This window comes from Scatophagus argus, chromosome 13, assembly GCF_020382885.2.
Source record: "Scatophagus argus isolate fScaArg1 chromosome 13, fScaArg1.pri, whole genome shotgun sequence".
Lineage (NCBI taxonomy): Eukaryota > Metazoa > Chordata > Actinopteri > Scatophagidae > Scatophagus > Scatophagus argus.
This window is the reverse complement of record NC_058505.1, coordinates 13851266-13993173: the sequence shown is the minus strand read 5'-3', so window position 1 is coordinate 13993173 and position 141908 is coordinate 13851266. Positions and strand designations below refer to the sequence as shown.

Here is a 141908-nt window from a genome sequence, read left to right as displayed (position 1 = left end):
GGGTGTCTTTGCTGCGCGGCCAGCCGTAATGTGATGGGTGTGAGATTGGGCTTTACACACGAGCACACTCACTCACACACAGCCGACGAGACACAACACTAAGTCTAGATTTGTTTCAGGATTAAAGGCATCACCTCAATGACTGACATAATGCCACAGGAATTCCCACGGTAACCATGATGAGGTTGTCTGTGTGTGTGTTTCTGTGTGTGTGTGTGTGTGTGTGTGGGAGGTGGGGGCATTTTATAGAGGCTGCTGATGGGAAATACATTGAGAAAAGAAGCAGAAAGAGCACACACTCACCCACACACACACACACACACATACATGCAGCACTCAGTCCCACTAGAGAAGCAGCTGCCCAAGTTGGCAGGCCATGTCCCTCTCATTATGCTGGCCAGTCACTCGTGTCCTGGATCTCTCTCCCCTGCTGCTACTGCTGCTGCTGGACAGGTACCATCTGACACACATTAGCCTGCTATTAATGACTTCTGTCGCAGCCATTATCACGCACTTAGAGAGAAACATCCCCAGGGTACCATTTTTGCATCAGCATGCGTTATGTATACAAAACCATCCAATTTTCTCCAAAGTCCTGCAAGCAAAGCAATGTGTTCTGTAAAAATAAGACTCGGTTTCGTGCCGAAAGCTCTCCTGGGTCGCCTTTTCTTGTTTGTCATTTGTGTCTGACCTCAACTTAAGTCCAGGATGTCTGTGAGTTGCACTCAAAGGTGACTCTTAAGGAATGTGGGGTGTGACTAGTGGACCTCCCACATCAGATTCATTGTTTATCCATGATCCCAAAGGGAACACCACTGTGAGGAAGATTAATCCTACAAGTCCGTGCACAAACAGCACAAATACCATCTCAGGATCTTCAACATCAACAACAGGTGTTCCTCACCTTTCCTCTCACAATCTGGTTCAGTATTTGACATTGCGTCCGTCCAGGTTTAGAGTCCATAGAATAATTCGGAGTTCAAGGGTGGCAGTCAGTTTTCCCCTTATTTTTTTTCCATCCTTGCTGTGATCACAGTTTCAGAAGGAAGGAGAAACATTCATCCATCATTCCAGTGAAAATCCGTAAGTGCACAGGAGTCTGTTCTTTCCTGTCTCGAAACTTCAAATTAAGAAGGTTGTAATTTTATGAAAAGGTTGTTCTAGTAAGTAACTCACAAACACTATGCAGACTGAAGCAAGAATCTGGTCTGACACAGCCGTGTAAACAAGTCTGAGAGAAAAATTAAGAACGTGATGAATTAGATATTTTCTTCTCTAAAAGCTTGCCCTTCAGATTTAAGTAAAAATGTCATATTTGGCCCACTGTAGCAGTCTGAATGACTCAGATCTCTGTGCCAGAAAGTGTGTGCAGCCAAGGTGTCCTTGATGAAGACACTGAATCCCACACTGATAATTAACTGCTCAAATTTTTAGTTTCTGCTAAATGTCATGGTATGGAGTGCAAAGTCCATATAAGACACAATGACAATGAAACGATGGTTCTTATTAATACTTGGTTTACTTGCATATAACAAGACTAACTTATAGCAGTGTTAATTTTGGTACATTTACATTTACCTTAGAAAACTCATATGAATATGACAAATATGTTGGCAAACCATTGCCAGTACAGCTCTGTTTTTTCTTGTGTTTTTTTTTTTTTTTTGTCTTCACGCTTTGAAGCCAGTATGTTCACCTTTTAACTTTCTCCGTTGTCTGTTTGGTGCTGAGCAGGTAGCACACAGGGTTTATCAGAGCCTTTATGAAAGAAACAGCTGCCTGTGCTGGCTGGGAATGACAATGAGAAAGACAGACAAAGACAGTTGAGTTGTGGGTTGTAAAACCAAAACAATAATGCTAAAAAGCCTCAAGTGACTGAGGGAACCTGCAGAGTCAGGTGATCACTCTCAGTAGGTTCATCAGGGTGGACGTCTTTTAATACAGATACTCATATGACACATTGTTTATTTAATAGTAATAATTAGTTACGTGTTAAACAGAGACGGTTAATTTTGCTTTGGTTCCTTTTTTTATAGTCAAACAAAACGTCGCACACGTCAGCTGGAAAACTGTCATCATCAACTTCCTCTTTCTTACATGTGTACCCAGATTTTTATATTTCCTGGTTGCCTTTGGGTTTCTGGTGCACTTCTGTTCACATGGTGACTTACAGTGGTGCTCTTTACATCCCTTTTGCATAAATAGATTTTTCACCCTGTGCTCAGTGCTTAGTTGGGTTATTATCAGACAATCTCACTGATTCAGAGATGTTGTGCAACATGGGTTTCACCACTTTTACTGCGTACGCATGCACGTGCCTCTGTGTGATTAGTGCATTCATCCATATCATCCAATTCCAACATTTAGGCGAACCTGCACAGCTCTGCAGGCCTCCAGGTTTGACAAACCTCCTCAAAATCACCTGGTTGCAATTGTTTTCCATGCCATGTTAAAGAATGTCATATTAATATTAAAGCCAGATTGAAGACAGAGACGGACTGAACGGGTGGAGGGAAAAGACGGCAGCATAACGGCAGGGAAAGTTTTGTCCTTCATCAGCCCTCCATCCCTCTATCCCTCCATCTCATTAAGGATGGATAGGTGATCAATAGGAGAGAAGCAGTAGAAGGGGATTAGGATTAGAAATCGATGGCTTTGTTTTCTTCGGCCTGCCAAAGATAAACACTGCCTTAAGACACTGACAATGCAACACAGGGACTTTCATGGCTTTTCATCTGTGTGTGAGAGGGCAGTGCATTCCCTCTGTGTGGACAGACAGACATCTGTTTACAGCTTCTCATGCTGAGTTAAAAAGAGATCCCTTCACAAGACTGGGAGAAGGGGGGTTGGGGCTCTGATCACACTTCATAGTAATCTTCCACCATGTAGCACAACCAAGACTCAACATTTCTCTTTTGCTCTGTAACTTGCAGTGCCGGAACGGTTGAAATACACATGTTGATGTGTGCGTGGGAGACGCATGTAAAGTGCCACAGCTCAGAGGTTGACTGCTGGTTCACATCACGTCACTGTTTCAAGACTCTCAGAGAGTATAGAGATGCTTGATGAAGAGACAGCACCAAAATACGCCCGCTGCTACGAGAAGACCTGAGTGGGCTGTGAGGAGTGAGGCAAGGCATTCTGGGTAGGTGAGGCTTCACCTCCCACACAGAGAATCTAAAACATAGTCCCCCGCTTTGATATCGCTCTCTCCTTCACACACAAACACAAACAGACTGCACACTGGCCCTGTTTGTTGTGGCTTTCGCCCCTCTCTCCTTTGAAAGAACAAAGACATTTGTTTATGTTTCCTGCAGATGAAAGCCCAGCTTTGCGACGGCCCATTTTACCACTGGTACACATGCTGCCACTCGATAATTTGTCTCTGAAATCTTTTAAAATCTTTTTTTGGTCGTTTGTATTTATTGCTCCCTTACATTATGCCAAGCTTTTTATTTTGTGTTGTGTGTTTTTGTTTTTATTATGATAATTGTGATGATATTGTTCCTTTTCAAAGTCACAGGTGTCTCATGCCTATCCCAGCATGCACATGGCAGAAAGCGGTGGGAGGAGCAGAGGCAAACTGACATGAAAAAGACATTCAAATCCATTATTGTCTGCAATCTCTGTGACATGCATGAGTTTGTAAGCAGAGGAAACCACAGCAGCCTCAAGTGGACACTGGGAGAACAAGCAAACTCCACTATGTTTGTTTACTGTATCAACCCTCAGCCCATTTGTATCTAACGTAGGATGTAGGTTAAGGATATATGTTATTGGTTTGTTTTTTTTTTTTTAAAAAAAAAAAAAAAAAGCTTAACAATTTTCAACAGGTGTTGCTCAAACAGGAGTTGACGGTATGCTTGTTGGGGACTATTTTCAGCTGCGGATTAATACACGTGGTTGTCCTTAAGGCAGCAAGATGGTGCATGTTTGAGAGAGCCTCAGAGTAAACTACACTGCTCATGTTTGTTGTAATAAAGTAACATGTCAGCCAGTGCAACAGTGTGGCTCAGTGATGAGTTTTTAATAGTGTTTGGGCAGCAATAGAAGTCTGTGGCACAGAGAAAGCTGCTTCATGTCACACTTTGATCCTTTCATAGGATTTGTTGACGAAAAGAAAAGTTTTAGAATATCCTTTAATAAATCTTTGCCCTAATCAATCTGTCATACCACTGGCTAAATATCAGGGAGAAGGAACTGAGGAGGCAGGAGAAGGAGCAAAGGGATTAGAGTGTGTGTGAGATCAGAGGAGAAAGGACACAAAACCACGAGAGAGGGACGATTTCATTCCAGAACAATTGGGAAGGAATTGGGAAGGTGGATGCTGATCCTTGTCAATCACACATTCTATCACGGCCTCGACATGGCTGACTTGTCACCCTTAGTGACATTCGTGACTCCAGCATACGCATACAGCACGCATGCACGCACACACACACACACACAGTCATATTTCCATTACTTTTGGGGACATTTCATAGACCCACATTCATTTCCTGGAGGCTTAACCACCACCTAAGCATAACAATAAACATTACTTGCCTAATCCTAACCCTAACCTCAGCCTCACCTTAAAGCAAGTCTTCACCCTAATATCTAATGATTTATGGTATGGGGACCTGAGACTTGAGTCTCTATGAGTAAGATGGAACCTCTCAATGTGACTGACAGATTTTTGCCCCCACAACTACAGGAATCCACACACACAGAGGAACACAGAGAACACACACCCTGTCTTTCTGTGTGTAGAGTCTGTGTTACTGCAGATAGCCAGCTAAGATCCCAAATGAGCTGTTGCGATTGAAGGAATACTGATCATCGTTTGTTTTATTACTTTGTATTTTTAGCAGCAAAGCCTGTGCAGATAAATAAAATGCCATACATTAGTGTGTTTTCAAAAGTCAGTGCGAATTAAATATGATTTTCACTTTTAAGATCAGTCAGCAACACAATAAAATGAACCATGGCCTACAGACAGTTTACAGGCACATGTCTTTGTGTAATGTAATTTTACAGTGCCACAAACAGTTTTGAATCTGCACTGCTTGAGATTTCACTCAAGATGTCACAGGATTGAGAGCTACACTTTCTGAGACATTGTGGTGCCGTCTAGTGGCTAAATCATGCAACTAACGTTTTACAACTGGAAGATGAATATGGGTAATTAAAAAAAAAAATCCACCAAATTATTATTTTTTATACACAATATAATCTTTATTTTCTTTTACACAGTGATCAGCTACAAACACTGTTGCCTACAAACAGGCAGGTTAGCTTTAGCAGACTCAATAATTCAGCGGTATGTTACTGTAGTGCTTACTGACACAGGAAGTCAATCTTGATGCAACAACATTACCATGATTGGAAGAAGGAAGGTTCTGCCTGTGCCAGTAGATTTATTTTCTTACCAAACTGTGTACAAAATTGAGGTTCCTTCAGTTTGGCTTGGTTTGTTGAATTTGCTGATCCAGTGTTGTTAAAGACAATAATGGGGTATATTTTATTTCTATACAGCCAGCATGCTTATAACTGGTTCAGACTTTCATGGCCTATAACAACAAAGGACATCACACTTTCTGACAGTTTGACAAGTAGGCAGGACAGAAGTCTCTTCCACTCACGTGTCTCCCAATCACACATCAATATGCATGCAAACATGCAGAGACAGAGACAAGAGGGCACATTCAGACTAAGATGTGTTTAAGAACACACACGTTTATCTGCACATTACAAAAGATATTTTGATTTTCTTTTTTCTTTCTCATTTTCTTCCTTTTGTTTTGCTCTTAATCTGTTGGTTCTCAATCCAAATGAGATATAAATGCCTTGTTGCTCTATTGTTTTAACTCTGCTTCAAATATTTGGTATTTAGTCATAGTAAAATGCTCTATGTGGTTATGTTCTTGAGGTTCCTTTCAAATGATTACATGTGACCAACATATCAAAAACAGTTATGAAAAAGAGTTTGTCAGTAAGGCATTTTGAACACAGCCATTCATTGTCAGATCAAGGTTTCATAGGTGGACCACTGCACACCAGTGGAGAAAGAGAACACCGTGAATACACAGCAAGCAGAAGCATTAAGTGAGTCTGAGTGTTTTCAAACAACGACAAAATATGACAAAATAACAAAACATGGAGGGCCTCATAAGACTGGACCCACATGTACGTTGATAAAGTGCTAAAAAATAACATTTTACACAGCTTTGACATGCCCCTAGTGAAAAATAAATGCATGAATAAACTCTGAAGCAGCTGTAGTGGAATTAATCAAAAAGAGAAATCAATAATGTGTATATCCATATTGCATAGCCAGAGCTGGCACAGTGCAGTGTGACTCATGAACACTATAAACTTATCTACAGCAGGCAACCACCAAAACCCTTCACAGTGCCTCTCAGCTGAGGGTAATTTAAACTTATTTCTTTGTGTCATGTCTGCAAGATTGTCCAGGAACTGATGAACTTTCTGATTTTTTTTTCATATTTTGATAATTGTGTGTCTGTAGGTGTGTTTGAATTCATGTGATGTATGCACGATTGTACTGTTGTATACTTAAGTGCTTTAATGAGATCATTCCTTTAGTCTCTGCTGGCAAAGCAAGCTTCCACATGCAGTTTGGGCAATCAACATTAATTCTCATAGTGTCCTGGTGGCTTTATTATCAGAACATCACAGCTTCTGTATACTGAGACAGCTGGCACCAGTTCCACCCATCACTATTGTCTCCACTGAGTTACTGTAAGTGCAAAGAGACAGAAGAAGAGTTATAAGTAAAAGAAAAGCAAAATTTTAAAAAAGCATATTCATTTATCTCTGCGCAGTGAATCAACGATAAATAATAAATGAGCAGCACACTCACTGTCTCACTCTCCCCATCGGAGCCCCTTCTGGAGCCGTAGTGCAGAGGAGAGTACACCCAGCTCCGATCCTCCTGATTCTGCTGTGAGCACATCCAGCCAGCAGGGGGCAGCAAGACAAAAGAGACAAGAGGAGAGAGATGAGAGAGGAGATGGGGAAAGATACATTTATAAAGACATTCCTCAGACATTGAGGAGTTTAAAGCTGCCAGGGGCAAATTTTGCATGTTGGGGGATTCAAACAGCATTAAGATGATTTTCTCAAAAGCACAAAATGTGCTCACGTTCAGTCTATGATTGCTCATTACTGTCTAAAGGACAATTTGTTATGTTTATCACCTCCTTTACCCGGAGGTAGTCGGAATAGCTAGTAGGGAAGTTAAGTTCTGAATATACTGAGTAAGAATGATGAAATAATACTTTAAAGACCATGAAATAATATTTTCTCTACCAGCTGCGTATCATGACAGCTGCTATCCTCAAGAAACAGATGATTTTCTGTCAGAAGAGTTTTGGTTGCTGCACATCAGAGATTTTTGTATGGTGTGAAGTGGGTGGACTAAGTTGGAAATAGGTTATGTCACATAAGTCTGTGCGCTAATCAGACTTTACAAACATTTGTGTCACAGCCAGATGACAGCTGTGGGGTTCCCACAGCCACAACCATCTGATCTGAGTGCAGCTTTAAAAAGAGGTGATTTCCTTCATCAGAAAGGGAGATTTCATTCCAGTCAAACACTGAGAACAAGCTCCTCTGAGGGATCACTCAAAGCACAAGGCCAATACAAGCTAACAGCTAAGTGACTGCAGGTCCAGGATCCTTCAACATTTACATTAGCATTTGCTGGTAACATGTTACATAAAGATGCATGCTCCATTTAAATGCACATGATGGTCCTTCAGAAGCTGCAGTTATTAATATGCAATGCCTTTTTTGCAGAACTTAACTCTAAATAAGTTATGTGAAATGCACTTTGGCTTTACTTTTGAGTACTTCTGAAGATCCATGAGCAGCTGTGCTAGGAACAGTCAGAAGCAATGCGATGGAACGTGGAACAAATGATTCTAACTACTTAGTTCACTTACATTGTAACTTGAGCTAGAGTTTAGCTTACGACGGCCAAGAACTGGAGAGTACACCCAATATCTGCCATCTGCATACTGATGGATGGACACACGCAGGTGAACACACAAATACATAAAATGTGTGCACAGGAAAAGGAAGTGAAACGAATGAGTTAAAACACAACAGAAGAGAAAGATGAGGGAAGGTGAGAGATGAGAGAAGCTGTTATGATAAAGGAGAGGAAGGGGAAAATAGAGAATGAAAAAACCATTCAAAGAGAGATTTATGGAGAGCTGGGCATGACGGGGCAGATGAATGCAGATTGACAGATATAAATACATCATGCTGTGCAGGAAAGACAACCCCAGGGTTTTGCTGATGCATTCAAAAGCATGAACTATCACTGGTGGCAGGCTTGTGCTTTGGGGAAAAAAAACCCACTTTAGTTTTTTACCCCCATAGTAAGCAACACACACACACACACACACCCCCGCACACACCTCCCGCCCCTCACCATCATAACTCTATCACGCTGTCCTGACTGGGCCACTGCAAGAAACCCAGTAGAAGAGGGAAAATGATCTTTACTCTCTTGAAGAGCATTGACAACAAAACAACACCAAAGGAAGCTTCCTGTAGTTAAAATCATTTGAAAAGCTAACACTGACACACACTGATGGGGACTTACAAAGTAGATGTCAGACACTGGCACCTCCCCATCCAACGAGTTGTGGCTACTGGACACAGACAGCTGATTGCATGATGGACGTAGCGCCTGCTGAGGCACCTGGGGGCTTGGAGGCTGGGAGGAGGGAGGGGTCGAGGGGAGCTGGTGAGAGGAACGGTGAGGAGATGCAGGGCAAATGGGAGTAAATGCTGAGGCAGGAGGGAGGGTGGAGGTGTTTTGAGCTAAAGTGAGCACAGAGGATTGTGCCCCTGAAAGAGGGACTGGAGAAGACAGCGTGGAAGACTGAGCAGCTGTAGGAGAGGTGAGCGGTTTGGTGGAAGGACGGATGGTGGAGGACGCCTGGCCAGCTGACTGAGCAGCAAAGGAAGAAGATGCAAAGGAAGGAGGAAGTGTGGTGGAGGAATACGCTGAGGAAGGACTAACAGAGTGATGGGTGGATGAAGTGATGACATGGGGCCGATGATCAGGTGACAGATGGTTGGGGGAAGTCTTTTCTGTCAACTGTGTGAGCTCTGTGGTCTTTGGGATTTTACTGCACAAAAACAAAGAAGACAATTAAAATACTGTGACAGAGACAACTGTGTATATATAGAAGTCTGGTATTGCTGTGTATGAGTGTACCTGAGCTCCACCTCCACTGTTATGGTGTCCTGCTTTTCCCCATGAATCTCAACTTTCTGTGACCTGAAAGTGCACAAGACGATACAGACAGGCACGGTGCAAGTGCACACAGTAAATTATTTAGTTATTCATAAGTCACTGCGTATTTGCATATTACTCTCACCTGGCCACACTGGGAGAATGCATTTGTCTCCTATAGCGTGGGTGCTCTGGTGTATCGAAGGGGGTGGTGGGTAAGGAGTTGTTAGAGGAGAGCGTGGTGGAGATAGAAGCTGTGGTGGCATCTTCAAAGGAAGGAGGAGTACACGGTGGTTCTCTCCCTAATATGCATAATTAAGCAGGAAATATACGAGACATTATGAAATACATGCAAGTGATAAAACTATACTGTGAATACAAGAAACAGAATTCAATTACTTTAAATCAGGCATGAGCAAATTAAATATAAGAACACATGGTTTAAAACAATACCTCAGCCAATAAGATTTGCTGCACTCAAAGCTGTACATGTGGTGAGAACTTTTATATTCAGCTTTTCTGGATTGTTGGCATGACTTTTTCTTCTCATGATCAAACTGTTCATTTCTTCACCTCTTTTATGAGTGTCGGTGCGAATGGTAAATAATGCACATGTGTGGTCCTTCTGCTACTAAACTGCCACTGCCTTTCATTTCTCCACAGGGATCAATTACGGCTCACTTCATTTTAGTTTCAGACAAAATAGAGCTCTCAGCTGCATACAAATTGCAAAGTTCAGTGAGACACAGTGCAACAAGGGAATGCCATACTCACCACTTATTTTCTAATGTTTTCCACACACAGCATTAGTATGTTGCAAAGACATTTCCTTTATAGGAAGATAAGGGCAGTTAGCTTTCGTAAACAATGATGAAGACTACTGCTCAAACAGTCATCTACCATTGGGTTTAGTTATTTGGTTTTAAGCATCTCATTTTGACTTGAAATGGAAAACAGCCTTTAATGACCCCTGAGTGTAATGTGTCAGGACTGTATGCTCTTGTGAACTGCCATACTTAACAAGAAGTAAACTACCGTTGTCTTCCAGCATTGGAAAGCTGCGAGCTCCTCGCAGGTTCTCCAGGTTGTCCAGGTTTTCCTGCCTCTCATCACTCAAGGAGGGACGCTGCCCAGTAGAACCTGTTCCAGCACTGGACTTGGACATGGACAGAGCCCCTCGACCTCTCTTAGATGGGGACGATCTCAACGCTGTGAAAGCAGGGGATAGTTTACATATGCTCTCATTCCACAAATGTTAATACAGTGTTGCTGGCACTGTTCTCATCAAATGCAGACTAAAGGAGTATATGTCTCATGTAGAGTTGTAAACTCACAGCAGCTCTTCTTGAACACAATGGTGCTACAGAATTTGTAGAACCTCTCAGCATAGAAACCTGGTCTGTGAACGGACACTGTGTCCTGTTGGTGTGGGGGAGGAGAGACAGGATAAAATTTGACATAGTGAGGTTTATTTTCCCTGCATACAGACTGTTACATAACAGCCATGTGAAAGGTACTCACCCCGTCATGGATGAGGGACTTCCAAGAGTGCTCCAGTTTCTTAATCAGTCTGTCCGACAAGACAATTGAATTATTTACTTAAACTGAATCACTGACTTACTGTGGTTACCTGGCAACTCAGGGCTGAACCAGTGGCTACAACATCTGTGCTTGTCCTGAAAATAGCTATGAAGTGTCTCCTACATTTGTATTTATTTACAGACTGAGTGACACATCTCACATTGCTTTTTCCCTGTGATCTCTCTTCATCTTTTAATATTTCTTGCAGACACATAATACCTGGATTACTGTAAGCCTAAAACTAATAATTTCCTGATTTTGAAGCCAGAGAAAAATCCAACTTTGTCATTTAATATGTCCAAAAATGTCTATTCAAGAAACCTGGCACCCACTCAGAAAAATTGTAGTGCTCTTTAATTAAAACCACAGCTCTCACAAGTCACTTAAACATATATACAGTAAAGTATATAGCATACATATTAAGTTATTACTAATGTGGTGTTGTGAGGAGGATATTTAAATGTTGGACGATATTGCATTCATTCATTTGCATTAAATGAATGCATCTACTTCAATGCTATTTGCATATATTTAAACGAGTTAATGTGCATACATTTGTTACAAAATTAGCTAATCTCATTTGTTTTCTACCTGTAGGATTGCAGGATGTCAATGATTCCAATGAACAGCAGGAGGCGCTCTCCTTTACCACCCACAGCTGGGATACCACCCATACTATAGACAAACAGGAGAATATTACCAGCATTTGTAAATGTGATTTGATGATAAGAGTCAATGCTATAAAACGTGACTTACGTGTCATCGTGGTCCAGTGTGTCCCTGCATGTGGAGCCTCCCTGTATAGACTCCATCGCAGTGGAGTACAAGGCTCTCTGAGCTGCACGCCTCTTTTCATCTCCGCCTCCTGCAGGTGAGCCCTGAGACTGACGCTCTCGTTCTGCTTGGCTCTTGTTGTGGATCCCCAGCAACAGACTGTAGTCCATGATTTTAAAACTTTCTAGGACCTAAGGTGAAACACATACGTGATATTTCAAAACATTTACAAAGCTCCTGAGAATACACAGATTTGAATTTCCAGCCTGGGGCATAGCAAAGATTAACCTCTTTATCTCCCTCTTTTTATCTTCTTATTTTTATTTACTGAGTCAACTACTGAGCAAATAGTTAAATAGTTTATCCATGGTTCTCTGCACTGTTTTGTTAAAATAACATGCACTTCACAATGTTAATCTACTTTTACAAAATAATGCTCATCCATCTCCTCCCTCTGCTCTTTCTCACCAGACAGTCTCTCTGTAGAGTTTTGACCAGAGCACTGTATGTGTCCTGGTCCAGAGTGAGGCCTTCAGGAACGTCACTCAGAAAGTCCAGGTCCTTAAACGTAGGTTTGGACTTTTCTCTTTCCTTCTTGGATGCTCGCCTCTTGTATGTAGAGCCCTTCAGGTCAAACTTGAGGTGCATGCGTACCGAGCGTGGTAAAATATTGTTCATCACAACAACTCTGATGTTCTTTCCCCCACACTGGACGCAGTAGAGGCCAAAAAACTTTGGCAGCAAAGTCCGGGGGTTCTGGTTCAAGTTCTGAAGTTGGGTGTTTGTGCGGCAAGCATAGGGAAAGAGACAGAGAGAAGGAAAGAAATATGGTACATTATTTGAGAATATAGCATGCAGTGTTTGTGTTTCAGCCCCAGTACCTGTCTGCACCTGCAAGACAGCGTGACTCATCCATCATCCAAAGCCTCAGCTCATTCTTGTGTGTCTCTGCTGTGTGCATGCTTGACCTGTTAAAGAGCGCTTAGCCCGGGTCTCAGCTAGGTACAACCTCTCTACTCAGGTCTATTACAAAGTCACCTGCTGGCGTCACTGCTGACCAGGGCTGACACCAGAGAGCAGGATAAAGAGGATAAAGATGACTACAAGTTTCAGCTGCTGCAATGCTCTTAAGCATGCACTCAGGTAAACAAACACCCCATGCCCACACACCCAAATTGCTGAAAATACACACTGTTACAAAAAAAAGTTGCAGGGCTTTAATGTTCCAATTACACAAAGTTAATTTTGTAGAAATTAAACATTTGATAAAAGAGGGGCTCAATTTGACTTACCATGTAGTATCCAGGAAGGAGTTTCTGGAGAAACTCTGCCTCTTTGTGCTGAACAGTTTTGATGATGAAGTCGTCATCACTGGTAACGTAGAATATGGAGCCACTCGCTCCTGGATTTGTCAGCTCAATCAATGGCTCATTACACAGAGAATACTAGACAAAACACAGACACAGAGGAACAAAGAAAGATTAAAACAGAATGTGAACTGGTCTCGCGTCAAATACGGCAATCTAACTCAGGTTTCGACATACTGTACAACAGCCACAGAAGCAGACTTTTCTCATTCTTAAGCTTACTCTGCCTGTTTTAAAGGAATAGTCTGTCCCTCCGGCAAAGGTCTCTGAAACACCTTTCATGTGAGATTTCACCCTAAACTGAACATCTTGTGGGCACTGCAGAGCTGCCTTGCAATGTTAATGTTGGATCCAATAGAGCTTTCAACCAGCCAAAAGACTAATATGCTTACCCACTCACATGGCATCGCTCATCAGAAGCAAAAAGCGAACTTTGTTTTAAAGTGCAAGTGTGTAGACACTGCTGAGTGCAAAAAGGAAGGGTGTGGGTGGGAAGAATTACTATGAATTCACTAACTTTACTGTTGAAATGTTACTTTCACCAACTGGTGCTGAAAACCATGTGCACTGTGAGGAAGTGCGTCAAACTGAAGTGAATCATATCAAACAAACACTTCAACAGAAGCAGTGGGCTTAAATTTACACTCAAAATCTTTAAGTAAAGCAGAGCCTTTGTAAATAATGAAAGTGACAATTTGGGGACTTAAGGTAAAAGTGAATGCCCATTGCTTTTAATTAATTTGTAACTGAATTGTCTAAGGCTTAGCTGGCACAATGAACTTAAACTCGTACTCCACCCCACCTCCGCTACGCACACAAACACATGTAGACACAAACACAAATTGCTCTTTGACTGTCTGCTGCCACTACCTGCAGTTTAAAAAAGAAAGCTTTAGTCTGCTAATCTCCCTCTGGCACAGGTAGGATGTAAGCTTAAACATGCATCTGAGAACACGTGTGTGTGTGTGTGTGTGTGCGTGCAACTGCACTGATCACAAATCGAATGCTTTCAGAGAAAACTTCTGACAAATCTTTCTCAGCATGTCATAGAGTGTTACTACACTGCTATCAAAAAATTGTAAGAGGCAAGATAAAGAAAACACATTTTTCATATCTCTTACCTGACAAATCATGTAAACGGACATTGTGCTGTTTGCCTCAACATGGCTCGAGCACAACTGTATATCTAGTATTATGAAATGGCAGGCATTGACCACTGAATTAGAGAGTAGTACAGAGTAGGGTGCGAATAGCTAACTTAACTACATATTATAAAACAAGTAATGATGCTTGATGTGTAAATATTTATGACTCTGCTGATGCCAAAGACATCCAAATACATTAAAAATCTTACGGACAGAGAAAATAAATGTCTCACCAGGTAGTCATCTGGTCGGATCCCAAACAGCTCTCGGAAGTAGCGGAAGGCCACAGGGGCATAGGTTTTAAACCTGAAATCTGGGTAGTGGTGGGCTGGAGTGAGGTTACTGCCTTCACTGTATGGAGCAAGATAGGACCAAGAGGAAGAGAAGAAAAAGATATAAGATTATACGGGATACTAGCGACATGTGCATACATCGTAAACACACATTCACTCATACAAACGCACCTGGGGAAGAAGATGCTTTCCACCACATAGAAGTCCTGCATCAGCACATCTCTCTCTGGCTTGGAGCTGAGGTTGCCAACAGTATATCCAATACCCAGCTGGATGGCCCCTTGCAAGGCAGAGGAGGTTGTCTGGAGGTGGAAAACAGAGAAAAGAACAACAACAACAACAGTAAGGTGTGTGTGGGAAGTAGTTGGTGAAATCGTGACGCCAAGTGAACCTACAAATGGTATTTAAGACAAAAGGCAAAGACAAACAGAGAGACAGATGAAGAGGAAAAGTCGACCTTCTTGTATGTTGTCTCTCCAGAGGCGTCTACCCTCCTGTGACCAATTTTTTTCTCATGGGCAGGGCCCACTCCGAATGGGGACGGCATCTGTCACAAGGGAAGAAAAAAGGAACTGCGAATGAATGGGTTTCACAGGTTTACTGCTCTGTCGTTTGTTATCCCATCATAGGTCATATGGAATTGAACCATGCAGAAAATCAACACAGATGAGAGAAGGGAAAGAGAAGAAGAAAGTAAGAGAGACAGGTGAGACAGACGGGTGCATAGGGTGAAGTAGCCTCTCACCTCTGTTATCTGAGCCCTCTTGGCTGAATCTGTGGACAGAGACAGAGAGGGGAAGACACAGGAGAGATCAGCTGAGAAGTATCCACTGAGAAGTGACTTAGTAATTAATGGTTAAGCAGTGAATGGCAACTTTGGCATCAGACTCACAACAATTTAAGCCATCAAGAGGAATATGCCACACAACACAATCAACTCAACCTTTCATCAGGGCATATACTTTCATTTTATCTATTTACTTAACATTTGTTTAACCAGCCCTAACTGAGACCTTTTTGCTTTACAAGCAATATGTATGATCATCCAAATATATTAACGTGCATAGGAGCTTTGTACCAACTACAAGACAACTGGAAAAACCTTCATCTGCTGAGCAAAACTGTAAGATTCAAAAAATAGCTCCAGAACAGTTGCTAGTGGATATTCTGTTACGACTGTTTTGAGACAATTCAGCAACCTTTATACAAATTAAACATCTTGAACATTTTTACTAATTGGTGGTGAACTCACCAGCAGTAGAGATCAGTGCCTACAGGATACTAGTTGTTTGAAAATCCAGAAAACCTGACATTCAGTAGTCAAACCACTGCAGAGCGCAGTCAGTTGTCTATTCCTGGACCAGCGAGATTTGTACCAAGAAGGTAAAAACTCTATTGGATTGACTTCCTCCCTAATCTGAGTGCTGCCATTGGCTGAGGTCTCCAGATCACACTGGCAACCAATCACACATGAGGATTAGGAAGAATCTTTACCAGTGACATGGAGGATGCAACTGGACTGTGTCCATATGTGTGTGTTTGTCAAAGAGGAATGCAGAACAAGAATGAAGGAAGAAAATGAATGGGGAAAAGAGACAGTTTGCAGTACTTCACAACACTAAAAACTACTCGGTTTACATCATTGTCCTAAATTTCTGGTCATGTGAGTGTGAAGATTAAGAAAGCGCAGCTGTCAGAGCATGGATAATGAATCTTTAAGCTATGTTAAAGTACATCACACACCGTTTGTCATCACTAAGGAACGACAGAACGCAATAATAAATGATCTGATAATAAGACTGACTTCTCTTTGGTGGGTTAGTGCATGTAAACAAAACACAAGAATCATAAAAACCAAACTCTTAAAAATCCATCATGCTTCAAAATACAGCATATTTGTTTGAAATACTAAAAGCAGGCAGTATGGCCCTCTAGAGGCATGTACACATGTACTACTACTTTGCCTCTTTAGCTGCTTTACACTGGCAACTGCATTAGTCTGTAGCTATGCTAGCATGTCTGTGAGGCTACAGCATCACTTTAAGCCCAATGCTAACATTAGCATGCACAAATGCTCAAAATGACAGGTATGGGTAGAAAGTTTACAATGTTCACCGTTTTAGTTTAGCATGTTAGCATAACATTTGCTCTAAACACAGAGTTCAGCTCAGGCTGATTGGAATAGTTAGTTTTCAGGTGTTTAGTCATAAACTTAAGTATAGGACAAGTCAAAATTTGAACATTATGGTGAGGCAGTCAGGGCTCACTTAAGTCAGAGGAGGTCATCAGCTGGGGACCAAGAATATCTGTATGAACTGTTAAAATAGCTCATCGGATATGTGCTGAAATATTTCAGCCTAAACAAAGTGATTGACTGACTGATGACAGAGTGACATCCTCATTTAGGATGGTATTTGGATGATAAAATACTATCAATAAAATTCAGCATGCAATCACATAAGGAAAAAAGCGGATCCTCATAATGTCATTGATGTCCTTGTTTCCCTTGGGCCATTTTGTGCAGTGACGGGACACACACGGTTGGCCACACCTGTAACCTGTAGATTACTGTCGCATCAAAGCCTGTCAGGCAGAACAATGAGAAGGAGTATCCACACACACAAAGAGTCTCTGTGGGATTAGGGTCAGGCCAGAATAATGTGCCACTACGCTGCAAGCAACAAACAGGACATGCACAATTTGTGATTACTATTTGAGAAACAGGCTGGTTGCTTTGCACGTATTAGACTTGAAACACTAATGAAATATACATGGAAGCTTGCTTAGATATTCTTTTCATTTTAAGCATTTTCTTTCAATGTTAAGAGAAGCATGCCTTAAGGCCTTTGTGTGTGTGTGTGTGTGTCATAGTAAAGAGGATTAGATCTCTCCCTTCGCTGAGAAAATGGTGGCCTGTTGCTGTGACATTAATGTGACACTAAACACAGGGGTGGACGTTTATGCCCTGAGGCTCTCTGCACACGAGTGTAATCTGGTGGACTTAATAATAATCATCTGGACACAAACACCCAACGTAACTGCATACACGAGCATGCACATGCAAAGACAACTTGTTGGACCTGCTATACTCATTAGGGCCACCAGTGCTTTCCTTCTTTGACACCTGCACATAAATAAAGTTGTCATGCACATTCTGTCATATTTGTAGCCATGACATATAGAGCAATGCTCGGAACTGATACCCACAAGGGATTAGTGTGTGGTTTATGTTATAATTCCATATCAGATTATGTAAAGCACTCTTCAGATTTAGCTAGGAAGGGGAAGAGAGAGGTGGTAAGAATTATGAAGCCAGAGGTTGGGCAGAGGAGGAAAATGACACACGCGAGAGACCACGGTATGTGTTCACTATAGTGGCTGCTGTACAGACACATAACAACTGTAACCTATGTGTGTGTGTATACCCAACAAGTACATAGCTTCACATTCATACCGTAAAGACACTCATCCCACTGCAGCTCATCTTCATCAATCCCTTATGTGCACCTTGTGGTGTGTGTCAGCCTGCAGTGAGCCACTGACACTATGAGCTTTTTACAACAGCAGCACTGAGTTGAATCTTGACACTGTTATCTCACCAAGTAATATATTATTCATTTCCACAGCTCGGGTACCTCTAACTAGGATTTTTTATATCTACTTTAGTGACAAAAATGTCTTTTTTTCCTGCTGTCTTGTGTTTAAGGTGTCACATACAGTAGGGCTGAATGGTAGGAAGATCCCCACTTACGTCCAACTTCCATCCCGAGTGCACCTGCTGTGGCCTGCAGCTGGTTTGAACTGAGCCCATAATGACAACATGACAATCTGTCCCTGAACGACAATAAATGATTCTAAAAGACATACGAACCGGTGTCCCCCAGGTCAAGCTGCAGGCAGCGGTCGGTGGCCGCTTCCTCACTCGTCCTCCCGTCATCCACGGTTTCCGCAGTACTCCCGTCCATCTCCCGGCCGGTTTCTAACGATCGTATCCTCAACGAGAACAAGATTAGCCGGTATGCGATTCTAAACAATTCAGAAATGCTGCCATTTCGCCCGCTTCAGAATTTAATGCTACACTGAGAGACTACATAACTGAATGTATGTTTGTGGCTGTGCATAGGCGAACGCAGCGGCACGTCCAAAACCAGCGATGCTGATCGTCTCTGCCGCTACTCTGCGTCATCATTTGCGCGCAACGGCTAGTGAGCGTGCCGCTACAGCATCATATTACTGAGTTAGCGTTAAACCGTCACAAATCATTGTATGCTGTAGGCCCCGTATGACACCTCTAGGATGGAAGCAGCCATTTTTGCGATTTTAATTTTATATTTAACAGGGTTCTGCATTTAATGGGGACGATCATAAACGTTACATGGAATCCCACACATTGTTTGGTAAAATAGTTGAAAACTTTAAAGACAATATGAAAAAGTAATAACGCCGTATACGTTTTAGGGTTTTTATAGAACTGCATGTAATCTCCTCTAAACTTACACAAGTATAAGCTCAGTAGCAGCAACAGCACTTGTCCTTACGACAAACCTCCTCTATTTGACTTTCTTCAGTTTCTCAACTACGGCAAGCAACCTAGGTCACTGCAAGAGAGAACATACCCCACGATGTTATTTCACATTAGCTATCTTTCATTCAGCATCAAAGTAATAAAATAAACGGAAATTTATTTTTATACAAAATGACTTCCAAAGTGTACGCAGTAGGATGGAGTAATAAACCTACATAAACATGAAAACACTTTATTTTAGGGCCCACAGTGGTCCGGTTAATTGAATCCTAATTATGGTTAGTGTAACCAAGCTTTCTTTTAGTCAGCGCACAAAACAGCTGAGTATAAATATATAATACTGTTTACAGGTAACAATCCCATACAACTTAATGTAGAAGAGAGTTTCTGATTATATATGAATCATTTTTTTAATGTTTTCTTGTCAATATTAGCAAAAAAAGAAAAAGTATAAAGCATGCAAAGGGAAGTCAGCTAGTATGTTCAATATTTTTCTGACTTCCCATTCAACCCTTATGCTGTTATACCCAAAGTTCCTAATATGAGTACCTTTCTGCACAAGATGCAGTGGGCATCAAGTGTGTTTCAACAGGCTTCAATCAAACACCAAACGCACTGTTCCTGAGAGATACTCAACCTGTACTTACCCAACAAACTTACTCCTTCTGGAGGTAGCCATATTAGCCCACACACATTGCGATATGCTGAGGATGTTCTGATTAGTTACTGGTTCCATGTTCCTTTTGTTTCTGATTAAAAATGATCTTTCCTAAAAGCATTTAAAAGCCTGATATTTTCTAATACCTGTTAAAATTTGTATTTACGACATTTAAGACTTAAAATTTAGATAATTAGATTTTAAACAGAAACCATGGAGGCGCACAAAAGTTGACAAATAAATGTTCAGGACAGTATTTATTTTCCAGTTTCATCACACGTCATGAATTACAGACATTAACGGCCTCTACAGCAAGTTAACTGCAAATAAGATTATCAGTAGTTTTTCAGAAATGTGAAATTTATGTCCTTAAATATAACTGACATTAACAGATAAGCAAATTTGTCACTTAACATTCAGAAAGGACTAGATGGTGCTGGTAGTAGAAAAAGGAATGGCTGTTCTGACTTTGACGTAAAACGTGAAGTGCCTATACTTTGGAAAACTAGTGAATGTTCTCTCATATGGTCCTGTGGGTTTTGTGTGGGTCGGTTCTGGAGGTTAGTTGCACGCTGAGGATCATCAGGCCTGCCCTGCCCAATATTGGGTTTACAGACAGGCCATCACTCGTCCAGACACACCACCACCAATACCCTCGAGTCCATGTGAGAGATTGGGAGTCAAACACATAGGTGACAGAAGTACTACAGGTACGTAGGCAGGTCCTTCTCCACAACCTGAAAACATAAATTAAGTAAACATTTTACTATGACAGAGACATTGAATGGGCAATGGCAGAAATATTATTAAAAGCACAGCAGGTGCCACTTACACTGGGATCATCTGTTGGACCATATCTCTTCACTACTTGTCCCTCTCTATTAATCAGAAACTGTTGAGGGATAGGACATCAAAATATTAGCACAACATGCATTTCTCATGCAGCGAGGGTAAGGTAAAAAATTTACAGAAGATGCTTCTCTAAAAAGAAGAGATCCAAATATATCAGCAAATTACCTTAGTGAAGTTCCATTTGATGTTACTGTGGAAAGAGGAAAACAACTGATTACAACACAATCGCATAGCTGTTTTGCCTTTCATGTGGCACAAAGTGTGCACTCAGCTCCAATTCAAGTTGGTTACAATAGTGATGGTGCTAATTATATAGAATTCATATTTTCACCAAAACACGAGCTCACAATCCGCTGTTGTCATAAAACAACCATGGCAGCATAATCTCTTCAGTGCAGTTAAGAAGCATTTCACAACCTCTTCCAAAGAGGTTTGAAACAAAGAAGGTAGTGGGTGCAATAACAGAAACTGAACAGGATGTACAGGACACATAGTGTTCAGGAACCAACATGGGTCCCATTCTTGTTATTTTGGCTACAATACACACTGGTTAAGATTATATTTTAATGAACAAATTAATAGCTGAAACATAGCGGACATGGCGACAGTCCTCACACACTGACATTACATTAAATTAGGCAATAAAACAGAAGTGTCTCTGTAAGTATAAATAAAACCCAGTTTGTAATCGTTACCCTTTAACTATAAAGGGTAACCTCAGTATTTCCTATACTGAGGATAACATGAATATAAACCCACAACTCACACCTTTTTTAAAAAAGCAGATTCTACAGATTCAAGCTCTCACACATAATTGTGCATTACATTAAGGGTGTATATTGCCAAAGAAATAGCTTCTGATATATAATGCTGATTAGTAATCATTATGTGCTGAAAACAAAACTCAATCATGATAAAGTGCACAGGGTCTAAAGAGTTATTCTAGTTATGGGGAAAAAAATAATTTTTCAGTGTTAAATTCATGTTCTGTTAACGGCTCTTTTTGTGTGTGCAATGTCATTAAACTTTTTGCTGCAGTAATAGAAAAACAGGGCAGTAACTTACTTTCCAAATGTTCCCTTTCCTTTAGGCTGTGCCTTCATCCACTTCCACAGAGGGTGAGCATTGTCTCCATTCACCTCAATCTTACTGAAGAGATCAAACTCAGCATTGTAACCTTTGGCAAACTCTTTAATCTCTGCTTCAGTGCCTGGCTCCTGTATCATACCAAAAAAAAAAAAAAAACAAGAAAGAAAACATAGGGTTTGCAACTTTACACCATATGAATTAATATATTCAGTAATGTATCTAAAATATTAATCCAGCTTACTAATTTTTAAATTACTTCTATCCTGCCAGATCATTTTATTCCAAAATAAAAGTGGATTAGCAGAAAAGTTTCATATGAACAGCCAGTAAATTCAACAGTTCAAGAGTGAAGTGTTGTATTAATAGCAAAAACGACAATATTTGAGTGAAGAAAATAAAACAAAGCGTTACCTGTCCTCCAAACTGGTTGCATGGGAAGCCCAGGATGCGTAAACCCTTCTCAGCATAGGAGGCGTGCATTCCCGCTAGCTGAGTGTAGTTTACCCTGGTCTTTCCTCATTTAGAGGCTACATTTACAATGATACACACATACCCTCTGGAAAGGGAAAACAGAACAAACAAAAACAAAAATATATTTGTGAATTCTAGGAAAGAAATATTCCAGTCTGCACTGCTGTTATTTCAAACTTTATGCAGGTGATTGATTCCTAAGCCTTTATTTGAGCATTGGGATACATGCTATTTTACCTGTATTTCTCAAGAGACACCTCATTGCCATCAATATCCTTGGCAGAGAACTCGTATATTGACTTGGCGCTCTGCCAGTCTCCCACCTGCGCACACTGCAATGAGGGGAAGAACGGAAATTGTATGGGCAAGTGTGACTGAATAAGACAGCTAAAAGGTAGAAGTTCGTCAGGGCTAAAGTCCACAAAAGCAAACCAAAGGGCACAAGAAATCCAAAGCCTAAGAACTGCACAAGATGAGTGAAAAGGAAACTAACCTCTGCTCTTAATAGTCAGTGCACTTTGGCCTACTTGTGTCATAATTCCTTAGTGTCCTTAATGTCCTTAGGTTGAAACTCATAATAAGTCACCTGCATGCTTGTCTGTCTTACTCAAAAGTAGTGAAGACAGCACACTACAAACCAAAAGCCCCAAATAACTGATAAGGTGAACGTTTAATCGCTGGCAAAATGCCGTTTTTAGGCATGGCGTCAGAACAAGGAAATAAAAAGAAGAGACATAAACTGTGGAGCTTCTCCAGATTCAATATCAATTTACAACACACCATCACAGTGGATTATTATCGGCTTTGATGGAGTCCGCTGTCGAAGGGACAGATACAGGAAATCTTTCCTGCCACATGCCATCACACTGTACAATAACAGCTAAACTCTGGTCATAACATACACACTTTATATGTTTTACACACTCGGTTCACTGCACCTTACATTCTACTTTATTTTGCACAACATTACACTGTTTATTTGTTGTATATACAGTTTATTATATTGCTATTTTTAACATATTTTGTATAGCTTATTGTGTGTATTGCTGCTGCTGCACTATAATTTCCCAGCCTGGGATCAATAAAGTACGTCTGTCTGTCTATCTATTATCCCATCTCGGGATATCAACGCTAAGGTTCCAGTACAGCTAATAAAACCAGTCAGGCTTTCATAACAGACAAACAGATAGATTTGGGTTAAATCTGCGTGACTGGATCTAGCCTGAAGGGTAAACCTTTGCTTAAAATTTGTACTTGAACGTTTAAAAGTCAAAATGACGCCTACGGCTTTACACTAAGCTAGCGTTGGTTGCTGTAACAACATCGGACCCATTTGTCGGTTACACTGCTTTTAAAAATAGACATCCTAAATCTGGTCTAACTACATATTATTCAGCACGCGGGTAGCACCCGTCACGTAAATGTTTACGCCATGCCACACATTAAGAGACAGACAGACACTAACATGTTCAATGTACTCACCATACTTCTTAACGGTCCTCTGCTCCCGATCAAACCTAACAACACCGTCAGTCTCCGAAGCCGCATGGCGGCAACGCTGACGACATTTGTCACGTGATCGGTTGCCACCGCCCACTGAGGGACTGTGTCGCAGCAACGCGGCAGCCTTTTTGCCGCTCCATGGTGCATAGTCTGTAGAGACAGGAGAGCTATACACAGGCAGTAATGTCTTCTCCACAACTAATAAACTAATAAATTAGTGTCTAAAACGGTATTTAGTTTGCAGTTTCATCACAACATAAACCACGAGTTACATACACCTCTGACACTTAAACAACTTGTCATTTTGCATTCAGAAAGGATTAGATGGTATTTGTATTAGAGAAAGAAACTGTGTTCTAACTTTGAAGTAAAATGTGAACATATGGTCTATACATAGGGTGAGTTCTTGAGATCAGAATTGCCCTCCCCAATGCTGGGTTTACAGACAGGGTGTCACTGGTCCAGACACACACCAATAGCCAAAGTCCATGGGAGGGTTTCAAACAAACTCCAGAAACAGGAGACAGTAGTATTAAAGATAGGTAGACAGGTTCATCTCCACAGCTTTCAAAGAGAAAAGGGAGAATTTTTTCTAATGACAGAGATGGCAGGTTGGGAGTGGCCCTGTTGTGGCCCTGTTGTGGGCCACACCCAGCTAACTCAAAAAAGCAAGAAACTGTAGTATACAGCATACATGCCTACAGTACATACATGTCATGTTGTGCACAGAAATATTATTAAAAGCATGATGAGTGCCACTTACACTGGTTCCACAAACCTTATCACACATTACACTATGATGCCTCAGAAACGGGATCTAACACTAATTATTATTATTATTATTATCATTATTATTATTATTATCATTACTATTATTATTATTAACGATGTACTGAAAATCAAAACATGATGATATAATGCATGGGATCTAATTGGTTATTCCAATCAACAGGAACAAAAATCATCTTTCAGTGTTAAATTTATTAATACTAAGATTTGAATGAAACAAAAGAAGGGCAATAACTCACTTTCCCGCGGTCTTCATCCACTTCTACAGAGGGTGAGGGAGTTAGTGGTTGGGTAGATGTTCCTCCATTCACCTCAATCTTACTGCCCACTACTAACCCTTTGGAGGCTTCCTTCATTTTTGTAATAGTTTTGAGTGTAAGGTGTGTGCTCACTCACTCACTCTGGAGGGACCGTGTTACAGGATCTCTCGGGATATATAACATTTGACTTCTTGCCTAGACATGTTTGTGTAATGGGACAGAATCAGCTGCCATGGACACAGTGGAAAGCCACAGAAATCAGGCATATACACAGTCACATTTGCACGCTGTATTGATTGATTTGTCACAAATCAAGTTGCCTATCAGGTGCCACCACTTTAGGCTAAAGGCCCTCAGCTCTGCAGGTTGAGATGGACGGATGACTATAACACTACAGTGAATGTGTTTACCTTCTCTTTATAGCAGAAATTCATAGTAAAAGCACTACCTGATTTTATAAACCTGTGAGGGTTGAAAGAATTCTACTTTTGTTCTTGTATTAATCTCGTTTCTTTCAGCATACCTTGTTTTCTTTTTTGGTACTCAGTTTATTGTCTCCCCATTTGTCTATACTTTGAAAATAGGACTGTTGACAAACTCTACAATGGTATTATAGTTTCACTGCACTGTGAATCTGCCTTTTCCCAGTTACTCTGCCATATATGAATCAAAATGAAATGGTATTGAAGCACATATTTCAGGATCAACTGGAGATCGATCATTCCAGCTGTACTTTTATTCTTCTTGCAACAGGGGGCACTATCTAGCTGTAGGAGAGATTGCTGTGCAGAGCTCATGACATTCATATCTTCTGATGCAACATGAAACTTATGTTGAGGAAAAAGGACAAGACTGAGATTTGAGAAAGATGCAATTAAAGATTTTGTGATGACCAAAGGCAGTTTTGTTGATGCAATTTCAGATCCTCTTACAAGTTCATTCAAAGCAGTAGCATTTTATCTTTTCATTGCTCTTAAATTAGGTCAAGGACTTAGTCCTCTTTACATCCTTGTTCTGGGACATTGCTTGCCTTCAGTGGTCTGACGTCAGACATAATTAGAGTTCCCATGAAAAAGCATTTTGCTTCGTTAATTGGATCTATTCCCTGCTGATACTGGATAGTGGAGGGGGACATAACACACAAAGGAACCACTTAAACATGTAAATCAACAATTTATCGGTTGGAGAGGAAAGTTAATAGTTTATTTATTTATTTATTTCTCATTTATTAGTGGTTTTATTTTTGCATTACTATTTTGTGTTAAAGAAAGTGTAAGTGTCCAGAGGGGTAAATAACAGAGAAAGTCAAATTTCATTTCAAGGGAAGCTTAAATTTATCCAAAAAATTATTTTCATTTCCTTCTGAACTCAAAGCTGATGGATTATTTACAGCATTCTAATTTATTTATTGAATATGACATATCAGATTTTGTCATGAATCCAGCTATTTGTTTCTGGCCTTTTTGGATCAAACAGAATCAGTCAGAAAACATATTAAGATATCCACACGCTCTAATAAAGAATGCTATTTAGCAGCTACTGTTTAGCCTTTGTAAGCTGAATCACACTTTCATGTCAGGTCCCTTTCTGAAATTGTGTCATAGTGCTTTTATTTTGTTATAGCTGGTGTCATAACAAACTACAAGTCTGGTGAAATGTCAGCATGACATCTCATCTGTCTCTGTTACATAAAAAGCACATGAGTCAAGCTACAAGCCTGCTTGTGGAGTCAAGATGCATTTCTAATCAGTTTACGTGACTTAATGTGCAAAGATATGAAGATATGGGCTAATACGTTTTTCATGTCTTGCGATCCCACAATCAGTTACCAAACTGATTTGCCATCCTGCACTGCACTGTCTGGATCATGAGGGCAAATGAATGCCTGGAATAATTAAAAGGATGCTACCTGTGAACTCGCTGTTAGTGGAAGCAGTGGGTTGTCTCCTTTCTCGCACACTCGCATACAAACTGGCATGCACAGTGAGGGTGTTTTGCTGATGTGGAGGTCATATCTGTGGAGGGAGAGGATTTTAATTAGATTTTGACAGAACACAGAATGTGCCACAGGTTTCCACCTGCAACATCAGTTCAAAGACCCTAATTAAGAACCTCACATAAAGCCAATTAAAAGTCATTTCAGAGGGTTTCTACTGTAAAAGAGATCAGTACAATCAGTTTAGATCCTGTGTGTGTGTGTATGAGCATGTGGAGGAGTAGGAGTAGGGGGTAGATGCTGTAATTAGTTGCTGCTCTGCCTGTACTGTCAGTCTGTGTATATGAAATAATGCAGTAGGTTTGCGCTGTGCATGTGTTTTTGCTACTTGTGTGGAAAAAACTTGCTGTACTTCTTGCACTGAAATAAACCTCATGAACAGTGCAGAACAACTGTTCACTCATTAATAATATCTTGTTAAACTGAGAACATGTATGTAAAATGCATTTGTTACACATACACACACACACAAATGCAAGCATCCACAAATGCAGCTTTAATTAAAATGATGAGGATAATAAGGTCACGAGATGACATTTCAGATGGCTGCATGACACTCATGTCGTCCTAAGAAGTGTGCAATGGGTTTGAGATAATTTGAAAACCTAATGAAAAAGGTTTATTTTTTTTTTACCGGTTGCTCACTGGTTGTAGTTTAATGAACTGCTCTTATCTGAGGTAGAAGCGGGCAGCAGGCCAATAGCTGTCACAGGTCAAATATTCAAGCATCCTGGAAAAGCTGGATGGAACTAAACAAAATTTGAACACACACAAAATGAGAAGACACCACAATTTTCTCAGTGCTGGCTAAATAAGCCAACAAGCCAACACAGTCATGTAAAAAATTTAAGATTGAGAGGATACGTGATTTTATTTCATCCAAATGCAGCTGGTATAGTGCATGGTAAATATGAAAGCTTACATACAGGACGTGACTACCTCCAATCTATATTACTGAAAAATAACTGCTTGTATATCCTATGGTAATGAATGCTGGCCTTTTCATAATGGTAGAAAGCAGCTTTATTCTTTCTCTATTTTTTTTCGCATCAAACAGTTATTCGTGGTCATACACCAGAGGGCTAGTTAACTCTGTCCAAATGATGAGAAATTGTATTTGTAAAAAAGCAGCCTTTAATGAATAGAAAGAGACAGAAAACACAGAAAAACAAACATGTTTCATATTAAAAGAAAAAAAAACTGTTGCCTAGAAACAACCTCTGCTGAACCTGACTCCCCCAACCACCACCACCCCACCACAACAAACACACATACAGAGCTATGCGCACCATGGGAGATAAGATCAGATGCTTCAAGAAAAGTTAGGGTTATTTCTTACTGTTCCTAAGCAACAAGTTAGCTGTTTTCTTGCTTTCTCTATATCTCTGTCGGCTCCGCTGGAGATTAATAGTCACAGACAGAAATTAATTCGGCCACAAAACTTCAGCTGCTTCACAGAAGTTTGCTTTTTTATTTCAAAGCAGAGTTAAAATTGGCATCACCCAGGCTGGACCACTGACTGATTTCATCATAAATATACTATGTGACTTATTCTACATTCTGCCGATTATATTGGAGTGGGACATCATTCGAAGTGCTGATTATTTGTATACAGAGTACGTCAAGTAAAATGATTTTAGTTAATAGTTTCTGTTTTAACTGTAGAGTTGTTGAAAGTGATTTAGAGTCAACATCGTAGTACATATATGTATATATAGCTAATATTCATGCATCACAATATTCAATACTTTTAACACACTGTCAACTCATAGATATATGTTTTACCTGCAGTGATGGCCAAAAGATGGACTGTGTCAGGAGCCCATGTGCTTGCTATCATATCCCATTGCCTTAAGACGCATATGGATGGTCTTGTGATTAATGTCCAGGTCTACCTACACCATATTCTTGAATGTTTTAGAATGTGTAACAACAAGAGCGTAATGGAAACAGATGGCAACCCATATTTGCATTGGCAAAGAGTCTTTTACATTTAACCCTCACACTCTGAGGGGCTTGGTTGGCAAGGCAACAGATTCTGCAGACTGTTTCCCATGACTGCATCTCAATAGTCCAGATCAGCCTCCTTATCCCTTCATCTTCCTTGAGTGAACACAAGTTTAAAGCTTCAGTGTTATGTTGACAGGTAATTGACAGCCCTCTCACTAGGTCTTACATCCATATCTCTCAAATCCAACCCCAAGATAAATTTAATACCTACAGTTTTAGCCACCAATGCCTGACCTGCTTGTAACCCTCTGAGCCTTAAACAAATCATATGCATTGGGGATGGGGACCAAGTTAGAAGCCTTGGCCAGCCTTCCAAGTCTTATGTTCCTACACCTCTCAAACATTATATTTAAAAAGATTTTGTTTTATAAGCCCTTATTTGAAACATGAGATATCAAGCGTCCCTTAACACAAGAAATGCTCAAATGTTACATACTGAATTGTCGCTCTGCTGATTTTCAATTTTGCTGAATGATTATGTGTTTCCTTTCTGAACAACTAATTCTAAAAACCTACTGGATTGCCTGAAAAATGCAGGGTCATATATCTGAAGGTTAGCTTTATCAAGGTCAGGAATAAAATAAAATATAAAATGTTCTACAGATTCACTTGGTTGTGATGGCAGATTTTTGGGAAAAACAAAAGTCAGTACAGAACCTCATAATCTGTGCTACATGGCAGAATAGTGATAAAAAATAAAAGACACTCAGCAACAGCATGCCTGGAGTTGGTTCAAAGACAGTAAAAAACTCTTTAAGTGTCAGGCAAATGATTTTGTGATCTGCTGAAACAAGGACTGAAGTCTTCAGCTGTAACAGAAAGTGCTAAAGTCTGTCTGGAGGAAAACAGGCACAACTCATTGACCATTTAACATAATCCTGAGGAGCTGGCGTTAAGCAGCAGGGACTGGGAAACTTGAAAAAGAGGTTAAAGTATAAAATGGAAATACATGTGAAAAAAATATTTAGCATAAACTGGTTCAGAGTGCCAAACCTTTGACTGAGATATGCTGAAAAGATGATTCCACAGAGAAATGTATCATTAGTACAGTACAGTTGTCCTGAGCAGGGAAATTAGCAAAAGAGACCTGGCTGTAACAATGTTTATTTCTCTTGTAAAGTTAGACATTCTTATGGGTATTGACTTGTATTTGAAGCCAACCCCAAGTGGTCATTCAAGGAATTATTTTTGCACTTCTGTGTTGGCTTCATTTTTTATCCCCGAGGGTTGTTGGTTGAACAAAACACAAGGAACTGACTGCAACCCAATCAGAAAGTATGTCCAGATTTTTCTTTAAATATCCTGTTCTTTTTTATTGTAGTGTAAATATCCCCATATTTTTACTTTGTGTATTTTTAGTAGGCTTATCTGCACCTTTATTTTGCTATCCTTGTGCTGCTGTGACAATGTGAATTTCCTCACTGCGGGACTAATAAAGGCCTATCTTATCTTATCTTACACAACATGTCAGTTATGAAAAACCTTCAGAGTTATTGGGAGGCAGATTACTGAACTTTTGAAAGAGCCAAGTTAGCTGTTTCCCCCTACTTCCACTCTTCATGAAGAGCTAAGCCAATCACCTCATGGCTCTGTAGCTCCATGATTAGTGCACACGGACATAAAGGTGCCATCAGTTCTCTCATCTCACTGTCAGCAAGGGCTTGAATATGCTGATTTTCCAAAATGTCAGACTATTTCTTTGAATCCTATCAGGACACGGACTTGAAAACACAGTATCAGTTTGAGAAATTGGAGACAAAAGATTGTGTGGGGACAAAGGAGGTATGAAGGATAGAAGAAAACCACCAATTACCAGATGTATTTGCGAAAACTCGAAGCAAAAATGTGCAAAGTGATGATTTTTCAAATTGTTAGTCCATTTGTAAATATTTTTGAATAAATGATCTTTGGGGATGATCTTAATTAATTTGAGGAAAAATCTGTGAGAAGTAGAAAATTCAAGTGCTGGAGTACTTCTGGAGGCAATCTACTTGTACCTGAGCGACAGGCATGGCATTTCTGGAGAGAGTAGCCTGACAAACAACATTTCAACGATGTCCATAGCTTGCTATTATCTGTAATGCAGTGGAACAGATGCATTTGACAGCACAGTAAAATGTCAAATGTGTGCCTTTTTAAGATTTTACAAAGCATTTTGCTTTCTGCATGTTTTTCCTTTTTTTGCGATCCTGATGAGGTTTTTAACTCAGTCTGAAGCTGGCAGTAACTGCTCCGCTAGAGAACAAGCCTAATGAGCTGGGTTTGATTCTCATTATTAACTTCGGCAAAGCTGAAGCCAGGCTGATAATTTCTGGATTGCACCTGACTGTCAGATCAGTGCACTGACTCAATGACTCACATTCGCAAAATGACATCAGTATAGCAGAACAAGCTGCAGCAGAACAGCAGCTTGTTATAGAAAATTGACTCGAAGGAACAGAGGCTGCATCTATTTCCCAAAAGTCAACGAATGGATGAATAGCTACTCAACAAAGGTTTTGTAGTTGGACAAGATACAATATTAACACGTTTGAAAAGGGAAATGTGTCACACCAAACAATTGTGAAAATGTTTCACTTGGACATGCACTTGTTAGGATTCATGTCATTTTAGATTATTAAGATGCATGATGTGCTGCTGGCTTTCACAGCGCCACACCTCTACTCTAGATGCTCTTTCAAAAAGGTGGATCAGTGTATCAGCAATATCACAAAAGGAAGTGTAGAACTACGTTCACCTGCTGCCTCAGAAGATTGACCACAGCAGCAGTCTTTAAAAGAGGCCTTTCTCTTTAATGTCTATTGTTTTTTTCTTCTCTTATTATTGCCCCTTGTATTTTTATCTCATCTTCTCCTCCCTCCCCCTTCCCACTTTCTCTCTTTGCTATCCACATCCTGCTGTGTTTTCTGTCTTTCCATCAGACAAATCAGATGATTTCTCTCTATAATGGTTCCTCCTCATCTGCACAAGTCGCATGAACAACGCATGAACAAGTGTAAAAGCACATGCACAAATAAATGCTTAATTAGTTCTTTGTGCAGGGAATTGTCACCAGACCCCTGATGTGTGTGTTTGTGATTCATCAGTTTATATCACCCTGTGAGAATGAACACTGATTTCTTCTTCTGTGTCCTTCTCTTTAATGCATTTAGGAAACATGGACATTTTATAAGTAGTCTATAACACATATGAATTAAGCAATACTTATCTTTTTTCTGTTACTTGCTTCCTCTGAGCCTGCAGACAAACATAACATAAGAATTAATTAATACATTAGATTTATAAAATAGCTGAAGAATACAGCACAATGGCACAGAAGATATCTTACTTCTAACTTAACTAACCTCCTTTTGTTCTTAAAGAGTTTGGATATATGAGCAGATACTGACACACTGGGATAGTGTTGGGAAATAATCTCTGTAAATTCCACCTCTACTCATCCCCTTTGCAATTTTCAAAGACCTTTCTAGATATCCATTCAGGAATTAACTTGGTAAATATCAAAATGACTCCAGAGGCCTTTACCAAACACAACCACACATGCCTTTATCATGTCAATGTTCTTCAAGCTCCTTTATGTAGAAACAATTAAATCTTACAGAACAGAATAGTTTGTCCACATAGTGCACTACAGTGGTGAATATTGCATTAATAAAAAGAATTTGGCCTTTTATTTATTTTTTTAGTACTTCTGAGTTGCTCTTATAGAGTACTTGAGCTGAGATGTCTTTCATTCTTGACTCTTTTATCAGCTCACACACACTATACCTCTACTCGAGGCAGTTCTCCTTTACAGCTTTGCAGCTGTAGCGTCATTGTCAGCACGAATCATCACAAAGTCTCCATTACAATCCTAATTACACAATGTTTCTGTTGTCCTCAAACCTTTAACGTGATTTAATTTCAAAGTTGTTTCTGAGACTGACCTGAACTGCTGAGGATGGACGCGTACCACCACAAGACGTGAGTAATTACACACTCCTGTGGCAAAGGAGCATAATCAAGCACGTGAAATACAAACAGGCCTTCTGCCGTACTGTCAGACTTAAAAATGTCAAATACATTTGAATTCTACACTCCTCTTCTCTTTGTGTAAGTGTCCACAATTGACACTATATAAAAGACTAGAATGGACAGATGGAGCTCTTTGACAGGTGGAGATGTCAGGTTTGAACAGACACAGCAGATCTTCCTCCCTTTTCCCCCCTCACTTTCAATTCAGCAGGCTATCTATGGCCATGGCATTTCCTTGTTGCTTTAGCAACAGCAAAAGAAGGTCTCTCCCACCCTTCTCCTGGTGGGTTAAATATCCCTATATTTCCTCCTTTTATTACGCTCTATATGCATGAAGGCATGTGTGAAAAACAGTATGTACGATATAAACATATGTATTTGATCATGTATCTTTTTGTGATCATGCAGAAGCAGCTATGTGGGCGGCTGTCAGCGTTTAAGTCCATCCTTTATTGGCTCAGAACACTGATCATTTGTATCACAACTAGAATGATACAGTAACAGGTCCTTTGAATCACACTCTTGAGTTTCCAAGCTTGTGAGTTCATTATAATTTTAAAGAATCTGTAGAAAGTCAAACAGTCTCTGGGTTTTCTAGAGGTAATTTACTTTGGCACAACATCACTTCAAACAATCCATTAAAATCATACCATAACAATGGCTTTATAATGACACCCAAGGTTTCTGGCACCTGTTTCTTGTTAGCTGGAGACTGGTAAGTCTCCAACTCTAGTTTGTGGGAGTGTTAACAATATAAATAGACCTGGGCCATGTGGTGAAAAGTGTGGCCTGTTATTGTCTCACCACCTTAGGCCCTCCTCCATTTCTAACACTCTCAACACTAGGCTGCCATTGTGAGCACCTTTGGGTGGGCCCTGAAAGATAACGGGCATAGACAGCAGCGAGGACACTGAACTTTTATACGACTTAACAAGATGGCAGGGGCCAGGCTGATCACATTTACCAAGTGCGTAGGCTTGTTTTTAAGTTACAAACAATGGTTCTGAAATGGTGATTCATGTAAAACAAAGAACAAATTTAATATGAATGAGTCAGTGCATACAACGAGCTGGAGAGCCAGAAATGCTATCTAACAATCAAAGCCAGACAGCTGGTTAGGATATTTGTCAAGTATGTGTGGGTTATTCTTTACATTAATGTTCTCCAAAGCTTTTCACCTCTGTTGACGCTTCAAGCTTGTCTTCTCATAAGACAGGTGTCACATTTCTCACGGTTGCATCATCCTGTAACAAGACGACCGCACTGTGTTTTGACATGACAAGTTGAGGGAGATAGTTCACAGCGCTTTTCACATCACACCAAACCGTAACTTTCAGTACAATATCTCCCAAAGGTGAGAGGATGAAATAATGACCGAACTTCAACACCTGACCAAGCCCACATACTGCATGTCAAGTTCTCCTTTCTCACTGGTGCATAACATGTTATACAGTTAATAGTGATTCTTTTAGGAATGTTTTTTTTTTTTTTTTTTTTGAAACACTGGGTTGTCACAGACAGAGGTTTGGGTTTCATATTTTAATTGTGATCATTGACTTTATCTGCTGTATCTAGTTTGCTAATTGAGCAAACTTGATCTGCTTGCTAATTTGACACTTAAATTCACTAACAACTGGTATAAACATTCTCACTGGCACTCACACTCATACTACGGGCCTATCAGAGGTGTGTACATATATTGTGAATGCTGCCTGTGTCCAAGTTCCTCTTAGAAAAAGTCTCTTCTTTCTTTGGAGCATCACCCCCATCACACAGATCACAGGTCCAAAAGCACCTGCAAAAGGCAGTCAGTGCTAAACTTCAGACAGTCCAACATATTAAATCATGTCCGGTCTCTTGCTTTCCTCTACTGTCACATCAGTTCACTAGGCACTAGTACATTAGGCAATAATGATTAACGATAGTACAACATGGCCATAAACACACATGCATGCAAACACTCAAAGTGGGTAACACTGATAGGCTACTTATATGAGCTGTGCACATTAGGCCTCTCTTTGCAGGACAGGGACATGAGGAGGTATGAAGCAGATTAACACTTAACAATGCAGATAAATGTACTGATTAATCTATTTCTTACAAGCAGTGGTGCAAGGTAACTAAGTGCTTTTACTCAAGTATTAAGTAAACCCACTTTACTGGAAGATTTCCATTTTATTCTTCTTAATTCTGCTTCATTACATGTCAGTGGGAAATATTGTACGTTTTTGTTCCACTGCATGTGGTAGCCCAGTGTATGAGGAAAGTTTACTCATTTGCATTTTTATGTAAACAGCAGTTGATTGTGGTGTAAAGTAAAAGATTTGAACACCTCTTCCACTGCTGATGAAAAGACACCGCCCTCCAAAAGCTTTATATGCTCTTACTAGAACCACGTGCACACCTCTTCAACATGCGGGGACAGTCTGACAGATTTGACGTCAAATGCCTTGTTATGGCTGTCAAACTATTTTTAGACAATCAATATTTTGTTAAGTGAATGGACAATTAGCATTTCAACATAGCAGAGCACAGAGAGCATTAGCTGTCATTCTGTGCAAATTATCTGTCATTCAACAAAATGTTCCAATTCACCTCATCACCTCATCATTGTCTTTTCTAACATTTTTAATCTTTGTTTTTTATGTGAACCCTGTAAATAATCATTCAAGTCACTGTGTGTGCATGTGATTACAACATGTTTTTATGTAAAATATGTGATACATTTGAATTTGAAATGCAACTCTGAATATAAATATAAGCATGACATTACACTGTCACCTTATCAGAACAACATTCATGGTCCTGGCTCTTTTCTGTACCAAAACCATTTTTTATCTTTGTCTCCAGCCCTGAGGTTACAATTTACCTGTCCCTACGTTTGCACCTTAAAATAAAGACCAGCAATCATTCACATTTTTCATCATGAAGGGGCCCAATGAGTCACCTACATGTTGCTCTTATGAAAGGCTGATGAAAGCATTGTTCAGGATTTACTGAGTCAAAAGAGAGACTACATAAAGGAGCCTAAAGGGTCCTCGTTTCATTTAATTTTTCCTATTAACAGAGTAGCTCACTCCCACTTCTTCTTTCTTCTCTACTTGGGCTCTATGTTGACACTGAGAAACCAATTCAGGGACAGCAGGATGTTTTTTTTTTCTGCTGCAGCGAAAGAATTAAAAATAGTATATGTACCCAACAAAATATTTTCCTGAGCAAAATAACAGCAACAAAACCTTGCAGATCCACAAGCAAACTGCCACCATGTCTTGTTCGATGGCAGGGCAACATCAGAGGCATTTGGAATAATGCTATCTGACAGAACCACCTTTTTTTTTGTATCTTTGACATCCTAACTAAACTCTGTGTGATGATGAACTTCTTTACTTTCACTTTATCTTCCTACTCAACAGATATCATATCTCTTTGTTATTTGGGGGAGATGTTAGGACCAGAGGAAGACAGAAGAGAACAGACATGGTTCAATAGTTTCTTCAAGTATTGACATCTGTTGATTGTGGAACCAATCAAGCTTCTCTTGTCCCTTAGCTAGTCACTGTCTGCCATGATTCATTCATCGATTTATTTGTTTGGTGATGAACCCAGGCTGTTGTGTTTATCTTCTTGTCAGAAATATACAGTGTACCATTTGGTTGTCCCTTCTTTTCTCCCTGTCTGTTGGAGAGACACTGTTCATTGCCAGCATATTGTGTAAGGATTCATCATGCTGCCGTTGTTGACAGATTTGACTGTCACACACTTGTCAAAATGCCAAGCAGTCACAAGACATGGAGAAAACACACTTGCAAGACTCGCAAGTATAAATGCAGGCAGACATCTAAAGTAGCCAAGTTTTGTCTTGACTGTCAAATACAATGTCTTGATGGGAGAAGCAGCACAAATCAAATAAAAATCATTTTTGACATTTAAAACGTACATTAAAAGATAGCTGAGTGACAGCACAAGAAACACAGAAGAAACTCATTTAAAAGATACATTGTTTTTTGTGTAATAAGTGACTTGGCTTGACTGCATACTTTTTAAAAAAAATCTGTTTTAATAATAGTTTACAACAAAGTAAATTGTTATTTATGTTTGTGTTATATGTTGGCTCATTACACATGTGACACATCTGTAACACCTGCTAAATGCTGGCCTGTAAGTTTAATACAGACTGAATGTTGTCATGTGCAATTGATGATTAAGTTATTACACACAGCAATGTGCATTCTGTTTTGTTGCTTTTGAATTTAAAACATGACAAACCACAACATAAGAACATCATTAGTTGTTTTAATATTGTTTTTTTATGTGATCGATGAAATATTATCAAACACACTGCACATGACTGAAATTCAGTATATGGCGTAATGATGAGCCCCATGTGAGTGATCTCATATGAGCTATACCGCATTGTATATAGTATATATTTGTGACAGTAACTGATTGCTTGATGTCTTTTTGTGCTTATGGACCAAATTGTTTGAAAAGGTTAAAAAAAAAACACTGAATAAGATCCATATGTGATTAAAAAGTGAAAGCTGTAAATGTTGCATAATGATCATCAGTTTGAATCCTCACGTGAATGATTAAGGTCTTTTAATTAATGCAAAAGTTTATTTGAGCAACCCCCACAGACCACAAAAAAAAAAAAAAAAAAAATCTGGAAAATTAAAGAAACAATTCACCCAAAAATGAAAATTGAGTCACCCTATGTGAAGATTCTTTGTCCACAGAACATTTCTGAGCTTGACAGAAAACAGCATTTCTGCATTCTTCTTAGCAATTGTAAAAGGTAGGAACTTTTTAGAAAATAGAATCCAAGTTTCCTGAAGCCCTAAGGTGCCAAACAGAGTTGAAAAGATGTTAGTGACACCCTTTTTAAAAGCCTATAGCCTAAATCTTCAGCTGCTAGCCAAAAAATGTGCACCACTTCTGAAGTAGTTGTATAAGCATGAATGCATGTACATACATACATACATACATGCAGTTTGCTGATTACTATTGTAACCCCTGATTCTAAGAGTATACGTGTAGCTCTCTATAACACCACTTGAGCTCTCACTGTTGGCTGTAATGCAAGCTTAGGCTTGAGGGATGCACAGATGATCTCATTAAGTGGTACATGTTCGTGGATCTCAGTTTGTGCATTCACCTCAGTCAGGGCAATCCCTATCCCTTCATTGATAGCAGCTGCTACCTTGTCAAGCTGTCTAGCACGGAGCCCACACTGTCACTGATGGCAGCCCCTTAATAAATAATAATCTAATGTTTGGAAAAAGGAAAAAGTGATTTCAGACAGAAGCAGACGCACGGGTCTATTGATCATCAACTGGCAGCATGCCACAGCTTCTCATCTTCCCATCAGCTTCTCCCAGAATATTAATTAACTCAGAATATGCATCTAACATTCCTCACCAGTGAAAGAGGCCAAGTCCAACAGCTAGCTTGCCAAATCTGGCAATGAGCCAAAACATTCTTCCAGTGGACAAAACCTGATAAAATGCCCTTTAAGGTGCTCTTCCAGTGGACAGGGCTGCTGGAAAGATAGAGCTTTTTTGTCTCTGCCCACTGGCCCACTGGCTGTATAGGCTACCTTACATGGGAGAAAATTAGTCGGCCTACATGTGCCTCTGAGTGGCAAAGTAGTTAATAGTTATAGTTATAGGTGGCATCACAGTGTGTTATTATTACAGAGGTGTAGTAGTTACAACATTGAAGTCACTTAGTCAGGCTTTGTAACTGTTTAACCATAAACTCTTTCCAGTCACTGGTGCCCCACTGCAAAATCTGGTGCCCTTTTTTATTTTATTTGGCCCTCAGACAGCCTGAGTCTGCTCCTGAGCACAGGCGTGTAGTTGCCGGACTTTGGTCAGAGCATTTAAAAGCTTTTTCAAAACTAATTTCAACCTGTTTATCTGCTGCTCATGTGGTTTTGGCATTAACATAATTTTCTCACATAATTTCAGCTTTATATTTCTGCTTTGTCATTTTCAGTGACGGTCTCCAGACACGTCAGGTTGTCAAATTGCACTGAATGTTTCATAATTTGCTCTTCAGGCAAGTTTTCTCCTGTTCTCTCTGCATTTTACGAGCAACAAGCAATTTCATTTAAATTAAGAGAATAAGCTGTTGGAGAAGCTGTGGCTTCAGAGGACTTTTTAATGATTTCGACTGAACTGAGAACATCTGCTTCGTGCGTTGGCTGTGCTGTGTGTTCAGACCAACACATAAAAGCAAATGACTTACTGCTTTTCATGTTTATTTTTGTTGTTTTCGATCCCTTCTCGTGTAGCTTATTCCTCCCAACTGTTTTACAGATGGTACAGGTCCATTCTTCACTTTGTACATAACTCCATCTTGTACTGTCTTCACCCCCTCTCCATCTGGCTCTTCTTTTTCTGTTTGCTGTTTTCACTTGTGCAACATACAATCATGGCTTCTGGTCTTTATATGTAGCAGTCGTCAAACAAATTTATCATCGCAACTCTGCAGACCAACCCCGAGCAACACAGAATCCGCTCTCTCGTTAGCTGTGTGTGCTTGGTAGTTTGTTTACCTTTGTGCTCAGCATCCCCCCAACCAGACGGGTCGGTTGTCTTTGCGCCATGAAGAGGATATCAGCGCAGCAGCAGAATACGCCTTGTGCCAACCAGCAGTGCGTATTCTCTGCTCACTGAGACGCTACAAGGTTTCCAGTCTACATCCTCCACATGTGCAGCATCAAGTGATATCACCTTAACTGAAGCAGAAAATAAAGAATGTAGCTATGCATCTACCAGGCTCAGTCTAGTAACTACGCTGTAACACAACTGCAGTAAAACAAAGTTTTTATGGTTATATTGTTAGAATTTTATTGTAGACATCCATAGTCCTAAATATCCATAGTCCTAAATAAATAAACTCATAGTTTAAGCAAAGTTCATTTCTTCTTCAGTATGGATATGTTCAGTGTAAAATGATATTCATCAGGATATTCTTAATTTCGACATGTCCTGAGTACTGCACTACAGCAAATTATTGGATTCTTTCCAAACTCAACAGAAGGATCATCGACTCAACTCACTACCATCCTCTCATCTCAGCTTTAGTGGAAGCCATGACTCACACAAAAGGCCTTTGACTCTATTCTTTATTATCTAATCTGCTCTTAATTTATGACAATATTATTTACAATATAGAATAAATAAAATGAGCTTTACTCTTTAAAAGAAACATTTCCTGGTTTTCCTTCACTGATAAGGAAGATGAGGAGATAAAGGAAAAAGAGATCGGTAAAAGAGTTAATACAAACCACTGACACTGACAGACCCAACGGAGACAATTCAGAAATGAAACGGCTCACTGAAGAATTATTTCCTGTATCTGTATCACAGGGGTCTCGCCACTGTCTCATCCCTTTGTGGGACTAGCAGCAGGTCCTCAGTCTATTCACTCTAGTGGGAGAAGTAAATATGAGCACAGATTTTTAGACCCACAAATCAGGCAAAAATGAACTTTATTTGAGATCTGTTTCTGCCTCAGCAACACCCTCTTGTGAGATCCAGAGCTCTGTCGTGAGCATATTAAGCTTGCAGATAAAAACAAGTGGAAAAATTAGAAGCAGACATGAAACTTTTGACTGTATCCCGTGTTGTATCATTTTAACACAGCGCGATAGCTCTCAGTAGTGTTAGCGTTATAAATGGCCAGCGGAGACACTTAGGGCACTGAAACCTTACCATTATATACCATCAGCGCATATGTAGATTAAATGTGTACATATACCAATCTACATATGTAGATAGTATATTGTATATATAAAAATAATCAAGATTACGTTTGATTTTAAACAGATCTGAATTTAGAGGAGAAGATATGAAAGCTGTGGTCTTAATAACTGAAGTGAATTTTTGCATGTTAGTTGGATAACTACCAGCTATTCTGGGCTAAGTCAAACATGTAGTGTATTTATGTAGTTCATAAAAATATGGAATAAAAATGTTCTGAAATACCTGACAGGAGCAAAATAATGTAGCGGCAATAATCCCTGTGACATTTCATTTGACATTTATTTTAAGTTTTCTGTATTGTTTCTCAGAGAAGAATTACACTAATACCAGGTATGGAAGTAATGAGGACGGAAATCAATAGGTTCTTTGACTCCTATTATAGTACATCTGGCATACACTGTACAAAAAAAATGAGCTAAAGTGAACAGACAGGGCTGCTATTTTCTCCGGGATGCAGGATACATTTTTGCCAATAAGGCACACGATAATGACAGCCAAAGAACATCCATTGGTGAATGCACCCTAATGAAGGCAATGTCACCGAAATGCGTAGACATCTCTGCCTATTGTACCTGTGTCCTCTTCACAGACTATCTGTGCTCTAATCTAATAATCTAATAATAATAATATAATATACAATACCTTGACTTCATAAATCAGTCACATGGTGAGTTCCTGGATTTCTGATTATTCATCGCGATTTTCATATTTCGGCCAGTAATGTCAGAGGATGAAGGTCATTCTAAAACAGCATACTGAGATTGAAAAGCAACAAATAAAATGTCCCTTTAAGATAATAGAGTCACTGGGTTGTTTATTTAGTATTTTTACATGTAGAATTGATCAGATGATAGCAACACTGCTCAGCCGCTCCAGTCAGATGCAGTACCACACAGGTGAGTAATTAAAGACCACCTCATGTCAGGTCTTTCTTTTCTTAATATTAATATTAAGGAGAGCGTCTTCACTTCCTCATATTGTTGCCGTAAACATGTTAAATGGTGACAGTAGGATACTCAGCCATTCTTCAAGAAGGAAGACATCAACCGCTTCTTGGTATTAAAGGAGCCAAAAAATGTATTCCAACTAGCTGATGTCATGGCTGACACTTTCACTTCTTTGGACTGATATTCACAATTAAGAACCCTCTAAGTTAAAAGGGCTGTGTGTTGAGGAACAGCTGCACATGAAACCATGAGGAAGATATTATGAAGTACAAAACTTTTCGATAGGCAGGTTTACATTTCATCCTAAAATCAAAAATACATATTTTCTCTTACTTCAAATCAAGACATGTATGTCCATTTATGTTGGTTTTGTTTGAGTTACAGAGTTTTGGAGATAGCTGCTTGGAGATAACTGCCCCTATTAAATATATTTGAAAAACTTAACAGCAGTGCCTCTTTCCAGAAATCATTAAGATAATTCACAGACCTTGTTTTGAGCAGTTTCGTGCAGAAACTATTTCTTTCCAAACTGCATTGTATCAAAACAAAACACAGCTCAGGCTGAGAGAGAGAATGTCGCTAGTTTTGCCACTATCTAAGTATACGACACATTTTATTTTTCATTTGATGTTGTCGCTCAATGAAAAGTAAAAATGAATCAACAAATTGATTACAGTTCATCTGGAGTGGGACATGAACGTCTGTACCAAATTTCCTGGGAATTTATCTCATAGTTGTAGAGACATTTTATAGCGGAACCAAAAATGTCAATCTCCTGGTGTTGCTGGAGGAAGTCAGGGGATCACGCTGTCATTAGGATTTATTTTCTCGTTACCGTGGATGTCTGTACCAAATCCCACAGCTATTCATCCAGTAGTTGTACTCCTGATGCATATTCGGTCATAACCACAAATGAAACTGTTTGCAACAGGTTTCCCTAGGCAGACCTGAGAAACTGCACAGATGAAAGTTTGCAGTATAAATAGCCCACATTTTTTCTGATGTCAAACACGCTTACTGATATTTTTATTTTTTTTTATTGGCTCAGCTGGTGGTCAGCTGAAGTGACGTGCATCACTACATGTGTCGATACTGATAGTTACTGTAGGTACTGCAGCCTATAGCAGGGACTTAATTGGAGCAAGAAATGGTGTCCTGCATGTTAGGTTGGAGAGGTTGTGAGAAGAATCCAGTAAGTGTAGACGGCCTCATTATAAACAGAAGCACACGAGCTTTGGTCCAATTAAAACTGACAGCTACATTACCTGGTTTTCTTGTGTGTGTGTGTGTGTGTGTGTGTGTGTCTGATGTTTTCTCATGTTCTTACATAACATTAACATGAAATGTAGCAATAAATATGATGTAATGGAAATGTGCAATTGTTAAAATCAGCTCAATCAACTGGACTCATCAAGTTCATCAGATTTAGTTTGGTTGTACTGCTACATACCGCAGGGCCTTTTGCAGTTTTAGGTGCTTTAGTGAATGGTAACATTTTTGCTAGTAATTCATGTCCAACAGTAGTTTGGTTAACTTTTATGACACACAATTTGACGGTTCATCATAAACATCTTGTGTACATTGCTGAAATGCTGTATGTATTTTGTTTGTCAAGAAAGAAGTGAGAACCCAGTGATTTATTGTGGCTGAGCCTCATTATAACATAGTTTTGAGTTGTTATTCTGGTTATCAGATAAAAGTAAGTCCGTTAAGTCATGATGGAAACACCTGTTTCTTTAGCTCGTCGTAGGTCTGCTGGTTGTTTGGTACTGGGTAGGAAGTGTACAGCTGCAGTATCAGGGATGTTTAGCTAAAAAGCAAAACAGTGAGCTTAATGAAGCAACAAAACAGTCGAGACAAAGCAGGAGGACAATAGAGTTTGGTGATGAATCTCTGTGGGTTTGTTTGTTTGTGTTGTGCCTTGTAACTCTTCTCTGTAATGATCTTTTCTTCCATCATGCTGTATTTTGTGTTTTTGTTTGTTTGTTGTTTTTTGCTAATGACATGTATTGTTATTATGCTCAGTTTATGTCCTTGGTTTCAGGGCAAAAAAGCCAACATTCCTGAATCACTAAATAGTGGGTAGGTCAAATGTATAAATGGATGGCTGGTCCAGTGGATGACTCATACTGCTGATGTACTAATCTAATGGTTCATCACTAATCTATAATTGACTACAATCTATTTTTAGAAAAATAGAAAGAATGGAGCTCATTTGCACCAGTATTTAGCATACTTATTGGGGTTTTGTAGAGCCACTTTTGGTAGCAATTATTGCTCAATGTCTTCTTAGAAATTTGTCCTCCAGGTACACACACCTGAATTTGAGCCGCTCAAACTCAGTTAGATTGTCTGTGGAATATCAGCTACCGGTAATTTGTATTTTCATGTTTCTCCAATATTAATATTTATTTTTGTCACCAATTTGTAAAGTAAGTCCTTGTGTTTAATGAAAGTAGCTTTGCCATTTTGCCTGTTTCATTTAAACCCAAAGTGAAAGAAAATGGAAATAAATCAAAGGAAACAGGGGGATTACTTTTTCAAAATCAAGGCACTGTGTGGAATAAAATCTCAGCTAAGCATGCTGTTAGAGGCAGACAGGTTGGACACATTCATAAGGATGCTTGTGTGCATCCAGCCAAGCAGATCGGGCTCTAACCACAAGGAGAAATAAGCATGCAAGTACCAAAATTTCAGAGTTCAGAGCTAAACAAAAAGTGGCCAACCTATGTGAAATGTGAAAATAAACAACAGTGTTTTAGTTACATGGAATAATGTGCACACACAAATATTTCTGCTATTTCCTAGCTGACTTTTATTCAGTATGTGCAGACTTAATTGAACCAACTTATGTTGGACAAAATAAATTAGACAAATATTAGTAATTCAGCAAGGAGTGGGAGACTGTCAACTTGAAATATATCACGAGGGGACAATATTTCCAGCAAATGGTCCTGTAAAAAGGCCTCACATTTGTTGGCCGTTTTTAAAGCCCTGCAGAACATTGACTGGTCCAAATGACTCCTACGAGATGGCTGCTCATATCATGACAGATCCACCTCCATGTTTAACACCTGGCAAAAGACACTGTGGGTTGAATACATTCTTAGGCTTTCTCCAAAGAGCCTTTTCCAGATAGAAAACAAAGACAATTCATCAATCCATATTACATCTACTTTGCTCAGGTTTTATGTGCTCACACAACACTGTGCTTCTTTTTAAGCTGGCGTTGCATTAAAATGAATGGAAAGAAAGAAAGCATTATGGAGGTGTCCACTTTTCCAGCGTGTTATCAGGATTTTTTTTTTAATCACATTATGTAATTTTGCAGGTTCTGTGCTCAAATCTGCCATCTATGCCCAGCATATTTGGCTGCCTAATGTTGTTTTGAAAACTAAAAGAAATAAATGATGAACGTCATGACCAACAACTTAAAATAATAGATAACACTTTTTCCCAGTTGCATTTATAAGCATTTTATATGAGATGTTTAAGTCTAATAAAATAGTTAATAAAAGTGGGCTATCTATTAACAATTGAAACATACTTCATATTACTTCAATTGTGTTTTACTATATTATCTTTCTTTATCTAGTTATACAGCAGACAACACAGGAGTTGTTAATGTTCTGGGCAAATAAAGAATCTATGAGACCTGCTTACAAATATCACTCAGGGAATCATAATATATTACAATATAAATTATAATCTATCAGAAGCTATCAGAATATAAAAATATCAGAGCAATCTAAAGCTTAAAAAATCAGCTTAGCAGTCCAAAACTCAGATATTCACTTTTTATGAGAAAAGATAAACAAGAAGAAAGAAAAACAAACAAACAATCCCCCAAGTGATTGACTATTCATTTTCTGATGATCAACTAATCTATCAATTGACTTGTTTCAGTGGTCCACACCACCTTAAAAGCAAAGAAAATAAGTTTTCAGTGGTGGATTTAAACACCTCGTTTGTTGCTGCTGTCCTCAGATGAACAGGGAAACTGTTCCAGCAAATGGGTCCAAAACTACAGAAGGCAGCTTTGCCGCAGGTCTTTGTCAGAGCTTTGGGTACAGCATGCAGCTCAGAGAATGTGGATCGAGGGACATATGCCAGCAATATATCAAAATCACTGGTATGTCCATGAGAAGAATGCAGACAAACAATGGGATGTAAGAAACTATCCCAAAACTAGAAGCAACCATAGGCATTTGACAACAGGTGTGATGTGAGCTCTTTTCTTTCTGCAAGCTGTGATCATTTATACACTTAACTGGAGAGATGAGAGCACTGCAGTAGCCTACAGGAAAGTCTGAAAACAAAGACAGAATGACAATTCACTCTTTGTGACTGTGTGTGTGTGTGTGTGTGTGTGTTTTGTTTTGTTTTTTAAGAAAATAAATAAAGAGAACTATGTTTCTGGTGTGTTTACTTTATTTGACACCTGCATATGTACAGCATCTTCCAACTATAAAGGTGAAAAAGTGGATTGAAGTTGAAATGGCAGATGTGAACACAGCCATACTGTCAGTCCACATCTTCACCAGTTTTCCACCAGGAAGTCCAATTAAGGCACGGAGAGGCACTAACAGTGCACGAGAGAATAAATATCACGTGAATGAAATTCCTGTGACGCTCTCTTTAAAAGTCAGTGAGACGTGAGACATGAAACCCACATCATTTGCAACACTTTGTGGGTGATGAAACAACAGACTTGAGATTAGATTTGCAGCACCCCCACCCCCACGTGCCTACGCAGGGAATAGTTTTATGGTAAATATCATGGGAAGGATTTACAACATTCTCATTGGCTCAGAAGTCCGGTACCCCATTATTTAAAGCAAAAGCAGCTCACCTAGTAGCCTTTAACCGCTGGCAAGCGGTTTGGATCTCGTTTGGATTTCAGCTGACGGGAAACCTTTTACGCACGGAGCGCTTGGAGAGGTTGCAGACGAGCGCACGTCCGACGTTTCAAAGGAAAAACAATAAGAGTTCTGCAACAGGTTTGTTTATATCTTGTAGTTATCTGATAGCGGTGCGTCGCAGCGGCACTTGAAAAAAAAGTAGCTCTGTAGTGCTCATTTAAGGATTTCACTGAGTAATCCAAATTCTAATGACTTAAAGTGATTTTAAAAAGCAAATATCAGTTTATTGATTTGTTAAAGACGCTCAATTGACGATACAAATTGAAATAGCGCTGGTCTAAATCGTTTAGAGGGGAATTATTTTTTTATTCTATGTTTGCGCAAGTGATTTCACTTTTAATTAAAATGCTATTTATAGATTATATTTATATACTTTAGACACTTAAATGTCTGTATAGCGAAAAAAATGTTTTGCTTCTTGGCTGCAATTTAAATTCACTCTTCCTTTCTTTCACTAACTGGTCAGCTGAATGGTTCAAGAGATTTTTTTTCTCTACTGTTAAAGGTGGCCCATATTTGGTCCATGGTTTATGTCTTGTTTGGGATAATATTCAGTAAACCTTAATAAAATGATTTAATTTAGTCTGTCTTATTAAAACTGAAATATGCTTGCCCCTCTTCATGCATCACTTTTCTGTTAACAGAGAAACTGCGAGCTGAGGCATTTGAGTGGGCATGTGGCTTCTGGAGAAGCTCCGTAGCTCTGTGGAGAGCAGTGGGACACAGTCCCAGCCCCCGCAGACAACAGAGGCCATTCCTGTCTCTGTTTATGCCAATGTCCTCACTCCAGACAAGATCCCTGATTTCTTCATCCCCCCAAAGCTGATCTGCTGCCCACCGGACGAGTCTCTCACCCCAGAACCTCAGCACTGCTCCACACTACGACCCTCCTCCTCTGATCATGCCATCTGCATCCAGAGCCCCAGGGCTCGGAGCAGCAAGAACCCCTGCAGCCCTCGCCTCTTTTCCCGCCTGGGTGGAGACAACCGCAATCTCCAAAAGTTAGCCAACCGTCACATCATCCAAATAGAGAGTGCTGATGAGCCAGGTGCTGCAGACCGGATCAGTATTGAAGTTAACACTAACGCAGACCCCCAATCACAGACTGCGATGTCTCTGCCGTACGTCCCCAAGGCTCAAACATCCTATGGCTTTTCCACCCTGGTGGAGTCTCCTCATACCCGACGCAAGGAGAGCCTGTTCCACAGTGATCCCAGCAGCCCTCTCACCTCTCCAAACTCCCAAAGGCGCTCACAAGGGGGAACTCTTCTGGCCCCAGCAGACCCCAACCCATACCGCTATTTCAGTGGTGGAGAGAGCGACACTTGCTCCTCAGCAGATTCATCCCCCTTTAACTCCCCACTCCTGTCCCGCTCTGCCTCACTCCTTCGCTCCATTACCCAGGGGACACAGGCCAAGGTGAGTCAGCGTGCATGCATCAGTTTTGATAAAGATGAATTTTGATTGAATTAAATAGTTACAAAAGTGTTTTTCTTGTTTAAATTACCATGAACCTTCTTTCTATATGTTTACCAGTTGCTTTTTCCCCTCTTCTTTCTCAAGGTGTCTCGTGCCAAGCGTAGCCTGGCACGCCACAGTTCACTCTCCACTGATGACTGCAGCTCAGCAGACAACAGCCCCAACATGCAGCGCCGGCGCACGCGCTGCCCCCCATCTCCTGCTTTCCATGGAAGTAAAAGCAGTGGCTTGAGAGGCACAGCATCAGACCTCCTGCAGCGCGAGCACACCGTCAATCTCCACAAGGGGGGGACACTGAGGCTGAGCACTCACTATGACCCAGAGGCAGCTCGGCTGAGGGTGCGCGTGCTCGCAGCTGAGGCCATTTATAACAGGCAGACGGACCTCAAGAGCATCAACTGCTGTGTGGCACTCTACCTGAACCCTGGCAAGCAGCAGAAACAGAGAAGCACCATCATCAAGAATAGCAGGAATCCGGTATTCAATGAAGACTTTTTTTTTGACGCGCTGACCCAGGTACAGGTGAAGAGTCTGGCCATGAAGATAAAGGTAGTGAACAAAGGAACCAGTCTGAGGAGGGATGTGCTCCTCGGAGAAAGGGAGGTGCTACTCAGTGAGCTGCTTGCAGATCCCTAGGGAGAATCTGTCAAGACTTCAGTGAAAACAAGCAGCTCCACATCTCGAGGGGCCTGTCTTCTCTGACTACCTTTCTATCACACTTCACACATCTGATAAATACTGCTGACCATGCTCCTGACAAGGCAGCTGTTTCTTGCACACTGTGTCATGTGTGGCTGGAAAAAACAAGGCAAAAATATAGAATTAAAAGTTCTCCTATATCAAGTCGCCATCACTAGAGCTCAGTGCAGGTCAAACAAAGGGAAACACCATAATTTGCATCATTTACCAATATATTAGTAGTGTGAAAAGTGGAGCTGTTGTAATTGATTGTGCATTTATCTTTAAGTATTGAGTTACAAAAGGTGTTTCCTTCTCCAGTGAGCATTGTGATGTAGCTTGGGATCATATCAGCTGTGGTGCAATGATGATTTTGTTTGATCTGGAAGTGTATTTTTGTAATAAGGCAGTAATATCACATGTGGGTTTTTGCACGCTACTGTGGAAAATTAATAATGCCTCTGTGTACTTGAAAGAATATATATTTACAAATTAAATTTTCATCGCTCATGGATGTAATGTTAATATGACTGTGGTTATGCCATATTGTGACTTGCATTCAAACTCATAAATAAAAACAATAAACTCTTCCTGAGGCTTTTTTTCACCCTGCAGCTTTGTCTCAGTAATTCTGTCTTCTAATAATTCCTCAGGATGGAGAGCAAGCACTGAGAAATGATTACAAACCCTCCTTTGCTCCCCCAGTCTTTTTATTTTTTCGCATTGGGTCCTCTGAGATAGACACGGGCTGGGTGTCATTTGTGAGCCTTTTAATCCTGGATCTCTGCATGAAATACTGTCTTTGTGTGCAGTCAGACTCCCTGTTTAATTTTAACACATTGTTTGCTACTCAGGATGTCTTCCATTGGGTTTCAATTTGTTATTAAAGACAGTTGGTTTAATCATGGCTAAATTACTCTCTTGAAACAAATGTTGGCACACACTGTCCCACACTAGATATAGTTTATCTATACAGTGAGTTTATATCTTGATTTATGAGTTCAGTATTTCAGCTGATGCATGGAAATTTATTTGTGCTGAGACAGTAAAACATACCACTATAATACACATTAAAGAATTTATAAGACATGCAGGGAATGATACTCCTGCGTAATAAAGAGCATGAACCAAACATAGATCTTATGCCTCCCCTACTGGTGAAACAGCAGAATGACACTTCATCAATATCCTTTAAACATGAGTAAATTCGAAGAATCACAACCTCTTTTTGATCACTTTTAATTGGCTGGTGATCTGCCCTGGGTGTCTCCTGCCTTCTGCCATTTTTGTGCTCTGACATTCTGCACTCCTAAGACTCCAAAAGGGAAATATCAACACTCAGAACATTCTGAGGCTTATGCCCTGGGGTGATCTGCAGCAACCAGCTCCATTTACTTCCGAAGTTTTGAAATAAGTTACTATGCACAAGCAGCCATGAGGAAACCTTCATCTGTGAGCTTAAAGAACATTAATTTGTAACAGACTTGAAAGCAAAGAGATAAAACTGGTGAAGAAAAATTAAGTAATTATTTTTTGCCTCTGTAGACTTGGTAAGGCTTAGTAGGGAAAATTATTGAAAAGTGATAAAATAAGGCAATAATCTCTGGGTTAAGCAAACCACCAAGCATTTAAAACCATTTTTCTGTTTCCACTGAAACTTAAGGCCCTGAAAACTTCTTTTCCAATCAGTGTCTTACTATTAGTAATGCATGAATGCATTTCTTGCCAGGTTAGCCAAGTTAGAACAGTTTTGGTTATTTCACATGAAGGATTCCACGGACCAATCGGGATTCAGCAAATGTTATGATCGATGATTTGACGATAGTTTGTGGGTTACAGATTAGGAAGCAAAGATTCAGAGGCTTTGACGATCAGATGAGTGACCTTGAGCTCTCCATTGTGACATTCATCTGAGGATTTTAGGCAGATTTTTAGCAGTCAGGGCAGCTCTCTTTGTGATAGTGACAGACATTAAACTAAGGTTGAGTTAAGCTTGAGATTTCACCCAAGCACTTTCAGATTCCTTAATGATTCATTCAAAGTATTGATCTTTTTTTGAAAAAGAAATGCAATAATTCTTCATTTTATATTTCGAGTAAACACTCGATAATCTCCCTAAAGAACAAACTGTAAATTTGTTCAAGGATGATTTTTGAAAGAAGTGAAAATTATTTTTGTGATATTGTCTGCAAACAGAGGTGTCATGTCATTACATCAGTGTTCAAATCCCTAGAAGTAAACTTAATCTCAGTTTTTATAAAATATTCTTATCCCACTTCAGCTCTCATCGCTCATCAACAGCTGCATGCCAGACTGCATTAGTAGTTAGCATATGCAAGTAAGATGAAGATTTTTCATGTTGTGGTGAGACATAGAAGAAAAAGTCAGTCAAGTGTAAATGGAAAGTGGACTGCACTTATAGAGCACTTCTATATTCTGACCAAGCACTCAAAATGCTTTACAACATGAGCCAGCATTTATCCACTTTACACACACATTCATACACTGGTGACTGAGGATACCACACAAGGTGTCACCTGCTCATCAGGAGTGATAACTGTTCTCAAACACCAATGAAACATGCACTGGGAGCAGTTTAGAGTTCCACGTCTTGCCCAGCGACACTCTGACATGGATTGAATCCCTCACCTTTCTATTAGTGGACGACCTGCTCTACCTTGTACCAGGTGCCCTGAGGTCCTGGTGTTCATGTACAGTTTCTAGTAATATTCAAGTAAATATGTGATGTTCAGATCAGTGCTTCCATCTTTGTTCTACATTGTTACTGTGAAGATGTTTACTTGATTTAGACCATGTCTACAGGGTTCTAAAAATATGACAATTGTCTGATTGCTGTTGGTTGCAAAGGAATTGAATGACCCCATCAGGGAAAACAAATCACTTCCCTAATGCTTCTTGCTACAAACTCAGGATACAGTGTTTAATAAAATCACCTAAATTCTGTGCTATTTCCCCCCACATTTACAGAATAGTTAATCCAACAAAGAAAACGCTGCAAAGCAATATTAACAATTCCCTTTTAATGGTGCAGTGTGATTTAGCTCTGTTGTTTTTCACTACCCTATTAATGTGAGGAGTGCTAAAGCCTGAGGCTCCTGCAGCCGATAATGTGTGTTGAGAATACAGGAGGATTAAGTGTAATATGATTCAGGTTTACATCAGTGTTGATTATTTTAGCTTTATTGCCTGTATATTTTGGCTAAAATCATCTGAAATCAGAGTTAGCACGGGTCCACTAATAGTTAATAAGGGACAAAAGCCTTTATTATTCAGTTTTGTTTCAATGACACAATGGAAAAGATGTCCGTGCCTCAGCTCTTCTGTCAGTTTCCCCAGCTTGTCCAGTAATAGAATTTGCTATATGTTTAAGAGGTCTATTTTTATTTTAGGATAACATAGCTCCATAAATCAGAGAAATAAGAATATATCTAGAATATAAAAATAAATATAAAGGTATGTTTGCAAGTGTACAGGTATTGTAAAAGTATGTGTATTTAGTATTTAGTATTTAGTATTTATTATTTAGAGTAAATTCACACTCTAAATACGGCAAAAACAGTGCAGCAAATGAGTTGGAAAAAAGGAGTCGATACGTTTTTAAAATATATTTGTGAATTCATTTTAAATTAGCCGCACATCATTGTAGGATTGTACTACTATAATTTGCAAGGATATTCATGGGACTTTGAATGTCTATTTTTGCACTGTAACACACAGTTTTCGCGTATCTCGCGCTGGGAATTAATTTACCCTTTAAACTGTGTGCTCTTTCTGAGGGTGTAATTGTTTTGTGAGCCGGGCATCGGGTGGCATTCTCCGTCTACGTGAGGTAGTGCACCGTGTTAGTCCGAAGAACCATAACAAACGAACCCATCAGCTGGTAGGCGCTTTAACTCAAGTGCATCATGGTAATGTAGTTCTTCAATAGGTAAGAAAGCCACCAGTTGTCCGAACTGGGAATTCCATCAAAACTACGTCACCCACAATGCCTAGCTGCAATCGTAAACATAGACCTGTCAAACAACACAAACGCCATCTTGACAGCACCCTCAAAATGGCAGAAAGATGTGAGCTGGAAACCGAGTTACAACTAAGATTTCTGCTCTCTGCTATTTAAAAACAGACACAATAGTTTTTCTATAAACGAGTGGTTATGGGGTTGGTGTCCAGGGCGGCAGCTCAGAGCCTGTAAAATGGACATAACGACGGCGGTTTTCAACGCGGCCAGAGATGGTAAGCTGAAACTTATTCAGAAGTTGCTGAGCAACAAAACTCCTGAGGAGCTAGAGGCTTTAGCCGAGGAGAAAACACAGGGAGGCACTCCTCTGTTGATAGCCTCTCGATACGGACATTTAGAGGTTGTAGATTACCTCCTTGAACATTGTAAAGCAAATGTTGAACTCGGGGGAGCGGTTAACTTTGATGGCGAGACCATCGAGGGAGCTCCGCCGCTGTGGGCGGCGTCGGCGGCCGGTCACCTGCCTGTGGTGAAGACGCTTCTAAAACACGGTGCCTCAGTCAACAACGCAACACTAACTAACTCTACGCCGCTCCGAGCTGCCTGCTTCGACGGCCACCTGGAGATCGTCCGCTACCTAGTGGAGCACAGAGCCGACATGGAGGTAGCCAACCGCCACGGCCACACCTGCCTCATGATCTCTTGTTACAAAGGCCACAAGGAGATAGCCAAGTTCCTCCTGGACCGCGGTGCTGATGTCAACCGCAAGAGCGTGAAAGGAAACACCGCCCTCCACGACTGTGCCGAGTCAGGCAGTCTGGACATCATGAAGATGCTGCTCAAGTGTAACGCTCGCATGGAGAGAGATGGATACGGAATGACCCCACTCCTTGCTGCGAGTGTAACGGGTCACACCAACATCGTAGAATACCTCGCCCACCAACCTCGCACCTCCAGAGAGGAGCGCATTGATGCACTTGAGCTCCTTGGGGCTACTTTTGTGGACAAAAAGCGCGATCTCTTAGGGGCAATGAGGTACTGGAGAAGGGCCATGGAGCTGAGGCAACCGGGGGACAAAACCGGGTCCCTGACCAAGCCTCCGCCTGGTCCTCCTATCCCCGCCTATGGCTGTGCGCAGGAGGTGAATACTGCAGAGGAACTCGAATCTTTGATCACAGACCCAGATGAAATGAGGATGCAGGCCTTGTTGGTTCGAGAGCGCATCCTTGGCCCATCCCACCCAGACACCTCTTATTACATCCGTTACAGGGGAGCTGTTTATGCTGACTCAGGCAACTTTGAACGCTGCATCAGCCTGTGGAAATATGCTTTGGACATGCAACAGAGCAACCTGGACCCTCTCAGTCCTATGACAGCCTCCAGTTTTCTGTCTTTTGCAGAGTTGTTCTCTTTTGTCCTCCAAGACCGGGCCAAAGGCAGCCTGTCAACGCGCATCACCTTCCACGATCTGATGACTGTGCTGGGGAAAAGTGTGAGGGAGGTAGAGAGAGCTGTGGCGCAGAGGGACAATTTACCAGAAGCTCCTCAGTTCACCAAAGCCCTTTCCATCATCCTGCATCTCATCTTCCTTCTGGAGAAGCTGGAGTGTAGCCCAGAGCAGGAACATCAGAAGAAGCACACAGTGTACCGTCTGCTAAAGCTGAACCCTCGTGGTCGCAGTGGTTTCACCCCTCTTCACATGGCTGTAGACAAGGAAACCACGTCTGTGGGCCGCTACCCTGTGGGCCGCTTCCCCTCCCAGGCAGTGGCAGCAGTGCTCCTGGAGTGTGGTGCGGACGTTGATTCACGTGACTGCGAGAACAACACGCCATTGCACATTGCTGCTAACAATGGCTGTCCAGAGATTATGGCACTGCTTATTAAGGCCGGGGCTCACTTTGACGCTAAAAATGCACAGAGGAAGACAGCCTACGAGCTACTGGATGAGCAGAGCAGCGGGCACCCGGCCCTCTACCCGCTGAACTACGTCACCCTTCAGTGCCTGGCGGCGCGTGCAATTGAAAAGCACAGACTGCCCTACAGGGGACTCATCTCCGAGGAGATGGAGGCTTTCATTGAGCTGCACTGACTTCCACTACTGTTCCCCGATGAGGCACCCCTGCACTACTCTTCCTGTTGTCCCCCAGACCTTACTATGACCTGCCACAACCTTCCTTCTCAGCACAAATTCTCCTTGATCTTTGTCTCCTTTTGACTTCTGCTTCGCTTCTTACCCTACAGACCATAGCAATAAACTTTCAGCATCGGGGCTTTAATCTCTGACTGAGATCTGGTCAGTTTATTCTAACGTCAACTCACACCGACTTCAACAGTGATTGTTGGTTTCTACTGCTGTTTAAATCTGGGTGAAACTTCAACTTGACATAGGCTTTAATGCATTTCCCCCCTTTTTGTCCCAGTTAAAAGGAGACTTGTGGCATGATGGTGCTTGTGTGTGTTGGGTGGTGGCTAGAGTGTATGAAAGATGGATTTTAGTATTACTGATAAGAAACATCTGAAAGCCAGATTATGCATGAAAATGAAGAGTGAATATGGTAGCTCACTTGTTGCTTTGCAGGTTCATTCAGACAGGATGTGTTTGAACAAACTCAACCACCCAAACTTTGCTTGCTGGCAGTTTCTGCTTGGTTCTGCTTGTTCACACATAGCATCTGCTATGTTTCTTTGATATGGGAAGGTGTTGAATTTACTGTGCCAAATGTCAGATATGGAGCTGTGTTACAGGCTGCAAAATGAGAAGTGACTAACTTGTCTTTTTAAATATAAGCAGAAGTAATAACTGAGAGGTGAGACATGAGATTCATGAAGCTCCCAGTTCCAGACACTATGTGATGTTTCAGACTGTGACATGATTTGACCCCCTGCAGAGCCACCATTTTGAAAAACTTTTATGAGACTGAGGATGAGTGGTATCCCTCTGTCTAAGTAAAAAGAGACAGTTCCATTGTTTGACTCACATTCTCCATACTGATGTTTATAATCTATGCAGTTTGGGATATTCCAGTCAGAGGTTTTTCAAGGAAAAATTCACCACATAAAGACATTTTACATGGGTTTATTCTCAATTTTGCGTGCTTATCTTAAACAGCTCAATCCTTGTGCTGCTTCACTGACAATGAATTTGCATCTTCTGAATGTTTTGTTAGATTTAACAATTTCCGCCTATGTCCGAATGAACAAATTTCTAACTAAAGCCTCAATTGTGCCTACATCCCTCTACTTATGGGTAACGTCAACATCAACAAAGATATATAATTCACTATCAGAGAAGCAGTATCAGAAACAGGACATTTTGTGATGATACCAACAGAGCTTAGGCCTTCTTGTTTGTATCCATTATGAAAGTGTCCAAGATCATGTGTCAGTGCAGTTTTGGAGTCAGTTTTCCCTTTAACCTCGGATGCAGTTCACAGAAATGGAACAGATGGCTCCCTTAGTCTTATTTTTATTAGTCTCTCTTTTGTTTATCTTGTGTCATCATGAATGTTTTATGTGTCTGTCTGTGCTAAGCACCACCAAGTTGAATGCACACTGAGAGGCTCTAAATCCTAAATAGACAACTTGCATTCAGGCTATGAACAGTCGCTGCCTTTCTCTTTCTCAATGGATTCGTTTAACTGATGATAACTCGAGAACAAAAGTGTGTTGGAGATACTTGAATAAAATTCAGTGTCGCAACATAATCTGTGTGCGCCTGTGTGTGGGTGATCTCAGCTTTGTTGTGTCTTTCTTTTCTACATGTGAAATGTTTGTTTTTTTATTTGAAAACTAAATATTATGCATCTGTAAATTGAAAATTAGTGTCTCTCTCTGTGCTCTGGTTTCTTGCTAGTTCTTCGGTGCTGAATCCTCGAGTGCTGTTTGAGCATTTGCATAAGAGCATCATCATACCTATTTTGATGGACTGAAATGGTTGCAATGGCAGGACATAAAAGCAGCAACAATATATCAGGGCAGCCAGATCCATAAAATGATCTGCTTTAGAAAGTGGAAGATGTTGTAAGTTAGAGTGAATACAAAAAAAATTACATTAGCAGAATATTAAAATAATAATAATAATAATAATCAGTGCCCACTTAATTCACTGATACCAAACATGGGCTTTCCACTGCTCTGCTCGTGTAAACCTGAGGTCACGGAAATAAAGCATAACAGAAACTTGATCTTTCTGAGTCCTGCTCTCCTAAAGTATAAATAGAGTGCAGTTAACGTCACTGCTGCGGGGCAGTGGTAGAGACAGGGCATTTACCTTGCTAATTTTAGGAATCTTTTGCCCTAGCTTCAACTCTGAAAATGGGAATACTGTAATACTATACAGTCATACAGGGCACAGTGTGACTGGCAGAGACAGTACACAGACAGAGATTGTATTATTCAGTCAGGAAACAGGAACAATATGAGCTCATTTATTTTACAGATGTGGATTGCTAGAAAGTTGGCCGAACCCAAAACATTCATTATCTACTAGTGTTACTGGGAAGGGAAGCTGTTAATGTGTCAAGTGCCTCTGACCACATGCATCCATCCCTCTAAACAAGATCAGAGATTAAGAGCTTTCTTGTAACTGTCGTCTGATGTCTGAGCTGTCTGTAAATGGTGCAGGATGATTGTGGTAATCGTTCCTTTTAGACATAAGTCAAAACACTGCAAGCTGAGGTTGAAAACAGCTATAGTTTTTAATCTTGGGACAAGCAAAGGGTCTCCTTTAATGCGCATAAAGAGGAAGACCACTAATATGAGGTACATCTTCCCCAATTATAAAAATGTTCTTTGTTGCAGTTTCATTTTATTTTCAGTGTCATAAAAATCATTTTTGTACAACTTTTTTTATTCTACCAACAAAAGAGACTTGCCAGAAACCTGTTTCTGTATTTAACCTTTTTTCCCATTTCTTGTAATGCAAAATCACATAATAAGTTTCCACTAGATGTCACTAGCATCAAAGAAAATCAAGTGAGGGGGGGGTTGCCTTTGTCCCTTTTAGTGAAAGACTAAAACTGTAGCTTGCAATTACCATCAGAGATGGTGGCAGTTGGTTATTTTTCCTGTCTCTTTCTCACACTGTCAAGCAGTCTTTGTGCCAGAGAGCGAGTGAGTTGTTGAGAATGACTTTTACCAAGCTATTAGACAGGGCTGAATATGCATTTGTAATGCATTTGGATGAACAGAAATCCAGGCAGGGCACAGCTGCTGACTCGGGGTCTGAGGGTTCAGCAAAGACACTAGAAGAAAGTCTCCTTCGAGCAGTCCTGCAGTGTCATGCCAACCTCCAACACCTCACTCTCCGCCCTTATGGCGGTGGTTTTTGTCAAGTTTGGGTGACCTAAATAACGCCAAATCTTATAAAACAATGTGACCACCCATGGAGTATCTTTTAGAATTAAAAGAACAGGGCTTTGTTATTATTTCCACAGATTTTTTTAAAATCAGTTTAATTTTGATTGATTGATTACAAGCAAAATTACTGGGTTGACACTGGCAACACAGGATCTGGAACAGGACGTTTTAATGACTTTGAATAATCTGTTACATCTGCATATGTAAGTACATGAAGTCCATTTGCCTTCAGAAATTTCCATGTGATGGTTTTCAGCTAGTAGCCTCGAGGTTGTTAAGGATTTGGCCTATAATGACACAACAGATTAATCTATTTCTATGTGTTTAGTTGCGTCTTTGATCTCGGCCCAATATTATGAAAAAGATAATAGACAAACCAGCAATGTCCATTCCACATTAGGGAGTAGAAGAAAATCTAAGAGATTATATAGTATATTTAGGGTAACACTCTCAGTTAACCTCCTTGATATGATTGATTGATTAATATCAGTCCACCTTCACTTCACTATAAATAGGGATGACAAAATATTAGCAATATCTTTCAGTGTAATACAATACAGATGAAGAAAACAGCAATGTTGAATTAACACTTCTCTAAATCATTTAACCTTCGTGTAAAGTGAGATTAACTGCAGGGCTGTTGTATTAAATGGCTTTAGTTTTACCTACTGAGTCTGTCTCCTGCATGACGAGTAACAGTAAGATTATTAAACCTCAACAACATAGTTACTGTGTCCTATATCATTTTATTATCTACCACCTACTGAGTTATTAATATATTTCCATAATGTCCCACAGTGAGCTCTGTTTTCCTTACTATATTTTAGAGGTTCCAGCTCTAATTTAGTGAGGGAGATCTGCTCCGTAGGAGCTGTTATGGATCTCTGACTCTGTATTACTGCCAACAGCTATAATTAGACACTACATTATGGGAATCTACGGGGTTTCAAGGTGCTTATCTTCATTTTGGCCCCTAAGGAGGGCAGCGAGAAAAATCAGCAACCTATCTCAGCAGCCACCTCTTTGCACCAGTCAGCGATCCAGCCGGAGCTGCAGGAGGTGTGTGGGGGATGTGGGGTGGATGATGGGGGTAATAGGGGGTGATGGGGGATACGGTTGCTATTGGAGATCTTGCCTGCATCACGTCATGTGAAAAAAGGGGGGGAGGGGGAGAACTCCGGTGTGTGTGTGGGGAGAGAGAGAGAGAGAGAGAGAGAGAGAGAGAGCGGGGAGGGGGAGGGGAGGAGAGGAGAGGGAGGGAAGGAGGAGGGCATTAAGGAAGAGGCAGGGAGTATCAATGACATCAACCAGCAGTATCTGAGGCCGCCCGACCAGCAATGCTCTCCCGACAAAAAGGCTGAGGAGCAGCCGTGACCCGCTGCGTTCCCGAGAGGTTGGTGGACAGCCAGGGTGGTGGGAAAACGCCGGCGATGCGTGCATGCATCGCCTCAAAGGCAGACCTTTCTCTGAGTGGAGTTCTGCTGCCACTGGATTACATTCATCCCTGCCGTTTCCGAGGAAGCTTCCAGCTGCAAATCCACCCACATGAATCTACCAGACAGTAAAGAAGACGGAGCACTTCCTACCGAGGTAACCAGCATCCTACATCCATATACAGTTGATGTTTGCAGCCGTGTCACCCCACCCAGGCGGGTTATTTTCACTTGTCGTTTAGGCTTTTGGGGAACTAATGAAATCTCACCGTGCAGCCTTCACTGCATTGGCCAGGAGGCTTCTTTGTGTTTTGTTTCTTTTCGTCTATTCATCTCGCCATCACTTGAGACTTTGTTTCAAACATTTGGGTGAAAATCTGAGCGCGGGGTTGTGTAGAGCAGGCTGGTTGGCAACAGCGCTGTGAGTACGCGCCCCCCCCCCCCCCTCATCTCCTTATTGTTGGCTGGGCAGCACGAAGGACCGGGGCAGACTGGCAGAGCCTTTGTTCCTCATCCACTCTCATGTAAAGTGTTTTTCTTGGTTTTTCTGATGGCCCTTTAACGCCACCCTCCAGGTGTAATGGGCCTCATGTGAAGCCAGATTTTTTGAAGTCTCAAAATAGGAAAAAAATGTAGACAATAATGTAACCTCATGAAAATTGCATCAGCTGCACTGAATAGATCTGTTAAACATACCGTATTTTAAAAGAGGAAGCTTTAAGTACTATTATTTTGTACATGTATTTCATTGAAGCCACAGCAAAGTAAAAACCCAATTGTGATAGTGCCATGTTCAACACTTTGAAGGGGGCTGTCAGACATATATCCCTATGTACTATTATACTCATGTTAGAGTGGTATTAGTTGGTATGGAAGACACCAGGTGGCAAAACGAATGGACTTGTTTAGCAAGACTGTTTTCTAGACAATAGAGTGGCTTGCTGCATCTGCTTCTCTGAAGCATTACTTAAAACAAGGCCATCTGCACATATAGGTTTTGTAGTCCATAGACCTCTGATATGTTTATAATTATACGCAGTAGGATTTGCTGTTAACACAGCCACTCAGGCATACAGGCAGAGTTTAATTTAATGATACATGGATTCATACTGACACATTTTCCAAGGGCTATTGCTTGTTTGGGATTTAATCATGTGCACTCCAAATGCCTGTTTAGGTTTTCTGTATTTCCGCTATGTGGTCTGCGTAAACTGGAAAATCTCACTGTCGTGGTGAATCCAAGGGAGGTCTTCCTCTTCACACACAGATGGGAAATTTTCCCTGGGGCACCGTGCGTTTGCTGGTTATTGTTCCAGACCATTTCCACATCCCTAATCATTTTAATCAGTCATTTTTACACTTGGATTCCCATCTTTAGTATGTCCTCAGATTTTTTTCTTTTTTTTTTCCGCTTCCTGGCTTCAGAAATTTCAGCCCCAGTCCCTGCCTGAAAGAAACACACAAGCCACATACTTTCAAGAAAGGGCCAGATATCTAGATATTTATATTGTTTTGACAGGGAAAAGTCATTATGTGGAAGCATTTTCTCTGTCTGTCTCAGATCAAAGATGTTCCTCCGTGAGGCAAGAGATGAGAGATGCTCGGCCCCACAGGTATTCATCCAGGCACTGTTAGGAGCAGTAGCTTATGAAATCAGTGATGGCATATACTCCCTTAAATAGCATTTTGCAGAGTTCACCCATCGACCTCAGTGGTTTCCATGCTCTTTCCAAGCAGATACCACTGTAAGATCCATCCAGACTTGAATATGCCAGATGACGAGGGCTCCCAGTGGAGCAGCTTTGGTTTCACGTCAAAGGCCTCATTGAAGTGTCATTCCCACATTCTCACAGCAGCTTTACCCCAACTGCTCAATTCTATACTTTACTCTCTTCTGTTACATGTTATGTCAATGCTCAGTTTTCGTCGCGTGCCTCTACTGCCCCAGTACGCTGGAAGGAAGGAGAACTTCAAGATATGCAACTTTCATGCCGGGAGCATAACCACCTGTATTATAAACAGATGGAAACTTTGTTGTTGTCTAGGCATTGATATTAATTGACCTTTTCAAAGCCTTCTGAACAGTAAGCTTTTGTCTGCTCTGCTTTTCTTGTTGATTGTTCAGGGGATGCTGAAAACAAAGCATGCAGAATGAACCCACTGGGCAACATGGTTGAAATTATTAGCACAGTATGTACAGTATAGAAATTATTCGAGCAGTATATTAACAGTATATATTTATTTACAATTTTAATCCAAACCTTGATTCATTGTGTCAAGTCAATGTAAAAAATGAAAAAATAAACGGGAGCTGCAGAGGATCCAGGATGTAAATTAAAAAAAAAAAGTTTACTTAGTCATTTAATTTTGGCTAAGAAGGGAGGGCAATACATCAGCATTACTGGAATCATAGTATGATATATGATTGTACAGTTTTATTATTTAACAAAATTCTGGTGGCTAAAAGAGCAGTACTGAGCCAATGTCATTTTTGGGGAATTGTTTTAAATTTTGTTTTGCCCATGTGAAGAGTTCATTGCATTGCAGTTCATTGCACTTCACATAAATCTGATTATTTATGTGTGATTTACACACATTTGCTATAAAATACTTAAATATTGATTTCAGTCATCCCTAGTATCTGTGATTGACAGAGTCAGTCATTTGGAAACAATCACATATTGTGAATTCATATTGCATCGCACTAATGTTTAAAACCTAAAAACTACCCACAACTAGTAACAGATGTGTGCATCATTAAATATCTGTTAAACATTTGCATGATTGCGCACCTAACACCCGTGTTTGTTTAAAGATATTAGTGTGCTCACCCTTTAGTCTAATTTCGACTGTCCTCTTTAGCTGTAGGTGAACTCTGTTGGCAGCTTATTTATATTTAAATTGAAATAAAATTCTAGACCTGATAGAAACTCAGTATAATCTTGTTGTGCAAAGATGCCTCTCACTCTATTGTTGAGGCTCACTTTAGCGAGCCAGACCCATAATCACCCCTTTCTCAATCCTTTGCACTTTTGTGTACATGTGTGTTTGTCGTGTGTCTGTGTTGTCTGTGTCTCTGCATGAGTGAAGGCTAAGAGATGGGTTGTGACTTGACTGATGTCCTTCTCCAGATGAATCAGAGATTCTGATGTGTCAGCAGGGATGAATAATGCACACTCCTCCACTAGCTGTCTTCTCTTTCTCTCTTCTCCACCTCTTGTCTTCAGTCGTTCGTCTCTCTTTTCATCATATCATCTGAAGACTTCTTCACCTTCCTCTTCACCCCTCCCCCTTCCTTTCCTACTTTTATGCAAAAGAGAGCATCATTTTCCCCCCATTGCTGCTGCTGCCGCTACCTCACTGTCCTCCAGTCAACCCTCCTCTTTACTTAAACAGCTAACTCATTCTTCTCCTCCCCAGTGAGATTTCGCCATTATCAAAATCTTTATTTTCAGTATTTTATTTTCAAGTTTTAGATTTATAGAATACACACTCAAACATAAGCAAATCTCCTATCCCCTCCCTGTCTCACCTATACAAACTGAGAACCTTACCCAAAAGCAGTAGGTGGTAGTCAATTAAAATACAAACAAAATTAAAAAAATAATATATAAATGAATACAACATAAAAAATGGAACAATCCTGGCTTATTTAGACAATTAATGATGTACCTATTCTGATAACGTTTTTATTTCAAATCTGATATGTAGGTATTGGCAAGGTGTCCATATAGCACTTAGCATGCCAAATCTTCAGGAAGGTGTTATAATCATTTTGAAGACCAAATGTCATTTTTTTTGAGTGGAGTCCAGCTACTCTTTTCAAAACCGATCTAGCTATGAAGAGATGGGCATCAGACTTTGATGATGCACAAAGCTCTTTATAAAAGCCTGCTTTCAAAGTTTCTCAAATGTACTTTCATGGTTATAAGACTCCCCAATAAGCAAATCTGCGGATTCTGTGGGAAGGTAAGTCCTGTAAGTTTAGCAAGAATGTCACAGAAATTGTGCCAAAAGATATTAAGTTTTGTACACAACCAGGTGTAATGCAAAACTGAGCCCACCTCTATACGGCATCTGAAGCACATACAGAATACCGTGGTGTGGAATAAAGTTGGTGAAGAAAAATATATCAGCCTGTACCTACCAGTGACAGTGACTGACAAACTTTTTTGACCAGTTGTTCCAGAACCTCCTTTGTAGAGGTTTCCACACACTGCATGACAAGAAACAAGTTCGTTTTTTCCTCTGCTGACATTTTGTGCTGAAAATGGCTAAATGTGTTGATGTACACAGCTCATTATCCAATTATGGGAGAAGGGAGTGCAGCCATTGACTCGGTTTGACAGTTACATCCCTGACTGACAGCAGTCATTAGGAGGGTAGGGCTGACTGACTAGATGGCTGACAAAGCAGGAGACAAACTGCCTAATCAGAACTTGGAGAAAGAGTGGGCACCATCCACTTTGCAGTGTACAGGAAGCTGACAAATATTCAAATGGCAGAATATTCTATGTATTTTCCTTCAAGTGCGTGACAAGTCCTCAAGAATATTGTCAACTGAAGTGAAATTTTTTCTAATATCTGACAAAACATGAAATGGGTTTTTTACTTGACTTTTCATTATTTGGTAGCATGAAGGCCACATGAATGCTAATGCAAGCAGCAAAGTTATTTCAAGACAGCACATGATTATATTAGCCTGGGAGTCCTAGCTATGTGTGTGCATATGTCTTACTTTTTAGCCATTCTAGCGGTCAGTTGGTCGGTCCACCACTTAATCCAGCCTGAAATATCAAGAATTACTGTATTGGTTGCCATGAAATTTAATTCAGACGTTCGCGGTCCTCACAGGATGTATCCAGAAGACTGGTGACTTTTCTTCTAGTCCAATGATGGCTTTTGTGATATTGAGTGAACTGTATTGAAATGTATTGTATGGGTTGCCATTATACTCTGTACAGACATTTATTTGTTGTTAACCTTGGTGATCTGCCATCATCTGGTCAAAAGTTCCATTTGTCCAACCCTTTTCATCAGCCTCAGCTAATTAGATGTAAATGTTAGCATGCTTACATGCTAAACCAAGATGGTGAACATTGTAACATTACACCTGCTTGTTAGAATTATCTTTGAGAGCATGGTAGCATGCTGATGTTAGTATTTACTTTAAAGTGCTGCTTTGCCTAAGTGCAGTCTCACATAGCTATTAGCAGGGCTTCACTCCTAGTCTTGTTTAATGTCTTTATCTGAGAACTTCTACATTATAATTCAGTTAAAATTTCTGAATTTTTATAGAGCTTGTGTCTGTGCCACCTGTACCAACCAAGTCAGCTCTGTTGTAGCCAACTATAGAAATCCAAGCAAAGAAATGTTTTTGGCATCGCTGTCTATGCCAGTTAGTGAAAGAACATATTTATTGCATCAGAGGAACTCCTCCACTCATCTACAGTAAAAGACCATCACAGTGCCGGATGGAAAAGCAACATCCAGCAAATTTGCCTCCCCGTTCCATCATTACAATTCACAGACGGAAAACTTAAAAGATAGAAAATCTCTCCAGGGTCAGCAGGAACATCTGTGGTGTGTGTGTGTGTGTGTTGTATTAGTGGACACATATTCCTGTAGTTATGGGGACAAAAATCTGTTAACACAGTCACATTGTGAGGACCCGCCTTACATGACTGTGTGTGTGGTCGCAGTCAGGACTGGTTGACATGGCCCCACATTTGTTTGTGGCATTTCATGATTACTCTGTCCCCACAGCACTGAAGGATTCCAGGCTGGATGAAGTATTTGTTTGACAGAGGTTAGAGTAATGGCTAGTCATTGGTGGAAAGCATCCGTGCGCAAGTCTGTTACCCTTGACAAGCATTTCATCTCTTCACTTGCCAGACATACACACACTGCGTTAGATTTCAGCAGTGAGACGGAGGACAAATGCAGTTTTTCTACACCATTACTCTGGTTTTCAATTCTATTCACAACTTTATCGTCCCTCAAGGAGAAATTCATTTGGCGTCACAAATCTCATCTCCATCAGGAAGTCATGCAATGGCTGGTTAGTGATGGAACTGCTAAGGCCGGCCGCCTGTGTAGCACATAAATAGGATTTGTTCACCAATATACAAAGCCTCAGAAATCTGGGTGTTTGATGAATTTTTTGGGTTAATGGCCATGTAAGTTGTCAATAATTTGGCTGCATTTTGTGTTGTGAATAGACTGTCACTAAAGACCACAGACCAAACTGGAAGGAGTGTGAAATGTCTGCTAATCTTCCACAGATGATCTCAGTGTTGTTGCGGAACAGTTGTGAGATAATGAGCTCTCGGTGGACGCCATATCATGTGACCAATCCAGACAGGTGATACCATGGCAGCATAAATTCTCAGGAGAAAGCTGCTTCATGGGCAAACACAGTATGTCTTCAGGAAATTAATAGGCAACTCCCAAAGGCAGCAGAGATATTTTACATAAGAAAAGAGTATAAGAGGGATTGCTTCCGGATCGCAGCATACTGCAGATCAGTACTTGTGAAGCAGTGTAGTGCTGTGCCAGATGTATGACGGTATTTTGAATGTCTGTTATGTGCTTGCAAAGGATGATGATGTTCATTATATAAATCGATAGAAGGATGAATCCACTCGAAGTCAGTGAAGTCATTCCCATTGCATAATTCTATATGAATGATCAATCAATATGAGGTCATTAAAAAAGAGCACTGTGTTTCTCAAGGCTGCTGTTATCATTCTCAAGGTGCACTCACCGACATACCATGGAATCTGCTATACACAACCTGGCTTTGTCTTCTAAATGATGTGTAGGTTTTGCTAAACAGCTGAAACAGGGAGGGGAAAATGACTGGCATGTCTCATTAATGAAGTGCAGTTGAAATATGATGATGGCTGGGGTGATGACAATGACGTCCATGAAGATGAAGGTGTTCTCTGTTGTCAGGGAGCCTTAGTCCTGCTCCAGGAGAAGCTCATTAATTGGCTGCAGTGTGTCTTGGCTGACAGGGTCTTTGTAGCGTGTGTGTGTGTGCGCTGCTCAATGGACTTTTAATCATTCATTTTATTAAGAAATAATGGTGGAGCTTTGGAGGATGACAGCCACACAGGAATCTGGATAGATAGATAGATAGGTATTTGTTATGTTTCTCTTTAAAAAAATGATGGGAAAAAAAGCTTTTCACACCTTTTTACACCCTTCTTATCTTCACAGTGCCATAAGTGATGCATTGTCATCATTAAATTATTATTTACTCAACTAAATTATTAATGATATTAGTAATTACAAACTAAATAATGAATTAACCCAAAAAGAGCAGAACTTGGTGAGCAATAATTCATTCAAAATGCATTTATCAGTAGTACTTGTTTTTACATAAACAAGGAACCTGTGTGGCTTAGGAATGAGGGATTGTGTCCTGTGATTGGACAGTTTACTCAGTTGCTTCTTGGCTCATATGTCGGAGCTGGTTATCAATTAGGGATGTGCATGCAAGTGCATAATTATGTGGACATCAGTATGTATATACAGTTCTCTCTCCCACTAGGATAAGAGACTGGGCCAGCCTTAGATATGCTAATTGGATAGTGAGTTGACAAGGACTCAACCATCAGCCTGCGCAATGAGTTGCTGCACAGAAGATCGACTGCCTCTGAAGAGCCAGCGGAGAGAAAGAGAGACAGAGAAAGAGGGAGGTCGCTGAGAGAAATTACAAGACGTGTTTGGCTGTTTTTGAGCTCCGTGCTGTCGTTTCAGTCGAGTGAACATTGCGTAGGCATCTTTATGTGGACATGTGCGCATCTTGTTGTTCCGGAAACTTTAACCTGTCAGGTGAAACACTATCTGCAAAATGTCAATTTTTCTGCATGAAAAAAAAGCTGTGTTTTAGCTGGAAGACATTGCATTTTTTGGCATTACCCTAAGGGGTTTGAAAGAGGCTTATGAGCCAAAAGGGTTGAAAAATTGACTCAGCTCATGGAGGAGAAAGTAATCCTTCAACTTATTTGAAAGCATGAAAATTGTCGAAAATGAAGCTGTTAGGTTTGTGACGCATAGCTCCATTTTTATACCAAATTTGGGGCATGTCTTAGCATATAGACTGTTGACATGTTCACATTCACGCTTATGTACCTTGACTTTCTTACCTATGTTAAAAAAGAAATATTATGCACAACATGCAGCTGTTTTCACAACTGAGAATTACATCCAAAAGGGCCCTCAATTTTCAAAGCAGTATCTTAAAGATACAAAAGTATTTATAGCATCACTGTGCTATTCTTATCCTTTTTAAAACAAGATTTTACATTCGGGACCTATACTATCAGTCTTTTGTTCAAGGGAGCATAAACAGTTGGTTTGTGAAAGTAGCACCTCAGAAAGCAGGTGGCACTACATTAGAGTTTAATTAAAGAACCATTAGTTGTTAAAGTAAAGGTTAGAGAATAATGTAGTATAATTTAATGAAATTTAATCAAATATTGTATGACATGATAAGACTGAATTTTTCAGATAGCCTTCTTACTGGAAATGTTAGATTAACCCTTAATCCCAGCAGCACAAACTGTCACTTTCACTTAGCCTATAAACACTTTTACTGTGTGCTCATGTCCTCAAATAATCTGCACTATATGTACTTTTATACCATTTGGTAATACGTTTCCTGCTTAGCGGGAGCCAGTCCATCTGTTGCTGTGCTCATCCGAGGCCGATGCATCCATTACTGGATGCCTCTTTCTAGCTGTGTTGGTTTGTCTGACCTTGGAGCCCCTTTAAGATGTGTGGGTGTGCATTTGCCGCACTATTGTCGAGCTGCAGCTTTGCTATGTCCTAGACATGCAGAGATTGAGGTCATAGGGAAACTTAGCTTGATGATTTTAGCACATGAGGATTGAGGAAGGAGAGGGTTTCTGTCACACTTCCCTCCTCACCCCTCCCTTTGCTCCTCCATCACAAATTCATGTGTTACCTCGGCTATGAAATGCAGCTATGTTCAAAAACTGAGTTACGGGCAGGATATTTTAATGGGGAACAGTAATCCAGTAGGTGAAATGATAAGTGTACTGCAGTTGTATTGATGTGTTGATTGCTGTGCTATGTGAAAGTCTGATAGCTTCTTCATTACTGAACAAAGGGTCACATAGCAAGAATGTGACCGCCAACTGGGGCTAAAATAAAGGAAATTAATGTGCAGAGTTGAATAAATTGTATCCTCTTGCCTAAGCAGAAGTTTGTCATTCTAGTGTCTTTAAATGCTTTGTGCACACGTCCTCTACCCTGTTAGCTGCAGGTGATCAGTTAATTAAATTGTGGCCTCAAGCAAAGCTCATGCTCCCTGCTAGAGAAAGCCAGAGAGAGGACGTGGATAGAAGTTTTTAATTCTGTTTTCACATGATCTTATGAAAGATATTTTTATGATCCAGATATCATCATTTAATGATAATGAAAGAAAACCATGCTGGTTTTTTTGAGGATCACATAAATATAAAATAATATAAAATAACTTCCTACAGCATACGTTAACATAAGAGACGTTTGAAAGTGCAGTGACTCACCCTCTACCTAAGAACAAATAATAATGCTTGAATAAGGTTACCTTAAAATGGCATGAGGTGAAAACAAATCAAGGTTGACACATTAAATAGTTACGAAGAATAAATAAAAAATGATCATAACAGCCAGAATCCTACATTCCTGATGGACTGATCGATGAATGTGTGACATTTCAGCAGTAAACCTTTTGATTGTGAAAACATAAGATAAATATTTACAAATATAGATACTGTTTCCAAGAGTCATATTCACTTAGCTGTGTGATTTGAAACTCAAATGGCAAGCTTCTGACCAGCAATGAAAATCTGTGCTAATGTATGTGAATGTTGTCATGTTTTATCAGTACTTCCCATGATGAGACTGTTTATAGAGATGTACAGCCATAGTCCTAGTTCCAGCATTATGCAGTGTTAGGCAAGACTAATAAAGATTTTAGCTGAGGCACCCAAATCTCCACATTCATTGATATTCAGGGCAAAGAATCGCAGTATTTGAGTGACAGGTGTGTTTCCTTGTTAGAACCTCAGATAGTTTATTTCCTCTGCTAAAAATGTAACCAGGGCAGTGTAGCTCATGCCTGCAGTCAGCTGTGCTTCATCCTGTGCTTCTGATCCTCAACCTGTGTGTGTGTGTGTCTCTGTCTCTCTGTCTGTCTGTCTGTCTGCCTGTGTGTCTGTGTGTGTGTGCTCATGCATGTGTGTCTGTATATTTGTGTGTCTGTGGGCTATGTGGTTAAGACAGAGAGAAGGGAAGTGAGTGTGCCAATCTCCCCCATGATGCTTTGCCATCTGCCATGTTTGTGTGCATGTGTTTTTGTGTGTGTGTGTGTGCGCCTGCCCATGCAGCCCTGAGTGTTATGTGCCTATGGTGTCTTGGGTCATAGACAACGTGAAGTAATATCATCCCCAGCCCCTCCTTGCATAATTCCTACTCCAAAGTTATCTTCTCCAAATTTGTGCGCAAAGTCATGCATAATTCAAGACAGGTTATTTTTATGTTCAAAAAGTAGTTTATAGCATTAAAGTTTACAGTCATTAGTAATAATGAGAAAGAGAATGTAATTTTGTTGTTTCCCCCTAAAAAAACTCTGCAGTGCATTGGAGAGCCATGGATGTTTTTCTTCCCATGTTCACATAAAATATAAATAAAAGTAAGTTTTTTGATCTTTTTTTTTTATTTATTTATTTATATTTTTTTTTTGCTGGAACAGGTCCCCCAAGCGTCACAACACACATTCAGCATTTGCTCACATCACTAGATCCAAATAAAGGCTAGAAAATAAGAAGAATACCAGTTTCCTGTCAGGTGTACTATCTCACAGCTAGCATGGTGCTACAGGAAACAGATCTGGTCTTTCTATGAGCGCTCGTAGCCTGTTGTCATGGAGACAGGCCTTGTGAGATCGTGTCAACCCACTTGTGGCGAAAGGCATCATGGGTAAGGGAGGGGGGGGGGGGGCTGAGAAAAACAAAACATGTCATCTTCCAAGGGCCCCAACGGAGCAGGGGCAGGTTGGATGCCACCTAAACAATGTTATTTCATCAGCCTGATGGAGCACAATAACTGGTGTACATTTCACCACCTGAGCTATGGTGTCATTAGCTGCTTCTCTGCAATAAATAGCACATGTATCCCCATCAATCTATCTGCCTGGCTGACCATCTGTGTTGTCACGCTGCAAAAAGGTAATAAGACCAACCCCTGCTGTCTTCTCTCTGGATTCTGAGCCAAATGATCAGGGAGAGCAGGAGGGAGCTTTAGAGACTGTAGGTAGGCCTGAGTCATAAGAATATTCAATCTCACAATGTTCACGCCTTATAATTCTAACTCTGTAACAAGAAAAGTGCACAGCACAATCTCTTTCTGCATTTCCAGAGAGGAGATGAGCATGTCTGAAAGCAATAAATACCATCAGCGCAAGCTCAGACATGCCCAGACCGGCCTGGTCTACTGCTGCATCTGTGTGTATCTGTTTTGGCCTGCTCTCTGTCTGTAGGATGCTCTAAGCCCTTTTGTTTGAACTGTGTCAATGGACCAACAACAGCTGGAGCAGCCGGTGCAGGGCAGCTGGGGAGAGGAAGAGGATTTGGATACAAGCAGGGGTTAGAGTGTGTATAGAGAGGCGGATGAATGATAGGGAGCCAAGGAGGAGATGGCAGCAGAAGAGGAGAGTCTAACAAAGGAGGTGAGGAGGAGAGGGGTGTAGGGAGGGGATGAAAGTAGAAGAGGAGATTTCAGGAATACAGCGACTAATACAGGAGTGAGATGCAGTTAAGATTAAGGATTAGGTAGAGGGTGAGCCACTGCACTGGAGGTAGAGCAGAGAGGGCTTTGTCAGCAGGTGAAAGACAACAGGGAAGGGTGGATAAATTGAGAATGATAGATAGGGTTAGACTGAGGTCACAGAGAGATATAAAGACCCCAGCAAATCCACCACACAAGGCAGAGGAAGCAGACGTTGCAACATGCAAGGAGCACCTAATGTTTAGGTGGTCGCGTGGTGGCTCCACTCAGAGCAGAATTCCTAGTTAGATTAATGGTGGCAAATTGAGTTTCCGTAAGAGGAGAATTTACTTAACATAATGCCAATGGTGCTTGAATGAGCTCTGATCTGATTTCTCTTATCACATTGTTCAACTGAAAAGGGGACGCTGAAAGCTTTTCTATTCAACGTCTATTACGCGGCGTCAGATAAGACGAGGGCAAAGCGATGCGAAAAAAAAGCCTATATCAGATAGACAGCCATGTTTTCAGATGAGCTATTTTTAGTGTAGTAACTGGCAGACAGTAATGTGTTTGAGCAGGTCATTAGCTCAATAAGTGGTTGGAGGAGTCTTTGAATATGTAACTCACCAGAAATGTCTCTTTCGTTTAGCAAAGGCGAGTAAGGGTCGTACGTAATCTCTGCTTCTCCATATCTGCCTGTGTATGTGGGGATGTCAGGGTGAAAGTCTGCTTATGGGTGTTTGTGCATTTTTATGTGGCAATCATAATGTGGCCCTTCACATGTGAATACATATTATGTCTCCCCTAGAGTATGCATCTTATCCTGTACCGTTACTTTAAGATTGATGTGTGTGTGTGTGTGTGAGATATATGACAGGTTAACAAAGGCTCCGTTCTCATTTGGCCTCCCCACCTCTGTTCTGACACATCAGGCAGAGGGGCAGGGGATGGGAGCACTCAATAGGACTGTGGAGTTATTGACTCTCAGACGGGGAGCTTCTGCACAGCTTGTCTGAACGTCTGTTAGCGAACAGAGCTGAATTATGTCCAGACTTCCAGTTGTGTGCGTGAGTTTGTGTGAGACAAGAGAGCAAAATATAGGGATTAACGGGGTGAAAAAGAATTTTGAATTGAATTTTGCTGCATTCCTACTGACCCTTCAATCCTCTTTGTTTAAGTGTTTTCCATTACTGTGGCACACTTGGAGTGTATTATTCCATTAACACTTTTATGTGCCACCAGAACAGTAAAATACTAAATGCTAAGAAGGAATTAGGCCAGAGCTAGAGTGAAATGAAATTATTAGGATGTATGAGTGGGGGAAAAAAAAACTCTTAAAAATGTATCATTGCAGCTCATTTCACGGCTCACTAGAAAAGGAGACTTATTAATACTGAAGCAGTACGCTGAAAACTATTTTGGTCTGTTTCTTGTCTTAATTGTTGAGCAGTTGATCTATTGTTCTGGTATTAGTTCAGTCAGAGCTGGACTGCTTGAGCTGTTAATCCCAAGTTAGAAGTGCTCTGGCTAAACCAAAAGACCTAATCCTACATTAGCATAAATGTGTCTTTAATTTTCTTCATGAGGATGTTCTCTCTACATCTGTATGAATTATTGTATGTTTTTCCTCTCCTCCTCATGGTGCACTGACATTTTCTCTGCGACTCTAAATGCAGAGCGATGAATCAGAGATTGAATACGCCTTTCATTCGTTTCAGCTGACCTTCTTTTGTGTGTGTGTGTGTGTGTGTGTGTCTGCAGAGTGCCTATCCCTGTTAAGTGAAGCTCGAATCTCCGTCATCTCCAACCAGCCCACGGTGGTGCCATGCCTCTGCCCAGGAGGACAGTTGGAGTTCTAGCCCAGTCCAAGAGGCCTATCCTGGGGCTCCGCCTTAGCTCCTCTCCCCTGTGTTTCCTGCTGCCATTGATTATTCTGCTAACCAGCCCTTTGAGCAGCGTGTGTGGAGCACTAGGTATGAAGATCTCTGTCTGTCTGTTTTCTTGGCTAGTATGCTAGTTATCGATCTCGCTAAATGTGAAAAGTTCATCACCAACCACATTTTGTACAGTGATATCTATCTATCTATCTATCTATCTATCTATCTATCTATCTATCTATCTATCTATCTATGTGTGTGTGCTGGCAGGCTGTGCCTGTCGTTTTCTTTCAATTTCTCACTTGAATGACAACTGGTATATTGTCAGCAGTAAATGCATTATACAAAGGTGTGAATGTATGTGAATGCGTTTGTGTGCATGCACAGACTTGTGTGTGTGTGTGTGTGTGTGTGTGTGTGTGTGTGTGTGTGTGTGTGTGTGTGTGTGTGTCAGAGTGAAACCAGGCCTGTCAGTGCATCATGTCTGGAGTGTGGTGTTGTTAATGTGTTTTGATAAGCCGGGAGGTCCCATCAGCATGTTCCTCATCATCTCCTTGATTGCAACATTTCCACAGATTTCCTGCCTCAGTGGTCCACACACACACACACACACACACACACACACACACACATGCTCAGACAAAACTCAGCTGTCACTGCTCTGAAAATATAACCAAGCTGATTTTTTTTTTGAAAGCATACAGGGTAAAGATGGAGACAGCAATTCTCAATGTTCAGAAATGTGTAATGTATTGCAAAGTGTTTTTCATTTCCAATTTGTATAACCAATTTGACAAGACTTGCGTCACAAATGAAATATTTTTATGTTCACTGAAGAGGCAGAATTACACAACATACAACTTTCAGTTAAAATGTTGTAGGACTGAAGAGCTCTGGCTTTGGACCACCTACAGTGTATCTCTGCAGAACAGATAGTGCTGTGAATTAGTTCCAGCTCCCGCATCTCTCTAGCTATCCTCAGTAAAGGAAAACAGACAAGAAAAGAAAAACATCAGATTGAGTTGTTCTTTTTTCCTCCATTAACAGGATGTTTTGCATGGCTGGTAAATTAGAACGAAGACATTCAACCATAGATTTAAATTCTAATTCCCTCCAAACATCCAGGCAAATGTGTACAAGCTGGCAACAGCAAATTTTATTGCTCACTGTTTCCCCTGCAAACTGATCCAGTATTAACCTCCTACACTGCAGATGTACAGTATTTGGCTGTTGAATAGAATTCAAGTTTACTGAAAAGTCACACAGAGACAGAATTCTAAATTACCCAAAGGTAATTCCTTATTTGTGAATAAGTGTTTTCACATTAAAAGGCACCTGACAAAGAAAACCACTTATTCTTAAAAACATCTGCATAATGGTCCTGATTGCCTCAAAATTCTTATTTATTGACCTGTGTATATGATGCTTTTTTGACAAACTTTAAATTCTTTTAAGTTTGTCTCACATTAAGTGAAGATCCCCTAACAAGACTTCAGTGGTGAATTCCTCATATCAGGCCACTTTCTGTTTTTTGGAAAATTGTTTTAAATCAATTTATTAGTAAAACAAAGAAATAAATTATTAAATTGTGATGTTACAAGAAACTAAAAAGCACTCCATGTGTGTGCAGATTCAGTGGCTCAATTCAAAGCTCTTCCTCGTTTTTGAAAATGAATAAATAAATGTCAGCCATGACAGTTTTCCATTTCCGTTTTGAATGTTATGCAAAATATGTTAAATAATTCTCTCATAAAAATGAGCTACATTTAGCTTTCAAACACAGACAATTTCAAAATCATGCAAATGAAGTTAGGAGTAATTCCTTCTTGTGTCCAAATTTCTCATTGTTGTTAGAGATGGGCCCATAAATCATCTTTACAAAACCATTTTTCATTCCCAAAACTTCTTTGTACCACAGAATTATTTCTGTTGCACACATTTGTCTTTGAGATGCAAACAGACTTGACAGCAAAGACACACAAACAGGAAGAGATGCATTATTAAAAGTGGCTTAAAGGCTTGTCAGACCACAGCTGCTTGCACTTAATACCTTTGCTGTAAGTGATGTTTCTTTAAGGCCGTAGATTACGCAACGTTTCACCAGGAGTTACACTTATTTCCCCAAAAGAACAATCCCAAAATGTCAAATTAAACTTTTATTTCTTTAACTCTAAGTCTGATCATAGTCTGACCTCGATCAGGTCTCCAAATCCTTTTTTTGTTGAAATAACATGCTATAGCTACTCTATTATACCATACCTGTTGGTCCCTGTCATATCTCAGCATAGTGGTCAGTCAGTCAAATGATTATAGGTGAGATTACAAAGGTGTTTCATAAAAAAGGACCAGTGGTAGATTGGTGTTAGACCTGTCTGGTTCAGTGAAACCTACTATTGGTCCCTCATTTTCCCAGCAGTTTTCTAGAACCATCCAATCACAACAAGTCTACATTCATTGCAAATCCATCCAAAGCCACTGCCTTGCAGGGCTTTTCCCTGGCTTTCAGAAGAGGCTTAAGTAGTAACATTGCCAGTGGGGTTGGTTTTGCACAAGGATTGGTATTGAAGCACATTTAAGAGAACACAGTTTTGGACTCAGCATAAAGCCACTGAAACCCATGTAGAAGCCCTAAGAAGCACATGAAATTCATTCATAATCCTATAGCCAGGAGAAGATAGCTGGACTTTTGATCGTTCACGTTCTCCTTTGGCAGGGTTAAAGGGCAATTTGCTCAATTCTCTGTCTGTCTTTTTAAGAGTCTAAGAGGCAGGAAATATCCTGCTCTTGACTCCTAAAATGGTGGGCATAAATTTGCTCTGATTGTCTAAACTGAACCAGCTTTTGACTCCTTCCTGTTGAGGATTAGAGCGTGCATAAAATGAAGCTATGCTATTTCTAACATTCAGGGTGGGTATTTTGGAGGAGCAGCACAACACAGCAGGCACTGGACCAGTCTTTTGACACAACATTATTCCAGCTACTGTCGAGGCATTGTAGTTAATCTCGAATGCTCTCTGTGTGACTGTTAGGCAGTGGAGTGAGCAGGAGTGGGAAGATGAGCAAACATACTTTAGATTCTGCTAGCAATTACTTCATTGGGCAGTTTTTTTTTTGTTTTTTTTTTATCCTGTTCTGTCTTCAGAGCAGAAGTGAATCAACACAGTAGAACCTCACCCACCTAGACTCAGGGGGAGTGGGAGGAGGGATCCAGGTTGCTATGGTAAGGGTCATCCTGACTTCACCCTGATGGATAGCAGTGATTCTGTAGCTGAGGAGGAGTTAAGCTTGGCGCCATGGCAACAGGCCACAGACAGATAGCACGGGGTGGGAGCATGAAGTTGTTTGATTGTTCTGACTCAGCCACTGTGGAAAAATATAGGTTCAGTAGACCTACTGTTGGCTCAATATCAGACTTGGAAATTGCTATTTTTCTTACAGTAGGCAACCGCTGCACTTTCGCATCCCACAGATGCATCATAACAGACAAAATTGTTCTCTGCAAATTCTCCCCTGAGGCAAAAGCCTGAAATTAACACAACTACGTTTGTGTAATCATTGCATGTCTCAACATCATCAGACTTTGCAAGTGCAAATCCCCTATAGCTGTTGGTGTGTGCAGGGCCAAAAGAACACCTCTGGTATTAATACATTTAAACCAATTATATGCTGTGAATTTGCAGCCAACACTTCTCCTACCTGTGAAACACTTGTGTGTCATGACAGCCTGTGCTGCCTGCAGTACGACATTAGCCTGCCCTGGAGGAAGCAGACAGAGAGAGAGAGAGAGAGAGAGAGATGTTCCTCTGAAGCCCAACCCCATCTTTTATTTATGACCCACAGGAAGTCCTTCAGCATGTCCTCTAGATGATACTCAGGAAGTAAGCACAACATGCAGCCATCAAAGCACAAGTCAGCCCGACCAGTCACTGACAGTGAAATGGGGCGTGGTCAGCAGGGGGTTGTTGCTCGTAGTGGAGTCAGTTTGATGTCCTCTGGGTGTAAGGGTATCAATTTTCATGTTTGTGTTTTTATTTATTTATTTTGTTCTCTTTTATTCCCCTCTTGCTCTCCCTCTCGCTGTCTCTCAGCTCCCCCAAAGTTCACCAAGATTCCCACAGACCAGATCGGAGTGTCAGGGGGCGTGGCATCATTTGTGTGCCAGGCCACTGGCAATCCCAAGCCGGTCGTCTACTGGAACAAGAAGGGCAAGAAGGTCAACTCCCAGCGTATCGAGGTGGTTGTCACAGTGCACAATGGTTAAGTCCTACTGTAGAAGCATGAGAAATACAAAGCAGTACATGCTTTAATAGAGATGTATTTATAAACAAATGTGTACAATATGATTATTACTTTGTCTAGATTACTCTGTATGTGTAATATGTATAGTTATTACTTTGTTTGGGATCACATAAAAACACACAGCATATTGTGATAAATTCACGATTGAACAAACAAGACATAATATGTTAAGAAGTTAGCTTTAGAGATGCTGATATGTGGAGTTTTTAACATTTAATGAGCCAGGCTAGCTGTTTCCCTTATTTCCAGTCTTTATACTAAGCTAAGCTAATTGCTCCTGACTTTAATGCCATGAAGAGAAGAAGAAGAGACATCTGAGTGTTATCAGTCTGCTCAGCTGATTTTCATTAAGAGAGCTAACAAGTGTATTTCCCAAAATAAAAATTTGTTTAAAATATTCATTTGACAAAATGTTTCAATCACAGGTTGCAAGATTGAATAATAGTACAAATGCAATTCATGGAAGTAAATGGATCAGAAATTGACAACTAGAAATATGAAGCACATTGCAAAATAAAATACATTTTATTTAACAAATGCACATATTGCTGTCCCAAACTATATGCTATGAAGCACGTAGCTGTTAATTCCTGCAACTCAATCACGTGAGAGGCCTGACTGTATGTCAGTGCATTAATATGACCTAATGGCTAGAGACCATTAACCAGAGAACCTACATTCAGCTTCCCATGTTTGTAAGTATCTTTCCTGCTGAAATGTCCTTGTGCAAGACACTGAATCCCTTTCAGCTCCAGGAACACAAGCTGAGCCTGGTCCCGTGGAAGGGAGGGCAAGTAAAAAAAAAAAAAAACCTTTAGGAGATCAATAAAGTATTAAACTATATTTTTTTTATCACATCATTACTGTGAAAAAAATACTATTTTAAGTTAATGATAAACAACATTACATTTTAATGTTTGCATGTGTTTACGCTGCTGTGACTGATGGGTCTTCTCCTGTGGTCCTGTGGCTGTCCAGACTGTAGAGTTTGATGAGGGTGCAGGTGCTGTGCTAAGGATCCAACCGCTCAGAGCACCCCGAGATGAGAACATCTACGAGTGTGTGGCACGCAACAGTGAAGGAGAGGTGTCTGTCACTGCAAAGCTGGCCATTATCAGAGGTGAGACACAGAACTTTCCCCATCTCTCGCTCCCCCTCTCTCTCTCTCGCACACACACACACACACATCTCCATCCTTTTCTACTTGAGTGCTGCTTTCCTTTCACGTGCACACACCTGATTTCAGCCGTCGTCCCCGGTTCCCTGGGCTGTCAGTTGTAGATGTGGCAATAGCCGTGCCACGCCCTGCCTCTCTCAGCAAGCTGCAGTCAACTGTTCTTTTTATAGTCCCTCCTGAGTGCGACCGAGCGTGATCTGGCCACAGACAGGGCCAGCTAGCGTGCTAGCTAAAGGGTACTTTAGTGTTCCAGTTTGCTATAATCACTGTGCTTCCTGGCTAGAGTGAAGGTGTTAATCTAATGTGCACTGCTTCCTTGGAGGGAAACTTATCTAATGCGGTGTTCAAACATGCTATGCACTGAAGTTTTAGCATGTGGCTTCAAGGCTGGGATCTGAGCACTGCCCAGCACAGCAGGAAAGGATGAATAAATAGAGAGATGGCTGCTCGGGCTGTTACTACATGAAGAAAAATCAGGGGATTAGGCCTCAGTTTGGCAGACAACCCATTTCTGCCCAGGGACATTGAGGAAGAGGAGCAAGAACGAGAGGAGGTCGAGGAGAGGTGAGAAAGAGTGTGATGGAGGGTGAGGAGGCGGGGCTACATTGGGTTACACAACACGATGGCATGAAAGAAAGAAAGAGATGAAATGGGGTGTCGGATGCTTGGTGGAGGGGGTGTAAAAGCGCAGGAGAGGGATGAGGACTGTGGAGTTGGCAGGGCTGTGAGGTAAGCAGAAGGTGTGTAGCCCAGGGAATAGACTCATGTCCATCTGTTACCTGGTCCGTCATCTCGGCACACACAGCCCCAGTCTAAAGCACATTACCACATAAGCTACTCCTCGAGGGCAAGCCTGGTGTGTGTGTGTGTGTGTGTGTGTGTGTGTGTGTGTGTGTGTGTGTATGTGTATGTAGCCTTGAGTGTCTGTTCCTGTTTGTGTAAACTTTTCTCTAACCGAGGTCTATGTACCGTAACATCCCCCATCCCCTCTGTGACAATAGAATCAGCTTTCTTTGATTCATCCTTATCTGCTGATGTTCTCTGTGCCGTCAATAGAATAAAAGTCTGCAATTCAAGAAACAATGTTTCTTCAGACTAATTTTTTCAAAAACTGAATAAGGAGACAGTTGCCCCTGTGCATGCCATACTGTTATGTGTCTCAATGTTTTATATATCATTGGGGGCAATGTTGAAAATCATTGAGCAGGGCTGTTTTATGGCAATTTGATAGGTTTTCATATGATTTTTAGATCAGTGTAATGAAATACTTTAATTTTTAGGCATTTGAGTCACTGGATTTGCAGAAGAACAGACATTACTTTCTGGTTATTTCCTCCAATTTCTTACAATGTATACTGATATTGTATTATAAAATTACAGATCACGTCCTTATTACCCACCTCTTGATTTCCATTTCCTATTTTCTTATAATGACACCCTCAGTGTCTGTTGCCATGTCTCCATTGCAAATGAGTTTCCTCATAAATTAAGGATGCAATATATTATGGCCATAAATTTTGATTTTTGTCAGCTTTGTTTCAGAAAAATCAGTTTTTTTCTTAATGACAAATGGCTCTAAATATTGCAGTGCTGATAAGCCACAGCAGAGTTTGCTATGGAGAAAAAGCCAGTCAACTCTCTTCTATACATTCTTTATACAGATGAATGTGTTTTTTGTTACTTTATGTGTTCTAATAGTTTGTTGTTTCTGGCTAAGAAAGCAAAATGTTAAGCTTTGTGACTGGATGTTTATTTCCAAAAAGTCATGGTGTTCTTATATTATGTATATTATGTTCTCTCCTCTGAGCGGCACGGTGGTGCAGTGGTTAGCACTGTCGCCTCATAGCAAGAGGGTTCCAGGTTCAAATCCCGGTCTGAGCCCTTCTTTGTGGAGTTTGCATGTTCTCCCTGTGCCTGCGTGGGTTTTCTCCGGGTACTCCGGCTTCCTCCCACAATACCAAAAACACATTAGGTTAATTGGCTACTCTAAATTGCCCCTAGGTTTGAGTGTGAGAGTGTGTGGTTGTCTGTCTTTGTGTGTTGGCCCTGCGATTGACTGGCGACCAGTCCAGGGTGTACCCCGCCTCTCGCCCGTAGCCAGCTGGGATAGGCTCCAGCTCCCCCGCGACCCTGATGGATAAGCAATATAGAAAATGGATGGATGGATGTTCTTCTGAGTTATTTTACAGTCAGTTATTTTCTAACAGTTCACAGATGCTCATCTTTTGTACTGATGATTTCATGCTCATCCAATCCCTGGAAATGCTCCAAATGCCAGTCAACTAACATATATACAGAAAAATAACAGCACTGTGACTTTGAGACACTTCCTCCCACTTCACATTTCAGAACTCTCTTCCTGAAAAAGTATCTCTCAGTGCTTCTGTCTGACTACTTAACAAAGACTTGCACCCCTGCAACTGACTACCTGGTTAGTGATATTCTCTGTGATTGAGCATGTCACCCATGAATGCTGTTACATGTTCAAAAGTTAGCAAAAAAATGTGTTTGAGTCAGTCTTTTCAAAGCACGGTTCACTGGAGAAAACACCCACCAACCACTGAAATAGAAAGGCTGCTTTCCATTACTGACCAAACCACTGAAAAGTCTTTTCATCCCCTGATGTGTTTCATCTCATCCCATTTTGTATAATGGTCGACCAACAGTAAGAGCAGTGTTGTTGTACATTGTGAGGGCCTTGTGGTTGGCCACAGGATATGGACTTCTCTGCTATAGGCTGCCTAATGGATGAAGATGTGGTAGGTTATGGTCAGGGGGATCATTCTTTTTGTGCCTTCAAAATCATCATCACTCATCACCCTCCCCATCCCATCGCCTGCTTTTCTTCTTCCCACTTTCTCTTTCACTGGCTCTGTCTTTCAGTGTTTGACTCTAGCAGGCTCTTTTTTGGCCCTCAGCGATGTGCGTTTCTAATTTCTTCTCTCCTGTTTTATTCATTCTTTCATTTTCTCTGCCATCTATTCTGCCTGACCCTCACTGTCTGTCTCCCCCCCCCCACCCCTTCCATTTTTACAAGCGTCTCTGCTGTCCCTCCCCCCCCGAACCCATCCCATCCCTTTTACACCCAAACTGCTCTTTTCTATGAGCACTGCAGTCCAGTTGTTCCTGTTCTGCCTTCAGGAGATATGAATATCTGCAGCTCTGCATGTTTGAAAACCTCTGGTGGGCGAGAGATTCTCATTGCTGCAAATGTGCATATGTGTTGGTGCTTGTGTGTATGTGTGTGTGTGTGTGTGTGTGTGAGTGCATGCACAACTTTCGTCACTATGCAGATGGATTTCTTTGTTTATGAGTGGCTTTGTGTGTGCATGTGCATTTTATTTGTGTACGTACGGCTGGTTTGTGCAGAATAATCCTGATTATACTCACCTCCCAGTGTCCCATTTTAGGAGAAAGGGATGTGAGAGGAAGAGGGTGAGAGAGAGAGAGAAGGGGGAGGAGAAATGTTCTGCCACCACAGCAAACACCCTTCAAATGAACAACAGAGCCAGATCAGTGATTCCCCCTAGGCGTCTGCTGCTTTGGCAGGCCAGCGGCTCAAGCAGCATTTCGGTCTGGAAACAACTGAGAGTACCAACTCAGCTTGCAAGAGGATTACACTCCTTGTGTGGAGAACTGGCTCTTTCATCATATATATCCCTCATCTTGACTGTTTGATTCCTTCGTTTCTTTTTTTTCTTTTTCTCATAGTCTATTCTTCATGCATGTTTGTATGTAATGGACTGTTTTGTGTGTGGGATCATCATATTTTGTGTGTTTGTCTCCAGCTGTTGGGTCTGTGGAGAGCCAAAGTAGCGCTCAGGATGGTGGGGACACATGTGGGTCTTTGGTGCGATTGATCTATGATGCTCAGTCTCATTCTGCATTGTGTTGTGATCTATTATCATAAAGGGCCATTATCATCTAAAGTACCCCCCATCAGCCCTCCTGCAGTCTATAGGAGTCAAAGCGTTACAGCATCTGAGGACTGCCGAGAGCTGGGAGATTAATCCTGAATTGTGCTCCCTGAGATGGGCTTTTATTCAGGCTTCTTTCATGCACATGGCCATTCCACACTGAAATGAACTGAAAGATAAATAGGCAACCTGTTTCTTAACCAGGACAAATGATAACTTTTTGTAAGGAAGTGTGTGTGTGTGTGCATGTGCGTGTGCCTGTGTGTTTGGGTGACTGAGGAAAATACAAATAGAAACTGGAAAAGAAAACCTGGATTTGTGTTTGTTTGTTTGCATCATATGCATTATGTGTTTGACTTTGTCTGTGTGTGTATCTGTATGTACCTAGTGTGTGAGTGCGCGTGCATGTGGACGCATGAATTGCATATTTGCCCAGATTCGGTTGGCTCCACCGACTGGTTTTGGGCACAGGGCCTGATTGCCCTTCTGCAAACATAGCCAGGCCAAAAATTACGCTCTCAACCTCTTGATACACACAAAAACAAAGCTCCGGGGAACAATGCTCATTGGTCCTTGCCAATGTTCCCTCGAATGCTGTTGACACACACAGTGTTTACACACAAGGCACATTTTTCCATAGGCTGTCTTATCAATTTAACCAGGAGATGAAAAATAAGCAGTACTTTTGCGCAGCAGTGTTTGTGTTTGATAAATGATTCATTTGGTGAAAAGTGTGATCAAGGCCATGCCCGCAGTATCTATTTCAAGCAGCCGCTGACTCATCCACGAGCCAGGCTCAATACCTGTGGATCTCTATTCTCCTCTCCGGTGAACTGTACTTCAGTGTCCAGTACAGCTGGCTTTCAGCTAGTTGATCAGTATCTGCAGAGCAGAGTGTGTGTCTGCTGCTGCTGTATATCTAGAATATATTATCACTGGTTATATTTTGTTCATGTTGCATTAATTTACAGTAAAATGACACTGCATGTGGAGTTGATAAGAGAATGAGATCGGTGTGAGAAGCTATTTTGCCATTATTCTTTTAGTATATATATATATTTTTTCAGTTTAATCTGGTGTGTTTGGCACAAAGAGAGAGGACTCAGTGTCACAAATATACAAGATGTCAAGGATAACACAGTAAAGTCCAAGACTTATGTCCGTTGTGGTCCTTGATGTAAAGACAGCATTGATGCAGGAGTCAACATGCCTAAACAGCATGCTAACAGTAAGATGACTAAAATAATAAACAGGTGTCATATCTAAGCACAAATGGCAAAAAATTGCCAAATTACAAATGTGAGTTTAATACCATTTAAAATGTAAATCTTTAAGTATATAACAAGCAATCTGGAGATGTCACCTTGGTTCCAGTGAAACTGTGAATGAAACAGTTAACCCAACAGAGGACAATAATCTTGACAATGATTAATTATTATTAATTATTATTTTTTTCAAGCAAAATGCCAAACATTTGTCTGTTCCAAATGTGGAAAATAGTATTGTTAATTATGTATGTTTGGGTTTTGAACAGTTAGTCATAACCTTATAAAAATTAACATTAAGCACAATAAACAGTTCTTAAATAAGTTTCAGGCATAAACAACAAACATTAAAAATTGTTTTTGTTTGGTATGGCAGTGTCAAAATCTGTCCATCCGTCCAATCATTCATGTGTCTCCCTGCCCCCTCATGATTCAATCCAAGGTCCGCCTACACTCTGTATTTGCTGCACTGATAAAGACCTGACTGGAATACAGAGCCCTATCCCCCACAAACACACACGTACATGCGCAAGCCTGAGCCTGCTGCAGTGGCGTGCTCTAATTAACAGCCGGGGAGTCCATGTAGTTGTAGCCAGCGGGGTGATAAAAAGACCATCTGAACCCTCTCAGGAGAGCGGTGGGGTTGGGGGAAGGCAGAGGGGAAGCAGATGTAGGCTGAGCATATTGTTGCCCCGGGGGAGCTCACCTCCTGACCTCCCTATCGATCTCCCTTCTTTCTTTCTCTTCCTCCTTTTTTCATAGCTGGTTGTACCACTGGCCTCCATTCAGGTGGATCATTAGCACTGATCAGTCAGGGATGGTAGTTAGGGAGGGAGGTTGAGACAAGCGGGCAGCTCAAAATGTTCGCCCCTCTACACACACACACACACACACACACTCTTTGGATTACTGTTGGCTGATATCAAATGGTTAGTATGAAGCCCATCACCAAGACTCAACATCACCACCAGCCTCTCCTCCGAGCTTTGATTTCCTCTCTTGTCTTTTGTGGCATTTCTCTTCTCCTTCCTCCCCTCAGCCTCACCATCAGCAGCAGCTTGACATTCCTATCTGACGGGGTCTCTCCAAACCTGATGATTGTGGAAGGAGAGGAAGAGAGTGATAGATCCTATCTCCACTCAGCCTCTCATCCGCAGCGCAGAATGTGTGGAAACAGATGGTACACGTCTGTCATGTGGTTAGGTAGCAGGGGGGCTCGGAGGAGGAGAGGAGCAGAGGAAAAACACACAGGCCGCTTATGTGGCTACGCTCTGCATCTCGGACTGTGTTTGGCTCTGGATATGTCAGTGATGCTTGTTTTGAGCTAGTTAACTTTTAGGGGGTTTTGTTGTGCTTGACAATCAAGAGGCTCCTGTGGCTTTGATTTATTAGCCGAGGAAATTGCCATCTTGGTAATTGCTTTGCTGCTGTAGCAAAGTGGAATATATAATTATAGTTCCAGGTATGGGGGAGGTGTCTGCGTGTATGTGTGAGAGAGATAGAACGGTTAAAAGGGTAAGGAGAGGAGGAAGCAGGAAGGCTGATCGATGCTTGATTACGTGTCTGGCCATCTGGACTGTTGTCACCGAGCTGCTTAATCTCATTCACCAGAGAAAGTGTATGTGAATGTGTTTGCATGTGTGTGAAATGGGAAGCAACTACTTTTCACCGTGCACACATCCTCATTTTCCTGTACATTTTCCTGTCTCTGTACATTCTTTCACACGTCACACAAATCTTCAAAGATGATAATAAAAACATAGCTATAGAAACAAATATGTGCACATGCACAAGGAACACACACATGCACACTTATCCATTGCCCCCCCAACATAATCAGACATTTCCAGACACATCCCAGATTGGCCTCTCTAATCGTTGGTACATTTTAACAATTACTGCTAACAAGTCCTTATTACCCCCAGTGCCCTGCCCGTTCTCTTGATCCCAGCTTCTAATTGCTGCTGCTGTTTCTGAGCGGCTCTCTGCATAGTTATTAGACAGGAATCATTACCAACACAGAGCCACACCATGGAAAACTCACAGTTCACTGCCACTGCCACCGCCACCAAACACCTGCATTCATAGGTTAGGAGTGCACTGTATGTGTATGTACGTGTCTGGTTGTGGTTATACGTGTGTGTGTGTGTGTGTGTGTGTGTGTGTGCATTTGTCGCCACTTAAGTAACTCCTGCTGACTGGGCGGTATGTTTATACTCCTGTAGAAACAGCCTGTCACACACACACACACACACACACGCTAAAGGCCTAGCTGTGTTTCTGCCCGCCTGCTAGATCACCTAATGACAAGCTCAGTGTATGAACGAACACAGGGCTTTGATGAGGAAGGGTATAGTGGCTCCGCTGTCCTCTCCAGTATCTCTACTTTCAAGGGTCTGCAGATGTTAAAAGTGGGGGAACATTGGCTCCCACATCACTGTGTGTGTGTGTGTGTGTGTGTGAGAGAGAGAGAGAGAGACTAATGTTTCACCACAGAAAACGGAAAGTAAGGAATGCATTGTAAGGGTGATTCTGCTCTGTGATGGTAGATAAACCAGTTGTTTGTGTTTTCTAAAAAAAACTGCCCCCCCCCCCTCCAAAAAAAAAAAAACAAAAAACAAAAAAAGTACACACATTTGTTGATCATTGTCCCAAGTGCACCAAAAAATCAGTTTAAAGACATGCTAGAGGAATGGCTCTCAGGATGGCAGTCAGTTGGATGGTTAGCTGTCCACAATTTAATCCTGAAGACTCTGAGGATCCTCTGATGCTTTTCTCTGGGACCACCATGAGGTGGACATTTGTGGCTTTGAGTAAAATGAAAAATCCAACTATTGTTTGGATCACCATGAAATCTGATCCAGATATCCATGTTCCCCTTTCAAAAGCTGATTACTTAACTTTTCATTTAACATCATCATAACAACAACATATCATATCAGTTTGTCCAATGCTTCATGTTTGTTCGTTCCTACAGTTTAAAGTACAGCAGGGCCTAAGAAGCACCGAATGATTTCGTTCTTTCTCCGCATCCTTTCAGAGGACCTGTTGCCATTTGGCTTCCCCAGTATAGACATGGGTCCCCAGCTGAAGGTGGTGGAACGGACGAGGACTGCCACCATGCTGTGCGCCGCCAGCGGTAACCCTGACCCAGAGATCTCCTGGTTCAAAGACTTCCTGCCTGTCGACCCAAGCACCAGTCAGTTTCGCATCAAACAGCTCAAATCAGGTGAGATGGACAATGAGTTGTTGTCAGGTTATTTAATTAGGAAAAAAGTAAACAAACAAGCAGTGCATCTAATGCTTACATTGTTATCAGGTAAAATCCCTCTTGCTCTAAATTTGGTGATTATCGTGTTTTAATTATGATTGAGGGATTACACGCTCCTCTCAGAGTTTATCTACATCCTTTGGGGGTGTAGAACCTTTTTAAAGCCAGTTTCGTAAAGGATAATTGTGCCGTCATTAAGCTAAGAAAAAAAATGCTGTTTTTATTAACATTTGGGAGAAAAGATTATGAAAAGATGTCACTTTAAAGGCACAAATCTCCTCCCATTGTGGGCTGTTTAAAGGTCAAAAACATGGGAGCACTGGATTGAAAAAAAATGCTTGGCTTCATATGCACTTCTTACAAGTAGGCTGAAAAAGTTCACATAATTATAAGTTAAATCCACTTTGAAATACAATATATTCTTAATATAATAATCGATCTACCCGAAAACAGCCATAATTCTCTTTTCTCAGATCTCAAAATCAATAGACACAAAAATTGGAGTTTTTACATTATATGCTTAACTGATGGTCATGACACCTTTTGACCTGCCCAGTCTGAAATTGTGTGAAATGAGCTGAGTGTCTGGACTCACTGCATGTAAGATCACTTTGCCAGAGACATTAATAGGGAAAAGAGGGAGAGAAGCTTTCCTGTGCTGCTAGAGAGGGGGATAGAGTGTGTGTGTGTTCAGGCAGATCGAGGGGTGAATACAGAAGAATCACATCTTGCATTAAAGACAGTTTGTTCAGCTTTGTTTATGCTCTTCTATATAGATGATACAGTGTCTCTTGGAGTAGGCAGGCGCATATTTTCTCAGCCATTCTCGCTCGGTTGTCCTCAGGGGGAATGAAAGTGACGGTGAGGCGAAACCATTTTGTTGTTGCTTCATCCATATTCTCTCTGTGCTCCTCCGTCCTGCCAACCCAGATAGCTCCCTGCTGTCAGCCAATATCCTTCACTGATCACTAGTGCCCTCTGTCAACCTTGTGTCTGCATCTCCATTTGCAGAGTTTGCCATGACGCTGTTTGAACGAATGTAAGACTCTCAAACTTTCACTTTCTAATTTAGTTACTGTTGCTACTCAGCAGTGTCAGATTTACGACTTGAGATTCTTAGTCATTTTTGAAAGAGTGGGTCTCTGATTTCACACAGAATCTGACAAAAGCTCACATTTCTGGTTGTAATGACAACTGTAACTTTTAGCAGCTTTTAGTTGTAGCTAGCTAGCTAATTAATGCTAATTATGTGAGTCAGTTGAAAACTCTGACAAAACCAGAAACACTTTTTTTCTGATTGTGATTGTGACATACACCTTATATTATGCCAAGCTACATGTCCCAGGCAAGAAGTACAATTTAGAGGACATAGCAGAGAAGCAATGGGGGAGAAAAATCCTCTCCTGAGCCAAGAAGCTCAGATCTTCAACAACACTATCAGCTGCAAGTCCAGTGAAAAAGCACACAACTCATGAGATCACATGTATTTCATACGACTTTCATATGACTCATAAGACTTTGAATGAACAATTTCAGAAATTATCACATTCTCTTAACTGCTCCATGCGTCTTGAAACAATAGTTTTTGTTTACTACTTTCTCTCATAGCAAGCACAGTGTGTTTAAGTATACAAGATAACCCTAAAATTGTCAATAATTTAACTATCTATTATAATAAGTTTCACTTTCTCTGCTCTGAGGCTCATTTTGTGCCCTGTAGGGTGTCACACAGAGACATGACACTGATTCACCGGTACAGAACGTTAGGCCACATATCACATCAATGAAACAGTAGCAAGACAAATGGCTCAGTGATATTCACCGCAGGGTTTAATAGGATTTCAAATCACCAGAAGCATCACAAAGCTGAGCAACAAAATGCATTGTATAATGAACCAAACATTGCAATGAAATGACTTGGAGGAAATCAATTACACCTGGTGCAGACACAGAATAGTACCAAGATGTGTTATGGATGAAACACTCCTTTAAAATCTGTTTAATGGGTGCACCTTCCAAGCAATGCTTCTGATTTAGTGGATAGCTGCCAGCTCTTGTTGGAATTCAGCCAGAGATCTGTTTTGGGCCACAACCGTTTTTTTTTCTTCGTCTTTCCTTTTCTTTCCCTGTTGGGTCTTGGAAATGTTTTTATGGCCCATATGGGTCAGGATGAAAAATGACATTGAGAAGGACTGCACTCAAATCCCACAAAAGATGACTCTTAGCCATTTCAAAGCCCACAAGTATCCATCATCTGCCATCAGCTGTGGTGTCCTACTACTGCAGGTAACTGTCCAAAAGGTGGCCACTGACAGTCAGCATTGTGCGTATACACCTAAAACCTGCATAAACACACCATTGGTTTCCTGAGGGTAGAAATATATGGCGCACTATAGAGCTGAACTTCTCATGACATCTTTATACCTCAGCCCAGGCATCCATCTATTTTTTCAAGCCATCTGCAGCACCAGTTTAGATGTGCGTGAGGAGAACCATGACAAGCTATCTGTCTATTGCTGACATTTGGGACTGAGTTCTGGAGAGTTTACCTTAGCACTTAACAACCTTCGTAGACCTACACTCTAACAGATGGTGTGCAATATGGACCCTGAGGTTGACTGCTGGGTAATGAATGGATCTGTCTTGGCTATGAGCTATGATCTGATCAAAGGTTGTGCTTATGGTAATGGTAATGGTCATGGTTTGAGTCACGTTTATCTGAAGCAAAAAGAGAACACAGAAAGACATAGTTTAGTTTCTTTAAATCGTCTACCCAGTACACCTGTGATATTTTGAGCGACCAGACAAACACACAAATACAGTTTTTTCACATTACAGGCATCTTTCAAAATAGCTTATGACTGTTGTTTTGTTTTTTTTTTTTTATTGAAGCCTGGCTCTCCCATCAGGACTGACTCGGCCTGTGCATCAATAAATACCACAGCCACGGCAGTTATTTTTGGTCCTGTTTATTTGCCTGTCTGTTAGTCAGCAGGATATCTCAAAGACAGATTTGGTGACAAATTAGGACAATAGCCAAGCAACAATGATTCGTTTTTGTGGAAGATCTAGGATTTTTTTTTTTTTTTTCTTAAAACGGTGAGATAGACAAACACTTACAAATCATGTTTCTGGACTGATAGAAATGTGGAGTTAAATGTTGTTTATACTGGGATTTGTTATAGTTGCCTAGTTTTCATGGATGTATGATTATGGATGTAGTATAAATTGAGATATGGATACATTTTGTAAGGAACTCAGCGTCCCCCAGGGATCAATAATGTATTCTCATTCTGATGTTGATTCTGATATAGGACAACAATAAGCATAAATATTATTTTCATTATCTAATAATCTGGTGATTATTTTAAAAACCATTTAAATTGATTATTAAGTGTACGCTGCCAGAAATTTTTAAAAATGCCTTTCACAATTTTAGAAAAAACATGATTGAAGTAATATGCAAACAAGCTTGTTTCATCCCAGCTTGTTTATTTTTAAACTGTGATAAGTAAATTTGTTTTGGTAAAAATAGCGACCACCTGTCTTTACTGTTTTACAGTCTCAGTTAAAAGTTAACATCTCACCCAGCCAAAGACTTGGAGTCCAGGTGATCAGTTTGACTGGATGTTCTGGCAGAGCTATCGGGTTAGCAGTATCTGCTGTCATCCGATCGGCTGAGTCTCTGCCCAGCAGACATAATACACCGTCCACGATTTCACAGCAGCTCAATTTACTGAAGTCACATCTCATTCTGGGTCTGTCAGCAGCTTCCAGACTCACTAACAAACTGCCTCCCTCTTCCTCGTCTTATCTGTTATCTCTCATTTTCTCTTTTTACAGATTTTTGTTCTGTTTTTCCCCACTGACTGTCATTAAGTCCAGTTATCCATCCACGCCGTGTCTACATGTATTTATGGAGTGATCTTTCTATGCACACACAGAATGGCATGTTTAGTAACCGCACATTTTGCATAAAAGAAGATTTCAGTTTCTGATTTCAAATTTGCGTTGATGGTTAGCCATATGAGCTTCTTCTAGCTGTCAGATGGGTTCTTCTTTGCAGAGCTAAACCTGTCCAGCTCCATATCTCCTCCACTCTGTCTTTCTCTCACTTCTCCTTCTGTCTCTGCCGTATTCTGGAGAGGAGGTTCAGGAGGAGGTTGGAGAAACCAGATAATTTATCCTGTTTGTCTCTCAGCTCTTCCCTTTACTGCAGGGGAGTGAGAGATGGAAAAAAATGGATAGAAAGAGGAGAGCACGAACTGTTTTTTCTTTCATGTAGCTAATGCAGAAGACAGAAACACGTGGGTGACAGCTCCAGCTAGCAGGGCCTCAGCTCACTAAACATTACACAAACACACAAATCGCACACTTGTGCCCCAGCTGTGCGAGCCTGACAAAGGTTCTCTTCTCTGATGTTTCAAAAAACATGTTGTTTAAACTTCTGGGTGCACTGATCAGCTGTGGTGTAGTTTGAACAATCACACACAGACTCACAAACTGTCTCTGTGGAGCCTTTTAGTGTTTAACTGGCCAGGTTTTTAAGATTTAATCATTAAAAGCTTTTCTCGCCTTTAGGATAACACACCACCTGTATGTGTCTGCAGTGGTGCAGAGTGACCAGTAAATACATTAACTTGACTATTAAGATTAATTTTGAGGCATTTTACTTTCCTCAAGCATACTGTTGCAACTAAAGTGATTATTAAAATTTTCTAACCCACCTAATACTTTCTTAATTACTCGATTTAATCACTTGTTCTGCAAAAGTCAGAAAACTGATTTCTCCAGAATCCAGGGTAACATTTTTCTCGTTTTGTCTGATCAGCTGTCCAAAGCCTAAAGTTAATCAGCTTACATTGAAATAGAACTGAAAGACCCAGAGACCCAGAGAATGAAAACAATTAATCAATTACCGAAATGGTTGTCAATTAATTTTCTGCCTTTTAACTAATTGATCAATAAACTCATATTTGCAGCTTTACTTTTTTTTTCTATTTTATGCTACTTTTGTACTTTTGTACTAAAGTGGAAGTACTTTGTACTTCTATAGTACATACTGCTATAGATACTGCTATAGTACATGTCAGACGGTAATATTTTACTCATTAAAATTTTGGACAGCTATAGTTACTGCAAAAATTACAATATGATTGATGAAAGATTTTACGTAAAGAAGTAAAGAAGCTTCATTTACTAGCTGTTACTAGCTACTAGTTATTTTGAGGTTTCTTTTTTGCTTTTTCATCTCTCCACACTGGCGATGGCCATGGCTGGAGGCATTATGTTTTCCAGTTGTACGTTCATCTGATTCATTTTTATGAACACGATATCTCAGGAAAGCTTGGAGGGAATTTCATTACATCTGGCACAAACATCCACTCAGGCTCGAGGATCAACGGTCAAAGTTCAAGGTCACCGAGACAAAACAAACACACAACACAGACACAAAATATGTTATTGGCCATAATCCAAGAATTAGAAACTTGAATTATGACCAACTTTCACAGAAATGTCTAACAGGATAAAACCATCAACTTGTGTGACATTATAATTTTCTGTAAAAACTTTTCCATCCATATTTTAGAATTGGCTTCTTTGTGTTCAATCAAAATCTGCTTTTTTGACAAAACATGTGAACATAGACATGAATTATTATTGTTTTTTGTTTGTTTGCTTCTCTTACACACTAATAGACGTACAGCAGCAGTCCACCACAAGCTCAGTGATTTTTTCTGATGTTGAGCTTCATGTGATTATAGTTTGTGTGAGGAAGCTCTATGCACGTAGGCACGGTTGTTGGTTGTTGGCTGGTCTGAGTATCTCAGAAACTGTTGATCTGCTGATTTCATGCACAGTCATCTCGAGGATTTGCAGAGAATGGTATGAAAAATAAAAAATATCCAGTGAGTGACAGTGTTCTGGGTGAAAATGCCTTGAATGCCCAAGCTCAGAAGAGAATGGCCAAACTGGTTTGACATAATAGAAAAACAATCGTTACAACCAAGGTTTGCAGATGACCATCTCTGAACACGCAGTATGTTGAACCTTAAAGCAGATGGGCTTCAGCAGTAGAAAACCACACTTGGTGCCACTCTTTTCAGCTAAGAACAGGAAACTGAGGAGAAGAATCTGCACAGCCTCTCCAGAATTGGACGCTAGAAGATAAGAAAACGTTTCCTGGTCTGATGAGCTTCGATTTCTGCTACAACACTCGAATGTTGGGGTCAGAATTTGACCTAAACAACATAAAAGCATGGATCCATCCTGCCTTGAAATCAACAGGCTGGTGGTGGTGTAGTAGTGTGGGAGATATTTTCTTGGCACATTTTGGGCCCTTTAGCCCCAATGGAGTATCATCTAAACACCACAGCCTAGCAGGGTATTGTTGCTGGCCATCTTCTCATGGCTACTTCCAACAAGATAACTCGCCATGGCACAAGACTCCAATCATCTCAGACTGGTTTTATTGAACATGACAATGAGGTCACTGTACTCAAATGGCCTTCATAGTCACCAGATCTCAATCCAGTAGAGCACTTTTGATATATGGTGGAATGGGAGATTCTCATCATGGATGTGCAGCTGACAAATCTGGAGCAACTATCACGTCAGTGGGGACCAAAATCTCTGAGGAATTTTTCCAGCACCTTGTTGAATTTGTACCACAAAGAATTAAGGCAGTTCTTCAAACAAAAATGGGTCCGACCTGATACTAGCAAGGTGTACAAACAAACGCACACACCTCAGCCTAACCTTAAAGCAAGTCTTCACCCGTGTGTGTGTGTGTGTGTGTGTCATATGCGTTTTGAGTTGTATCTTTTTCCTCTCCTCCTGCAGCAGAGTGCAATCCATGGTTTTGTGCTTCCTTCTCAGGCTTCATGTCAAAGTCAGTTTGAGATTGATGTGACAGAGCATTCTGAAAGAGAAAAAAACTCACTCCTAGTAATTCAAACGGCTGTTAGCAAAAAAATAAAAAAATAAAAATAAAATAAAAAGCAGTAAGAATAGCACCCTGTGAAGCAAAAGAAACAAAAGAATACCTGACGAGCGCTGTGTATAATTATAGCACGTTTAGAGAGACAGTGTTTACCACAGTGGGATCAGGGTAGGAGGATAAAAAAATTGAGGCGGTAAAGATCATCGTCAGGTTGTTGCCGTGGGGTAAAGCTGTGTAGCTGCTGCCAGTTAACTGCTAAGGTAGAAACAGGCTTTCTTCATGGCAGCAGTGAGCCCGCTGTAGGAGAGGAACCTCAAGCTTGTAAAGACGCATTCAACAAAAGTTCCTTTAAGTGTCATCTAAGTTTATAAAAAGTCATTTTGAGACTTGTTTTTGAGTTCCAAACTTTTTGGAAGAAATTTCAGATTTTTGAATGTGTTGCAGTTTCTGTTCTTTTTATAGGAGGAGAGGAGGAAAATTCAAGGTTTTCTTGCGGAAAAAAAAAAAACAGCTGAAGGTGTATGAGAGCATGGCCCATTCAGATGGTGCCTCACGGATATAACAACAAAGCTGATTTTATTGGGTGTTGAAGTAATAGAAGAGAGGATACCCCAGGGTCAAAATATAACAGAAACAGACAAAGCAGACAAACAGCTCCAGATGAAAAGGAGAGAGGATGCAAAGCCAAGCAGACAGCCACAGAAACATTTTCTGCAAACACATCTAAACATCTTTCTTCCATTCTCTCTCTCTCTCTTTGTCTCTTTTGTTCTCTGTCTTGCAGGAGCACTGCAGATTGAGAACAGCGAGGAAACAGACCAAGGGAAGTACGAGTGTGTGGCCACCAACTCTCAAGGCGTGCGCTACTCCTCTCCCGCCAACCTATATGTGCGAGGTAGGACCTGAATAGAGAACACATGTGCACATGCTCACACATGCAAAATCAAATGCAGAAATCACTACAATTAAGGTGCCTTCCATATGAATGAAGCTATTTACTTTCCATAACTGTGCTCTTAAACAAGTATTACTAACCCATCCATTGTCTACAATATATGTTGACCCTGTTGTTTGGTATTTTTCACTACCACCCTTAAACCTTGGTGTGATCCCCTATAGTAGAATGCAATTGAACATGAGGATGGGAACACACCTTGGTTTAACTGCATGGAAACATCACTGATTTGTCTATTAAAATGGTTTCTGTACAAGAGGCAGATTAAGAGGAAGCACACACATAAGATGCACAGATTTGATATGACAATTTGAATGCAATTGGAATATAAACAGTATGGATAAAATTTAAATTTGTGAATATGTTAAATGGAACCATTTGACACCCACATGATCTTTGTTTAACTGACTCATTAGACTGTGGGTGCTGATGTTTCACCGGCTTATGGCTGAAAGACCACAACCATTGTTCAGATTTACAAGTTTTACAAGTGCAGATTTATCGGAGAGGTGTGTATGTGATGTGTGTGTGTTGATGAGTGGTGTGTATTTGTGTGTGTGCACACGCACGCACGTGTGCCTGTGTGGAGCGAGTGGCTTTGCGCTGGCCGTTTTTATTCTCTCTGTGTTTCCCCGTTCTCTCTCTCCCCCTTCACGTCATTGTGTTCTGCATCAACCCCCTTCCATCCCTCAGAGCTTCGAGAAGGTTGGTGTGCTCTTTCTTTTCTTTTGTTACTCCTTTGTTTCAGAAAGCTTCACTTATTGAAACAGAGAGAAACAAAAAAGAAAAAAAAAACATTCAAAGGCCAGCAAAGTAGATTTGAAGTGAAATGATTTTCTCTCCAAAATGTAGAGAGTTGATTTCTCTAAAGCTGCTGCGATGATGAAGTGGTCTGCCTACGCAGCAGAGTGCATTGACTGCATTGTGAGACCTTGTGTGCAGAATCCTTGGTATTGCCTTCACTCCCCGATCAATGTTTTCTGCATGGTATGATCTTGTTGTCATGGAGACCCAAGAATTGGAAGATTGAAAAGTGGCGATGTTTGCATGGAAGGAGTGAAAGAGAAAGAGAAAGGAGCACCGCTTGCATGTCTGGTGACTGACGGACTGACACAGGAGCATGGCACAGTGTGTGTTCACGCCTGCTGATATGCTCGGATAGATATTATTGAACTTGCTGTCTTGTCATGTCTTGTATCCTCACGTGTAATGCTGTGTCTCAGCTCCCATGTCATCTCTTCTCCAGTTCTGCACTCCTTGCATTGAGCAGAAATCTTGCACTTGCAGTCATGCCGTTTTCGTTCTCCCTTCTGTTTTTCGTGCTTGCTCATGGCCTTCTGTTTTGAACTTATACGTGTACGAGCAGGTTTGTAAGAGAAGCATCAGTTATTTCGCCAGATTCATAACATCAGGATGGTGAGAGAACCGCCATATAGCCTGTGGTAGTTGTCCTTTATTGAAGTTGTACTGTTCTCCACAACAATTGAGAAGGAAATATGTTACTTTTCTGTATTTATTTGACTGCTACAAAGTTAAAACAAATTAAGATTTTACATGCAAATTATAGGATGATGCACTGGTCAAGGTTAGCCAACACCCATGCATATAAAATAGTGAAAATTAACTCAACCTCAACCACTTACAGCTGTAAAATGTTATACATGACTGCTTCAGCAATTATAATATAATAATACGATATATAAGAGTTAATTGTAGCTCTCACAGGGAACTGTAGTGCCTTGTGAGAGGGCTTTGTAGTCAAGCTTTTACTTTTGATACAGTTATACTATATAAATAACACATTCACCCTCCTACAAATTAAAGTTTAATTACTAAGCAATAAAAATCCGCCTCGCTGTAGTCAGTACTCTCAGGGGTTTTACTGATTAGATTTACTTGTTCAGGTATGACCAGTAGCTTCTGGCAGCTAATTTTAACCAGCTTTACCATGTGTTAGCTAGATTCTGTAATGCCACTGACATTACTACGGCAGTTCACTGATTTTATGACTTGTTACTGTTATGCTATTCTTTAGCATTTAGCATTTATTCTGTTATGGCCACTTGTAGCCATATTTTATGAAAAACTTACACATTTTGCATAATTAAATGGCCAAAGTGATCATGAGTAGACAATATTTACAGGTTGTGTAATATGCCGTCTCCACTGTAGTATAGCCTGTGCTGTATCTTGCTGACTGTTGCTATCTTCACCAAGCACTCAGATACACTTCTTCTGACTGACATTTGAAATTAATCATATCTATTCACATAAATATCGAGGGGGATATTAACGATTCCCTCTTACTACAGTGGTTAATGAAAGCCTTGTCCTTGAGACACATTGGCTGGTGCTGCGTAAATGTCAGCTCAGTGACGGTGCTGAACGGACATACAGCAGTGCTGAGATACAGCGGTAATCCTTATAGCTGTGCCAAGGTCTCCCCAGCCTGTAGCCTCCAGACTCCCTGCAGAGGACGGGACTAATGATAGCTCCCACTAATAAAGATTGAAGCTCCTGGCTCTCGCAAAACTGTATAGAAAATGGAGGGGAATCATGCGTCCCGGCTCGATTAACTTTAAGCTAGAGGCTCTGTGAGCATGTGAGGGATTATCCCTTGTTATGAGCTCACTTTATTGTAAAGTACTCAGCTGTGTCTTTGCAGTGGGTTTTTCAGCCTTTTGTCTCTGGTCCTGACTAATTTTTCTTTTTCTTTTCTTTCTTTTTTTTGATATAGTGTTGTTGCTGAAGTCATGTTTCTGATCACTAAACAATCATCTTAACTCTTCATTTTCACCCTGCCGTTGCACATATTACCAGACTAATCCATACGCTTGATTAATTGTCTTTTAGTTATTTCATTTTTAATTATTTTCATTTATTTAGTTATTGATTTTTTGCCATATTAATTGGTAGAAAATAACTAATGACTGAAACTCAAAGAGTCATGTCATGCGGCATTGCACCTGCTCTGTCTGTCTTGTGCATGGTGCTGTCATGGATGCTGTCTGTCTGTCCGTCTGGATGTCTGTCTGTCTCTCTCCAGCATGCACAGATGAGGAGATGCCTGCCTAATCGTGTCTGTTTTCTAACATATCTACCTGTTTTTGTCTTTTTGTCTCTTTTGTGTCTTCAACTGTATCCAATTCTGGGTATCTTCAGGCTTCTTTTTTTTAAAAAACAAGTGTTCCAAATGCTTTGCACTTTTTCTGTTACTCATGAAATGATAGTGACATCACGGCATTTTTTTTTTTTTTTTAATTTGTTGAAATCATGCAAAGATGTTAACTTCTATCCAATTGTCTCTAGATTCTTTGAGTAGGGGGGTGTGGCCAATGAAGATTCCAAGTAATGATGTTACTCGTTAAGGAGTGGAGGTTGTGCAGCAAATTTACCCATATTTGTCTTTTATTTTATTGTGCATTTCATTTAGAATTACTTTAGGTTTTTTAGGTCATCTAAAGATAACGTAGGCTCTCTTAATTTTGCCACTGTAGGGTTTTTTACAGTAACTTTTTTGTTTCAGTCTATTTTAATTTAGTAGAATAGAACAAGTGTTGCCTCTCACATTCATATTTTATTGTATAAGCTTCCTAGTGTTTAGTTGAGTTTTTCAACAATGTTTCTGCTCTCTGTGTCTGCCTTCCCTTTCATTCTCTCCTCCCATGCAGAGATGTTTGTCCGTTACTCTCTGTCTCTTTCTGTTTCCTGTCTTGTGACCCCTGGGGTATCCTCTTTTTCTCTGTTCCTTCTAAATCCAGCCTCTACTAGTCTTTCTTTTTCTTACTTTTGAAGCACCTATACTTTCTGAATGGGCCTGACTCTGGTATATAGCCGTGTTTTTAAATAGATCCATGTGTTTTCTTCTTCCTCGCTCCTCTTTTCGTCCCCCCTTTTTCCCTCCTTCCCCTAAACCCACTTCTAATCCTCTCTTTATCTCCACTTCCCTGTCTTTTTCCCTCCTCTCCCTCCCCCCTTTTTTTTCTCTTCTTCTTCTTCTTCTGCATTCTGTCTGCACCCTGATGTGTAGGAGCGACAGACACATGTACATAAGTTTATTAACTTATAAACATGCACATACTACCTCACATATCTCTCTTTTTGGTCGCACTCGTTCTTTCCCGTTCTGCCTCTTTCATGCTGTCTTGGTGTTCTTTACTTAATGTGTCCAATGATCACTCTGTAATTGCCACAACACCTTATTGGGTTCTACCCACAACCCACTTCTGTCCATATTTCCAATTTCATTTGACTACACACTGTATCAGTTATGAATTCTATGTATTGTACAGTATCTTGTTGTACAATGTGGCTGTCCTTTGCTACATTGCCTGTCATTGTCTGGAAGAGAAGCAGAGCTGTCTCTCTTTCTTTCTTTCTTTCTTTCTTTCTTTCTTTCTCTCTCTCTCTCTTTTTCTTCCTTTCTGTCTCTGTCTTTCTCTCTCTCTCTATCATTTCTTATGTCCCTCTGTCTGTCTTGTCTCTCTTCTCTCTCCCTCTCAGTCTTCAGTTCTTCGTTCTCTTCTTTGTGTTCCTCCACCATTTTATCCCTCTTGAGTCGCCCAGGCATGCAAGTGACCTATGAGTTCAGTCTCTCGATGCATCTTTTCCTAATATATAGTCAACCAAGCTCTAACAGATGCAGTATTGGATATAACTTGCCACTTAACTTGTTCTTCTCGTGGGGACACGAATAGCAGGTAGGGCCTATTGATCGGCCCCCATGATGCATACACTCTCTCTAAAAAAAAAGCCCATCTAGTGCAGAAGCACCTCAAGGCAAAGAAGTTAAGTTTTCCACTGAAGTTTATGGAAGTTTAACATGTCTAGTCATTACTTAGAGGGGGACCATAATAGTTATACAACTATAATAAAAAGAAAAACTGAATCAGTTATTTTTACAGCTTTAAAGATTGATAACCAATAAGAAAACTGCTTTCATAAGAGAGAAACTGACTATAGGTGTCATGTCCTGGTTGAAATGATACTCAAGAGTTTGTCACACTATTATTTTGAGTAGGCAGCTCACTTTGATTGGTTGAGCTCAACACAAGATTTGTGTCTTTCTGTTGAAATCATCAGTGCCATAAAGTAATTGGGACTAAACTTGAAATATCCCTTTGTAATTTTCTGTAAAAACCCTGAAGTTCATTCTCCCCCTTCCTGTTACCTCTCCTCTTTCTCTTTTTCTTTCTTTTTATCTTTCTTGTCCTCACTTTCTCTCTCGATCTCAAACTTGCTCTCTGCCTTGCTTCTCTGCCTATTCTCTCTCTCTCTCTCTGATTCTCCCTCACCCTCCTCCTTCTTTTTCTCCGCCTTTCTTCTCCTCACTCCCTTCCCCACTTTTCTCCCCCCCTCCCACCTTACCCTGAAATCCCCTTTCCTTTCTACCCCGACTCTCCTCCTTTCCCAGTGCGCCGTGTGCCCCCTCGTTTCTCCATCCTCCCCTCCAACCATGAGATCATGCCTGGAGGGAGCATCAATATCACCTGTGTGGCCGTGGGTTCGCCAATGCCCTACGTCAAGTGGATGCTGGGCAGCGAGGACCTGACACCTGAAGATGAAATGCCGCTTGGACGGAATGTGCTGGAGCTCAATGGTGTCCGGGAGTCTGCAAACTACACCTGTGTGGCCATGAGCAGCCTGGGTATCATCGAGGCCACTGCTCAGGTCTTAGTAAAGAGTAAGAGACGCTTTAATCACAGGCTTAATCACTATGACTCTTAGAGACAGAGAAGAGTGTGGAAAACAGCCTCAGTTTGACTGGGTTTCTGTTTGTATTTCCAAATGTATGCACATGGAGAGAGTTTTCTCTGTAATTTACCATTTATCGCGTGATTAAGGCACATCATCACTGACTCATGACAGTGTGGGAGGACATTTAATATATCCCTTATTGTAATTATCTTACAGTATTTTATATATGTATGTGTACAGCATTACAGAATGATTAAAACCCAATTAATAATGCACAGTAATTAATAATACATTAAACTCCCTCCTCTAATCCTCAGCTTTGCCAAAGCCTCCTGGTACACCCATAGTCACTGAGACGACCGCCACCAGTGTGACCATTACCTGGGACTCTGGAAACCCAGACCCTGTCTCATACTACATTATCCAGTACCGAGCCAAGGGGCCGGAAAGCAAGTATGAGACGGTGGACAGCATCACCACCACCCGCTACAGCATCGGGGGACTGTACCCCAACACCGAATATGAAATCAGAGTGTCAGCCTTCAATAGCATCGGCCAGGGGCCCTCCTCTCCGCGGGTGGAGGCCCGTACAGGAGAGCAGGCTCCGGCCAGCCCACCTCGAAACGTCCAGGCCCACATTATTTCACAGAACACGGTCATGGTCCGTTGGGAGGAACCGGAGGAACCAAATGGACAGGTGGGATGAGGACAGAAACAGCCTGTTTCAGTCTTAGAAAACTTACATTCCTTCATCAGCTGGTTTTCCTTTCTTTATATTCTAAATACTGTGGTAAATGTCTGCAATAAAAAACTGTCTGCTCTGTGTAACAGAAAGTTGCGGAAGAAAGTATTCCTGCCCTACATTCTGAGCTTCAGGTTTTAACCAATTAAACAAAACACCTACTGCCATTTCTTAAATAGTGTGAGAAAATAGGTAACATTCAGTGCATATACCCACTGAGTATTTAACTACTTACTCGTTCTTTTAATATTTCACATTTCTGTATGTCTTTTGGGGACATATAAAGTGACTGATTAAAAGACACATTCTAGTCTTTTAGTTGACATGCTGCTAAATTGTTAGAAGAAAAATCATCTGAAAACAGTGCAGCACGAAGTGCCGGTGCAAGACAGAGTATGTGCATTCACAAAACCTGACATTGCATTTGCCCTCACTTAGTACGCGCTGACAACATTTCAAAGTTGCACGAGGTTAAAATGATAAAGCCTGAATAAAACTCACCATTGGGAGTTTTACTCCAGTGTGCAGATTCATACCCTTTGCAGGGATTGTGTCTTGCTGGTGATTTCTCTCCTGTAACTCCCTTGCTACTTCCCTAACCCTCTAAAGAAAGAAAAGGTAATTGGACTGTCCTCTCTAAGTTAAGAGCGCTCCCACTTGAGGCCTATTTCTTTTTCTAGCCTACCTAACTGTGCAGTAGGTTCATAAAAGTGCTAGACTGAATTGAGTGCATATGGGGATTAGAGATATTAAAGAGTAATAACAGCAGAGGTGGAGGGTTAGGGCAATGGCATGGCAGCAGGATTACACTCTGAACTGCCCATAAACAAATCCCATAGGAGGAGGACAATATGAGGACATCCTCTGCTTGTATTGGAACTGGTTTTGTCAACCTTAGAGTGAGATTTATTTATTATGGTCAACTGCACAAGAGCTCCGGTGATGTGAGGACATCACCTTGTGACAATGTCCTCTGAAACACTGAACCAACAAATCCACTGGGCCATCTGGACTAGAGTGAAAACTCATTCATAGATGATGACCTTTGTTGAAAGATGGTATTACGGATTACTATGGACTGAGCTTAAAATCCACCCCCCCCCACCCCCCCCAATCTCCCTGTTCCTCTGCTCTAGGTGAAAGGCTACCGTGTGTACTACACCATGGACCCATCCAGGCCAATGAATGAGTGGCAGATACACAACGTCCAGGACAGTATCATCACCACCATTCAGAACCTGGTGACCTCAGAGACCTACACCATCCAGGTCCTGGCCTTCACCTCTGTAGGGGACGGACCCTTTTCAGACCCGGTCCACGTTAAAGTCATGCCTGGAGGTCAGTGTGTGTCTGGCTGTGAATGTGTGTGTGTTGTGTGTTAAACATAATCACTGGTAGATGCACACTCGCATGCCGGAACATAGATAGCAGAGTAGTAAAGGTCCTCATTTATTCATTTGCAGGAGAGAAGCGGCCATTTTTCGGGTGTGTGCATGCAGCAGAGCACAAATGAGTCATTTTTTTGTGTGCATGCATGTATACAAACTGTTAAGTAGCTTATACAGGTGACTTATTTGAAGTTTGTGAGGCAATCCACTGTGAAATGCTTTGCGATTAAGCTTGTCCTGTCAGAAAGTGTCGTCTTTAAAATGAATAAATTCCACCTGCTGCAACAGAACTGTGGAAACTTCTGCAAAGGAAACAGGGATTAACAGACAAAAATGTCCCTCACACCTCGATGCTGCTCATGTCACTGCGACAGCTGCCGTCACAGATTTTATGTGATGGGCGGGGCAAAGAGGTGATTACTCTGATGGTATTAATGGTTTAAATTCTTGAGTAGTCTGAGGCACTGCTACACCATTAGATGTCCCTAAAAAGTCTATCATTTTCTAGTATATGAAAGAAGTAAGATTATGTCAAAACTGCAAAAAAAGGCAATGCATTTGAAGATTTATGGGTAAATGGATGTACATTATGGCACATAAATCAGTGCATATTCCCTTTTGATTCCAATATGACCTCAAATCTCCTGAAAAATTCAGTAAGGTTATAATGGATTGATTTTGAACCATAATAATTTCCCTGTGACATCAAGTATTTGTGAAGCAGCAATTGCAGCTAAATTAGACTGTATTAATAAAATTTGGAAGAAATACACTTCATTTGTGTTTCTAAAGACAGTTCTTTTACAGGAAAAACAAGAAATTCACTAAAATGATGAGGTAGGCATTCAAATAAAAATATAATCACTAAAACTAAAAATAACACTTCTTTTATTATTAGCAATTATTATTATTTTATTTAAACAATTTAAATTAAAATAAAATAAAAACATAGAGTATAACAGAGTCGAAATGAATGTTTTAAGAGTTGTAAGAAGTAATTTTAAAGAAGTATTATTGCTACATTCTGATTGGTGCAGGGAAATATTTTGCGTATATGAAATAACCAGCATGGTTCTAACTTTGGCAGATAATAGTGTAGTGGTGTAGAATCCTGTCACCTGTAAAAAAAAACAAAAAAAAAAAAAAAACGAAATGTACAAGACTGAAGAAGTAAATGTACATATTTAAACACAGATAAAACAGAGACCTGACTGTTTTGTCCTGTCTGTCCCCTTCAGTCCCAGGCCAACCAGGGAAGTTTAAAGTTGGTAGAGTGACAGACACCAGCATTGAGCTGACCTGGGAACCTGCTTACACCAAGGAAGGCATTGTCAACTATGAGCTGCTCTACAAACCTGTCAAGTTTGGCAGTTTGGTAAGACCTCCTACTCTCTTTTTTATGAATCTGTCAGCTGAGTAGATTTCCTAACAAGACAGGAGAAGAGAAGTGATAACAAAGAAAGTTCCAAAGGTTAACTTCAGCGCCCGGTGACAGTCCTCATCTCTTTTTCTCTCCCAACTCTCCTTTAATGTCTTCTTTTTCACTGCCCTCCTCTCACCTCTCATCCTGTCCTCTGCTCCTCTTTCTTCTCTCTCATAGGAGAAGCTGACCTTTGGGCCCAGAAATTCTTACACTGTGGAGGGTCTGAAAGCGAACACTGAGTACTCCTTCTCCCTGGCCGCCATCTCAAACAAAGGCATCGGAGCTTTCACCAACGAGCTGGTGCAGAGGACGTCGCAAGCCAGTACGTCTCAGTTTGCCTGGGTTCATATACGTGTACCTGCAGGCACCCACACACACACACACAGAGAGAGATGCTGCGAATGTTAATCATATTATGTTTGAGTCTTGTACACGTCTCATGCAAATATTTTGTCCTCTGCATGCACAGCTTGTAGTACATTGTCCTCGGCTCCTGACCCACTACAACCTGAGAATCATCCTCGCATCTCCATCTATCTCGTTTATCAACCCATCTGTCCAACACCCCCTCCTATCCATCCATCTATGTTTGACTGTGCCTTTCTTCCTCTGCTCAGCCTCTCGCTTTCTTACACAGCCAAAACATCATGACAGATGGAGATGGAGCACCGATTAATGTTTCGCTCTTCCTTTTCTTCAAACCCTCCTTTCACTTTTTCCACTCTGTCAGTGTCTAATGTCTTTGAAAGGGCGAAAGTGTCTGCCACTTATTGGCTAGCAGCCAGTGGCAGGGAGCATTAAAGGATGCTGGTTGACCTGCTGTGTTGACAGGTAAGTGCCGGCCAGCCTGTATTTTATCCACACTGAACTTGGATTCTTTCCCTTGTCTCCTCTTCTCCCTTCTTTTTCTGCACATTCACATGGCTGATGAGAGTCAGGTTGAATGATATATGAAGTCATTTCATTATCTGCTCTGAAGAAGAAGAAAGAAAATGCAGAGATAAAGGAGAAAATGGTACAAGGAAAAGAATTAATAAAGTAGTCGAGAAAATAGTCCTAAGTCCTGCAGATCGTGGCGCCATTTCACGGTAAGTTTTTGTATTTACAGTCGCTCAACTGACATAAAAGATTCATACTGTGTTTTTACAATCAGATTTTTAGAAGTGAGTGAAACGTTTTTGAGTTATTTACCCTCAAAAAGAAAGAGAGACCAAGGAAGTACACCGGAGGAGGTGGCAGAAGAAGAGGAGGGGGCGGGTGGGTTCAAGAACGGGAAGGTGCCAGATAAGCAGACTATTTCATGCAGCAGAATTCATTTCCCAGGGAGGTTATGTGTGCTTTGTTATCGCCAAGCTTTGGTGCACATCTAGATTGTCCCCCGAGGCCAACAGAACAGTGGCTGTACGGCTGAGTGGATAGATACTTGAACCTGTCAGCTATGACTATTGCACTCCCACACATGCAGACATGCTATACACTCCCGAGCCCATACGCCTCAGTCATTCTCACCATTCTGTGTGTGTGGTCTTTAAGGCACATCATATAGGGTGAGTGTTACCTACAGCTCAGAAATGATGAAGGTGATGTCTTGTTTTCTGTACTGTGTTTCTTACAGTAAATACCCCCTCCTACTTCTGATTCAGTTCTTGCCTAAAATTCATCATTCTAGTTCGACTTCCAATATCCGCCTGAGTGCCTTTCTCTCTCGGGCTCCCTGTTTTTTGTTTTTACCTGCCTCCTAAATCCTTTCTGCGCTGTGTGATTTTGGTTTTAGTTTGTTTGTGTCTTCAGTCTGTGAAGCCCAAGACCTTCCTCCAGTCAGCAGTGGAAAGCCTCAGACCACTCTATTATCCTGAAGACTCAAGGATTATGCCACCGAGGGGGCTGGTGTTGTGAAATGTGTATATTTGTCTGTGCTCTTGTGTACTGAGCTGTGCTCCTCTGCACACACACTCTATCTGTGAAACACTCTATCTGTTCTTTATTCAGAAATCTGGATCCTTTTATGCCACTAACTACAGCCAGAGGATTAGATGTAATCATTGGGTATCAGATGCACATACTCCTTACGTATAATTAAGTTGTCCACTCGGGGTCGATACCCTGTCTCTGGTTTATTTCATTAGGCTCTAAGCCTAACATTATACTTTTACATTATGTGGTCGCTCCTCCTTTTATGCCTGAGTCAAGTTGAGTGTCCTGGTGTTATCTCTTTACCTTAGTCTCTTATTTTCTCCTTTTTTTATCCTTACCTCCCATCCTTTTTGCTTGTATTTTCCCCCTTCTTGCTTTTTCAACCCCATTCTCTTGGGTCTCTCCTAAACACAATTGCCCTCCTTCTACCTCCAATCAGAGCCCTCAGCTGCACCCGAGGGTGTGTCCTGCGAGAGTGCCAGCTCCACTTCACTGAGAGTAAGTTGGAGGCCACCTCCAGTGGAGGGCCAGAATGGCGAGTTGGCAGGTTATGAGCTGAGATACCAGAGAGTTTCTGGGGCAGGAGGTGGAGGTCAGGGCCAGGAGTTGAAGGGGCTTCCTATCCCAGCCCAGCAGGGGCAGACAGTCTTAGAGGGGCTTGAGAAATGGAGCTGGTACAACATCACCATGGCAGCCTCCACTGCAGAGGGGACAGGACCCAGCAGCCCAGCTGCCCTTTGCAGAACTGATGAGGACGGTAAGAGTGAGAGCCATAGATCAGACCTGAGCAGTATTGATTGTTAAGTTGATTATTTACTTGCTAGACTGTTGGTCACTCAATTAATTCTGCGGTTTTGTCTGTGCGTGTGTGTATGCGCGTGTGGGTGTGCATGCGCGTGCTTAGTTCCTGGTGCAGCCCCTCGTCAAGTGGACGTCCAGCCACTCAACTCCTCAGCACTTCGAGTCACCTGGCGGTCCGTGTTGCCACGGTTACGGCAAGGCCAGATCCGTGGTTACCAGGTTCATTTCAGCCGTGCAGAGAGCAGTGAATCACGAAACCTTCCGCGGATCAAAGACCTCTTATTGGATGAGTCCCAGGTGACATCAGAGCTGAATATTTAAATGATTAAATGGCAGTCATTTATTTTATCATTAAACATCCACCCTCTCTCCCTTTGTCCTTTGACTCACTCTCATCTGTCTGGGCTGCCTGCGGGGTGTGTCTCGTCTGCGGGATAAGATGGAGGAGGATGACTCGACTCACTATGTGGGTGCAGAATACCTATCTTCTTCTCATTATGAATGAACTCTATGAGCTAGTAATACCTTGAGCTCAATGCATCCAGTACATTCCATGGAAACAGTTATGAAATCTTCATCAAGTTTGTGACTTGTTTAGCCTCTGATATGAACATTTTGATTTGATTTGAACAGAATGAAGAGACTTGTATGTTGGCTTGTATGTAAAACACTGAGTTAGCAGTATTTGATGGTGCTTTTCGTGGTGTCCTCCACAGGAGCTGATTTTAGGAGGTCTGAAGGCAGAGACTTTGTACTCCATCTCAGTAGCAGCGTACACCACCAAAGGGGATGGAGCACACAGCAAAGCCAAGCTGGTGCAGACCCTGGGGATTGGTAAGCATATGCCAAGTATACAGTTCAGTGCAGTGGATTTAGTAACATACTCAAAAATTGATCTTATAGTAAGGTGCAGCAGGAGCCAGCAGTAAATAAACAGCCAAATCAATTTTAATTCTTGTACAAGATTTCATGATATGTTTTCACATATATATTCCGATTGATTTTCTGCTTCCTACATTGTCGTTTGCAGTGCCCGGACCCCCCTCCCTTTGGGTGCGTCCAGGATCAGATCCATCAGTGGTTGTGCGGTGGGCTCCTCCGCTGGAGTGCTCTGAGTCAGGCTCTGATAGCCGTGGGGCCCCAGTGGAAATCCAGGGCTACCGCCTACAGTTTGGCCTGAAGAATACGTCTTTAGACACCACAGTGGATTTCACAAGCCGTGAGAAAAACTTCACTGTCAGAAACCTCTCCCCGGGCTCCTCCTACATCTTTGTCCTCTCTGCAAAGAGCCGAGCAGGCTACGGAGATGCAGCGCAGCAGGAAATAACGGTTCCCATGTTCCCACCCTTGGGATCCCCCAAAATATCTGACTTCGTTAATGCCACATGCTGCTCCCTCCAGCTCTCCTGGCTGCCCCCTGCTCCAGAGGAGTGCAACGGTGTCATCACAGAGTACACAATAGCATACAAAGAGGCTGTGGGTCCCAAACCCTCTGCTGGTCCTGGCGCTTCAGCCTTACCAGCCCCCCCACCTCCCCCAAGGTTGATCATGTTACCAGCGAGCGAGTCCAGCTACACCATCCTGGGCCTCAATCACAGCACAGCTTACGAGGTGCAGCTCAGAGCCCACAACAAGGCAGGGCCAGGCCCCTTCAGCCCACCTCTGATGAGCCGAACCCTGGCCTTTGAAACAGGTAGGGCTGGCGTCAGGCCTCAGGAACACCCTTCATCTGCTAAGCACTGGTTCAGCTTCACGTCTCCCCTTAATGTGGATATCACTCCAAAACACTAAACTAAATGAAGTCTGGGCCAGTTCTTACAGGTTAGCCATTTACCTGTGCACCTCAGAGAGGCTGAGAACTGTCCAGGGGAACACGGCTACTCCCTCAATCTCCTCCACTCACTCACTTATACCTTCATCACCTACCCTTCACCACCAGTGGAAGCGGGCTGTTAATGGATGTTTGCTTCAAGAGCACTGCTTATCACAGACCCTCAGGTAAAAGCCAACACAGGGCTTGCATCTACAGTATCTAATATAGAAGGTAAGTGCTCAGTCTGAATTACAGTGAGAACTGGCGTCTGGTGCTGTATCTGCAGGTAAGCTTTTTTTTTTTATCTGATAGACCTCCACCTCCACCTTTTCCAAAGCCTTTGCTGACATGCTGAATTCTGAGTCTAACAAACACAATCTTACACTCTGAGAATGTGGCATGTCACATTCCTGCAGCCGGTCTGTCTGTTATTTGGACTTATTACTCTTGCCATCCACTCTCCTCATCACCTGCCCATCCTCCTAACCATCATATTCTTCTCCCAGTAACTGACATGACTGATGTGTCTTTCAATTTTGCAGGTTTTGTGGTGGGAAAGCAGAAGAGCTGCTGATTGGAATAAAATCCTTTAGAACAAGTGATTCTATGTTTTGTTTTTTTTCTTTGTTTGTTTGCTTTTCAGATGTGCCAAGAAATTTTTCAGTCAATCTGGCCACTAAAACCAGTGTACTTCTGACCTGGGAGTTTCCAGAGAGTAGCAACCCCTACCGCTTCACTGTAAGTCCATTGGCTGGTGCATGTATGATAATACATACTAAAACGAAGTTTGTAAGATAATATAATGTAATATGTTGTAACATTTTCCAGTTGCTTATGATTATAATATCTCATATTACTTGACTTTATGTATTCTGTTTTAATCTTTAGCGCTCACTATTTCAACTGTGGGATGCTGCCTTTTGGAAAATTTTATGGAACAGTACAATGGAAAGTTACAAAGTTCCTTGAGCACCCCCTCTAAAACTCTCTAATTAAGACTTTTCCTTTTTTATTTAATTCATCCATAAACTTAAGTGTAAAAATGTCAGTTCACTGTTTTATGGGGGTTTTATGGACTATTTCTTGGCTTAGATCAATAACTTGCTGCGGTCTCTGGTAATAGTCCTGTAGCTAACACCCACATGAAATGGTGAATTGTCGGTTTACACTTCATTCTTTGGATGGATCAGACAAACAAGAAACAAAGTGTTAATTAGTGAGCTAAAGCTTATATAATACTTCAAATATGAAATTAGGATAGTGTCGTTAAATTTAATCTTCAAATTAAACTCCAACATTAGGGTTAGGGTTTGAGTGAGCAATGAAAATTTGTGTTAATTTAGCCAGACCACTGTCAAAAGGGAGCAGGGTATTAACACATTTGAGTGCCATAGGATATCATTAGGATGCTGAATATAAAGAAACATATTTTCTTTTCACCTGTTATTCTAAATTCACTCAACTTCTCCCATCCTCCAGGTGGAGTATAACCGGCAGAAGATGGAGGTGGACGCTCGTCTGAGAAAGGCAGTCATCCCAAACCTTCAGCCTGACACCACCTATGACTTTAAAATCACTGCTCCAGAAGGCAACATGGGAGGCCTTCGCCACCGCATCTCTGCCAAGACCTCCCCGCCAATCACCATCCGCCGCCCCGAGATTGACCACACCCGTGACACTGAGACCACAGTCACCATAATCCTGCCATCTCTGGAGAATCGCACTCCTATCAAGTAAGACTGAAAGAGTTTCAGATGTTGTTGCAGTGTCTGAAATAGTCGTCATGGCTTTTTTAGACAGTGCGACTTGCTTGCTCAGGTAAAATAATTACAGTTTCTGAAAATGTGGGGCATAATGACAGCATATCCTGACTGACAAGATGTTAAAGACGTGGTGTTTCAAACAACAAGTTGGCCAGGAAATGTGAAAACAGTTTGAGACAAACGCTACTGTATCAGTGCATCTGGTGTTATGTTGTGTGTCCTCCTCTGTTCCCACAGGAATGTTTATGTTGTTGTGGTTCCGCTGAGGAGAGCCCGCGGCGTCATCAGACACCTCAAAAGCCCAGATGAAATGGACCTAGAGGAGGTGAGAACCACAACAATGACAGCACCCACTGATGTCTGTGCCTGGAAGGAGGAAAGGACCTATGAAAACACACACACGCACACACACACATCATGCCATTGCTGAGAACTCCTGGCAATGCTTACCCTTTATAATTTAATATCAGTGTTTAAACATTAGTCACAGATATTGGAACGGCTCTTTTTTTTTGTCTGTGTCTTCCCTCTCTCTGTTCTCTCTCCATCTCCCAGCTGTTAAAAGACATCAGTCAAAGGCAGAGGGATTCTCGGCAGCAGAAGCAGGTGGACCTGCGCCGAGCTTACATCACAGCCCGTTTCACACCTGCCACCCTACCGGCCTTCTTCACCCTGGGGGACCAGCTGGACTACGGAGGCTTTGAGAACCGAGCTCTAGACCCAGGGCAGGAGTACGTCTTCTTCATCCTGGCGGAGCTCAACTCCACAACTGGGGTACAAAAGCCAACGTGTCACATCTCTTTTCTCTTTGTGTTTATAACCACTTCCTCGCTCCCTGCTGCCTGTGTTTCACTCCCGCAGGCTGTCACTTTACATTGTAATCAATATGGCCTCGTTGCTAAAACAATAGAATATACGTCAGTCAAAGTGTTGTAAGCAAGAAGCAATAACGTGCTTCCATCACCACTGCTAATAAAGACTGAGTGTACCTACTGGGGCAGTGGAAGAGATATTGCCTTGTGCACTGCCTGCATATGTGCACTAGAACTGGAACAGACTTAAATATACAACTTGAATTAGAATATGTTTTATTGTTTATTAGATTTTTTTTTTATTAGGAACACTTTAAGCCCAGGGGATGTGCTTTCAAAGTCAGTCAGAACTAATAAAAAAGCACTTTATTAAGTTTATCGTGATTATAAAAACATATAATGCACATTCTGTACATGTTGCATCAAATACTTTGACTGCTCAAATATAATTTCACATTTCACATTTACATATGAAATCAGTCATGTGTGGCTTGGTTAAAATTCAATCTCAGGCAACCCAGTGCAACAGCGTTGCAATAAATAATACCTTAGAGGGTTACATTTTGTTGAGGCTAAAAGTGACTAACCATAAGAACTTCTACTGTCTAGCATGGGTTTCCTGAACATGTGCCTGCATGTTTACCTGCAGAAAATGTATGTGGCCAGCCCCTACACAGACCCCGTGATAGCCCCAGATTCAGACCCCCAGCCCCTCGATGCAGGTGATGGTCTGATCTGGGTGGTTGGACCAGTCCTGGCCGTGGTCTTCATCATCTGCATCGTCATCGCTATCCTCCTTTACAAAAAGTGAGTGCGACGGATAAACTCTATAACGCAAAATCCTTAACCATGAAACAAAAAAATAGTTGGCCAGTTGTGATTATGACTTCAGGAAAAAAGATCTTGGCACTGTAGTTTTTAGCAAATGTTTCTCACTGTTTCATTTGTTGGAGACTATTTTTTGTGATGGATTAATGTTGTAGTTAGTATTTATGGCAGCAGGATGACGTATGTTGGATAGTCCCTAAGTAAACTGTAGTGTTTTCGAAAGTAATGGAGCTTTGGAGAGGACAGGGATAAGTTACATCAGGCTTTGGCTGCAAAGACAATACTGTGCAATTAATTAATTGTCAGTTTTTCTCTTTTGGGATTTCTTAACATTAACAAAAATATTTTCAGCCCCATGCTTTCGAGATAGATTAAGTTTCTTTCGTTCGTGCTGCATTCTGCCAGCAGCTCCTGCTGATATTTCCCGTACTGAGATCGTTTAATCTCCAGCTATCCTCCCACAAATGTTCAACTTTCAGTCTGATATTCATCAAATTTGTTCCAATTTAGAAGTTTGTTCTCCCTTCAGACAGCTATGAAACAGTTTGACCCTGCTGTAGTCCTGTGTTATCTGCTGCAAACCATCAAGCTTTTGAATACTAATGCAAAATATTGATTTCTCTCTCTAACAATCTGTCTGTTTCCTTCCTTTTCTTCCTCTAATTATTCCTTCCTTGCTCTTGTTTCACTGGAAGCAGCAAACCTGACAGGTAAGATTAAACCAATGTCAAGCACTTTGTTCATTTAAACTTAAAGCAATTACACAACACCAGATGCTATATAGAAAACATGTACAAAGCTGTAAAGCAGCATATCTGTTAATACACTATTTACTTGATTCAAGTAGCTATGCTAATGATGTGTCAGCTCTGAGTCTTGTTTTCTCTCTCTGGTTATTTGCATGTGCTAATTGCATTTTTGACTCACTGGTGTTTGAGCAGCAAGCGCAAGGACTCTGAACCTGGAACCAAGAGCCTTTTGAGCAATGCTGAGATGATGGCCCATCACCCAACGGACCCCGTGGAGATGAGACGCATCAACTTCCAGACTCCCGGTATGAAGCATGTACCCACACAGGCACCCAAACACACACGTTTTATTTGCATAATAAAATATACTTCCGATTGCTCATCACTTGATAATGAAATATTCATGCAACTAATTATAACTTTGGTGAGATTATGCAGACAAGATTGTGAAAGCACTCCTCCACATCACAACCAGCATGTACCTGGCAGCTTCAGATCAAAATGGCCGCTGCCCAGGTAGCAGTCAGTGCTTAGTCATGGCTGAGTCACAACCGTGTGACAAAATCTGATCATCTCCGCTCGCCCACATTCCACATGCCAGGCTGCAGATAGCACATCAGAACAGACAGAAATGACAAAAAAGAAATCTTATTGCTCTCAAATGTTTCTGAGTCGGTCTAACAGTCAGAGTTATACACCAAGTAGTGAGCTGTGGCATAACTGTGGTCATGTATAAAGGAATCTGCTCCACCCTCGTCAGTGTAACTAACTAAATACCCCACTGTGAACTAACTACATGGTTACTGATGCTCCTCACCCCCCACCAAGTGAGATCTAACAACACAGCTGCTTTGGTGCCAGAATGATGATGCTTTGCTTTCATTTCTCCCATTAAATTAACTGCATCCAAAAAACACACAAGGCCTGGAGGAATTTAATTACTGTTCCCACTGTATTTTCATGGTTGCAGTTTATAGAAGCTGCACAGGGTTCATGTGGAAAAGTTGGCGAGATGTGTCACTGGGGAAAACGGTTTAGTCTTTACCAGCCAGGATATATAAAGTCAAACGATGCTATATTTTATTAAATCCATGGATGAAAGCCTGAAACCTTTTTTTGAACATGTTCCTGGGAAGCAAAGTAAATCCCATAGAATAGAACACCTCAGCTCTTCTATGTTTTTCACTCTCATGTGGCTGCAGCCTTGAAGCTCCCACCTCACCCACTTCCACCCCCCGCCCCCTCGAGATTTGTGCTTTTGAGATGCTCAGCAAAAGATGAAATTTGTTTCCAACAAAACAGGCTGATGCTATCCGAGGTCCTTTTGGTCGTGACAGGAGTGTTTTGTCGTGATTACCTGTGGGTGCAGCGGTGCAAGGCTGAAGAAGAAAATAACCTTTTTTTGAACCACCTGTTTTTCAGCAGAATGATTTAAACGCTCTCCACAGTGCATCAACACGCATTATAATTCAAGAAACATCGAGAACTGCACTTTGCATTCTGATGTTGGCATTAAATGGGTGCCGTTTATTGTAAGCATTGTGAACGGACAATGGATTGCTTTTGATTCTCTTGCTCCAGCTGTGAGAAGAAGCGGCTGTAGGAGACATAGGTTGCTTCCCTTCCTGTGTGTGTGTGTGTGTGTGTGTTTGTGTGTGTGCGCGAGTGCAACCCTCCTAATTAGTGTTCTGTCTATGTTTGTTTTCTCTGAGTCGTTGCTCCTCTGATCACAGAGAAAGCAATTTATCAAAGAAAAACAATTTACAAACAAACAAGACTCGCCTCACTTTGTCCTCGCACATGGATCAAAATTGATTTTCTGCTTCAGTGTGTTTCTTAATGACATGTGATGTTTGTTGATTGTATAATTATCTTTGCATATGAGTGATGCTGACCTGCAGTAATTTAGGTCATTCAGCTGAAGTCTTGCCTCACCTCTGACCCCCCCCCACTTGTTGTAGGAATGATGAGCCATCCTCCGATCCCCATCAGTGAGCTGGCTGAGCACATCGAGCTGCTGAAAGCTAATGACAACCTGAGACTCTCCCAAGAATACGAGGTGAGAAATGCTTTATAATTCTATATGAGTAAATTGATGACATCTTTATTGTTCTAGATGTTAAGCCTGTTAGTCCTTCGCTTCATAAAATCTTATTTAACATTTGTATCTCTCACGCTATATGTTCATGATTTATTCAGCACTGTAATTTATTGCTGTTACTTGTCTACATTATGGAGCACTCTCTTTCCATTATCCTCAAATGCACCACTAAATATGTCTCCGCACACTGTTAATGTGTCCGTATTTGATATTTCTTCCCAGTCTATCGACCCCAGTCAGCAGTTCACCTGGGAGCATTCAAACCTGGAGGTCAACAAGCCCAAAAACCGCTATGCTAATGTCATTGCATACGACCACACCAGGGTCATCCTGGCCCCCATAGAAGGTGAGGATTAGCTGGAGGACAAGAGTAAACTAAGGAAAATGTTAAGAGATTTGTAATAGGAGAGGCTGAGCAGATTTGCGTTCAGGAGGTTGAACAGAAAGGGTGGGGGAGGGCTGCATGATGGATGAAATCTGAAATTGCAAACAGTGCTCAAGACTGGCTGTGTGCAGTGGCATGAGACTGACAAATAGCACGGGTGCATTCAAGTGCAGCCAGCACTCCTCCAGAGCAAGAAGGGGGAGAATGAATTTGATCTGGAGCTCATGAATTTACACCGACAGAGTCTTGTTTGTTTGCTGTCGTCCGCTAGTCATCCTGCAGCCGTCTGTTGGAAGCTGCGGCTGCCAGAAACAACACAGCTCGTTAGGCTGTTTGATGTCATACATGGAGGTTAATTTATTATGTCGCTTATGCAGATTGCAGTTTAGCAAGAGTCTCACAAGTGTCTCGCTTGCAGGTATCCTGGGAAGTGACTACATCAATGCCAACTACATTGATGGCTACAGGAAGCAGAATGCCTACATTGCTACTCAGGGGCCTCTGGCGGAGACATTTGGGGACTTTTGGAGGATGGTGTGGGAACAGCGGGCCGCCTCTATCGTCATGATGACACGGCTGGAAGAGAAGTCACGGGTAGAAAACCAATCCACCCACTGACCCAAGATTTTCATTGTCTACAGTGTTGTTGTCTTAGTTTAGCCTGCAGTCTAGTTCTCACAGCTGTTTGGTGAACAAACTTAATGAAACTGAAATCTGAAACCTAGAAATACTGATGATGATGCTTTTTCTTTATTCATGTAGATAAAGTGTGACCAGTACTGGCCAAGTCGCGGTACGGAGACATACGGCATGATCCAGGTCACGCTGCTGGACACCATGGAGCTGGCCACTTTCTGTGTCCGTACCCTTTCTCTGCATAAGGTAAATTATTTTGCTCTACTTTTCCCCCCAATCCTCCCTTTCATTCACCACTCTGCCTTTTCCTCTTTTAATTACTGTCACATGCCCCAAAGCCTGTTTTTATTGGTCAAGTTTACAGTTAAGAACGAGCAGCTAGAGTTATCGTGAGTTTCCCCTGTTGTTGAATGAGCAGTGCACACAGAGAAAGAAAGATTAGTCTGGGATTCATGGAGTGTTCAAACCAGGCCAGGCTTTGTGTGTCAGGTGCTGAGATTTGATCACTGTCGGAGGCAGAGTGCTTTCTTATAGCACAGGACTAATCTAAGACGGCCAGACTAGTGCGTCTCTGTGGCCTACTTACCATCACAGAAACTAGGCCAACTGTAGCTTCCAAGTGTAGCAGCACTTTTCTAAATTTTTGTTGATGTGTTGTGAAACGTCAAGTTAGGAGATCTGTCCTGCAGTAGATAATCATGGCCATGAAATATCCAGCAACACTAGTAAGCAATTGTTCTGTGTGAAGAAAGTGCATTATGGCTTGTATGACAGTAGGTAAGAATTAGGATGGAGTCATAATGAATGTAGATATTCCTGAGAGTGCAGTGGGGATAAAGCTTTGACATGCACGTGCACGGACAACAGTCTCCTGTCTTGTCATATTAGAGTGGCAGCAGTGAACGGAGAGAGGTGCGTCAGTTCCAGTTCACAGCCTGGCCAGATCACGGTGTGCCCGAGTACCCCACCCCCTTCCTCAACTTCCTCCGCAGAGTCAAAGCCTGCAACCCTCCGGATGCCGGACCTATCATTGCTCACTGCAGGTACAGTACATACACCCTAGTTTGCCTTAAAAGGAATGTTTGACACTTTGGGTAATAAAAGAATTAGGTCAGTTTTCTTAAACATGAAGGTTCTGTGAGGTGAGTTTTTTTCGTATAAAGGCAGGAAACAGCTAGGATAGCTTTGTCCAGCAGTGATAAAATAAGTCTACCAGCACCTTTAAAGCTCACAAAATCACACACAAATTGCACATTATGTCTCATCAGTGTAGTGTGCAGAAACAAAAGGTTGTGGTTTTAGAGTAGATATGTGACAGTGGTTGCCAGCAAACCTCACAGTGATGACAAGACAGCATGAAGTCTCCGCGTCATTAGTCATTACAAGTCATTAATATCTTGAGTTTGTGAAGTGATGTTCTCAAATAAATTCACAGCTGTAACATCACTATTTATGTGCATGTGAAACTATGTCATCTAAAGTAGGTTGGAAAGTGACAGATGCCGACTGGATTGTCAGCGTGCAACGTGTTGATTGGCTTGTCGGCTCAGATGTAAAAACAGGGTCAAATTTTGTCCCTGTAATTTTTATAGGTTGTAACCTCAGTGTTGCATGTGCACAGAGAGGGAATTGTGTGTCTGTCTCTCTGTCAGTTTTCATTAAACATACTTACTTTACATGCTTTCACACAAAAGATTTCCATAGCTGAGATTTATTTATTTATTTTTTACATTTCACACATTCAGATATGTATTTAATTCGCAAATATATTTTTTTTCACATGCACACAAAAGGTGATATGCAACTGCAGACTGTGAAATTATTTATGAACATCATTTCACAAGCTCAAAATATCATTGGCCCTTACTCCTATACACATAGCCTCGGGATAACCATAAACTTTAAACAAGTTTAATGAGCTGTAGCACAGTGATATCAGTCTTGTCATCCAACTCTTGGGAAGTAAGCAAATAAATTCATCCCCCAAAATGTTGAACTGTTTCTTGGAATCAAATGTCAAAAGTAATTAAATGGTTAAATAGTTAAATGACCCCACTTCTTCCTCTCCTTGTGTTAGTGCTGGTGTTGGTCGCACTGGTTGTTTTATCGTCATTGATGCCATGCTGGAGCGCATTCGACACGAGCGCACTGTGGACATCTACGGTCATGTGACCCTCATGCGCTCGCAGAGGAACTACATGGTGCAGACGGAGGACCAGTACAGCTTCATCCACGAGGCCCTGCTGGAGGCTGTGGCCTGCGGGAACACTGAGGTGGCCGCCAGGAGTCTGTACTCCTACATGCAGAAGCTGTCCAAGGTGGAGAGCGGGGAGCACGTCACTGGCATGGAGCTGGAGTTCAAGGTAGAGGAGAAAGCAAGGGACAAGTGTGCTGACTGGCTCACAAAGTGGTTCCAAAAAGTTTTCAGTTTGTGGCTCCTTGAAACAATGCCATGTGTACTTCATTTCTGACCTCGTCTGACAACCCCTCAGATTTATTTTGCTACCGAGGCAAACAAACCTAAATAACCCTGCACCTTTGCTTACAAAATCAGTTTTCGTTAACTACATAATAAACTCTGAACTTGTTTTGTTCTCTCTTTCCAGCGACTGGCCAATACCAAAGCTCACACGTCGCGGTTTGTCACAGCCAACCTGCCGTGCAACAAATTCAAGAACCGACTGGTCAACATCATGCCCTATGAAACCACCCGCGTCTGCCTCCAGCCAATCAGAGGCCTGGAGGGCTCAGACTACATCAACGCCAGTTACATAGATGGATACAGGTATGTATTCATCCTGAGAACACTAATGTGACCTGACCCTCTCATCCTCTTATGATGGCTTGATGAGTGACTGGATTGGATAGGTTTTCACCACGGCTCTCTCACCTGTCACATCCTGTCAGATCTGTCGTTACAGTATACATGTTTTCCGCTGTTTGTCTCGCTGCACGGCACTCGCTTCGGTCCCCCGGTGAAGGGGATGGATGCCAAAGCGCTTCTGATGATTCAGACATTAAGAGTGGTTGTACACACATGTTTTGATTGTTACTCTTCTTGCCTGAAGCCTGACCCCCTTTTCAGTCTGATGCATGACGGAAGAACAAAACAAGGAGGAGGTGCTTTCGTAATGTGTGTGTGTTTGTGTGCGTGCACATATAGGCAGCAGAGAGGCTACATCGCCACCCAGGGTCCCCTGGCTGAGACTACAGAGGACTTCTGGAGGATGCTGTGGGAGCACAACTCAACTATAGTGGTCATGCTCACCAAATTGAGAGAAATGGGACGGGTAGGGACAAACACACACACACACAAAGCAGTACAGTAAATTTCAGGTCTGTATACAGTGTCATCAATGTTTTATTTTCTTTATTCTATTCTCTCAGGAGAAGTGTCACCAATACTGGCCCGCTGAGCGCTCAGCCAGGTACCAGTACTTTGTGGTGGACCCCATGGCTGAGTACAACATGCCTCAGTACATCCTGCGGGAGTTCAAAGTTACAGATGCCAGGGTGGGTACATGGTGTCTGTGTGTTTAAAGACTTGTCCTCATATTCTATGTTGTATTCAGTGTAACAGCACACTTTCTGACTATTCTGCTCTCGTCCTGATCCATCAGAGCTGTCAGAAGGCAGCAGTGCAAAGCATGTCCTATCGACCTGTAGTGTGTGGTGGTTAGTGTGTGTTTTGTATGTGAGTGTTCGCATTTATCGACATGCAAACCTAAATTACTCATCCAACCGTCCTGTCTCCAGCTTACCTTGATAGCAAATGCATGTGTCTATGTGTGCACATCTACTCGTGCACATATGTGCCAGTCATAGATAACTCCAGTCAAGTGTGTCCTGCGCTGACGCCACATTGACAGATACTCTATTGATCTCCATTAAAGGGGAGTCAGGAAGGCTGTGCAGAAGAGAAAAGATGTAATTGCCGACTGAGTGGCTGACAATAGCAGACACACTGACATACAGCATGAAGTTAACCACAGCCACTGATACAGGGTCAGATAACAGTAATCATTGGAGAGAAAAGAGATGTTGCCTGGCAGAGTCTCACTCCTCAGTCGATACAGCAAGAAGAAACCCTTTAAATAGTCCCTTTGAAATAATCACCTGACATTAACAATAACTACACCTTTCAGGGATAAACATCTTGATATGTCCTATAATTTCCTCACTCCGTCAGGATGGCCAATCACGGACAGTGCGTCAGTTCCAGTTCACTGATTGGCCAGAACAAGGAGTGCCCAAATCAGGGGAGGGCTTCATTGATTTCATTGGCCAAGTGCATAAAACCAAGGAGCAGTTTGGCCAGGATGGACCAATCAGCGTTCACTGCAGGTAAGCGGTAGAGTCCATGTTTGTAGCTCATGATGAAACTGTTAATTTAAAGTACATATAATTAATTAATATTCAGCATGTTGATCTGAATGTAGCACGTTGTTGTCCGAGCTCTGGCACATTGGAAACTATGGTTAAATGTTTGTGTGTGTGTGTGTGTAGTGCTGGTGTGGGGCGGACAGGTGTCTTCATCACTCTGAGTATTGTCCTGGAGAGGATGCGTTACGAAGGGGCAGTGGACATCTTCCAAACTGTCAAAATGCTGCGCACACAGAGACCAGCCATGGTGCAGACTGAGGTAAACACTGAACTGCATGTGGGACTCTCAGATTCATTAAGCAGGGCGGAGGCACACATAAGGAGAACTCTGGTACAGCATATTATTGATACTGCTCAAAGCTGTAGTTTTAAATGAAATATCCATGTCTCATTATGGATATAACTGTTTTATTTCCTTGAGGAAGGCATGTCTTTAAAAGTCCCTGTGTTTTCACAAATGGCTTGAATAGTGACAGAACAGAAAACATCAAACAAACAAACATTATCATACTGTGTAGTTGTTGACCCATAGGTCTCTTCCCGTTTATAACAATGACATAATTTTATTGATTTTCATCTGCATCCTCTGTTTCTCACCCAGGATGAGTACCAGTTCTGCTACCAGGCTGCTCTTGAGTACCTGGGTAGCTTTGACCACTATGCAACGTAAGTGAAGAGACAACCAACCATCTTTCTGCATCAAGGTCCACAAACAAAACTAACAAGTGAGAAAGACGGCCTGAAATAGCGTGAACATTGAACCTGTTTTCCAGGAGCAAGGCTCAAAGATGAATTCCACACCAACAAGGACAAAAAGCAACCAACAACAAAAAGCAGCAACAAGAAATCTTTGTCTAACAGCAGCCACACTCATCAGGAGTCTCCCTGAGGAGCTGGTGGGTGTGGAGACTGTCCATGTGTAATCCATATACTTACCTCAGTGTTCCAGTGTGAAGGACGTATAATACATATGTGTCGTGGTCAGCTATCTCCAATATGAACCAGTGAAATACAAACAGCTTCTGAACAGGAATTATGATAATATATGTGTATAAAAAAAACAAAAAGAGAAAAAAACAACAAAAACACAAAGAGCCTGGATATTTGCTGCACCCTAAATGGGCTTTTTATCCTCAACTTTGTATCTATTGGTTTGATGTACTAAGGGGTTACAAAGTGCAAAGGTGAACATTTCTATGTGTCCGTGAGTCTGTTTCAAAGGTGTCTACTGCTACCACAGATAGTTCTGATTATAGTTTAAAGCACACGACTCGGTTATGAATCCGCACGAGTCTACAGTGTGGACTTGAGGGCTGTTGGAGACGCATGTGGATTTTCATTTACCCAACGCACAGTGCCAAGAGAAACCATGAAACGTGAACATGAACTGTGGCCTACAAAGAGAGTCAGAATAACATAGAGTCAGACTCAAGACCCATCTTAACACGCCTGCTAAGGATCAGTTCACACTCCCCAGTCACCAAACAGCAGGCCTCCAAACAGTAATTAGAGCCCATCATGTCCTCCACCGGACTGAGATTTGTTTTCCAGTGCATTCTTCAAACAACAAAACTTGCTTGCTATTTGCTGTAGTCCTTGTTCATCCTCCAGCTCAGCTCCTCTTGATGTCAGCCCCATTGTGTCAGTTCAGCAGTGGCTTATTGAAAGGGATGCTGATGAAAGAAATGAGCTTCAATGCTCGTCTTTCTTGAATTCAAGGCAGTTCTCGGCCCATTTCGGCAGACATGATCTTTATGTGTTTTTACTGTATGTCTTTGCCTTACGCTGACTTATTTCTTGTGTTTCAACATGCTGCTTAATGTTCACGCGTTGTGTGCTATACTTTTATTGTCAGACAGTATCTTACACTGAAGATGAAAGTTGTTTCTTGATCATCTTCCTCCTCTGAAGCTTACCTACTTGAATTGCACCGTTTTGCAGTTAAATCACTCTGATATTTTACTATTTAAGACTACTGAAAGATAATGAAGAATATCCCAAATACAAAATAAAAACAGTCCTCTCTCCTCACCCAACTGACCCGCTTCCACATGAACGCCATCAAAATTCTCTCTGCTGAATCACAGTGTATAGAACATCCCATCTTAACCAAATGACTTTTCCTCCACTGTCCTCTCCAGTACAACTGCACAAGCCATTGATATCAATATATATCTTTTCTTGATTTGACATATAATCATATTTGGTCCCGCTTGGTGATTGAGGAGCACAGCGACGTTCTAGTGTGTCAGACATCTGGGGCAATTTCACTGATTTTGTACATACAGTCTAACATTGGAGTCCTATACAGTACAGTTAACATACGTCTGAGCACAAGATATAACGTGGGATTGGATGTGATGTAGTTCTTATCGTCGCAAAAAAAAAAAGCCTTATTGTTATTGTTCACTTTGTCATAATTATTTCATATGATTTTTTTAAGATATTTATTATTCTATTTTGTTACTTTTTACGTATGTTTTTCATTTATTTATTTGGGATATCTAGCAACTATAACCAATAAGATGTTGTTTACTTGTTTCTTTGGCGAGCCAATGTTAAAGTATGATATTGTCACTGTTTGTTTTATTTTATTTTATTTTTAATGGTCAGTTTTGGTGCTTTTTTATTTGCTTTATTATTATAAACTATGCCCTCTGTGCAGGGTGCTATTTGATACTGATTACTGATGTCCGACTAGTTAGCTAGAGATGTACGTTAGAGGCAGACCTAGTTTAAGTTTACAGTGATGCCCTTTTGATTCGCTCCCTCACTTGACCTCCCTACAAACAGCTGTGGTGTGATCATAGCAACAGAGGTATGGTCCATCCCATCGTGATAGGTTCAAGGGCATCAGTGGAATTAGATATATAGAGCAGACTTGTGGTTGAAAACCTCAGACAAGCTGTTGGTATTTAGTTTGCTGGAAAGCACATAGTAGCAGGCGTATTTCTGACAGAGACTGGGTGAAGAATTGCCCAGCTACACACACACACACACACACACACACACACAAAGGTTGTTGTTTAAACCTGAAATTATTCTGATATGAAATCTATGTATGGTCCAGAAGTCTTGACAGTGTGTGACATATATAAAATATGTTATTCCTTGGATTTCTAATGGTTATTGTGTCAAGAGAAATATAAAAGGCACACACACAAAGCATAATATGAAATGTGTTGAGGGCCAGCTCTGGTGATGCCACCCCCCTCACATATGTACCTGTTCTTTCCTTTCAAACCATGGATGTAGATATTGTATCTTGACTTTGTATTAAAAGCAGGATGATTGGATATACAGCACAACAAGCTGTTTGATTCCTGTGTTTGCTTGATTCCTGTGTTTGTTGGTTTTTTAATACCCTCGTCGTCCACTAGGTGGGACCAAAGTGAATCTAAACTGAAATGCATTCCCATCACTTCACCCAGTTTTTACTCAACATGCTGTGCGCAGAATTACACCTAATAATGGTTTAATTTTGGTTTTGCACAGCAAATCTAAACTGTATTCAGGTCTGCTGTAACTGTAGTTCTAGCACTGCAGTAATATGATTAATCCTATGAGCCTGGAAAGACTTTCATTTTCACCCTCGTATTGTGTTCAGGTCAGGTAACCCATAACTTAAACCTAGAGCTGTGAAGTACTGAACAGTTGTAATATGTATTTAATTTGTCTTAAACATCTGGGGAACATAGGACTCTGATATCTGATACCTCAGATATAATCAGCTGTAAATTCACTAATAACGAAACTCATAGACATACACCTGACCAGCTCACCTCTGCACGTGTTTGGCTTTTCAGTATTACATGCAAGATACAGAAGAGACGTTTGCCTGTATAAAAGTCACACAGAGTAACATCCTCATTGTTTTGTGATCTGTCTTGTTGATATGAATACATGAAGACTGGGTTTGATTGGCTAATCCTTTAACCTACTATAGTATGTCCTTAAAATCTCTCAAAAAGCCAACCACTCTTTTGTATATAAGATTTTCAAGTCGTAAAAAAAGAAAATGAAAATGTGGATGTGAGGAATGCATTGTTCTGTCCATCCTGGAACAATTCATATATGGTTATTGGTAGTATTTCCTTCTTGAGATGTGTTGAGACAGGCCCAGTAACTTTACACCTTCAACTGTTGTTAGACAGCTATTCATTATGTAATCAATCCCACTTAACTGTATAAGGAAGCATTAGTTTTTAATGCAGGTAGCTCTCTAATCTCCTTATCTAATGGTGACAGTGTGTGCCAGACAATTCAAGACAAGTCACGGAAGTCAGTACCTCCCTGAGCTGCCTTTGCTCCAAACAAACACCTGCTGAGCACGATAGATGATATTTATATGGTGGTGTTAGTGGAAGCCGCAGTGTGTGCATGATGTGAAGTTAAATTCATCCATACCCATCAACGCAGAATTCAACCCTGGAAAACTAACTGATATTCTGCAGGGCTATTTGATTATTTTATCTTGTTTTCTGAACAAGTTATATGTACCAGTGTTAGAATTCACATCTTTTATCTGACAAACCACTCTAATTTCCAATATTTCCTTCACCAAACTACACTACCAAAGGGCTAAATAGCACAACATAGGTGTCTTCAAGTGTTCATAAACTTCAAGTGTTTATAACTGTGACGAAGGAGAGCAAGAAAAGAAATTATAAAACTATTGTAAAAATGATTCTGAAGTCATGTACAATTTTTCTGACTGGTTTCACATTACTATATTTTCACACTTTACTAGAGGACCCTGAAAAGACGGCACGCTTCTGTTTTACATGTAGACTGCAAAAGTAAATGTAAATAATACTTCTGACAGCACACAACACATACTGTGGTTATATCTGGCACAGTATTTGATCCAAACCTCTTAGTATTGTGGAAAATACCAACATTTAAAATACTAAACTCATTTTAAACGTTGACCACTCAGAAGTTACTACATTTGAAATCCAAATACATGGGCAGGCACCACACTCTGAGCTGCACCTGGAGGCAAAGGTGGAGGAGAGGTGAGGAGGGCGAGTGAAGAGAGCCAGCATCTGGAATGACACCATGTAGTCTTTTAGTCTGAGCACCTGGTGGTGTGACCGTGTGGGCAGCTGGACCAGAAAATGTGGGCAGCTTCCATATAATTCAAAATGAAAAGAAACTTCATCTGAATAACCTCTGACACTGTGGTGCATTTGTTGTGTACAGTATAGTAATACTCAAGGTGTACATAGTGAGTGCTTGTGTGTGTGTGTGTGTGTGCAAGTGAACAATAGCATTATTAAAAGAAATCCTGGTGCCATAAGTAATCTAAAATGCAGTAGGTTACAGTCATGTTTTTTTTATTTGATTAAATTAAAAGACAAAAATTATGAGATTTGGTTTAAAAAGCTTTTTAATGTAAGTTTTGTTTATTCTTTTCTTTTACAGGAGACACATTGAACATGTCATTTAATAATGTTAATTATGCCTCCTTTCATTCAGCGTCCCAGTAAGACATCATAAATCTTACGTATTTACACCAGTGTCCTCCTGTGACTTGTCAACATGTTTATGTTCACACTTTGTGACAGCACGATGGTTCATTTCATCGTGAGCTTATGTTTAACAGCCAAACCTAATTGCGTTTTTGGCTTTGTCTGCTGCTTTTTCCCCCCAAGGATTTAAAAGCTGTATTCATCACATCCTCAGATGAAATTTGCAGTGACGTTCAGGATGATATGTTCAAAATACTGTACTGAAAGACTTGCATGCAGTGAATAAAAGTGAATAACTGCATTGAAAAAATACAATATGACTGAAAATAGGAATTAGATAGGATAGAGACATATATAAACACATAATAGAAACATATTTTTACAGTTAAATTTTTAGACTTTTATTGTCTGCAACAAAGAAATCACATAATAATGAAAGCCCATCTGTACTTCACTCAAATCTCATCACACAGCTCACAAATCAATTCTCCTTCTTCTGAGTGATGTCGTGTCCAAAAAACTTTGTGTGTATTTTTCAGTGACTTTAAAAAATGAAAATACTTTTTAACAGCTGTTGCATCATGTTATTTATTTGTGTTGTAGATCAACATCAGTCATTCTCTGATTTCTATCTGTGCAGGCTCTGCAGGTTGTCTGGCAGCAGGGACAGCTGTCATGTCTCAAACACATGTCTGCTGTCTCTGCGTGCTTGCGTCGTATTGTGTGTATGCCTGCATACCTGCAAATGTGTGTGTCAAAAGGTCAAGTTAATGCAAATTATGCCATGAGGAGTAGAGACTTGCCTTTCCACTTTCCTTCCTCTGTCGACTGCTTTAGTTTGACTGAAGATTCCCACCTCTCACAGCTGATTGGTTGCCTTCACACTAACAAATTGTGAAAGTAGGCTGTCATTGGCCTTTTGTTTGTCACCTGTCTCTTATTTCTTTAGACATACTTACAGGAAAGACAGACAAAGAATCACACCCGAGGCATTTCACTGAGTTTGTAAACTTGAAGACTTCAAGATACACTCACACACTGCATGTGTGAAAGTGTGCAAGTGTATGCGTGTGTGTGTGAGTTGTTTATTTTCCATCATGAGCTTGAAAGGCAGGAGATTCTCATTGGACAGCTCTTTGTGAGTATAAATATTTTACTGTTTTTCACCTTTTTCATTCTTCTCCCTTTCACATCATTCATAATGTTTAGTTGAGATTAGGTAACAGTATATCGTATACATATGACCAACTGTAAATCACTCTGAGCACCAGGTGTGCTCAGTGCTCTTGTTACGTCGGCAGTGTTTGTAGCTGCTGGTGAACAGTGAACCGATTCTCCAGGGATCCCTGCTGTTGCCCAGAGACTGCAGATTAACCTCAGTTGGACAATAGGCTGACAGTTAGAGGGAGAAAGTCAATACAGGTGTTACTCAGGCAGGTTTCCCTGGAGCTAGTTTACCTTTTGCTTTCACATAAAGTAAGTGGATCAGAAACAAACAAACATTTCTTTTACCCATTTACTCTTAGGGCAACAGTGTTGTCAATGCTACACATCAAAACATATTTTTGTTGATATTTTTTATGTCAGAAACTGCCTCTGTGAATAAAACACATTAATCTCTGTGGAAAATCTGAATTCAGCTGATGAAAACAATGAAAGGAAAGATAATGAAATGTTTATGCTCAGCACGTTGGAGTTGTTTTCATCCACAATCCAGCACATTTGCTGATGTTCCCAGTGTGCAGAAATCCATTTAGCTTTTTATATATTTGTAGGATTTCTTAACTTCATACTGTTCTGTATCCATCCCACCTGTGTCTTGTATAAAAACTGGATCATCATTTTGACATTTTTCTCCGGCTCTCTTGGGACAGTCACCTAGATGGACACCTTGGTGGAAGAAAAGGCATCAAGTTCAGTGGTAACAAATCTAGACAGAGTCTGGACAGTGCCCAGATGGAAATCCCATATCTGCATCACTCCCCCTACACCAGCGTGGTCCTCAGGTAATTTAAACTTGTTTCCAGACAAAAAAATCTGATAACACGCTGTTCTCATTTGTCTCAGCGTGGTGCATTTGTCCTGTTTGTGTCCTCAGAAAGCAGACCATAGCAGAGGAGAACCTTGAACGATCAGATGGGCTCATCAACCATAATGTAAGTAAGCTATATACTACCCAGTATTGTATAGTACGGTATAGTAGTCAATAACTGACTTTTTTTGCCAACTGGGGACAAAGTCAGGTATTTCAGATAACAAACTCCAAGCCTGCGTCATGTGCAATCCAAATAAAAGTCCCTCCACACACACACTGGAGTATTTTTTAAATAACTACAGTTTTTTTTCTTCCTTACAGAACTTCCTGAAGCACAACAAAACCTTCCACAAACTGTTTCAGGATATTCCTGAAGCAGAGAACCTGACAAACTGTGAGTTGAGCTCAAGTTCACAGTCTGTTACTTATTATTGATTATAGAAACCACATCACATTGGGTGCCTTTTTTTTTCTTTTTTACTTCCTGTCTGATTAAGTGCCGGCCAGTGCTTTGTTTGCTTAGAGGTCAGCAGCAGAAATAGAGCTGAAACACTTTAATAAATGATTGAAGTGTCAAGGTGACACTTCAATCAGGCACTTCAATGACACAGGTGTTTCTCATTGGAGTAACACCTACTTCACAACTTCAAATTATATGTGTGTGTGTGTGTGTGTGTGTGTGTCTGTTGTAGCATTCACCTGTGCCTTGCAGAAGGAGGTGCTGTATCATGGAAAGCTCTTTGTTTCAGAGAACCATGTGTGTTTCCATTCATCCGTGTTGCTGAAAGACACCAAGGTGAAATCATTTAACTCATAATACCATAACTGCCTTGACACCACTTGGGCTTTCTCCAATTCAAAATCACTTTTCAGGACAGTTAAACTAATATGTTTTTCAGTTTGTGGTGAATTTAGCAGAACAGACTTTTGAGCTTAATGTCCCAGAGGTTGTAAATGAGCATTCAGCATTAGTTATCCAAGGAATTCACTTTGATCAAGGCTTTTTACCCTAATATCAAGGACTGGCTTCACAGAAGAAAATTACTTTAGGACCCCAGAGAGAAAATAAAATAACAAGCAGCCTTTTTTCTTTGGTTATCAATGTTCTGCTGGTGTAAATATGAACATAATGTCCTCTTAAAGGTGGTGATTCCTGCGTCCAGCGTCAAGGAGGTGAAGAAACATAACTCAGCTTTGTCCATGTTGTCTATTCAAACTGCTGATGGAGAGAAGGTCAGACTACACATTTTTTAAAACTCTATTCTATGATTTTAAGGTTCTGTTTGTATTTTCTTCACTTCACTCTTTTTTTTTGTTGCTATTTTTCACTTGCATATCAGTTTCTGTGTGGAGTACTCTAGACTGAATGCTACACAGATTGTAAAGTTCACTGAGACAAATTTATCAAAGTTGAATGCCGACATAATTGGACTTCAAAGGAACTCAGACAGTATGCACAGAATGCAAACAGAAATCCTTCCCTCCATTTGAACACCTTTGTACGGATCATCAGGCGTTCCTCATTTAACTTGTATAATATTTCTCATTGTATTTCTATCATAAATCCTATAAATGCTTGTGTACGTGCCACTGGCACCTGTCCCCTTTAAATTTAACCGAAGAGGTAGTTTCTCTGATTGATATTAACAATAATTAGAATTCAGCTTGACTCAAATGTGTCAGCTGGATTTAGCGCAAACTACCAAACAGTAAGAGGAAAGATGGAAACTGCTCAGGGAAATTGTGATTGAAATTCCTGCAGTGAACCTGATGGACTGTGAAGCTGGGATCTCAAAATGACTTCCTTTACACTTTGTTTAATGATTAACCCTTTCTCCCTGCCTCTTTTGTTCTCTTTCAGCACTCATTTGTGTATCTGAGGCACCGTGAGATGTGTTATGAACTCCTTCAATCGGTCTGTTTACATGCACAGGTAGTTGCTCCACTAACATGCATGCAAACAGCAGCATCACCTCTCACACAAAGGCCATTTGTAGTTTAAGCTTGTGTTTCTCTGTTTGTGTGAAACAGGGGGGCAACAGCAGCCCTCATCTCTCCTCTGCAGATAACGAAGTGGATCACGACACGGTAGGTTTGCTGCTCATCTAATTCAACCAAAACAGAAATTTCACTTATCTTGTTAATATAGGCAAGTCAATAATAACGCATGGTGCACATTGACAGGATATGGATTCTCCCTGTCTTTGTCTACAGGGCTCCAGTTATTCCAGCTGGGAGGACAGCATCGATTGTCAGGCCTACCTTCAGCTGAGCAGTGAAGGTGAGGCAGTGATGGTAAAGATGGAGAGAAGTGTGTAGGCGAAAAGTGACATACCACCACTGAACCCACCAGTGTGTATTTGTGCCTTTCCAGATCCTACAAGATGCAGCTCCACCCATCAAAGCAGCTCAATAGATGAAGATGACAGAGGTAAGAGATCACAAACAGACAGGCGCATACTGTAATATCTTCTCACAGTACCCAGTGAAAGTGTCATCACTGAATCACAAGCTGATTTTTCTCTCCACCAGCTGTGTCGTGGATTTGGAGGATCATTCAGAGGGTCACGGAGTTCTTCCTCCTCAGAGGAATAAGGAATTTTAGCATTCTCTTCCACCTCTACATGATGCTGTGAGTGGTATTCAGTACTGTACTTAACTGCAAATTTAATGTACTTGGGTTTTGTTATTTCATGTGACTTTATACTAAAATTCAGAGGGGATTACATGGACTACATGTATGCAGGTATTTGTCAGTGATACAACAGCTAAGATTAACTTCACCTTAATCAGCTGTGACAATGCAACACTATATTACAAGATGCTAGCAAAGCATGAGCATTTTTTCTCCATAATGAGCAGCATTACTTTTGATGCTTTGATAAAATAAATTTAGCTGATAACACTGCAATACTTTTCCTCAGTAAAACTTTAATTGCAGATCTTTTACTTGTGATGAAGTATTTTTGTCTTGAGTTTAACTGAAAACCTGAAAATGGGGAAAGTTTGGATAAGGACCGCTGAGGAGCTTAATCGGAGATGTTTTAAAAAAGCACGATGGGCTGTCATTCCTGGAAAGTGAACTAATAGGCCACAGAAGAACAATTTGTGTTTAATCATAGTCCCTGAGACATGCTTTGGTATGTTGACTTTCTGGACCGTCTGGAATCTGTTGGTAAGGAAATAATCTAATTCTCGAGATGTGGTCAAAGAAACATCATCACACAATGTTCTCTGAGGCTTCACACTGATATCATTTACTGATATCTTGCTGTTAGGTCTGTACACTATGTACCCATCTTAGATTGTCTGCTCAACACATGATTCACTCACAAAGTGAAAGTTCCTTGCCTTGGATGACTGTAAAATCCAAGGCATCCAGGTGATTATTGTGTGTTTGTAGGACGGTGTTGCTCCTGTTGGTGTCTGGCTACATCGGCCTGAGGATCCTGGCGCTGCAGGAGCAGCTGGAGTCTTTGGGAGCCATGACTGAGTTGTCTTTGCACCACAGCGAGTGAGTAGCAGCACAAACCTAAAGACATAGGAGGAAGTCTGTTGGGGACTGCTGGGACTACTGCTGGGAACAAAAAATTGAAGGTGGCTCAAACCGGTTTGAGTGACTTTTAAAACCATTACATGCAGATCAGATCAGACGCAAACAGGTTTGTTCAGCAGGTTCATGACGGCAATGTGGACAGAAGATAAGCAATGACATTCCACAGTCACACCCATAACTTAAAGGGTTGACATGTTGAGATGATGCAGCGAGTTTTACAACAGTGTGGAAGAAGGTATTTCTATCAACGGCAATGAATGAAAATGACTGAACAACATCTATTCAAAGATTTTACTACAGTATTCACATCATGCTGCTTTTAACTTCCGTGCATTTCAGAGTGAAATATTGTACATTTTACTCCACTCCAATTTTTTTAAGTGCTGCGGTTACTTTACAGATTCTGATTTAAAAAATAAATAAATAAATAAAAAAATCACATGAATTTCTTACAGAATATGGTGCTTTGATAAAACATTAAGTTAACACACAGCATGTAAAATTGTTAAAAGCTACACTTAAATTGTGACTACATATTAATGCATACATTCACATTTTTACTTTAGAAAAATTTTGATGGCAGGACTTGCATTATGGTACTACTTTTACTAAAATGATTAGTACTTCCTGCTGCACTGTGCTCACCTCATGCTGCTGCTTCTTCTGCAGGTACCAGAAGACGTAGCCTGTGGCGGAAGCTTGTGACAAACAAATCCTTCTGACAATTCATGTAATGCACCACTCTATTAAGATCCTGCTGCACACTCATCTCTGTCTAGACAGACTCCCAAAAGCATCTTAGCAGTGAGACCCAGTCCACTTGACATACAGTACATCTTCCAGTGAAACGTTTTTTGTCCAAAGAAATTTACAATAATATTATTTGATAGAAAGTAACCTCCTGTGTTAGCACTATGTCTAAAGATGATGCAGGTCAGCGAAAAGGTGCTTTAGGGATGTCTGAAGCAGACCACACATGTTGAACTACATGGGTGACTGGCTGCGTTGGCAGAAAACCACCAGGACAATATTTATGTCAGGAGAGCACTGGCTTTCTGCTGACAGATCAAAAACTGACACGAGGATCTCCTGCACTGAGCCATATGGAGGCAGCCTGCTGAAGCTGTGTTTATTTCCTGGCTGGTGAATAGCTGAGCTAAGCAAGCAGAGGTTGCTGGAGTCTTGGCCACCATGGAGCAACACAACCTGCCATAGTGAGAACAGGCTGAACCAGAATTTGAAAGAAGCACTTTGCTTGAATAACCTGTATGTTATGACATGAGAGCTCACGCTGTGTATGCTAACTGCTGGAATCTAATGCCATTTCTTTTAGAGTGATAACGACAATGATCAGCCAGCAGAGGGCAGTCACCTCCAATAAACCTGGGTGTTACATGAGGTACCAAGACAGGATTTCACTTAAACTTCACACGCACTGAAATGCCTTCAGAATACAAATGTTATTAAACTCATCAGCACCATTTTGTTAAATCAATTCTGTCAACACAAGTGAGAATTCGTGACGTCCACTGCTGACAAACAGCGTATCCAATTCATTTCCAGGACTTTGCCCTGACTTTAAATCAATTTTCAACAATCTGTGCATCCTTGGGAAGTGCTTCCAGTATGTGTTATCAAAAAATCTGAATGAGTAATCGTGTGTCCATAGTAAAATTGTGTGAAGTGGGAAAAAAATATGCAGGTCATGTTAAAATCTCATATTCATCAAACCACATTAACTTGTTTATGAAACTATTGTCTAAAACTTTTTCAGGCTTGTGAAAAGCATTTATCAAGGATTTTTCGAATTGTATATTATTTGAGAAAAGATTTTTTATGATCTTATATACTATCATTCAACACTCACTGCCATACCAAGTCATATAATCCAAATGCTTAATCTTTTAGGTCAATATGTACAAATAAACCTTGCAATTTTTGTATCTCTGATTACCAGATCTTAGTACCCATTCTTATGAATTTATGCACTGTAAAAAAGCACAATGAGTGTAATTAAAACAATACAATCAGTTTCATGTTTTTGTACATAAGTGATCTTTTTTATTATTTTGTTGTCCATAAAAAGGTCAAGATTCAGTCCCATGAATTAATTTCATTACATCATATTCTCAGTTCAAAAAAGCAACATGAAATTAAAAATCATAATACAAAGAATAGAATAGGTAAGTACAGTAACCATATAAACAGCCCACTAATATTGTCAGCCCCCCACCCACCGCTGCCCCGCTCAAACTCTAGCACGAAACTCAACAATACATCAGTTAGTATCAGCAATAAAAAATTCAAATAAACGTCCCATGTTGTTTTTTTAAAAAGCGCTTCAATGTTCCGATGTCATGAGTTCAGCTTTACCCTCACATAGAATACATAATAGAGATAACATCCCACCCCATCACTTGCTCTGCAAAACACAATAGACATGCATACAGTTTTCACTGTTCGACCCCACCCCCCCACCCCATCAATAAACATTCAGGGCCAGAAGATACGATATACGTCAACCATAGTGGTGCATCAATAACACAGCAAGTTTCCACCTTGTTTCTTGAAACCCATGAATGAAAGGTGGATCCAGTGGTTTCCCTGATAACGTGACAAGTCCAGGAGAAGCTGAGGCCTGCTTCTGCTATCAAAGAGGTGATAATTCTCTCAAATTCTCCTGACAGCTCAGATCCCTGGTTCAAGATGGTAACAGATTTCCATTATTTAAATATCAGACACATGAAGCATAGGATGAGAATGGAAAAATTCCCTGCTCTAACAGATGACAGAGGGCGAAAGAGAAAGAGAAAGAGAAAGAGAGAGAAAGAGAGAGAGAGAGAGAGAGAGAGAGAGAATGGTGTTCTGTAACCTTTTCCACTTGTACTCCCAAAATGGAGTAATCAGATCAGTGCTAGTTTAGTACATGTTCCCTTGAGAGAAAAAAAAAAAAGAAAAAAAATGTAGCTACTACCACTGAAACTGAATGGTCTCCTATGGAGCAGACACCATGTGTAGATCTGAGAAGTGGTGCTAGCGTGCGACCATAAGACCAGTTCCTGGGCTTTTTCAGATCTACACATAGGGCCTTTAACTACTTATTCAAAGGTGATGTTAGTATCCTTAATGCTGGCCTCTAGAAGACAGTCAATAATAATGAATACACACAAACTTACATTTTATACCCTTATTACACTTTGGATGCTTTGTACAATAGTGCTGAACTAAGACCTGCTTTTGTCATGCTTGATCTGGTACATATAAACGTGTAAATATACTGTATACTACAGTACATGTATTGAGTGTGTATGCACGTGTATGTTCTGTCTGTGTGTGTGTGTGTGTGTGAGTGTGTGCACGCGTGTGATGATGTGCAAAGATGTGTGTGGTGGAACCTGCACCACACCAACAGTGAGAGGCTCAAATATGGCTTGTGTCAGACATAAAGCCTGCTGCCACCCATAAGAGAGCTCCTGTACATTTAGGGCCACGGAGGATAAAGAGCTAGAGGCAGAGCAAGGAGGCATGATGTCCTGTCCTGGCACCCGATCTTAATTACACTGTTAGTCACAACATTGACACGCATGGTTTTGAGCCCAACAATCCATGGCCCTACACTACGTCAAACACGTTCAGATTAATTACATCAAGACATAAATGTTAGGAAAAAAAAATGCGCTGAAGGAGTCTGACTAATGAGTGTGGCTGGGAAAACAAACTGTGCTGTAAGACTACAAGTTCATCAATATTACAAACAGATTCTGACAAAACAAGGAGATTATTCTGAATGGATACGATCCTCTCTGGCTTGGTGAACTGAGCAGCTACTGTATCTCCCTATATCGTCTCCAAATCCAGCCAGAACGTCAAAGATTGTGTTCACCAGAGGAGAGATATTATTCACAAACCTCCTCAACAGCTGCGCTTTGGACTTAAACGTACAGTTGGACATTTTAGGAGACACACATTTGCTTTCTTGACGAGAGTCTGTATAGTCAGTATGAAGCTATAGCCAGGAACAGGTTAGCTTAGCTTGGCACAAAGACTGCAAACAGAGATACACAATTAGCCAGGCTCTCTGCGAAGGTAACAAAATTCACCTGAAGTTTTAAAAAAAACAAAACAAAACACACTAAGTCTCGGAAACTCAGGTGTAGAAACGGCATGTCATGGTTTTATTTCCTGTCTGGGCGCAGTCACTTTCACATAAGAGCTCATCTGACTCTCAACAAAACAGCAAACGAGCTCATTTCTCAAAGTGGCAAACTATTCCTTTAAATTTTACTTACTCCTGGACAGAGAAATTCTCAGTGTGGTTTTCAAATATCTTTGTCCATTTCAACCACATCATCACTCATAATCACCAATATGTAGGACTAGATGGGAAAAAGCAATACAGGGAAATTCAAAATAATTCCCTGTAAGTTGCTGTTGCAATTCTGTGAACAGTGAAAGGCTTACAGCACAGCCAGGAAATGAAGCGGCCATGCTCTGATATTATCAGAACAGAAAAATGAGAAAGAGGAAAGTATGAGACATCCAACAGCCATACAAGTTATGATATTATTTCAGACAAGTCCTTCTGTGTCTACTGTAACAGACACCAAAGGGAAGGAGACGGACCACCACCACCACCCCCAGACCACACAACTAATGTTGGTTAGTGTTAGCTGGCAGTCAGTCAGGTAAACATTGTGTGTGTGTGGGGGGGGGGGTGAGGGGGGATATGCTTGACCGGTGCTTGTCCACTGGTGATAGAACTGGTCAACATGTGGAGGTATTCTTCATACATACTTGGGCAAAAAAAAAAAAAAGCTTTCTCCACTTGCAGCTGTCCAAGTTTTCAGGTTGTCCTTCATTTTGTTTTTCTGCAATGCCTTTCTCTCTCTCACACACACACACACGTTCTCTCTCACATTCAAACATGCACACGTTTCAGGTGTCACAGGTCCATGGAGATATGAATATACGCTCAACACTTACATCCATGACTCATACATTCACTAACATAATTAAAAACTACATCTGTGTGCCAGAGCACAGCGTTGTTACTTCTTAATTCATCTGAAACATTTTAAAGCTGCGACTTACTTCTTTTCCCATGTTAAAAACTGTATCTGTCAAGTTGCTGAAACTTGAATTTTGTTTTTAGTGTTTCACCACATTCCGCAATACAGATGGATGCGGCTAATGATGTTTTAAAAACAGTTCTCACCTTTAAAACGGGATGTTATTTGAACATTTGTCGCACTTTAAAAGTAACCTAAAGGTGTGCTGCTTCAAAGACACACAGATGTGACAAAAATCACACATCCTTTTTAAGTCAGTTTCTCACCCACACTTGCAACATGCTAACGTCCTCAGTCTCACAGTTTCATTCATACAAACTTGGAGAAGCTGTTGTTTGTTTCTCAGGCATGCTGTGCCGCCAGGTCCTGGTTGATAAAGCGCCGTAGCCTCTCTAGGTACTGACTGTAAAGCTCAATGTCGTTGTGACCGGCTCCTTCCACCCAGAGGGGCTCCACCGCTTTGGGGCAGCGCTCGAACAGGGCGAGGCCATGAGAGAAGTCGATCACCTCGTCCTCTGTACCGTGGATGATGAGCACTGGAGACGGGATCTTTGATACCTTCTCTATGCTGAAAAAAAAAAAGAGTAAAAAACATGCAAAATTCAGGCAACCAGGATATGTTTCAGTTGGTACTGAACAACAATCACAAATAATGACAGTATGCAGTTCAGTCATCATGTCAGATTTTACATCTAAATTCTGTCTTTCTGAGTATAATCTGCCACTGTCGGCATAAACTGTGGCCCTACAAGGCTTGATTCTTTGACACAGCTTAATCACATTGTCCAAATACTAATTATGTTACCACTTCACAATGTCCAAAGTGATTCACAATAAATGCATTCAAACTCCATGGGAACAACAGCTAAATGAGTCAAACTGCTTCCACGACTATCAAAATTTCAAGAGTCACACTGACAACACAGAAAATAAAAATTAAAACACATTCTTCTCTGCAGAGAAACTTACTTTGGGAATGCATCAAAGCAGTATGTTTTCTTGGTGTCAGGGAAAGCCACTCTCATGCCAGAAGTGAGAGGAGAGTGGAGGACCACAGCAGCACACTCAAACCGTGACGCCAAGTCTACTGTGGGCACCGTGCCGATGCTCTGTCCATACAGGATGATATTCTCAGGGCTAATGCCATACCTGAGACAACATACACACACATACGTCAACACAAAATCTCAAAATGAGAGTCCTTTTTATTCTCTTAATATGTGAAGTGCAAAAAGAACCGATGTGCATCGTGCATCTGTATATTCTTGTAGGCATGTTAACATGGCTCAGTGAGACTTTCAGACCCACAAACGGGAACAACAATTCTTGTGTTTCATGTTAATGATAGACAAAGAGACCATCATAACCAAAGAGCAGAACACCTCACTTGTCCTTTACTGCAAAGCCACTAGAAAATTCCAAAAAGTATAGCCATTTTTTCAACACCAATACAGCATATTACCCTATCTGTTTAAATACTCTCTAATGTACAAAAATAGGGAGTAAATACATAATCTTTTATAACATAAATGTTGTCTCTAAGTTTTCATTTTCAGTGGCCTTAAAGTTCCTCTGTGTTGCCACCAGGGAATGTAAGTTATGCTAACATTAGGTTCATTAACCATGCTGGAAGCGGATTAACAAGAGGAATACTTTTCAGAATTTCTGAAGCTGCCACTTCCTGCAGAGCACAGTATGTGGCAGCCCATCATTGGCCTGTCTGATACAGAGCCATTGTTCAACTTTGATTCAATCGGCTGGTGGCTGCAGAGAGAGTACAGTGGTCAGCAGGGATGAAGTCTGTGTATAACCGAGCCAACCAAATGTTATTTTCACAAAAAAAAGAAAAAACCTACTGGCCAGTGATCTGAGCAGTTCACTTATTTATTCAGCAAAGAAACTTCAACTGGCACTTGGTGCTTGCTGGCTGTTCATTTCGGACCCAAAGGGAACAGGAACGGAGGGTTTTTACGTGCTTACCGGGAGCGCAGAGCATGCCAGGCAGCATCAATATCAGCATATAGGTTCTTCTCAGAGGGCTTGCCGGTGCTAACACCATAGCCTGAGTAATCATAGGAAAAGATGTTGCAGTTGATGCGTGTGCCTAAACCGATGTAGAAGCTGCTCATCTGGCCCAGATCTACTGCATTGCCATGAGAAAATAAGACTGTGAACCTAACAGACAAAGGAGAAAGAAGAAAAAGAAGGAAGTCAGGAAGTAGGCCGAGGCTAAGCAGGGACACTGCCCAACTGAGAAGCCCCCAGTTGACAGAAAAAAGCAAGATTGAGAAAAACATATTTGTATTTGCTTCCAACAAAAGACAGGCAAGATGATCAATCTGAAGCATAACCAAAACAAAGAGATACAGGGTTTTGACCTGTGTGTGCAGATATGTTTTACATCAAGATATTCAGGGAGGAGGTGTGTGTCTCACCTGGCATTGGGGGCACAGCGAATGTACATGCATCCCACCCTGTTTCCTCGACTGGATCTGGTCAGGAATACATCTGTCACATCCAGCTCTCTCTGGGAATACTGGAACTCCGCTCTCTCTGTGAGATGAAGTTTCCACCTGCCCTCACCCCCAGTACTGCTGCTACTGTTGCCACCTCCTCCTCCTCCTCCTCCTCCTCCTCCTCCTCCACCTCCACCACCGCCACCGCCGCCGGCTCCACCACCTCGATCACTTCCACTACTAGCACTGAGCCGAGAACGCAGCCCTGGTGCTCCAAGAGAAGGCACAGCAGCGCCAGAACTGGATCCAGAAGCAGGCACAACTCCAGAACCTGGATCTGGATCAGGGAGAAGGGCATAGGTGGGCTCTGGGGGGAGGAAAGCCAGTTTGGCTGCAATGCGGCTGGGGCAAGGGGGGCAGCAGAACAGGCAGCATAGCTCTCGTATGGACAGACCGTTCATCTTCTGGTAGAAAAATAAACACAGTAGGCAGAGTAATTAGGTGGTTGAAAAACAAAGTACAAAAGGCATGCAAGAGGCAAAATCTTTCACCTCTGTTTCACAACAACAACTGGACCTCCTCTGTTGCCAGAAAATGTTGCATTTTGTTGAAATATAATATCACTTGCAGTTATTAATCAGAGGACAATGTTGCAAAGTGAGGGAGAAATGAAATGTTTTGACATGTTGGACAAAGTAGAGATAAAGAGTGCTTACCACCTCCCTCCCAAAACCAGTTTTCCTGGGGGGAACCCTGTACAGTTATCCTGATACACACATACCTGGATTCAGAAATCCCTGGGTCTTGAACTGAACTGGCACACAATGGTGCCAAGGTTTTCTGGTCTAGTCACTTAGCCAGCAGGATCTTCATTTAAAAAAGAAAAAAAAAAAAAAACAAGAACAGATTTAAATTGCTAGACATCATGTCGCAATACACTGCTCCTTAAACATAAAATCACGAAGGCACAACTACTCTGGTCTTTAAACGAGCTCTTTCGACAGTTGTGACATGATAACTATTATCTCTTATTAAGTGATTCATTATCATTCTAGCTTCATAAAATATATCTGTTGAAAGCAAATAAAATTACACATAAGGTAAACCAGAAGGTAAACAACAACCTGGCATCACAGCTATGAGGATGAGATAACTTCGATTCAAAGATAAATGACAACCCGGACAATATGGGTTCAAACGTCAGTTGTTATTGTCATTTAAGAGCTCCTGTAACCAACTAGCGTTTATTAGGACGAAAGTTATGTGCATTCATCCATATACTGAAGCTGCTACAAACCGTAAAATTGCAGTGATTCAGATTCCCTGTGATCGTGGACACTGGTGACTAATTACAACACCCCCTCAACACAGACAGCGATCGACTGATATGCTAATAGTAGCTACATGGTTAACAACGATATTAACCTCTAACGTTAGCCAGTGATGTGTGCACACAACGAGAGCATTGTATTGACACAGCATACACACAAATGAAAAGGTGGATAAGCGACACGTTACTGTTGTTATTAGACTACAAAACGACCATGTTAATGCCAGCTAGCAGTCAAAATATCATCCCTTATCGCTAGCAAGGCGACCAGCTAGCGGCGTCGGCTAGCTCGCTACCTGACTAGCCTCAAAGCTAGCTACTTACCGATTTACAGAAGGTTAGCAGGCAGGCTGGTGTGCCCCTACATATACACAGAAGCAACACACGAATCCGAAGATCCTGCTTGTGTCTTGACATGGATGATTTTACTCAAGCGTACTGACAGCTGTCGGTGGCTGGCTAGCTGAAATTCATGGCAACCAGATTTTTTTTTCTACAACTGTCCATCCATGCTATCGTCCGAATAAACCCGGAAGTGACGTAGGGTCCTATTCCATTTCAAAACTTTATTACAATGTGTGTTGTTATAGGATCAACATCATTATTATGTCACACAAACACGGCCTGCAGTTAAAATCATGGGAAAACACTTGACGGGGTTGTGTTTATATTAACCTAAGTTATGTTAAACTCTCACTACATTTCACTGTTGAGTTTCCTTACAAGTTATTAGAACCAGTAACATACAACCAGTAAAGTAGGCTTTTCTGATGGCTTTATTTTATCCATTCTTCACAAGATTCTTTCATAAAACATCATACAGACAATATTTGTTCAAATATTAGCAAACCCAAGAAAAGAGAAGCAAAACAATAAAATTGACATATTAGTGTGGGAAATTGGAAGAATGTAAAAACAGCAAAAACTGCAATGTCAAAATATTCATTTACAAGTGAGGTCCTTCAAAATCTTATTGTGTCTTGAAATCATCAGAGTATTTATATCACACAACCAGGCAGCCTACAGTTAAAATCATGGAAAACTCTTTATGGTTCGTGTCTAAATTTTATTCTATCACAGCATTACACTGTTTTGTTTCCTTAATAGTTGTTAAAACTAATTGTAGGCAAAATAGGCTTTTCTGATGGCTTCATTTTATAAATTATTTGAAGGATTCTGTTATGAAATATCATACATTTATATACGATTTTTTATGACACTTTTCTGAAATGTATTGTATTATCAGTAAAAATGTCAGTGTATTAAAAGTAAATGCCCTTATTATGCTGTACCTTTTCAGTGTTCATATTATTATTATTATTAAGATTGCAGTTGTACATTATTTGATAAATACTATTCTACTGATGTTTAAACATCTATACCGTCTAAGAATTTAACTTTAGCCTATCTCATCCAGTGAAAGTTTCAATTACCTCACTTACAACAACTTTCTACGACAGCACTCAATAATAATGCACCGTGAAACTGTTTGTTATTTGAATGCAAAATCTTATCTTTATGGACTGTAACCCTGATGTAAATCTTACTAAAGTAGTTAAAAGTTCAATTTTGGTGGAAAGTAGACCTATAAAGTTATTAATGATAAATAAATGTTATGACTTGAGTTTAAGTACCTCCAAATTGTATAAGAGCTTTAACTTACCTGCATTAATAAACTGCAGATGTACAGTATATGCTCAAATTTATGTGTGTGTACCTTGGAGTACACCCAAAAAAAAGGAGGTATATGTTTTTGCAAATGAACCTTTTGCATCCTGCACATACCTTCCAAGAGGTTACTGAAGTTACTCCAATAGGTTACTAAATGCACTGGTGGCACAGTATTGTCACCTTTGAAACTTAGCCTATCTTTGTGTTAAAAACGACCCAATAGGCCAAAATGTCCGGTGA

The 141908-nt window shown here is 41.0% G+C and overlaps 7 protein-coding genes across 20 annotated transcripts; 4 read left to right on the top strand and 3 right to left on the bottom strand.

Moving 5' to 3' along the window:
• Positions 1-5208: 5208 nt before the first annotated feature.
• LOC124069721 (phosphatidylinositol 4-phosphate 5-kinase type-1 gamma-like) lies at positions 5209-19738 on the bottom strand. Of its 5 annotated transcripts, none has more exons than XM_046409115.1 (18): positions 18288-19738; positions 15162-15190; positions 14874-14963; positions 14588-14718; positions 14357-14474; positions 12904-13056; positions 12080-12379; positions 11594-11802; positions 11429-11512; positions 10778-10826; positions 10591-10675; positions 10292-10465; positions 9402-9558; positions 9239-9301; positions 8618-9149; positions 7950-8024; positions 6866-6946; positions 5209-6742 (listed from the first exon to the last, which is right to left on the bottom strand). In XM_046409115.1, exons 1-18 carry the CDS (start codon positions 18379-18381, stop codon positions 6740-6742), a joined length of 2427 nt encoding a protein of 808 aa, XP_046265071.1. In that variant the 5' UTR covers positions 18382-19738; the 3' UTR covers positions 5209-6739. The 5 variants fall into 5 exon arrangements, with proteins under 5 accessions (XP_046265071.1, XP_046265072.1, XP_046265073.1 ...); XM_046409116.1 differs by having other exon boundaries at positions 6866-6943; XM_046409117.1 differs by lacking the exon at positions 7950-8024.
• A 99-nt stretch (positions 19739-19837) lies between these two features.
• LOC124069722 (phospholipid hydroperoxide glutathione peroxidase-like) lies at positions 19838-23643 on the bottom strand. Its single transcript, XM_046409120.1, has 7 exons — positions 23494-23643; positions 22249-22343; positions 21952-22096; positions 21517-21668; positions 20617-20641; positions 20432-20491; positions 19838-20336 (listed from the first exon to the last, which is right to left on the bottom strand). Exons 1-7 carry the CDS (start codon positions 23557-23559, stop codon positions 20304-20306), a joined length of 576 nt encoding a protein of 191 aa, XP_046265076.1. The 5' UTR covers positions 23560-23643; the 3' UTR covers positions 19838-20303.
• Positions 23644-46869: 23226 nt separating this feature from the next.
• Positions 46870-48995, top strand: LOC124069600 (C2 calcium-dependent domain-containing protein 4C-like). Its single transcript, XM_046408869.1, has 2 exons — positions 46870-47643; positions 47788-48995. The coding sequence occupies exons 1-2, from the start codon at positions 46900-46902 to the stop codon at positions 48337-48339; spliced, it is 1296 nt and encodes a 431-aa protein (XP_046264825.1). The 5' UTR covers positions 46870-46899; the 3' UTR covers positions 48340-48995.
• Positions 48996-52397: 3402 nt separating this feature from the next.
• fem1a (fem-1 homolog a) lies at positions 52398-56089 on the top strand. The gene has a single exon (XM_046409151.1). It carries the CDS (start codon positions 52596-52598, stop codon positions 54447-54449), a length of 1854 nt encoding a protein of 617 aa, XP_046265107.1. The 5' UTR covers positions 52398-52595; the 3' UTR covers positions 54450-56089.
• A 2902-nt stretch (positions 56090-58991) lies between these two features.
• Positions 58992-123388, top strand: LOC124069122 (receptor-type tyrosine-protein phosphatase S-like). Of its 10 annotated transcripts, none has more exons than XM_046407908.1 (36): positions 58992-59308; positions 72700-72911; positions 76904-77049; positions 78093-78234; positions 86514-86702; positions 94472-94582; positions 98673-98687; positions 100056-100325; positions 100657-101036; positions 102218-102419; positions 103708-103844; positions 104070-104214; positions 106246-106563; positions 106711-106904; positions 107047-107073; positions 107324-107441; positions 107638-108300; positions 109064-109158; positions 109900-110153; positions 110421-110508; positions 110739-110957; positions 111645-111802; positions 112519-112533; positions 112765-112877; positions 114534-114631; positions 114896-115019; positions 115477-115652; positions 115821-115940; positions 116583-116737; positions 117772-118057; positions 118301-118479; positions 118858-118984; positions 119082-119207; positions 119884-120038; positions 120201-120336; positions 120679-123388. In XM_046407908.1, the coding sequence occupies exons 2-36, from the start codon at positions 72764-72766 to the stop codon at positions 120745-120747; spliced, it is 5898 nt and encodes a 1965-aa protein (XP_046263864.1). In that variant the 5' UTR covers positions 58992-59308; positions 72700-72763; the 3' UTR covers positions 120748-123388. The 10 variants fall into 10 exon arrangements, with proteins under 10 accessions (XP_046263864.1, XP_046263863.1, XP_046263861.1 ...); XM_046407907.1 differs by having other exon boundaries at positions 76904-77052; positions 112522-112533; XM_046407905.1 differs by having other exon boundaries at positions 76904-77052.
• A 3127-nt stretch (positions 123389-126515) lies between these two features.
• LOC124069502 (GRAM domain-containing protein 2B-like) lies at positions 126516-133100 on the top strand. The gene is made up of 13 exons (XM_046408719.1): positions 126516-126689; positions 127426-127557; positions 127650-127707; positions 127908-127980; positions 128279-128382; positions 128730-128819; positions 129448-129519; positions 129618-129674; positions 129801-129867; positions 129961-130017; positions 130119-130218; positions 130990-131100; positions 131812-133100. Exons 1-13 carry the CDS (start codon positions 126616-126618, stop codon positions 131825-131827), a joined length of 1011 nt encoding a protein of 336 aa, XP_046264675.1. The 5' UTR covers positions 126516-126615; the 3' UTR covers positions 131828-133100.
• Positions 133101-133173: 73 nt separating this feature from the next.
• abhd17aa (abhydrolase domain containing 17A, depalmitoylase a) lies at positions 133174-140551 on the bottom strand. Its single transcript, XM_046408717.1, has 6 exons — positions 140322-140551; positions 139449-139534; positions 138647-139131; positions 138192-138386; positions 137181-137360; positions 133174-136779 (listed from the first exon to the last, which is right to left on the bottom strand). The coding sequence occupies exons 3-6, from the start codon at positions 139126-139128 to the stop codon at positions 136554-136556; spliced, it is 1083 nt and encodes a 360-aa protein (XP_046264673.1). The 5' UTR covers positions 139129-139131; positions 139449-139534; positions 140322-140551; the 3' UTR covers positions 133174-136553.
• Positions 140552-141908: the final 1357 nt, after the last annotated feature.

Bases quoted from the DNA above. Each gene is read 5' to 3' on its own strand.
- LOC124069721 (XM_046409115.1), bottom strand. From the start codon at position 18,381: ATGGACGGGAGTACTGCGGAAACCGTGGATGACGGGAGGACGAGTGAG. The intron at 14,475-14,587 runs GTGCGTTTGTAT...TGCTCCATACAG, and splicing joins GAAAGCATCTTCTTCCCCAG to TGAAGGCAGTAACCTCACTC. The intron at 9,302-9,401 runs GTGAGAGTAATA...GTGCACTTTCAG, and splicing joins CATTCTCCCAGTGTGGCCAG to GTCACAGAAAGTTGAGATTC.
- LOC124069600 (XM_046408869.1), top strand. From the start codon at position 46,900: ATGTGGCTTCTGGAGAAGCTCCGTAGCTCTGTGGAGAGCAGTGGGACA. The intron at 47,644-47,787 runs GTGAGTCAGCGT...TTCTTTCTCAAG, and splicing joins CCCAGGGGACACAGGCCAAG to GTGTCTCGTGCCAAGCGTAG.
- fem1a (XM_046409151.1), top strand. From the start codon at position 52,596: ATGGACATAACGACGGCGGTTTTCAACGCGGCCAGAGATGGTAAGCTG.
- LOC124069122 (XM_046407905.1), top strand. From the start codon at position 72,764: ATGCCTCTGCCCAGGAGGACAGTTGGAGTTCTAGCCCAGTCCAAGAGG. The intron at 114,632-114,895 runs GTGAGAAATGCT...ATTTCTTCCCAG, and splicing joins GACTCTCCCAAGAATACGAG to TCTATCGACCCCAGTCAGCA. The intron at 120,337-120,678 runs GTAAACACTGAA...TTTCTCACCCAG, and splicing joins CAGCCATGGTGCAGACTGAG to GATGAGTACCAGTTCTGCTA.
- LOC124069502 (XM_046408719.1), top strand. From the start codon at position 126,616: ATGCGTGTGTGTGTGAGTTGTTTATTTTCCATCATGAGCTTGAAAGGC. The intron at 127,708-127,907 runs GTAAGTAAGCTA...TCTTCCTTACAG, and splicing joins ATGGGCTCATCAACCATAAT to AACTTCCTGAAGCACAACAA. The intron at 128,383-128,729 runs GTGAAATCATTT...GTCCTCTTAAAG, and splicing joins TGTTGCTGAAAGACACCAAG to GTGGTGATTCCTGCGTCCAG.
- abhd17aa (XM_046408717.1), bottom strand. From the start codon at position 139,128: ATGAACGGTCTGTCCATACGAGAGCTATGCTGCCTGTTCTGCTGCCCC. The intron at 138,387-138,646 runs GTGAGACACACA...TTTGTCTGTTAG, and splicing joins CGCTGTGCCCCCAATGCCAG to GTTCACAGTCTTATTTTCTC. The intron at 136,780-137,180 runs GTAAGTTTCTCT...TTTTTTTTTCAG, and splicing joins TGCTTTGATGCATTCCCAAA to CATAGAGAAGGTATCAAAGA.